The sequence below is a fragment of the Pseudophryne corroboree genome, chromosome 6 (genome assembly GCF_028390025.1).
Source record: "Pseudophryne corroboree isolate aPseCor3 chromosome 6, aPseCor3.hap2, whole genome shotgun sequence".
In the NCBI taxonomy this organism is placed as follows: Eukaryota; Metazoa; Chordata; class Amphibia; order Anura; family Myobatrachidae; genus Pseudophryne; species Pseudophryne corroboree.
Genome location: NC_086449.1, coordinates 205,399,409 through 205,543,587, shown reverse-complemented (window position 1 = coordinate 205,543,587; position 144,179 = coordinate 205,399,409). Strand labels below are relative to the sequence as shown.

General features: G+C 46.7%; 1 protein-coding gene and 1 long non-coding RNA gene across 8 annotated transcripts; one reads left to right on the top strand and one right to left on the bottom strand.

Moving 5' to 3' along the window:
• Window positions 1–31,008: 31,008 nt before the first annotated feature.
• LOC134931866 (uncharacterized) lies at window positions 31,009–33,320 on the bottom strand. The gene is made up of 2 exons (XR_010179185.1): window positions 32,940–33,320; window positions 31,009–32,184 (listed from the first exon to the last, which is right to left on the bottom strand). It is a non-coding gene; the product is annotated as an uncharacterized LOC134931866 (long non-coding RNA).
• Window positions 32,112–118,951, top strand: ASB7 (ankyrin repeat and SOCS box containing 7). 7 transcript variants are annotated; one of them, XM_063925666.1, is made up of 6 exons: window positions 32,112–32,134; window positions 34,896–34,940; window positions 35,453–35,555; window positions 45,831–46,094; window positions 69,028–69,633; window positions 117,768–118,951. In XM_063925666.1, the coding sequence occupies exons 4-6, from the start codon at window positions 45,884–45,886 to the stop codon at window positions 117,905–117,907; spliced, it is 957 nt and encodes a 318-aa protein (XP_063781736.1). In that variant the 5' UTR covers window positions 32,112–32,134; window positions 34,896–34,940; window positions 35,453–35,555; window positions 45,831–45,883; the 3' UTR covers window positions 117,908–118,951. The 7 variants fall into 7 exon arrangements, with proteins under 7 accessions (XP_063781736.1, XP_063781737.1, XP_063781732.1 ...); XM_063925662.1 differs by lacking the exon at window positions 32,112–32,134 and adding an exon at window positions 33,149–33,527; XM_063925665.1 differs by lacking the exon at window positions 32,112–32,134 and adding an exon at window positions 33,534–33,704.
• The last annotated feature ends 25,228 nt before the right edge of the window (window positions 118,952–144,179 follow it).

Sequence of the window (144,179 nt, the reverse complement as noted above, 5' to 3'; positions counted from 1 at the left end):
CTGCCACAGCGCTATAAACCCATGCCGACACAATCGCCGGTCTGAGTAGTGTACCAGAATGTGCACGCTATCTGCAGGATCCCTGAGAATAGCTAGGGCTACCTTCTGGGCAAACGTGACACCCTAGGGGAAGATTCCCATCACATCCTGGCCCTAGTGGGGAAAGGATACTGCTTGAGAATTCTTTGTGGGAAGCTGCAGTCTCTTGTCTGGAGATTCCCGCTTGTCACGATCCGGGTATCTGGACGCCATTTCTTACCCATCAGATGCCTCCTAAGGCTGGCTCAGCGCTCCAGGACCGGATCCCATCTGTTATCCTAATGTTCACATTCCTGCATCCTCTCCTGTCTCTCTGAGACGCTGTCACAGTAACGCCTTATTACATCTGGCATGGCGTCTCCCGCGGCCTCCGCCGCCGTCCCTGAGCTTCTGCATGCAGAGTGTCAGAGTGGCGATTACGTCAGCCGCGGCCTCCGCTGTGTCCGCGTGGTTGGATGTGCACTTGTCAGCCTGGCGTCTCCTGTCTCCAGTGGCCGGCGCCGCCATTACTGTTTTCATTACCACATGGATTACAAACCAAACTTCCCTCCAAGTGTCTGCATGGGCGCAGCCATCTTGGATTCTGTCAGCTGATCATTTCCTCCAATCTGTTGTCAGTATTTTTAATCTGCATAATTGCCAAGCCAATCCCTTCCTTGCTGCAGGTATAAATACACTGTGCCTGAGCAAGGAAGGCGTCAGTGCTTTGGTTGTCAAACCTAGTTCCTGTTTGTCTCTCTCCTGTGATTGTCTTCCAGGTTCCAGCTCCTGTCTCAAGACTTCCACCATAGAGACCCGCACCAGCATTCCACCTGCGGTGTAGCCTGACTCTCCAATCCATTGTGGATTCATCTGTTTCCAGCTACAACATTACCTGCTTCCAGCTCAGCTTCCAGCAGAGTACAGCTTCTCTTAAAGGGCCGGTGTCCTTTCTACACTTTACCACTCTCCACCGGTATTATTATTTCTCCGCTCTCAAGTTCTACATTTCAGTTCATATTTCATCGCTCCCAAGTTCATTTATTATTTAACTGGTTCCAGCCAGTATCCACTCCGTGCTAACAACAGTCTGGTTCCAGCCAGTATCCACAGCAGCCGTTTTATCTTCAGCAACCCAGCTTTTCCTGGAACACCAGCTGGTGCAATCCTGGGTTATCTCCATTGCTACAGTCGGGCCTGGTAAGGACTTTCCATCTAGAAGATTATAAGAACTATCTCACACTACCAGTGCCCTGTGGCTTCTGCCATCCTGTAGTACCCAGGAACTGTATTTATTCTTTGCTGACTTTTATGTTTTCTTTTACTGCTGCTGTGTTGCGGAGTTGTCATAATAAACATCATTGACTTTTATCCAAGTTGTCGTGGTCACGCCTTCGGACAGTTATTATTCATGTTACTTACATGTCCAGGGGTCTGATACAACCTCCCAGGTTCCGGTACATCTCAGCCCCTACAACTGAGGCTGCCTCCCGTCAGCTCAGGCCCTCAGTTGTGACACCGCTCTTTTTCCTCATGAGAGGAGGGAAATTTACCTCAGCTTTCTTCCCCTTAACATGTGTACCCTTGTGTCAGGGACAAATGAGTCATCAGTGATATGCAAATCATCTTTTATTACAATAATCATATATTGAATACTTTTCTGCCATTTTGGCTGTAACTTTGCATTATCGTAGTCGACACTGGAGTCAAACTCCGTGTCGATATCAGTGTTTATTATTTTGGATAGTGAGCATTGTGAGACTCTGAAGGTCTCTGTGCCATAGGGACAGACATGGGTAGATTTCCTGTCTGTTCTCTAATCTTTTGTGCAATAAATTCACCTTAGCACTTACACATATCCAAACAGGTGTTGGCGTTGTCGACGGAGACACCCTCTCACACACAAATTTGCTCTATCTCCTCCTTAGGGGAGCCATTTACCTCAGACATGTCGACACACACGTACCGACACACCACCACACACACACACACACACACACACACACACACACACACACACACACACACACACACACACACACACGATGCTCTATTTGAACACAGTTCCCCCACAAGGCCCTTTGGAGAGACAGAGAGTATGCCAGCACACACCCCAGCGCTATATGACCCAGGAATCACACAGTAACTTAGTGTTAACCCAGTAGCTGCTGTATATATTGTTTTTACGCCAAATTTATGTGCCCCCCCTCTCTTTTTACCCTCTTTCTACCGGGAGTCTGCAGGGGAGAGCCTGGGGAGCTTCCTCTCAGCGGAGCTGTGGAGAGAAAATGGCGCTGGTGAGTGCTGAGGAAGAAGGCCCCGCCCCCTCAGCGGCGGGCTTCTGTCCCGCGATTTTGTGTAAAATTAATGGCGGGGGCTCATGCATATTACAGTGTCCAACTGTATATATGCTGCTTTTGCCAGGAGGTACTTAATTGCTGCCCAGGGCGCCCCCCCCTGCGCCCTGCACCCTACAGTGACCGGAGTGTGTGGGTTAGTGTGGGCGCAATGGCGCACAGCTGCAGTGCTGTGCTCTACCTCATATGAAGACAGGAGTCTTCTGCCGCCGATTTTGACGTCTTCTTGCTTCAACCCGCCGGCTTCTGTCTTCTGGCTCTGCGAGGGGGACGGCGGCGCGGCTCCGGGAACGGACGACCAAGGTTAGGTTCCTGTGTTCGATCCCTCTGGAGCTAATGGTGTCCAGTAGCCTAAGAATCGCAACCTAGCCGCAGTTAGTAGGTTTGCTTCTCTCCCCTCAGTCCCACGTAGCAGAGAGTCTGTTGCCAGCAGAAGCTCTCTGAAAATAAAAAACCTAACTAAAATACTTTCTTATTAGCAAGCTCAGGAGAGCTCACTAAAATGCACCCAGCTCTGTCCGGGCACAGATACTAACTGAGGTCTGGAGGAGGGGCATAGAGGGAGGAGCCAGTGCACACCAGTAGTACTAAATCTTTCTTAGAGTGCCCAGTCTCCTGCGGAGCCCGTCTATTCCCCATGGTCCTTACGGAGTCCCCAGCACCCACTAGGACGTTAGAGAAACCCTTTTCTGGTCTGTGTCCAGAATCATGCCCAAGAAGGGCAGACGAGTTTTAGGATTCAGCTGCGACTTTGGAATATTGAGAATCCAGCCGTGTCGCTGTAACACATTCAGTGAAAGTGATACGCTGCTCAGCAACTTCTCCCGTGATCTCGCTTTTATGAGATCGTCCAAGTACGGGATAATTGTGACACCCTGCTTGCGCAGAAGCACCATTATTTCCACCATTACCTTGGTGAAAATTCTCGGGGCCGCGGAAAGCCCAAACGGCAACGTCTGAAATTGGTAATGACAATCCTGTACCGCAAATCTCAGGTACGCCTGATGAGGAGGATATATGGGGACATGCAGGTATGCATCCTTTATGTCCAGAGATACCAAAAAATCTCCCCCTTCTAGGCTGGCGATGACCACCCTGAGTGATTCCATCTTGAACTTGAACCGTTTTAAGTAAAGGTTCAGGGGTTTTAAATTTAAAATGGTCTGACCGAACCGTCCGGTTTTGGAACCACAAACAGAGTTGAGTAGTACCCCTGCCCTCTTTGAAGCAGGGGAACCCCTACCACCACTTGTTGCAGACACAATTTTTGAATCGCATGTAACACTATCTCCCTTTCCAGGGGTTGTTTTGGTAGGGCCGATTTGAAAAACCGGCGAGGAGGCACTTCTTCGAATTCCAGCTTGTAACCCTGGGAAACAATTTCTATTGCCCATGGATCCACCTGTGAGTGGACCCAGATGTGGCTGAACAGTCGAAGACGTGCCCCCACAGGAGCTGACTCCCTCAGGGGAGCCCCAGCGTCATGCGGTGGATTTAGCAGAGGCCGGGAAGGACTTCTGTTCCTGGGAACTAGCTGTGTTGTGCAGCTTTTTCCCTCTGCCCTTACCTCTGGCAAGAAAGGACGAACCACGTGCTCTCTTGTTTTTATTGGAACGAAAGGACTGCATTTGATAATGAGGCGCTTTCTTAGATTGTGAGGGAATACCTGCCGTAGCCGTGGAGACGAGATCCGAGAGGCCCTCTCCGAACAATTCCTCACCCTTGTAAGGCAACAACTCCATATGCCTCTTTTAGTCGGCATCACCTGTCCATTGCATGTGCCACAGGACACGTCTAGCAGAAATCGACATAGCGCTGACTCTAGAACTCAGTAGACTAACGTCACTTTGGGCATGTCTAATATATATATATATATATATATATGACAGCATCTTTTACATATAAATATATAATGTATATATATATATATATATATATATATATATATATATACACTAGGGACAATAACATGGTATCCTTATCTAGGGTTTCAATCTCCGCTGATAAGATATCTGTCTATGCTGCTACAGCGCTATAAACCCATGCCGACACAATCGCCGGTCTGAGTAGTGTACCAGAATGTGTGTAAATGGACTTCAAAGTACTTTTACTGCATGCTATCTGCAGGATCCCTGAGGATAGCTGTAAAGTAAGCGCTACCTTTTTGGGTAAACGTGTCAATGCCTTGTACACCCTAGGGGAAGATTCCCATCGTATCCTGGCCCCATTAGGGAAAGGATACTTCCTGAGAATTCTTTTTGGGAAGCTGCAGCTTCTTGTCTGGAGATTCCCGCTCTTTTTCTTCATGAGAGGAGGGAAATTTACCTCAGCTTTCTTCCCCTTAAACATGTGTACCCTCGTGTCAGGGAGGGTGTAGTACGGCTGACCGGCGATCTCCTGACCGCCGGTCAGCTTACCGACGCCGGGATCCCAGCGGGGAGGGGCGAGTGCAGCAAGCCCCTTGCGGGCTCGGTGGCGACCTGCGGTCGCCACGGGTTCTATTCCCACTCTATGGGTGTCGTGGACACCCACGAGTGGAAATAGTCCCTGTTGGTCGGCATGCCGACCATCGGGACAGTGACCCGTCGGGCTGGTGGAGGAGGTCATGTGACTGTCGGTCAGCTGACCGGCGGTCACATGAATACCACCCGTCAGGGACAGATGAGTCATCAGTGATAAGCAAAACATCTTTTATTACAATAACCATATATTGAATACTTTTCTGCCAGTTTGGCTGTATTTTGCATTATCGTAGTCGACACAGGAGTCAGACTCCGTGTCGATATCAGTGTCTATGATTTTGGATAGTGAGCGTTGTGAGACTCTGAAAATCTCTGTGACATAGGGACAGACATGGGTAGATTCCCTGTCTGCTCTCTAATCTTTTGTGTAATAATTCATCTTAGCCCTTAATTTCACATATCCAATCAGGCGTCGGCGTTGTCGACGGCGACACCACACACACACACATATTTGCTCCATCTCCCCCATAGGAGAGCCTTTTACCTCAGACATGTCGACACACACGTACCGACACACCACACACTCAGGGAATGCTCTTCTGAAGACAGTTCCCCCACAAGGCCCTTTGGAGAGACAGAGAGAGAGTATGTCAGCACACACCCCAGCGCAATATGACCCAGGAAAAACACAGCAATTTAATGTTTACCCCGTAGCGCTGTTATTATTATCTGCGCCAAATTATGTGCCCCCCCTCTTCTTTAAAACCCTCTCTTCTTCCGTGGTATAAGCAGGGGAGAGTCTGGGGAGCTTCCTCGCAGCGGTGCTGTGGAGAAAAACATGGCGCTGGTGAGTGCTGAGGGAGAAGCCCCGCCCCCTCGGCGGCGGGCTTCAGTCCCGCTAAAAGTGTAAAATTGGCGGGGGCTCATGCATATATACAGTGTCCAGCTGTATATATGCTCTCTTTTGCCAAGTAAGAGGTTTATATTGCTGCCCAGGGCGCCCCCCCTGCGCCCTGCACCCTTACAGTGACCGGAGTATGTGAGGTGTATGGGAGCAATGGCGCACAGCTGCCGTGCTGTGCGTTACCTCAGTGAAGCTCACAAAGTCTTCTGCCGCCTTTTGAAGCCTTCTTTATTCTCATACTCACCCGGCTTCTTTCTTCTAGCTCTGTGAGGAGGACGGCGGCGCGGCTCTGGGACGAACGTCCAGGGTGAACCTGTGTTCCGACTCCCTCTGGAGCTAATGGTGTCCAGTAGCCTAAGAAGCAGAGCCTATCATTTAAGTAGGTCTGCTTCTCTCCCCTCAGTCCCTTGATGCAGGGAGTCTGTTGCCAGCAGTGCTCCCTGAAAATAAAAAACCTAACAAATATACTTTCTTAGCAGGAAACTCAGGAGAGCTCCCTGCAGTGCACCCATCTGCCTCTGGGCACAGTCTCAAACTGAGGTCTGGAGGAGGGGCATAGAGGGAGGAGCCAGTGCACACCCAGAGTCAAGTTCTTTCTTAAAGTGCCCATGTCTCCTGTGGAGCCCGTCTCTGTTCCCCATCGTCCTTACGGAGTCCCAGCATCCTCTAGGACGTTAGAGAAATATTAACAGAATTCATGCACACAGTGTTTCAAGACACTTTAGGGACAGTCATGGTGGTGACCCTAGTTCCCTTCGTCTGATAGCAATTGAACATACTGAAATGACGAAGAGAGGTGGGGACCTTTACAAAATTTATGTAAACAGGTATTATACTGGATGTTTAGGCTAAATACCATATATCCATTGGGATTAAATGAAGCAGTTGAACTTAATCCAGTATTGTGAGCCCCACCCCTTTTGGGTATGGACATGACTATATGGGGTACTATACAGCATTCCTTTGTGTTGTTGGATTGCTGACAATGAATTCATATTATTGCTCTATATGTCTGTTTTTAATTCACAGATCCTGACAGGATCTGATCTTTAATGTTGCCCTATGGCTTGTATCTATACAAATTCTGTATTATCTTTAATATCCTCCGACAGTTATTGTACCATTAGAATTTATAGACAAGGTGGAATATATTCACCTTTCGATTATAAACATTGTATTCTAAATGTGCGTTCTATAACTTTGGTGGATATAATTGTGTGTAGCCCGCCTGGCTTTCCAGGTATGAACATTGGTGCTTATGTTCAGTGGTTGGTTGCCTGGGCGAAGCGTGGAAGCGTGCGTCGCCATGACAACCATTACGCCCCAGCATGCTCTTCTCTATGACGTCTGGGCGCAGCGGGGTGACGCGGTGTTGATAATAAGATTTTACTCACCGGTAAATCTATTTCTCGTAGTCCGTAGTGGATGCTGGGACTCCGTAAGGACCATGGGGATTAGCGGCTCCGCAGGAGACTGGGCACAACTAAAGAAAGCTTTAGGACTACCTGGTGGCTCCTCCCACTAAGACCCTCCTCCAGACCTCAGTTAGGATACTGTGCCCGGAAGAGCTGACACAAATAGGAAGGATTTTGAATCCCGGGTAAGACTCATACCAGCCACACCAATCACACCGTATAACTCGTGATACTATACCCAGTTAACAGTATGAAATATAACTGAGCCTCTCAACAGATGGCTCAACAATAACCCTTTAGTTAGGCAATAACTATAAACAAGTATTGAAGACAATCCGCACTTGGGATGGGCGCCCAGTATCCACTACAGACTGCGAGAAATAGATTTACCGGTGAGTAAAATCTTATTTTCTCTGACGTCCTAAGTGGATGCTGGGACTCCGTAAGGACCATGGGGATTATACCAAAGCTCCCAAACGGGCGGGAGAGTGCGGATGACTCTGCAGCACCGAATGAACAAACTCTAGGTCCTCCTCAGCCAGAGTATCAAACTTGTAGACTGTTGCAAAAATGTTTGAACCCGACCAAGTAACAGCTCGGCAAAGTTGTAAAGCCGAGACCCCTCGGGCAGCCGCCCAAGAAGAGCCCACTTTCCTCGTGGAATGGGCTTTTACAGATTTAGGGTGCGGCAGTCCAGCCGCAGCATGTGCAAGTTGAATCGTGCTACAGATCCAGCGAGCAATAGTCTGCTTAGAAGCAGGAGCACCCAGCTTGTTGGGTGCATACAGGATAAATAGCGAGTCAGTTTTCCTGACTCCAGCCGTCCTGGAAACATATACTTTTCAGGGCCCTGACTACGTCCAGTAACTTGGAATCCTCCAAGTCCCAAGTAGCCGCAGGCACCACAATAGGTTGGTTCACATGAAAAACTGATACCACCTTAGGAAGGAATTGGGAACGAGTCCTCAATTCCGCCTTATCCATATAAAATACAGATAAGGGCTTTTGTATGACAAAGCCGCCAATTCTGATACACGCCTGGCCGACGCCACGGCCCACAGCATGACCACTTTCCACGTGAGGTATTGTAGCTCCACGGATTTAAGTGGCTCAACCCAATGCGACTTCAGGAAATCCAACACCACGTTGAGATCCCACGGTGCCACTTGAGGCACAAACGGGGGCTGACTATGCAGCACTCCCTTAACAAAAGTCCGAACTTCAGGCAGTGAAGCCAGCTCTATTTTGGAAGAAAATCGATAGAGCCGAAATCTGGACCTTCATGGAACCCAATTTTAGGCCCATAGTCACCTCTGACTGTAGGAAGTGCAGAAATCGACCTAGCTGAAATTTCTCCTTTGGGGCCTTCCTGGCCTCACAGCACGCAACATATTTCCACCATATGCGGTGATAATGGTTTGCGTTCACTTCTTTCCTAGCTTTAAATAGCGTAGGGATAACTTCCTCCGGAATGCCCTTTTCCTTCAGGATCCGGCGTTCAACCGCCATGCCGTCAAACGCAGCCGCGGTACATCTTGGAACAGACAGGCCCCCTGCTGCAGCAGGTCCTGTCTGAGCCGCAGAGGCCATGGGTCCTCTGAGATCATTTCTTGGAGTTCTGGTTACCAAGCTCTTCTTGGCCAACCCGGAACAATGAGTATAATTCTTACTCCTCTCCTTCTTATTATTCTCATTACCCTGGGTAAGAGAGGCAGAGAAGGGAACACATACACCGACTGGTACACCCACGGTGTTACCAGAGCGTCCACAGCTATCGCCTGAGGGTCCCTTGACCTGGCGCAATATCTTTGTAGCTTTTTGTTGAGGCGGGACGCCATCATGTCCACCTGTGGCCTTTCCCAACGGTGTACAATCATTTGGAAAACTTCTGGATGAAGTCCCCACTCTCCCGGGTGGAGGTCGTGTCTTCTGAGAAAGTCTGCTTCTCAGTTGTCCACTCCGGTAATGAACACTGCTGACAGTGCTAACACATGATTTTCCGCCCATCGGAGAATCCTTGTGGCTTCTGCCATCGCCATCCTGCTTCTTGTGCCGCCCTGTCGGTTTACATGAGCGACCGCCGTGATGTTGTCTGACTGGATCAGCACCGGCCGGTGTTGAAGCAGGGGTCTAGCCTGACTTAGGGCATTGTAAATGGCCCTTAGTTCCAGAATATTTATGTGTAGGGAAGTCTCCTGACTTTTCCATAGCCTTGGAAGTTTCTTCCCTGTGTGACTGCCCCCCAGCCTTGAAGGCTGGCATCCGTGGTCACCAGGACCCAGTCCTGTATGCCGAATCTGCGGCCCCCTAGAAGATGAGCACTCTGCAGCCACCACAACCGCGACACCCTGGCCCTTGGAGACAGGGTTATCCGCCGATGCATCTGAAGATGCGACCCGGACCACATGTCCAACAGATCCCACTGGAAAATCCTTGCATGGGACCTGGCGAATGGAATTTCTTCGTAAGAAGCTACCATCCTTCCCAGGGCTCGCGTGCATTGATGCACCGACACCTGTATACGTATTAGGAGGTCACTGTCTAGAGACGACAACTCCTTGGACATCTCCTCCGGGAGAAACCCTTTTTATCCTGTTCTGTGTCCAGAACCATACCCAGGAACAGTAGATGCGTCGTAGGAACCAGCTGCGACTTGGAATATTCAGAATCCAGCCGTGCTGTTGTAGCACTTCCTGAGATAGTGCTACTCCGCCGAACAACTGCTCCCTGGACCTCGCCTTTATAAGGAGATCGTCCAAGAACGGGATAATTATTTCGGCCATTACCTTGGTAAATACCTCGGTGCCCGGGACAGACCAACGGCAACGTCTGGAATTGGTAATGACAATCCTGTACCACAATTTTGAGGTACTCCTGGTGAAGAGGGTAAATAGGGACATGCAGGTAAGCATCCTTGATGTCCAGTGATACCATGAAATTCTCCAGGCTTGCAATAATCGCCCTGAGCGATTCCATTTTGAACTTGAACCTTCGTATATAAGTGTTCAAGGCTTTCAATTTTAGAATGGGTCTCACCGAACCGTCTGGTTTCGATACCACAACATTTTGGAATAGTAACCCCGGCCTTGTTGAAGGAGGGGTACCTTGATTTCACCTGCTGGAAGTACAGCTTGTGAATTGCCGCCAGTACTACCTTTCTCCGAGGGCAGCAGGCAAGGCTGATGTGAGGTAACGGCGAGGGGGAGTCGCCTCGAACTCCAGCCTGTATCCCTGTGATACTATTTGCAGAACCTAGGGATCCACCTGTGGGCAAGCCCACTGGTCCCTGAAGTTCCCGAGACGCGCCCCTACCGCACCTGTCTCCACCTGTGGAGCCCCAACGTCATGCGGTGGACTCAGAGGAAGCGGGGGAAGATTTTTGATCCTGGGAACTGGCTGCTGGTGCAGCTTTTTCCTTCTTCCCTTGTCTCTGTGCAGAAAAGGTAGCGCCTTTGACCCGCTTGCTTTTCTGAAGCCGAAAGGACTGTACCTGAAAATACAGTGCTTTCTTAGGCTGTGAGGAAACCTGAGGTAAAAAATTTTCTTCCCAGCTGTTGCTGTGGATACGAGGTCCCAGAGACCATCCCCAAACAATTCCTCACCCTTAAAAGGCAGAATCACCATGTGCCTTTTATAGGCAGCATCACCTGTCCACTGCCGGGTTTCTAATACCTTCCTGGCAGAATGGACATTGCATTAATTCTGGATGCCAGCCGGCAAATATCCCTCTGTGCATCCTTTATATCTAAGACGACGTCTTTTATATGCTCTATGTTAGCAAACTATTATGTCTTAGAGTATTAATATTATCTGACTGGGTATCAGACCACGTTGCAGCAGCACTATTTATGCTGAGGCAATTGCAGGTCTCAGTATATAACCTGAGTGTGTATATACAGACTTCAGGATAGCCTCCTGCTTTTTATCAGCAGGCTCCTTCAAGGTGGCCGTATCCTAAGACGGCAGTGCCACCTTTTTTGACAAACGTGTGAGCGTCTTATCCACCCTAAGGGATATCTCCCAACGTGACCTATCCTCTGGCGGGAAAGGGTACGCCATCAGTAACTTTTTAGAAATTACCAGTTTCTTTTCGGGGGAACCCACGCTACTTTACACACTTCATTCATTCATCTGATGGGGGAACAAAACACTGGCTGCTTTTTCTCCCCAAAAATAAAACCCCTTTTATGTGGTACTTGGGTTCATGTCAGAAATGCGTAACACATTTTTCATTGCCGAGATCATGTAACGGATGTTCCTAGTGGATTGTGTATATGTCTCAACCTCGTCGACACTGGAGTCAGACTCCGCGTCGACATCTGTGTCTGCCATCTGAGGTAACGGGCGCTTTTTTGAGCCCCTGATGGTCTTTGAGACGACTGGGCAGGCGCGGGCTGAGAAGCCGGCTGTCCCACAGCTGTTTTACGTCATCCAGCCTTCTATGTAAGGAGTTGACATTGTCGGTTAATACCTTCCACCTATCCATCCACTCTGGTGTCGGCCCCACAGGAGGCGACATCCCATTTATCGGCCTCTGCTCCACCTCCACGTAACCTTCCTCATCCCACATGTCGACACAGCCGTACCGACACACAGCACACACACAGGGAATGCTCTGACTGAGGACAGGACCCCACAAAGTCCTTTGGGGAGACAGAGAGAGAGTATGCCAGCACACACCAGAGCGCTATATAATGCAGGGATTAACACTATAACTGAGTGATTTTTCCCCCAATAGCTGCTTGTATAAACAATATTGCGCCTAAATTTAGTGCCCCCCCCCCTCTCTTTTTAACCCTTTGAGCCTGAAAACTACAGGGGAGAGCCTGGGGAGCTGTCTTCCAGCTGCACTGTGAAGAGAAAATGGCGCCAGTGTGCTGAGGGAGATAGCTCCGCCCCTTTTTTGCGGACTTTTCTCCCGCTTTTTAATGAATTCTGGCAGGGGTATTTATCACATATATAGCCTCTGGGGCTATATATTGTGATATATTTGCCAGCCAAGGTGTTTTTATTGCTGCTCAGGGCGCCCCCCCCAGCGCCCTGCACCCTCAGTGACCGGAGTGTGAAGTGTGTATGAGGAGCAATGGCGCACAGCTGCAGTGCTGTGCGCTACCTTGGTGAAGACTGATGTCTTCTGCCGCCGATTTTCCGGACTCTTCTTGCTTCTGGCTCTGTAAGGGGGCCGGCGGCGCGGCTCCGGGACCGAACATCAATGGCCGGTTCCATGCGGTCGATCCCTCTGGAGCTAATGGTGTCCAGTAGCCTAAGAAGCCCAAGCTACCACCAGTTAGGTAGGTTCGCTTCTTCTCCCCTTAGTCCCTCGCTGCAGTGAGTCTGTTGCCAGCAGATCTCACTGTAAAATAAAAAAACTAAAATATACTTTCTTTCTAGGAGCTCAGGAGAGCCCCTAGTGTGCATCCAGCTCAGCCGGGCACAAGAATCTAACTGAGGTCTGGAGGAGGGTCTTAGTGGGAGGAGCCAGTGCACACCAGGTAGTCCTAAAGCTTTCTCTGGCTGGGTCCACAGGATTATCCACAGGATAACATTGGGATATTGTCGAGCGACAGCGAAAATGGCACCAACACTGTCACGAGCTTTCTGGCCTCCCAGGATGCATTGGGGCCTCCACTATATAGTCCCGCCCACTGACTCAGTCAGATCAGTTTTTTGCTTGGTGCGGCAGAAAGCCGCATGGTCACAGGGCTGCTGTGAAAGCAGCCTCAAGTTTTCATTACTTTATTTTTATAGACTTACTGTTTTTGTTTGAGCGACTTCTCTTAACAGCGTCTTAAACGTGTATTAGAAAGAGTCGCTCCAACAACTCCCCACCGGGTCGCAACAACGCTTACCTTCGCGGTACAGTGCTGTCTCGACGGGCGTCTGTGTCGGATGTTCTAGCAGGTCCAGCAGACGTTACCAGGCTGTGGCCGGAGCATGGGGAGACAGTGAGTATATGGACTTCCTCTTACTAGAGGGGTCAGGACACAGCTACGCTGATTTGGTGGAGACTACAAACAGCGTGTTGATGCGCCGAACATCTTGAGTGTGACAGCGCTATGCTCCGGGGATCATAGGCGCCAGGACTAGGTGAGGCCGCGATCCTGGGAGTTTAAGTCAACAGGGGGTTTCAGACGCTCTCCTGGCCGTCCCTCCTCCGAGTTCATGGCCAGTTCCCGCGGGTGTCTCGTTTCATGAACTGAATGACCTCACTTCCGGCTCAGACGCTACCACGAGGGTACTCGGTCGCAGCTTAGACGCTGCGGTTGTGTACACTGGATATAAACCCGCCCAGACCGAGTCGCAGGCCTTTAGTGTCTGCATGCACGTGGAGTCGCTCAGCGTCCGTGTCCGTTGGTGAGCGTCCGTGTCCGTTATCAGTTACCAAGAGCGGCAGTGTACACCAGTAGCGTCTGAATCCACTCAGCGTCTTTCGAGCGTCTTTGCTTGGATATGGAAGTGTGGTGAGTCTCCCTGTATCCCGCTCCCTGGAGGCAGGGTATACAGTACTAAAAATTCCTTCTACTTCTTAGTGTGCACTGTTAATTTTTAGTACCTATTGCATATGAGACCTGTATATTACTGTGTTTTCTGCATGTTATGTTGAAAAAGAACCAGTTAAAATTTCCTACTTATGTATAAGTTATTATGGAGGTTGTATTCTCATATGACAATGTCTAATGCTTTAACATGTGACTGACTGCTAGTATGTGTGCTGACTTTTCTGTGAATGTCAGTCCTGTTCTGACCCTCAAATCAGGTGCACTGTGGTCAGATTGATTTCACCTCTATATACTGATTATAGGGTGTGGTTCAGTCACAAAACTGTGTAGTCAATATCAGAAAAAATAAGAATTTACTCACCGGTAATTCTATTTCTCGTAGTCCGTAGTGGATGCTGGGGACTCCGTCAGGACCATGGGGAATAGCGGCTCCGCAGGAGACAGGGCACAAAATTTAAAAGTTTGACCACTAGGTGGTGTGTACTGGCTCCTCCCCCTATGACCCTCCGCCAAGCCTCAGTTAGGATACTGTGCCCGGACGAGCGTACACAATAAGGAAGGATTTTGAATCCCGGGTAAGACTCATACCAGCCACACCAATCACACCGTACAACTTGTGATCTGAACCCAGTTAACAGTATGATAACGTAGGAGCCTCTGAAAAGATGGCTCACAACAATAAACAACCCGATTTTTTTGTAACAATAACTATGTACAAGTATTGCAGACAATCCGCACTTGGGATGGGCGCCCAGCATCCACTACGGACTACGAGAAATAGAATTACCGGTGAGTAAATTCTTATTTTCTCTGACGTCCTAGTGGATGCTGGGGACTCCGTCAGGACCATGGGGATTATACCAAAGCTCCCAAACAGGCGGGAGAGTGCGGATGACTCTGCAGCACCGAATGAGAGAACTCCAGGTCCTCCTTAGCCAGGGTATCAAATTTGTAGAATTTTACAAACGTGTTCTCCCCTGACCACGTAGCTGCTCGGCAGAGTTTTAATGCCGAGACCCCTCGGGCAGCCGCCCAAGATGAGCCCACCTTCCTTGTGGAGTGGGCATTGACAGATTTAGGCTGTGGCAGGCCTGCCACAGAATGTGCCAGTTGAATTGTGCTACAAATCCAACGAGCAATCGTCTGCTTAGAAGCAGGAGCACCCAGTTTGTTGGGTGCATACAGTATAAACAGCGAGTCAGATTTTCTGACTCCAGCCGTCCTTGAAATATATATTTTCAATGCTCTGACAACGTCCAGCAACTTGGAATCCTCCAAATCGCTAGTAGCCGCAGGCACCACAATAGGCTGGTTCAGGTGAAACGCTGATACCACCTTAGGCAGAAAATGAGGACGCGTCCTCAATTCTGCCCTGTCCGAATGGAAAATCAGATATGGGCTTTTATACGATAAAGCCGCCAATTCCGACACTCTCCTGGCTGAAGCCAGGGCCAGTAGCATGGTTACTTTCCATGTAAGATATTTCAAATCTGCCGATTTGAGTGGCTCAAACCAATGGGAATTGAGAAAATCCAAAACTACATTGAGATCCCACGGTGCCACTGGGGGCACAACCGGGGGCTGTATATGTAGTACTCCTTTTACAAAAGTCTGGACTTCAGGAACTGAAGCCAATTCTTTCTGGAAGAAAATCGACAGGGCCGAAATTTGAACCTTAATGGACCCTAATTTGAGGCCCATAGATAATCCTGTTTTCAGGAAATGTAGGAATCGACCCAGTTGAAATTCCTCTGTCGGGGCCTTCCTGGCCTCACACCATGCAACATATTTTCTCCAAATGCGGTGATAATGTTGTGCAGTCACCTCCTTCCTGGCTTTGACCAGGGTAGGGATGACCTCTTCCGGAATGCCTTTTTCCCTTAGGATCCGGCGTTCAACCGCCATGCCGTCAAACGCAGCCGCGGTAAGTCTTGGAATAGACACGGTCTCTGCTGAAGCAGATCCCTTCTTAGAGGTAGAGGCCACGGATCTTCCGTGAGCATCTCCTGAAGTTCCGGGTACCAAGTCCTTCTTGGCCAGTCCGGAGCCACTAGTATCGTTCTTACTCCCCTTTGCCGTATAATTCTCAGTACCTTGGGTATGAGAGGCAGAGGAGGGAACACATACACTGACTGGTACACCCATGGTGTTACCAGAGCGTCCTCAGCTATTGCCTGAGGGTCTCTTGACCTGGCGCAATACCTGTCCAGTTTTTTGTTGAGGCGGGACGCCATCATGTCCACCATTGGTCTTTCCCAATGGACTACAATCATGTGGTGAACACTGCTGACAGTGCTATCACATGATTTTCCGCCCAGCGAAGAATCCTTGCAGCTTCTGCCATTGCCCTCCTGCTTCTTGTGCCGCCCTGTCTGTTTACGTGGGCGACTGCCGTGATGTTGTCCGACTGGATCAACACCGGCTGACCCTGAAGCAGAGGTTTTGCCAGGCTTAGAGCATTGTAGATTGCTCTTAGTTCCAGTATATTTATGTGAAGAGACGTTTCCAGGCTTGACCACACGCCCTGGAAGTTTCTTCCTTGTGTGACCGCTCCCCAGCCTCTCAGGCTGGCATCCGTGGTCACTAGGACCCAGTTCTGTATGCCGAATCTGCGGCCCTCTAACAGATGAGCACTCTGCAACCACCATAGCAGAGAGACCCTTGTCCTTGTCGACAATTTTATCCGCTGATGCATCTGCAGATGCGATCCGGACCATTTGTCTAGCAGATCCCACTGAAAAATTCGTGCATGGAATCTGCCGAATGGAATCGCTTCGTAAGAAGCCACCATTTTTCCCAGGACTCTTGTGCATTGATGCACAGACACTGTCCCTGGTTTTAGGAGGTTCCTGACGAGTTCGGATAACTCCCTGGATTTCTCCTCCGGAAGAAATACCTTTTTCTGAACAGTGTCCAGAATCATCCCTAGGAACAGCAGACGTGTCGTCGGGATCAGTTGGGATTTTGGAAAATTCAGAATCCACCCGTGCTGTTGGAGCACTACTTGAGTTAGTGCTACTCCGACCTCCAGCTGTTCTCTGGATCTTGCCCTTATCAGGAGATCGTCCAAGTAAGGGATAATTAATACGCCTTCTCTTCGAAGAAGGATCATCATTTCGGCCATTACCTTGGTAAAGACCCTGGGTGCCGTGGACAATCCAAACGGCAGCGTCTGAAACTGATAATGACAGTTTTGTACCACGAACCTGAGGTACCCTTGGTGTGAAGGGCAAATTGGGACATGAAGGTAAGCATCCTTGATGTCCAAGGACACCATAAAATCCCCTTCTTCCAGATTCGCTATCACTGCTCTGAGTGACTCCATCTTGAACTTGAATCTTTGTATGTACAGGTTCAGAGATTTCAGATTTAGAATAGGTCTTACCGAGCCGTCCGGCTTCGGTACCACAAATAGCGTGGAGTAATACCCCTTTCCCTGTTGTAGAAGGGGTACCTTGATTATCACCTGCTGAGAATACAGCTTGTGAATGGCTTCCAATACCGTCGCCCTGTCTGAGGGAGACGTTGGCAAAGCAGATTTTAGGAACCGGCGAGGGGGAGACTTCTCAAATTCCAACCTGTAACCCTGAGATACTACCTGCAGGATCCAGGGGTCCACCTGCGAGTGAGCCCACTGTGCGCTGAAATTCTTGAGGCGACCCCCCACCGCCCCTGAGTCCGCTTGTAAGGTCCCAGCGTCATGCTGAGGCCTTTGCAGAAGCCGGGGAGGACTTCTGCTCCTGGGAAGGGGCTGCTTGCTGCAGTCTCTTACCCTTTCCTTTGCCTCGGGGCAAATATGAATGTCCTTTTGCTCGCTTGTTCTTATAGGAACGAAAGGACTGCGGCTGAAAAGACTGCGTCTTTTTCTGCTGGGAGGGGACTTGAGGTAAAAAGGTGGACTTCCCGGCTGTTGCCGTGGCTACCAAATCCGATAGACCGACCCCAAATAATTCCTCCCCTTTATATGGCAATACTTCCATATGCCGTTTGGAATCCGCATCGCCTGACCACTGTCGTGTCCATAGACTTCTTCTGGCAGATATGGACATCGCACTTACTCTTGATGCAAGAGTGCAGATATCCCTCTGTGCATCTCGCATATAAAGGAATGCATCCTTTAATTGCTCTATAGTCAATAAAATACTGTCCCTATCCAGGGTATCAATATTTTCAGTCAGGGAATCCGACCAAGCCACCCCAGCACTGCACATCCAGGCTGAGGCGATTGCTGGTCGCAGTATAACACCAGTATGTGTGTATATACTTTTTAGAGTATTTTCCAGCCTCCTATCAGCTGGATCCTTGAGGGCGGCCGAATCAGGAGACGGTAACGCCACTTGTTTGGATAAACGTGTGAGCGCCTTGTCCACCCTAGGGGGTGTTTCCCAGCGCGCCCTAACCTCTGGCGGGAAAGGGTATAACGCCAATAACTTCTTTGAAATTAGCAGTTTTTTATCAGGGGTAACCCACGCTTCATCACACATGTCATTCAATTCCTCTGATTCAGGAAAAACTACAGGTAGTTTTTTTCAGACCCCACATAATACCCCTTTTTGTGGTACTTGCAGTATCAGAGATATGCAAAGCCTCCTTCATTGCCGTGATCATATAACGTGTGGCCCTACTGGAAAATACGTTCGTTTCTTCACCGTCGACACTAGATTCGGTGTCCGTGTCTGTGTCGACCGACTGAGGCAAAGGGCGTTTTACAGCCCCTGACGGTGTTTGAGACGCCTGTACAGGTACTAACTGGTTTGCCGGTCGTCTCATGTCGTCAACCGACTTTTGCAGCGTGCTGACATTATCACGTAATTCCATAAACAAAGCCATCCATTCCGGTGTCGACTCCCTAGGGGGTGACATCACCATTACCGGCAATTGCTCCGCCTCCACACCAACATCGTCCTCATACATGTCGACACACACGTACCGACACACAGCAGACACACAGGGAATGCTCTGATAGAAGACAGGACCCCACTAGCCCTTTGGGGAGACAGAGGGAGAGTTTGCCAGCACCCACCAAAGCGCTATAATTATATAGGAACAACCTTATATAAGTGTTGTTTCCTTATAGCTGCTTAAATATATATAATAGCGCCAAAAAATGCCCCCCCTCTCTGTTTTTTACCCTGTTTCTGTAGTGCAGTGCAGGGGAGAGCCTGGGAGCCTTCCTAGCAGCGGAGCTGTGTAGGAAAATGGCGCTGTGTGCTGAGGAGATAGGCCCCGCCCCCTATTCCGGCGGGCTCTTCTCCCGGTTTTTCTGAGACCTGGCAGGGGTGAAATACATCCATATAGCCTCATGGACTATATGTGATGTATTCTTTTTAGCCAGAAAGGTATTAACATTGCTGCCCAGGGCGCCCCCCCCCAGCGCCCTGCACCCTCAGTGACCGCCGGTGTGAAGTGTGCCTGAGCGCAATGGCGCACAGCTGCAGTGCTGTGCGCTACCTCATGAAGACTGAAAAGCCTTCAGCCGCCGGTTTCTGGACCTCTTCTTACTTCGCCATCTGCAAGGGGGTCGGCGGCGCGGCTCCGGTGACCCATCCAGGCTGTACCTGTGATCGTCCCTCTGGAGCTAGTGTCCAGTAGACTAAGAAGCAAATCCATCCTGCACGCAGGTGAGTTCACTTCTTCTCCTCTAGGTCCCTCGTTGCAGTGAGCCTGTTGCCAGCAGGACTCACTGAAAATAATAAAACTATCAAAACTTTTACTCTAAGCAGCTCTTTATGAGAGCCACCTAGATTGCACCCTGCTCGGACGGGCACAAAAACCTAACTGAGGCTTGGAGGAGGGTCATAGGGGGAGGAGCCAGTACACACCACCTAGTGGTCAAACTTTTAAATTTTGTGCCCTGTCTCCTGCGGAGCCGCTATTCCCCATGGTCCTGACGGAGTCCCCAGCATCCACTAGGACGTCAGAGAAAATGTCTGTGAGCGGCAAAAGTGATGAGGAGAATTTGTCAAGCACTCCTACAGCCCTAACATGCTTATCTTGTAAGTCAGGGGTAATTGATATGATTCAATTGGTCACTTATGAGGGTTTGTGTGCAAACTGTTTCGCTTTTCAGCGAAGTAAAAAACAGGAGTTAGTTCAACCTCCAGTAGAGCCACCATGGAATATGTTCGCAAAGACTCTGTCTTCAATAGCGGACAGGTTAGCTCCAGTAGCACCACCTCAGGGGTTAGGTTACACTATGAACCCATACATGCAGCTCCCTTCCTATGGTTTGGTTCCAGTAGCCTCTACAAGCAACCAAGGGGTAGGTAAGACTAAGACAGATACGTCTGTATGGCAGACTACACAAGAAGATACATCGGATGATGATGCGGAAACAATAGATTCAACTCCGTATGATGATCAGTCGCAGAGCTTTAGTTCAGATGATGTAGCTGAACTCATTAATGCAGTAAAGGCTGTGCTTTCTCTGGAAGAACCAGCCAAGACAGCGTTAAAAGCAAAAGCATCTGTATTCAAACGAACAAAGTCAGTGAAAGCTGAATTTCCAGCGTCAGAGGAGTTGACGGAAATGATGGATGAGTCTTGGGCAGCGCCCGGTAAAAAGTATAAGATTCCTAGGAGATGGGATTCTTATTATCCATTTCCTGCTGGAGATTGTTCGAAGAGAGAAGTTCCTCCAAAAGTAGATGCACATGTTCTGCGACTCGTGCACAAATCTGCTTTGCCACTGTCATCTACCTCTTTGAATGATGTCACAGACAGGAGGGTAGAGAGCCTATTGAAAAATATTTTTTCTCTTGTGGGTGCAGTGGTAAGACCTGCTATGGCTTCGGCCTGGGTAGCAAAGGCAATGGGCGAATGGATAGAGGAACTAGAGATGACATCCCCTCTCCTACTAGGGAGCAAGAGGATCGTCTTTGCCGTTTAAGACAATCTGCCCAGTATTTAGAAGAAGCAGCCATTGATATAGGCACTGTTGCTTCTAAAGCTTCAGCCCTGGCAGTAGTCGCTCGCAGAGCAGTCTGGCTACGGACCTGGAAGGCAGATGCGGAGTCCAAGAAGAAATTGGAAGCATTGCCTTTCATGGGTAATATATTATTTGGAAAACCTTTATCGGATATCCTAGAGTCAGAGGCTGAATCGAAGAAGGTCAGATTTCCGGCTACCTACAACCCTAAGTCCAAGGGTTTAAAATTTCGCTCATTTCGCTGGCAAAGCAAAGCGAAAGGTAAAGAGGAGCCTAAACAACCCCAGTTTAAATCCAGGGGTAGGAAGCAGTGGGCTAGCAAAAAGCCAGCTTCCAAACCTGAACAAAAGCCCTCAGCCTGAAGAGACGGGCCTCCGCCTGGAGGATTCCAGGGTTGGGGGCTGACTCCTGCAATTTGCACCCACATGGCAACAGTCAACAACAGATACCTGGGTGCAGAAGGTAGTATCTCAGGGGTATGGGTTCCCATTCAGGAGGCAGCCTCCTCAAAGATTTTTTTGCACCAGCCCGTCTCGTATAGAGTCGAAGGCCAATGCCCTGCAAGAAGCAGTCCAAAAATTACTGCAGTCAGGTGTGATTGTCCCAGTACCTCCATCACAAAAGGGACAGGGGTATTACTCCAATCTGTTTCTAATCCAGAAACCAAATGGGTCATATCGACCAATTCTAAATCTGAAGATGTTGAACAATTACATATGGATCCCGAAGTTCCACATGGAGACGTTACGCTCCATAATGTTGGCTATGGAACCGGGAGACTATATGGTATCTCTGGATGTGCGGGATGCTTACCTACATGTGCCTATAGCACTGTCACATCAGTGTTACCTCAGGTTTGCCATCCTCAAGGAACACTTCCAGTTCCAAGCTCTGCCCTTCGGGCTAGCTACAGCACCCAGGGTGTTTACCAAGATCATGGTGGTTATGGCAGCTTGTCTGCGCAAACAAGGGATAAGGATATTCCCATACCTAGACGACCTATTAATCTTAGCACAGTCGCAAGATTTACTGTTGAGCCATCTCCAACAGACGATAGTTTGTTTACAGAGACACGGGTGGCTCATAAATTGGGAGAAGTCGTCCCTGAATCCATCACAGCGGATGGTTCATTTGGGAGCCATATTGGATTCAGACCTACAGAAAGTTCTCTTACCAGAGAAGAAAATAGTCAAGGTGCAGGTCATGGCTCAGGAAGCGTTGCAAGCCCAGACAATGTCAGTCCATGCAGCAATGCGACTGTTGGGTCTGATGGTATCAACGTTCGACATGGTGGAATATGCGCAATTCCACTCCAGACCATTGCAGCATCTCATTTTGACAAAATGGAACGGAAATCATCAAACAATAAAGAAGCAGATGATAAAGATTCCAGTAAATGTAAAAAGGTCTCTAGCATGGTGGCTACAGACAGACCATTTAAACAAGGGGAGACCCTTTTGGATAAAAGAGTGGCAAGTCCTGACGACAGTTGCCAGCCTGCAAGGTTGGGGGGCGGTACTCGGAAGCCTATGGTTCCAGGGAAAATGGACCGCAAGGGAAAGTCGCCTGCCGATAAATCTGTTAGAAATAAGAGCCATTTACTTGGCCCTAGTTCAGGCAAAGGACAATCTACAAGGAAGACCAGTCCAGATCCGCTCAGACAATGCGACGGCAGTAGCATACCTAAATCATCAAGGAGGGACTCACAGCAAGAGTCTGATGGAGGAAGTAACTCCCATTCTAAAGTGGGCAGAACTCCATCTCCCAGCATTGTCAGCAGTATTTGTCCCGGGTGTACTAAATTGGGAAGCGGATTTTCTCAGTCGGCACACCATTCAGGAAACCGAATGGGCACTACACCCAGAAGTGTTTCAGACACTGGTGAACAGATGGGGTCTACCGGAGATAGACCTTATGGCGTCTCGTCTAAACAACAAAGTTCCGAGGTACGGATCAAGAACAAGGGACCCAGGAGCAGTCCTGGTAGACGCACTGTCAGTAGAATGGAGGTTTCAGCTGGCATATCTGTTCCCTCCAATATCTCTGTTACCCAGAGTAGTGAGAAAGATAAAACAGGCAAAAGGAGCAATCATTCTAATAGCTCCAGCTTGGCCAAGAAGGCATTGGTACACAGATCTGTGGAGAATGTCCGTGGAAGCACCGATACTGCTCCCTCAACGTCCAGATCTGTTAATGCAGTGTCCTTGTTGTCACAGTCATCTGGATCGCCTGTCTTTGACGGCGTGGCTGTTGAAACCTCTATCTTAGAGGCTAAAGGATTTTCAAAGCAAGTAATCCAAACCATGCTTAGAGCAAGAAAGCCTTCTTCGGCCCGTGTATATCATAGAATATGGCACGCCTATATTCATTGGTGTTCTGGAAAAAATTACAATCCAAGAGCCTTTAAAGTAGCTAGAAGTTTGGATTTTCTGCAGGCAGGATTGGATAAGGGGTTGAAGGTTGCTTCCTTGAGGGTGCAAGTCTCAGCGTTGACTGTATGGTTTCAGCAGAAGATTGCTGACCTACAGGATGTACTTACTTTTTTCCAAGGAGTAGTACATATTGAACCTCCATTTGTTCCTCCTGCAGCTCCCTGGGATTTGAATTTAGTTCTTAAATTTCTCCAGGGTCCTTTGTTTGAACCACTTGAGAGAGCAGATCTTAAGTGGTTAACGGTTAAAGTTCTTTTTTTACTGGCAATGGCGTCAACCAGAAGAGTGTCAGATTTAGGAGCATTATCATGTAAATCTCCTTTCCTAAGTTTTTTTCCAGACAGAGCAGTTCTCAGAACGAGATCTAGTTATCTTCTAAAGATGGTGTCAAAGTTTCACCTGAATGAAGAGATTGTAGTCCCAGCTTTTCAGGTATCGGGACTATGGCCCTCATTCCGAGTCGTTCGCTCGGTAATTTTCATCGCGTCGCAGTGAAATTCCGCTTAGTACGCATGCGCAATAATCGCACTGCGACTGCGCCAAGTAATTTTACCATGAAGATAGTATTTTTACTCACGGCTTTTTCTTCGCTCCGGCGATCGTAGTGTGATTGACAGGAAATGGGTGTTACTGGGCGGAAACACGGCGTTTTAGGGGCGTGTGGATAAAAACGCTACCGTTTCCGGAAAAAACGCAGGAGTGGCCGGAGAAACGGGGGAGTGTCTGGGCGAACGCTGGGTGTGTTTATGACGTCAAACCAGGAACGACAAGCACTGAACTGATCGCAGATACCGAGTAAGTCTGAAGCTACTCTGAAACTGCTAAGTAGTTTGTAATCGCAATATTGCGAATACATCGGTCGCAATTTTAAGAAGCTAAGATACACTCCCAGTAGGCGTAGGCTTAGCGTGAGCAACTCTGCTAAATTCGCCTTGCGAGCGATCAACTCGGAATGAGGGCCTATCTGCGGGAGAAGCGTCACTGGACGTGGTCCGGTCTTTAAAAATCTACATAGATCGTACTAGTGCCATCAGGAAAACAGATTCCCTCTTCATCCTCTACGGATTCCATAGGAGAGGTTGGCCTGCTAGTAAACAGACGCTGGCGAGATGGCTCCGAATGGTAATATCTGAAGCTTATTCTCATGCAGATCTCCCTATTCCGGCTAATGTCTCTGCACACTCTACACGTAAGGTAGGTCCTTCTTGGGCAGCACAACAGGGTGCATCAGCAGAACAGATATGTAAGGCAGCCACATGGTCTTCCATAAACACATTCATCAGACATTATGCCTTGGATACTTTTGCCTCTCATGACGCAGACTTCGGGCGAAAGGTCCTCCTGTGCAATCAGGAGCGTCCCCACCACTAAAATGGCTTTGGGAATCCCAATGTTATCCTGTGGATAATCCTGTGGACCCAGCCAGAGAAATGAACGTTATGGTAAGAACTTACCGTTGATAACGTGATTTCTCTTATGTCCACAGGTATCCACAGGGATCCCACCCGGACGCATCTGATTTGAGGATCTAGACAAACACTAAAAACCTCTTCCTTCTTGTATGGAAGGGTGTGCATGTGTGTTCTTATCGCCTGTACAGGTCTCTACCTAATGTTCCTGCCTATAATCGCTGTGGAAAGAACTGATCTGACTGAGTCAGTGGGCGGGACTATATAGTGGAGGCCCCAATGCATCCTGGGAGGCCAGAAAGCTCGTGACCGTGTTGGTGCCATTTTCGCTGTCGCTCGACAATATCCCAATGTTATCCTGTGGATAATCCTGTGGACATAAGAGAAATCACGTTATCAACGGTAAGTTCTTACCATAACGTTAATTTCTTTAGTTGTGCCCAGTCTCCTGCGGAGCCGCTAATCCCCATGGTCCTTACGGAGTCCCAGCATCCACTTAGGACGTCAGAGAAATATCGATGCCGCGCCATCACCTGTGCGCACGCAATGAAGTGACGTGATGACAAGCGACATCTGGGTGCGTTCAGAGTGACGCAGTATTGGTGGCGCCGATGCCGCGTTGCTCCCCATGCGCGTAAATATGATGCAATACAAACTCTCTTCCGATCACAAACTGATCCAGCTGTACTTAGTTTATACTGATAGGGAGGGGGAGTCTGCCTGAAATTAGTGACATTTGCAATTTGTGGAGTCTATCCCGGATCCTACCCTCATTGGGAATATAGGGTAACCTATTAGATACCACTCCTGGTTTTTATGTTTATTTATAAAATAAGATTTTACTTACCGATAAATCTATTTCTCGGAGTCCGTAGTGGATGCTGGGGTTCCTGAAAGGACCATGGGGAATAGCGGCTCCGCAGGAGACAGGGCACAAAAAGTAAAGCTTTTTCAGATCAGGTGGTGTGCACTGGCTCCTCCCCCTATGACCCTCCTCCAGACTCCAGTTAGGTACTGTGCCCGGACGAGCGTACACAATAAGGGAGGATTTTGAATCCCGGGTAAGACTCATACCAGCCACACCAATCACACCGTACAACCTGTGATCTAAACCCAGTTAACAGTATGATAACAGCGGAGCCTCTGAAAGATGGCTTCCTTCAACAATAACCCGAATTAGTTAACAATAACTATGTACAATTTATGCAGATAATCCGCACTTGGGATGGGCGCCCAGCATCCACTACGGACTCCGAGAAATAGATTTATCGGTAAGTAAAATCTTATTTTCTCTATCGTCCTAGTGGATGCTGGGGTTCCTGAAAGGACCATGGGGATTATACCAAAGCTCCCAAACGGGCGGGAGAGTGCGGATGACTCTGCAGCACCGAATGAGAGAACTCCAGGTCCTCCTTAGCCAGAGTATCAAATTTGTAAAATTTTACAAACGTGTTCTCCCCTGACCACGTAGCTGCTCGGCAAAGTTGTAATGCCGAGACCCCTCGGGCAGCCGCCCAAGATGAGCCCACCTTCCTTGTGGAGTGGGCCTTTACAGATTTAGGCTGTGGCAGGCCTGCCACAGAATGTGCAAGTTGGATTGTGCTACAGATCCAACGAGCAATCGTCTGCTTAGACGCAGGAGCACCCATCTTGTTGGGTGCATACAATATAAACAACGAGTCAGATTTTCTGACTCCAGCTGTCCTTGCAATATATATTTTTAATGCTCTGACAACGTCCAGTAACTTGGAGTCCTCCAAGTCACTTGTAGCCGCAGGCACTACAATAGGCTGGTTCAGATGAAATGCTGACACCACCTTAGGGAGAAAATGCGGACGAGTCCGCAGTTCTGCCCTGTCCGAATGGAAAATCAGATATGGGCTTTTGTAAGATAAAGCTGCCAATTCTGATACTCTCCTGGCAGAAGCCAGGGCTAGAAGCATGGTCACTTTCCAAGTGAGATATTTCAAATCCACCTTATTTAGTGGTTCAAACCAATGAGATTTTAGAAAGTCCAAAACCACATTGAGATCCCACGGTGCCACTGGAGGCACCACAGGAGGCTGTATATGCAGCACTCCCTTAACAAAGGTCTGGACTTCAGGGACTGAAGCCAATTCTTTTTGAAAGAAAATCGACAGGGCCGAAATTTGAACCTTAATAGATCCCAATTTGAGACCCATAGACAATCCTGATTGCAGGAAATGTAGGAATCGACCCAGTTGAAATTCCTCCGTCGGAGCACTCCGATCTTCGCACCACGCAACATATTTTCGCCAAATTCGGTGATAATGTTGCACGGTTACTTCCTTCCTTGCTTTAATCAAAGTAGGAATGACTTCTTCCGGCATGCCTTTTTCCTTTAGGATCCGGCGTTCAACCGCCATGCCGTCAAACGCAGCCGCGGTAAGTCTTGAAACAGACAGGGACCCTGCTGAAGCAAGTCCCTCCTTAGAGGTAGAGGCCACGGATCTTCCGTGATCATCTCTTGAAGTTCCGGGTACCAAGTCCTTCTTGGCCAATCCGGAACCACTAGTATCGTTCTTACGCCTCTTTGCCGTATAATTCTCAATACTTTTGGTATGAGAGGCAGAGGAGGAAACACATACACCGACTGGTACACCCAAGGCGTTACCAGCGCGTCCACAGCTATTGCCTGCGGATCTCTTGACCTGGCGCAATACCTGTCCAGTTTTTTGTTGAGGCGAGACGCCATCATGTCCACCATTGGTCTTTCCCAACGGGTTACCAGCATGTGGAAGACTTCTGGATGAAGTCCCCACTCTCCCGGGTGAAGATCGTGTCTGCTGAGGAAGTCTGCTTCCCAGTTGTCCACTCCCGGGATGAACACTGCTGACAGTGCTATCACATGATTCTCTGCCCAGCGAAGAATCCTTGCAGCTTCTGCCATTGCACTCCTGCTTCTTGTGCCGCCCTGTCTGTTCACATGGGCGACTGCCGTGATGTTGTCCGACTGGATCAACACCGGTTTTCCCTGAAGCAGAGGTTCTGCCTGGCTTAGAGCATTGTATATTGCTCTTAGTTCCAGAATGTTTATGTGAAGAGACGTTTCCAGGCTCGTCCATACTCCCTGGAAGTTTCTTCCTTGTGTGACTGCTCCCCAGCCTCTCAGGCTGGCGTCCGTGGTCACCAGGATCCAATCCTGTATGCCGAATCTGCGGCCCTCCAATAGATGAGGACTCTGCAACCACCACAGAAGAGACACCCTTGTCCTTGGAGACAGGGTTATCCGTAGGTGCATCTGAAGATGCGACCCTGACCATTTGTCCAACAGATCCCTTTGGAAAATTCTTGCGTGGAATCTGCCGAATGGAATTGCTTCGTAAGAAGCCACCATTTTTCCCAGGACTCTTGTGCATTGATGTACAGACACCTTTCCTGGTTTTAGGAGGTTCCTGACAAGCTCGGATAACTCCTTGGCTTTTTCCTCCGGGAGAAAAACCTTTTTCTGAACCGTGTCCAGAATCATCCCTAGGAACAGCAGACGAGTTGTCGGCATTAACTGGGATTTTGGAATATTCAGAATCCACCCGTGCTGTTTTAGCACTTCTTGAGACAGTGCTAATCCCATCTCTAGCTGTTCTCTGGACCTCGCCCTTATTAGGAGATCGTCCAAGTATGGGATAATTAATATGCCTTTTCTTCGAAGAAGAATCATCATCTCGGCCATTACCTTTGTAAAGATCCGAGGTGCCGTGGACAATCCGAACGGCAGCGTCTGAAACTGATAGTGACAGTTTTGTACAACGAACCTGAGGTACCCCTGGTGTGAGGGGTAAATTGGAACGTGGAGATACGCATCCTTGATGTCCAAGGATACCATAAAGTCCCCCTCTTCCAGGTTCGCTATCACTGCTCTGAGTGACTCCATCTTGAACTTGAACTTCTTTATGTACAGGTTCAAGGACTTCAGATTTAGAATAGGCCTTACCGAGCCATCCGGCTTCGGTACCACAAAAAGAGTGGAATAATACCCCTTCCCTTGTTGTAGAAGAGGTACCTTGACTATCACCTGCTGAGAGTACAGCTTGTGAATGGCTTCCAAAACCGTCTCCCTTTCGGAGGGGGACGTTGGTAAAGCAGACTTCAGGAAACGGCGAGGTGGATCTGTCTCTAATTCCAACCTGTACCCTTGAGATATTATCTGCAGGATCCAGGGATCTACCTGCGAGTGAGCCCACTGCGCGCTGTAATTTTTGAGACGACCGCCCACCGTCCCCGAGTCCGCTTGAGAAGCCCCAGCGTCATGCTGAGGCTTTTGTAGAAGCCGGGGAGGGCTTCTGTTCCTGGGAAGGAGCTGCGTGTTGCTGTCTCTTCCCTCGACCTCTGCCTCGTGGCAGATATGAATAGCCCTTTGCTCTCTTATTTTTAAAGGAACGAAAGGGCTGCGGTTGAAAAGTCGGTGCCTTTTTCTGTTGGGGAGTGACTTGAGGTAGAAAGGTGGATTTCCCGGCTGTAGCCGTGGCCACCAAATCTGATAGACCGACTCCAAATAACTCCTCCCCTTTATACGGCAAAACTTCCATATGCCGTTTTGAATCCGCATCGCCTGTCCACTGTCGCGTCCACAAAGCTCTTCTGGCCGAAATGGACATAGCACTTACCCGTGATGCCAGTGTGCAGATATCCCTCTGTGCATCACGCATATAAAGAAATGCATCCTTTATTTGTTCTAACGACAGTAAAATATTGTCCCTGTCCAGGGTATCAATATTTTCAATCAGGGACTCTGACCAAACTACCCCAGCACTGCCCATCCAGGCAGTCGCTACAGCTGGTCGTAGTATAACACCTGCATGTGTGTATATACTTTTTTGGATATTTTCCATCCTCCTATCTGATGGATCTTTAAGTGCGGCCGTCTCAGGAGAGGGTAACGCTACTTGTTTAGATAAGCGTGTTAGCGCCTTGTCCACCCTAGGAGGTGTTTCCCAGCGCTCCCTAACCTCTGGCGGGAAAGGGTATAATGCCAATAATTTCTTTGAAATTATCAGCTTTTTATCAGGTGCAACCCACGCTTCATTACACACGTCATTTAATTCTTCTGATTCAGGAAAAACTATAGGTAGTTTTTTCATACCCCACATAATACCCTGTTTAGTGGTACCTGTAGTATCAGCTAAATGTAACGCCTCCTTCATTGCCAAAATCATATAACGTGTGGCCCTACTGGAAAATACGGTTGAATCGTCACCGTCACCACTGGAGTCAGTGCCTGCGTCTGGGTCTGTGTCGACCGACTGAGGCAAAGGGCGTTTCACAGCCCCTGACGGTGTTTGAGTCGCCTGGACAGGCACTAATTGATTGTCCGGCCGCCTCATGTCGTCAAACGACTGCTTTAGCGTGTTGACACTATCCCGTAGTTCCATAAATAAAGGCATCCATTCTGGTGTCGACTCCCTAGGGGGTGACATCCTCATATTTGGCAATTGCTCCGCCTCCACACCAATATCGTCCTCATACATGTCGACACACACGTACCGACACACAGCAGACACACAGGGAATGCTCCTAACGAAGACAGGACCCACTAGCCCTTTGGGGAGACAGAGGGAGAGTTTGCCAGCACACACCAAAAGCGCTATATATATATCAGGGATAGCCTTATAATAAGTGCTCCCTTATAGCTGCTTTGTTATATCAAAATATCGCCATAAATTTGCTCCCCCCTCTCTGTTTTACCCTGTTTCTGTAGTGCAGTGCAGGGGAGAGACTTGGGAGCCGTCCTGACCAGCGGAGCTGTGAGAGGAAATGGCGCCGTGTGCTGAGGAGATAGGCCCCGCCCCTTTTCTGGCGGGCTCGTCTCCCGCTATTTAGAAAAATCAGGCAGGGGTTAAATATCTCCATATAGCCTCTAGGGGCTATATGTGAGGTATTTTTAGCCTTTATAGGTATTCATTTGCCTCCCAGGGCGCCCCCCTCCCAGCGCCCTGCACCCTCAGTGACTGCCGTGTGAAGTGTGCTGAGAGGAAAATGGCGCACAGCTGCAGTGCTGTGCGCTACCTTTAGAAGACTGCAGGAGTCTTCAGCCGCCGATTCTGGACCTCTTTTGACTTCAGCATCTGCAAGGGGGCCGGCGGCGCGGCTCCGGTGACCATCCAGGCTGTACCTGTGATCGTCCCTCTGGAGCTTGATGTCCAGTAGCCAAGAAGCCAATCCATCCTGCACGCAGGTGAGTTGACTCCTTCTCCCCTCAGTCCCTCGCTGCAGTGATCCTGTTGCCAGCAGGAATCACTGTAAAATAAAAAACCTAGCTAAACTTTTTCTAAGCAGCTCTTTAGGAGAGCCACCTAGATTGCACCCTTCTCGGCCGGGCACAAAAATCTAACTGGAGTCTGGAGGAGGGTCATAGGGGGAGGAGCCAGTGCACACCACCTGATCTGAAAAAGCTTTACTTTTTGTGCCCTGTCTCCTGCGGAGCCGCTATTCCCCATGGTCCTTTCAGGAACCCCAGCATCCACTAGGACGATAGAGAAATATGTGTGAAATAGCGGTCATGTGACCGGACTACACTAAATAAATTTTGAATGTATATTACAAATAACAGTATATTTACACTATATGAGATTGTATTCTTGAATAAGTTTTATTACATATATTGTCTGTCATTATTTGGTCACACAATGAGAGGGGATGGTCACAATCAATTACACATGCAAATGAGCAGCCATATTGATGTGGTTTATAAACCCTCACTAGCAGCACCTTGAAAAAGTTGGGAGAACGCAACGAAACGCGTCAGTGAGACCTGTTTTGTGCTCACTCCCACCACCGACCTATTGGAACATCTACACCTGGACCAAGTCCCCTGTTACTACATACTTTTGGACCCTGTTTAAAGAGAGATCCCTTCACACCATCGGACTCTTTCTGCATCGCCAATCAAAGGAAAGCTATTTGCGGATGCCTATCCGCTTAAACGCCTTGAAAGACGCTGGTGGTAACTATCATTTACGGTTGTGATCTACACGGGCCTATTGGGACCAAGGGGACTGTTTTTTTGGAACAGGTTAATTGAACTTCTCATAATTTACACCTATTTGAAATTGGGAGGAGCACTGCTAACTTTACAAACCAACTTTTTTAAAAATATTTTTTACAATGTGTATTCTATATGCATCTTTTAGATTTTGCTGATTACGATTTTATTAAATTGTGTTATTGTTGTGACCTACCTCTCTCATTTGTGACCTGCAAGCGCTACTATTTTCTTGTGCTCGTGTTTTATTTGGGGTCTGACCAACCCCTTTGTGGTTAGCTGCTGCGTTGAACCGTCCCATCCAGCTCCAGGAGTTTATTATCCTAGGGTAGTTTCTCTTTTTTGCCTTGGTGAAGAAGTGGGTCTGGCGTACTGTTGTACTGACGTCAGCAGGAAGTTCCCGGAGTGCTCAGTGATTGTAAGCTGTGATCAGCTGGTTGTGAGAAGCTCCTGGATTGGACAGTGAAATCAGCTGACTGAAACCAAGATTGCGGCACCCATGAGCTGGTTTCAAGAAAACTTTGGTTTAAGCCCAAACACCACGAAGCACCATGGAGGCTCAGTCCTGAGACAGCATGTACTGTACAGTGTTTTACCCTGAGACATTGGCGAACTGCTGGAGGCATCACACGGGCATAAGCGCAAACAGACTGATGCATTAACCAGGAGCAGTGTGTGGAAGCAGCGCGCCTGGACAGACACCGTAGTGGTAAGGAACCAGTTTTAACACTCCGGACATGACAGCGGACTTACGATTTGCTGAGGAAGACACAATGGGGGAGTGTAATAAGGTGTGAGAATCAGGAAGTGAGAGATTTTGCGAGAGTTCTCCTGGTTTTTTTTTTTAAAGTGCCAATCATTTACATGGCAAAACCAGCTTGAATTTGCCACGTAAATGATTGCTACTTGACATAAAACAAAACGCTCACCCAATTCCCAGCCTGCTGATATGACTCTCCGCAGCATCATTAAAACTGAAATACCTGTATTTCAGAACAAATATAGAATTTCTCCCACCAATAATGCTAGGTGGAAAAGATACAGCTGCTGCGTTCCTTAACGATTAATGGGCCCTACACATTCAGCGACCCATCGCCGAGCTGCCCCCCCCCCCTTCTTAGCAGTGCAAGCTAATATGGACAAGAGTCTCCATATTGGCTTGCATGCATAAGCGACTCGGCACCAACGATGAATGAGCACGGGGCCGCGCAGTTTTGTTGCCTACACACTGAACTATATGAACGAGAACATTCATATTGTTCAGTTATATCGCCTAATGTGTAGGACCAATTAGTCACTCATATACATACCTCCCAACATGACCCTCTCCAGGAGGGACACAATGCTCTGCTCCTGGACTTTTCTCTTAATTGATGATTGCCATCACCTGTGTTGAAACGCCTTTCTAATCCATTACCTGTTCTAAACAGGTGCTGGCAAACATAAATTAAGAGAAATCCTCCTTCTTCTTCTCCTCCCATCATAATGCTTTAATTGTAAACTCTACGATTTACCTAATATCTAACCAACATTTCCCATAAGCTAGGTCTGTCCCAGACAATGCCTTGCGACACGCAGCAGCTCTTACACCCCAGGCCGCAATAGCTAACAGCCTCCTCCACTTCCCGGGCATTATTTTTCTTTCTTTCTGTGCCTGTGTGAGCGAGACAGGCGCGAGTCGCGACGCTGTAACGTTCAAAAACTCCGCGAAAGGGTGGACGGGACATGTAGTCCTTTAGGCGACCGTGACTGGGGCGCCTGCGCAAGCCTCCTGACTGACGCCCACAGCAGCTGGTCGCTGTTGCCTGGCAACTACTAGGGACTCTGCAGGGAGGGAGGAGTTCCTGGTTTGGAGCCTCAGCCAATCAGCGCGAAATCCGGTCCGCGCCGCCGTCCTATCCCGTCGTTTTTGCGCACGCGCCTTGCTTGGTTCCCTTGCTGTATTTCGCGGCGTCTCGGACTTGCTTTGCGGCACTGCGCTCTGATTGGCCGCTGCTCAGGGGGCTTCTGTGTGTCTGCTTCCCGTTAACGCGGAGGGTTATGGGGCAGGCCCTGGGAAGTACGGACCGGTGTAAGGCGCTGGGCAGTGGTGTGTCCCGGGGGTGAGTGTGTCCCTCCAGCAGCCCCTTCCCCTCCCCACACTGCACCCACCAGGCGGGCCTTCACACCCAGCACCATGGCCAGCTGTGCTCCCCTTTCCCAGTACCGCTTCCTCCTCACCCAGTGTAGATAACTGCGACGCGGGGAGCTCTGTGTAACCTGGTTGCTGCCATATACATGTGTGTATCCTGTCCCAGTGTCCCTCCCTGCAACTGTAACACTCTCCCTTCGCTGTGCCCATTGTGTATGCCAATCAGCTGCTAACAATACACCCTGCTGTGCTGCTGGCCTTTCCACCATGGTCCTTACACTACTGCACCATTAGTAGTACTGCATCCTCTTGTGTGACACTGATATCCCAGACCTCCAGCTGCCTGATAAAGGTGTGTCACCATTGTCACCACACCTGCTGCACATCAGGCTGCCTTTGCCCCTGCACCTTGAAACAACGCACAAAAATAAAAGCTCCATAATAAGTGTGATGTAAAGTGCTGAACGCTGGCTTTCCAAGCAGTGGAACACATGATATGTGCTTTAATCACTCTTTCGGTGAGGCGCGCGTCTCCCTGCAGTGCCCATTGTCTGGTTATTAAATCAATGTTAAACTATTGTCCTTGAGCTACTATAATTTTTGCTTCATATACATCTGTAATTAGTCAGTCAGTATTGCCTTACATCATCACAATGTGTTCTACTATACCGACATTATTCCCCTCTGCTCCAGCCCACAAGCTGTATATAGGTTATTTAAGGGTGTCTGTCTTCACCTAATCTATAACATAACTCTTGTTTATAAATGGAAACACAGGTTAATAAGGGAGTCTGTTACTTGTGCAGGCTGTGTGGTGTATTATGTTACAGTGGTGAGTAGCTAAAATGCCTGTTCTGTCAAACCTCATAGGCTCAAATGTATTAAGCCTTAAATAGTGATAAAGTGGAGACAGTTAAATAGTGATAAATCACCAGCCAATCAGCTTCTAACTTATCTTTTTTTCAAACATATCCTGTAACATGGTAGTTAGGAAGCTGATTGGCTGGTACTTTATCACTCTTTATCCCTCTCCACCGTATCACTTTTTAAGGCTTAATACATTTGGGCCACTGTGTAATATCTTTTTGTCGAATATTACATTTACTCCAATATTTTATTAGTAAAGTGTGGTGTACTGATTTGCATGTTGCATAGATACGTTTGATGGCTTTGATCCATTGTTTTCATTTTATACCAAATACACATGTATTACATAAAACCAAGTGTAATTTATATAAGTTCAAATTGGGAATAGACAGAGGGGTACAGTATAAATTTATTCTCGTAAAGACAGCGCTCTCTATATACCAGGCTCTAATTATATTTGTTACTTTTATAGGTCTTCAATTACTGCTTTGGTGGAAGTGAAAGGAAAAGATCAGAGGTAAGACTAATTTATTGCAGAAGTATTCATTTATTATGAGGTGACAAAGAAAACCTAACAATAAGCCATCATTAACTTTGTCTTATATGTTGTTTTACATTAAAAAAAAAGTATAATATTGAGTATATTTCTACACACAAACACCTGCTTAAGCCATAGAACAGATGGACATTGTACATTATTATCTTCTGTCTGCAGCGTTGTGCATGTTTCCCCATAGATGCAGTTATATATGTACGGGATTGTGGTTGTTTAGGTTTATAGAAGTTCAGGTCTGATATAGTGTTTGGTCATAAAATCTTATGTGTATGAATAAACAGCATTATCACTATGATTTAGAATTTACATAATGATCATTAGCTATTGGATAAAAATATGATAGTAAATATTTGAAAATATTGTATAGTAAATTCTCACATGTTTTGGTTTGTCCATTGTCAGATGGCTTCCAACTGGTTGCCAGCAGTGTCGCTTGCCCAATTTTACTTTGTAATATTTTTTTCTTTAATCAGGTGAGGATTTTTTTTCCCCTGATGAGATGAAGTGTGCCAGTGCCACAAGCCCGAAGGGAACCAACCACTGCACCACAAAGAAATAGTGACAGAGCCGTGAGAGGTATTTCCTTTGACAGTTGTGCAGTTCAAGTTGGTATTAATGGTTCTTGTCATATTCATACCACTTAAATCTTGATGACAAACCACACTTTTTTATTTTTTTGAAAGAGTGGGGAGAGAGGTTATTATCTATCGCGGTTCTTGGTGATGGCGGCAGGTGTTTAATTTGAAAATGTTGAGTTGGCAGGAGTAAGGAGAATGTGGCAGACCGAGCTGGGCTCATGTTCCTGCCAATATAGTGTCGTACAGTGTGTTGTACATCAACAACACACTGTTAGCAGAAATGTGCTCGGTAGAACTGTAACTATAGGCGTACGGTCAAAGCTTGAAAAAGCCAGGCCTTAGGTAAATCATTTTTTTAACTTGTTTGCTATAATAATAGTGATGGGTTGTTCCTTATAGCTTATTTACTATTTTATTTATTAACAGTTTCTTTTCTAGCGCTCCAAATTCAGTTGCACTTTACAACTGGACACAATAAGATAAAACTGGGTAATAACAAACAGTCAGAGGTAGGAAGGCCCTGCTCACAAGCTTATAATCTATGGGGACATAGGCATTGAAACACAAGGATAGGTGCTATCTATTGCATAGCTGTCCACCAGATTGTAAAGGTTCTTGGTGGGCTGCGTGATATCACAACATAGTGATCAGTGACCCTTTTCTCCTTACATGAGAGCTCAAATTGTACACAATAGAAACATTCAACTAATGGGCCGATCTGACTGACCTCACCTTTCATTGGGGCTGATAGTGTAGTACGAAGATGCTCACACGCAGGCCAGTAGCAGACAAACCTACAACCGCATTTAGTTGAATTATTGCTGGGTGTGAGCCTTTTTTTTGGAAGCCGTGATGCAGTATTGTAGTATGGAAGCTTGTGCTCAGGAATAATGTCAGACAAACATGGCAGCTCCCTTTTATAAGTGTAATCGCTATATTAACTATATGTAAAGTGCTAGCAGTTGGGTATGGTTTTTGAAGTATACAAAAGTGTAAGTGAGTTAATGTAACGGAAGTTACTTAAAAAAACATACATATATGTCCTCATACATCTTTGCTGCAGTCACACCAAATAGCCCCTCTTGGCATGCCAGGTCACATGAGAATATTCTAGTGTCGGGAGTCTTTTTTGCTGAGAATGCGTCTTCGTCGCAACATCATGCGACTAGGGCGCACAAGGAAACTGTGCTGATTAATTTGATATGACCCTTGTATATCTGTGTGCGACTGAGTCTCTGATCTGTACACAAAGTGCTAGAATGTAGCAGCCGCAGCTTTCTTTCCAATACAAGATCTGTTCTGCTCGGTATACAGACTCAGTCACACACAATATACGAGTGTCATATAGCAAATTACCAGCACAGTCTCCTCGTGTGTCCTAGCGTTGTGAATAAGGTTTACTTTTGGCAAAAAAGATGCCCAATGTTAGCAGAGTTGCACGGGACCTGGCAGTGCACACACGCCAGGCATCTTGCGTCGCATGGCGTATTGAGGCTAGATGTATGAGGACGCCTCTGTGTGGCATAGCACAGCTGGTGACAAAGGAGTTTAGAATGTGGGCAAAAACAGCCCATGAAACTTGGCGGGTTTTCACCGATTTAGGAAGAGTTATGTGGAGCAATAGATGTATCTGTTTTTCATACACCGTACTGAGGGTGAAAAAAAGTTGGGTTTTATTTGTTTAATTATAATCTTCATTTATGGCACCACATAATCTTGTAGGTAAATAAAATATACAACATAGGGTTCCAACTTGAAAAATGCTGGGGTATTCATCATGCAGCCCTCTAACTGCTTTTGAACTACACATCCCAGCATGCTTTGTCACCGTTTCAGCATTCTCCCATAGCAAAACTGCGTCACGGCATGTTGGGATGTAAAGTTCCACCTCAGCTGGGGAGGGGAGCGACATGTTGTATATCCCTGACAATGTATAGTACAGAGTATGTAGTTCTCATTCCAGCACCTAATCAGTGAGGAGGGCATATTTTAATTTTTATGGGCAAAATTTTTTACATGATGTTTCGCTACAGTAGCTGTAGTGATACATCATGTCTAAAATGTAGCCCTTCAGAATTAAAATATGCCTCCTCACTGATTAGGTGCAGGATGCACCTTTTAGGCACTGTGAATTTATCATGCATGAAACATAATAGATTGATATGACATTAACACTGTGCAATGTATACAGATGGAATGAGCATGGCTACATCGCAGGCGGGGGCGAGTGGTGTGCCTAGGTGCGCATCGGCCCGCTGCCGAGTGTACGTAGACGCTCCCATTCAAAGTGAATGGGGCGCATGCACATCTACGACGCCCGCGCGTCCCATTTGTTCCCGGCGGGGCGCACCTAGTCGTAGACAGAGCCACGATTAGCGTGGCTCCATCTGTGTGCATTTTTTATATTCAGTTATTTCAGTGATGTGCAGTGAGGTAAATGGTTGGGGAGGCACTTGCTAGTATCGGAGTCAGATTTCCTCACAATATGTGAGCCCAAGGTTTCATGTTGACATTGGGCCTTATTCAGGTTGGTTAGCAAGCCAAAAAAGCACACTAATGGGCAAAACCATGTTGCTCTGCAGGAGGGGCAGATGTAACATGTGCAGAGAGATTAGATTTGGGTGGGGTGTATTCAAACTGACATCTTAATTGCAGTGTAAATCTACCTTTCGCGGCAATTACAGCTGCAAGTCGCTTTGGATAAGTCTCTATGAGTTTGCCACATCTTGCCACTGGGATTTTTGCCCATTCCTCAAAGCAAAACTGCTCCAACTCCTTCACGTTGGATGGTTTCCGCTTGTGAACAGCAATCTTCACGTCTGACCACAGGTTCTCAATTGGATAGAGACCTGGGCTTTGACTAGGCCATTCCAACACATTTAAATGTTTCCCCTTAAACCACTCGAGTGTTGCTCATTGTCCTGCTGGAAGGTGAACCTCCGTCCCAGTCTTAAATCACAGGCAGACTGAAACAGGTTTTGCTCAAGAATATCCCTGTACTTACCACCATCCATCTTTCCCTCAACTCAAAACAGTTTCCCAGTCCCTGCTGCTGAAAAACATCCCCACAGCATGATGCCGCCACCACCATGTTTCACAGTGGGGATGGTGTTCTTGGGGTGATGGGATGTGTTGGTTTTGCGCCAGACATAGCGTTTTCCTTGGTGGCCGAAAAGTTAAATTTTAGTCTCATCTGACCAGAGCACCTTCCTCCATACATTTGGGGAGTTGTCCACATTCCTTTTGGCAAACTCAAAACGTGCTGATACAACAGTCTCTGCTGTGGAACTCTGCAGCTCCTTCAGGGTTACCTTTGGTCTCTGAGCTGCCTCTCTGATTAATGCCCTCCTTGCCCGGTCTGTGAGTTTCGGTGGCCGGCCATCTCTTGGCAGGTTTGTTGTTGTACCATGTTCTTTCCATTTGAAGATGATGGATTTGATGGTGCTCCGGGGGATCGTCAAAGATTTGGATATTTTTTTATAACCCAACCCTGACTTGTTTGGAGAGCTCCTTGGTCTTCATGGTGTGATGCCTCTTGCTTAGTGGTGTTGCAGCCTCTGGGGCCTTTCAGAAGAGGAGTGTTTATACTGACGGATCATGTGACACTTAGATTGCACACAGGTGGACTTCATTTTACTAATTATGTGACTTCTGAAGGTAATTGGTTGCACCAGAACTTTTGAGGGGCTTCATAGCAAAAGGGGTGAAGACATATGCACATGCCAATTTTCATATTTTTATTTATAAAAATTCTTTTTTATATACATTTTTCTCATTTCACTTCACCAACTTAGACCATTTTGTGCATGTCCATCACATAAAATTCAGATTAAAAAAAAAATTTAAATTACAGGTTGTAATGTAACAAAATAGGTAAAAAGCCACGGGGAATACTTTAGCAAGGCACTGTATCAGTGATGTTTAGACAAAGTAGGCAGGAGAGGCAGAACCTCACCTGTCAAAGACCAGTATATTTCAGAGTTTTGACTATAAAAAATATTAGAAGAATATAAAGAAGATATTTAAAATATCTTCTTTGTAATTTTTCTTATTTTTATAGTCAAACTGTGGAGTTTAGTGGAGTATGATAGGAGAGGCTCTGCCTCACCTCACTGCATGTCAGTTATTTGAATTGTAAGAATCATACTTTATTGCAGCACTCGACTCTCAAACATTCCTTACAGGTCATGACGTTGGGATTTAGTCAGTGGAAACAGGTCAGATAATTACCGAGCCAGAGAAATAGATTTCTCACCTGCGCATGATTAAATAAATCCACAAAACATGATTTGTTGGTGGCACGTGAGGGCTGGAGTTGAGAAGCCCTGTTTTATTACAATCTTTCTGCTGGTTGCCTTTAAGATGCAAAGTCCAATATTATCAGCATCTTCCTCAATAAAATTCATCCTGATTGTGAATCAGTGAAAATTGTTTTAAACATTGTAATAAACCACTAATACCCGTTTTAGACATAGTAAGATTCCCTGTTTTTTTTCAGGGATCGGCCAAACTACTCGGGTCTCACTTATGTCTGAAAACAACAACCTGGGAACACGTTCCGTGGCCGGTACCCCTGTTATTAACTCATATCCTAGGTAGACAACCCGAGTTATGTGTGAATAGTGCGACATGGCATTTTACTCGCTAGTCGCCTATAGAAGCTCCTGATTGGCCGGCCAAGGCTGCCTGGAAGGGGCCGCGGCTGCCAGCTGACACCTCGGGCTGTGTGCTGTCAGAGGTGCGCTCCTAGCTTCCCTCGCCCAGTGTGTGTATGACATTTATGTGTGTGACATGAGAGTAGCCTGGCAGCCCTAGCTTGTAGAATGCAACGGCAGACCCGGCTTATGTCTGAAAGGGGTTGACCCAGGAATTTCCCTGGTCTCAAGTGCAGTCTGAAAAGGAGCCTCGAGCAGAAACCCGGGTCTGCAGGGAAATTCCCAGGTCATATATGTGAAAGTGGTATTAGTGGCGCTGCAGGTTACATTTCTGATTATTATTATTTTTTTTATGTGGATTACAGCAGCAACACAGGAACCCTGTAATGTTAGTCATAAACTAAATAAATAAAAAATGGAAAAGGCATTTAAATGTGTCTGTCTGTGACCCAATACACGTCTAAAGCTGGCCACACGCCTAAAGATTATCTTTCCAACCATCCAATTAGTTAATTAGTTTGGATAGTTAAAAGGTCAATTTGATTTAATAATTTTGTATGAATTACCGTTTTCGCCTATTTTCCCGTGTTTAGAAGTAAATGCTTGATTGTCATTTGCTCCCATACATTATCAGATTTTCGTTCCAACCAGCCTTTAGGTGGATGGCCAGCTTCACTAGCATGTCAAAAAAAGTTTGCATAACAAAGAACAAACTACAGACGTGTCAGAAAATTATCAATGTATGGGAATTGCCGATCTCCGATTCTGACCAAAATGGATTAGAATCTGGACGTGTCTAGTGTATGGTAATTATCAGCCGATTTGCAGACTGTTACTAGTATTTTAATATTACTGTATAATGGGCACTGGATGAAAATGATTTACGAATCCCTGTAAAATATGTGCAATGTATAGGCGCATTTTGATTTTCGTTAAACTAGAGGGAAAAAACCAACTGGTGAATCCTTAGACCCGATCCATGGCAAATCAGAAAACACCAAAAATTGTTTAATAAGTATACACAACCCTCCACACCCCTATGTATGGACCGGTGTGTATACCCTTGAGCGCTGGTGACTACCAGAAAAATGGAGATTAAATAACAGTGCGGACTGCTGCTCCTAATTACAGGATAATTGCAATCCTTACAAAGACCAAAAAAGCACAATAACTACAGGGATGTGACCCCCTGTAGAAAATCAGGAGCGCTATCCGCACTGATTAAAGAGACAATGTAAACTTGCACATTTAGAAAAATGACAATTAAAAATTAAAAATAAAAATTTATTAAAATGTATTTATTATCTGCAATCTTGCAACATAAATTGCATTCAATCAACATATGTTATGCATGTTATCAGAAATAAACAATTCATATACAACTACTGACAAAGCTATGATACACTAAAAATATTTTGAGGCTTGGACTTTGATGTTTCTATAATTCACAGTGTCCACTCATTAGATCATGAACAATGGCGTTTCCAACACTAAAAGTGTTCAGAGATCCTTAGTTCTTTTAGTGTTCCAATTGAACATGTGTGCACACATATAATGAAAAAATGGATAATTACCATCCAACTTGTGGCATTAGGTTCACCTCCAAGGTTTTTTGTTTTGCAATGACAGTCCCAACTTCAAAGACTCCCTCTGCTGGTGCTTATCCGTCTGTTTGCAGAATATCTGGAGAAAAAATATATCATTGGGACATATCCACAGTGCTCAGGCTCCCTCTACTGGTGGTTAGCCGCAATTGCATATGCACTGGGTGATGACTGTACCACACGACGGTGTTTAGGTCGGTGAATGGAGAGTGAAACGTCCTGGATGTCAGTCACTTCAAAAACGCGTTTCTCCGCCTTCTGGACACACTCAGCGGCTTCCTCAGTTTGAATGACTGAACTCGCCGGGTTGCATTTTTATAGCCACCCTAATTTGTAATTCCCGCGGCCGTCCGCGCATGCGCACTCCGGCGTGCGTTCCAAGCCTCATTTTGGTTCCATTCCTTAAATAGACTCCGGTGGCCATTTTGGAATCTCTATACCAAGCCTCACTTTCATATAGGAATAGATATTTCCATTGTAAAATCCAAGCCTCGTTTTATTTGCAGTTAAGGGGGACGGCCATGGGGACCAGGTTTGCTCCGAGTTTCGCCAACCTGTTCATGGGGCGGTTTGAGGAGCAACATGTGTGGGGCGGCGGTCTCGGTGCGAACCTGGTCCTCTATGGCCGTTTCATAGATGATTTATTTTTTGTTTGGGAGGGGAGCACGGAGTCTGCAGAGTTATTTATTGCCAATTTAAATCTTAATAATTATGGGTTAAAATTTACGGGGTACTGCCACCCCACACAGGTGACTTTCTTGGATATAGCGCTCAAAATTGAAAATGATAGTATAGTAACTAGGACGTTTGTTAAGGAAGTAGATCAAAATCGGTATTTACATTATAGTAGTAGCCATTTGCAGCGTTGGAAAGACAACATACCCAAGGGCCAGTTCCTTCGGATTAAGAGGAACTGTTCCTCCAATGAAGGGGCGAAGGAACAGATGAAATCCCTATATGGGGCATTTCTGACTCAAGGCTATCCTGCATCTGTGTTGGATCAAGCTTTGAAGGAAGTGGATGGGATTGAGAGGGACACTTTATTGGACACCACTGGAACTAGTGTTAGGAAAAATAAGAAAAAGAAAATAGATAGGACTACAATGTTCGTAACAAAATATAACACCAGTGCATATGAGATCAAAAAAATTATCAAAAAGAACTCTCCAATTTTAAAATTGGACGAAGTGTTGAATGCCAACTTAGAACTCAGTGAACAGGTCATATTCCGAAAATCAGAGAGTCTAAAATCTGCACTAGCACCCAGTTTTTTCAATAGACCATGTGATAAATCCATAAAACTAGGTGCACAAGGGGGACAAATAAATACGTGGTTACCCAAACCACCGATAGGATTTCATAAGTGTGGTAGAATCAATTGTGTGACATGCAAACATACAGTGAAGAAAACGACACAATTCTCCTCAACTATATCAGGGGAAAAATTTAATATAAAAAGCTTTTTGAACTGTAGGTCCACATATGTTATTTATGTACTGCGGTGTGGATGTGGGGCACAGTATGTGGGGCGTACCACTCGGGCTCTCCACGTTAGGTTCATGGAACATCAACGACAGATAAATAAAAAAGCAGGGAATACTCACCTTTATCGTCATATATTGGATTGTGGGGAGGGGACTAGTGATAATATTAACATCATGGCCATTGAACAGGTGGCGGTAACCAATAGGGGGGGGGGATAGGTTTAGGAGGTTGTGCAAAAAGGAGGCATTCTGGATTTTTAACCTCAAAACTCTGATCCCTCAAGGACTCAACGATTCAGTTGAATTAAATAATATTTAATTTTTTAAAATATTTTTTAAATGTGGTCATTCATTAAAAATGTCATTAAAAATGTTGCTAACTATATTTACCAATAATGCACGGTTCCTTGTGTATACTGAGAGATGGAGATGGAGATTATGTATTTCATATGGCAAGATGAAGGGTTTGTGGGCAGCTCAATGTATTATGAACATGAGGAATTAGAGAATAGCATCATCACTCTCTTCCTTTGCCTGGTTGATTATGTATATATACAATAAAAATGGGTTTTAAATAAACGTGGTTTTACCTGAATATGAAAATGTGTAAATATGAATAAATGGCTATCGGAGATTAATCTTAGCAATTATAGGAATGGTGATAACTAAAATCGGCTAAAAACGAGGCTTGGATATATAATTATTTACATAAATATATTTTTTAATGAGGAGGCAGGATCTAGCTTCCTGGTTTCAAAACGAGGCTTGGATTTTACAATGGAAATATCTATTCCTATATGAAAGTGAGGCTTGGTATAGAGATTCCAAAATGGCCACCGGAGTCTATTTAAGGAATGGAACCAAAATGAGGCTTGGAACGCACGCCGGAGTGCGCATGCGCGGACGGCCGCGGGAATTACAAATTAGGGTGGCTATAAAAATGCAACCCGGCGAGTTCAGTCATTCAAACTGAGGAAGCCGCTGAGTGTGTCCAGAAGGCGGAGAAACGCGTTTTTGAAGTGACTGACATCCAGGACGTTTCACTCTCCATTCACCGACCTAAACACCGTCGTGTGGTACAGTCATCACCCAGTGCATATGCAATTGCGGCTAACCACCAGTAGAGGGAGCCTGAGCACTGTGGATATGTCCCAATGATATATTTTTTCTCCAGATATTCTGCAAACAGACGGATAAGCACCAGCAGAGGGAGTCTTTGAAGTTGGGACTGTCATTGCAAAACAAAAAACCTTGGAGGTGAACCTAATGCCACAAGTTGGATGGTAATTATCCATTTTTTCATTATATGTGTGCACACATGTTCAATTGGAACACTAAAAGAACTAAGGATCTCTGAACACTTTTAGTGTTGGAAACGCCATTGTTCATGATCTAATGAGTGGACACTGTGAATTATAGAAACATCAAAGTCCAAGCCTCAAAATATTTTTAGTGTATCATAGCTTTGTCAGTAGTTGTATATGAATTGTTTATTTCTGATAACATGCATAACATATGTTGATTGAATGCAATTTATGTTGCAAGATTGCAGATAATAAATACATTTTAATAAATTTTTATTTTTAATTTTTAATTGTCATTTTTCTAAATGTGCAAGTTTACATTGTCTCTTTAATCAGTGCGGATAGCGCTCCTGATTTTCTACAGGGCGTTAAATCAGAAAACATGAGCATTCTGACTTTCACTTTTCCTACATATTGACTTATCCTTGAGACTATTAATTCATTGATTGTAGCTTAGAACTGTTTTTCCTGTTTGTAAGGACTGGTAAAAGAAACAAGGTATTACACACTACTCTTAAAGTGCATACACACTTGCCGATAAAATGAACGACGTCGCTCATGTTCTCCCTTCCTGAGCGATGGCGTTCACTTTTCTTGTCAAGTGTGTATGCTGGCGACGACCGATGCACGGCACTGTTGGTCGTTAATGACCCTCGGTGTCGGTGGTGCATGCATGCTCAATCTGGTCTGTCGTCCAGGAGCTGCCTGCACGGCCTGGCCGCTGTGTGTGTACGGTCGACTGCCCGGGCTCGGGAGGAGAAACACTAGACGATGCCGCTCACAGAGCAATGTCGCCTAGTGTGTATTCACCCTAACACAGTACTGTAGTGGGAAGTTTTTCAAAGATTGAGAATTGTGTTTGAATCCATGTTACACAGGTTAACATTTCATTGCTTACTTTAAACTGGTATTTAAGTTAATGTGCTCTTATCTTATCACAATAGAAAACAAGTTGATTCTGGAAGCAGTAGACTAGAGACCTAAAGCTAATTTCACATATAGGCCCAGATTTATCAAGCCTTGGAGAGTGATAAATAGCACAGTGATAAAGTACCAATCAGCTCTGAACTGTCATTTTTCAAACATAGCCTATAACGTGGCAGTTAGGAGCAGATTGTTTGGTACTTTATCACCGTGCAATTTATCACTCTCCAAGGCTTGATTAATGGGGGCCATAGTGTCTCTTAATTTTTTGAGAAATAATACAAATCTACTTGAAACCTCAGGTGACTTGGCACGGGCCCCATGAACCTATGGTGAGAAAGAGCAGAGCGGGAGGATGTTACATCATCACTGCCGCAGGAATCCTGAGCTACAGGAGGAGCTGCGGATCCAGGCAGCAGTGGCTGCGGGGGACGTCCACACCGTACGCACTATGCTGGAACAGGGCTACTCGCCCAATGGTCGGGATGCCAATGGATGGACTCTGCTACACTTCTCTGCAGCTCGAGGGAAAGAGAGATGTGTGAGGGTATTCCTAGAGCATGGAGGTGAGATTGTCTGTCTCATATAATATATGCAGTATTTAGTAGCAACTGTCACAAAACACTGTAATCAAACCTTGTCTATGTGATGCTCTTCATATCCGATGTCTGGCTAATGCCAGTGTTTTTATCTGTTTGCAAAGTAGATTCTAAAGACCTGTTCAGTGTTTAATTAGTTTAAATATATGGCCTTATAGCTTTGGGAAAGGATGCAAAGTCACTTACAAACTGCTTTGGCATTAACGTGCTTAGTCATTGTATAGTTTTCTACTTATGCTTAATGTACATTCCAAAGCCTCCATAATACACCTGTCTCCTACTCAAAGTTTACATTGGTCCATTGAAGATGGCTGCTGCGTACCCCTGTATGTTAACCATAGGTCAGTTGTACATTTGATTTATTCATGCTGGAGATAGCAGAGAACTAGGGGTTATTTACTAAACTGATTGTGTTTATACCCAAAATGTAAAACCTTTTACTAGCAAGACACAGCACGTAAAAGCATTCCCCTTTTACATATCAGACATAAACGTGATCAGAAGCACTGTAAATAAACCCCCTAGACGGCTTCCTGTTACCCTCTCCTGATGAAATAAAGACACAATGGGAAGTTTACTTGTAAACTATTAAAAATAATTACGAGCCTATCTCATGCACTTCAGAGTGGAAGGAACTGACCTAATCATTAGGGCCATAGCAGTGTATAATACATCCAGTAATAAATACAATTTAGAGATGGGTTGGATATATTTTGTAGACCTCTATATCGTCGACATTCATCATGTTGAATCTGATGAAATGTGGACATGATTAGAATGTCTGGCCATACAGAAGGAGCAATACGGTGCACGTCCACCCGCTATGCTGGCCCACCCCCCGGCATATCGATCGGGAATGCCCACATCATTAAATAAATCGTTCCCTCTGTATCCACCGTTACCCTGTTCTGCAGTCAGCTGACAGTTGATCATGCGGTTGTTCCAGCAGTGAGTAATGCTAAACCCTAACTGTGTAACCCTCCTCTCCCGCAGCCTGACCCTAACGCCAACCCTCCCCTCCGCCAGACCCTGTCCTCCTCTCCTGTAGCCTTACCTTGACCTCCCCTTCACAGCCTAACAATAACCCTTCTCTCCCATAGCCTAACACTAACCCTCCTCTTCCGCAGCCTAACCCTCCTCTCCCGTATCTTAACCCTATCTATAACCCTCCTCTCCCGCAGCCTGACCCTGACCAGCTTTCCCGCAGTCTGACCTGACCGCCACTCTCACTGCCCAACCCTAATTGTTGGCATTCTGAGAATGTCGGAATTTCACATGTCAACATTTCAGATGTTGACATTATGAACTTGTCAACATTCAGCAGATGACCACATTTCAACATGTTGACAATGGTTGTCAACATTCTAAGGGGGCGAATCAGTTGTTAAATGGGTGCCTTTTGACATTCCTTTTGCATCCCCCTGGACTTTTCGTGTTGTGGGCAGCACATTTGTCGGGTTTAGGTGTTTTGCACAGCTAATCCTGGCACAATGGGTGCCCAAACAATTGCATACCACCTCTCCAGAGACCCCTCCCTTTACTGGCTGCTGGGAGCTCATGTACAGTATGGGGGGACTCTCCCTAGTTTCATGTTCGCTCTTACTCCTTCTCTCCATAATGGTCGCATGACCCCTTTTCATGGGCCACTTTCCCTCTTCATATATGGTCTATCTGCCAGTGCTTTTTGTGGTATTTCCCTCTTGCAACATAAGTGAACCCGCCTCTCCAACAATTTAGGACATTGGGGGACCGGAGAAACTCCTCCCTGTGGCCCAGCTGTGTCCCGCTGTTCTCACTGACTGGAAATACCACAGCTCTGTATCCAACTCCATCCATTTTTCTCTGACAGGACAAATCATGCAGGACCATATCTCCCTCGTCACTATCACATCACATACAGAGCACTGTATTACTCCGTCTACTGTCCTCATGCTCACTCTTCCTTGCCAAGAGAGAAATATGGGGGGTTGCACAGCTTTGGAAAATCATACACTTGGTATATGATTTTACTGGTGTATGTACTTTTCCTCCCGTGACCTCTCCTCCGCTTTTCTTACTCCTGTATCCACCTGTCTCTCTGCTATCTCTTCTTGGATCTCCCAGCGCTTTTTTAAACTTTACTTATCTAAGACTGAGCTGATCATCTTCCCACCCTCCTGGACAACTTTATCTCCAACAATGTCATTATCTATTGATGGCACTACTATCTCCTCTAGTACTTATGTGCGCTGTCTTGGAGTTATCTTTAACTCCTCCCTCTCCTTCACACCACACATTCAGCACCTCTCACAAACCTGCCGTTTTCATCCCAAAAATATTTCCAGGATCAGACCCTTTCTCATCCAGGATGCCACCAAGACCATTATCACTCACTGGTCATCTCCAGACTGGACTACTGTAATCTTCTGTCTGGCATCCATGACAAATACCTCTCTCCACTCCAATCTATCCTCAGTGCTGCTGCCCAGCTCATCTTCCTCACGAAATGTACTACATCCACCTGCCCTCTCTTACAAGCCCTTCACTGGCTACCCTTGCCCTTAAGAATCCATTTCAAGCTTCTCACACTCACTTACTTACCAACTCCTCTCCCATTTACATTTCTGACCTTTTTTCCCTTTACCTTCTCACCCGTCCTCTTTGCTCTGCTAATGCACGCTGACTCTCCTGCCTACTGATTACCTCCCACTCCTACCTCCAAGATTTTGCACATATCTGCTCCCTTTCTCTGGAATTCTCTACCTCCCCCTCAGACTCTCCACCTCCCTACAGAACTTCAGATGGGTCTCTATACACACTTCTTCAGCCAAATCTCGTCATAAGCCGTGGTTCACGCTCACTTTCTACCAAATTTGAGTGAACCCTGTCTGTGTGCCCCTCCTCTGCAGAATGTAAGCTGTCACGAGCAGGGCCTTTTCCCTCATGTGCTTTCCCGTCTCTTACTTAACCTATCTTCTTTTCAATACTCCCTTTCATGGCACCAAATCCCTCAGATTTTTCTGCTGCCCTGATACTTATTTCAGTGTCGTCTGCTGACGCAGCTATGTTTATATACCCTTCTCATATATTGTCTTGAATTGTAAGTCACTGTCTTCATGTTGTGCTTGTTTATGTACTCTGTAATTGGGCGCTGCGGATCCATGTGGTGCCATATAAATAAAGTATAATAATAATAATATTCACGGTACACAGTCGGACAATGTTCATATTGTCAACGTGTTGAAATCCACATCAGGATTTGGGTTAGGTTGCAATTAGTGTTGGATAGTCAACTTTTAGATCCTATCTGCTTTCACAATGTTGACATTCAGACCATATTGACATTCTTACGTAAAGATTTGATTGTTGAACTCTTAGGGCTGAAACACACTACCCGGCTTTTGCCGGCCGGGAAAAAGCCGGACGGCTTTTTCCCGTGCCGGCATTGTAGTTAACAGTGTGAGGGCTAGGGTCCCTTCACACTGCACGGCCCCGGCCCGGCTGCCGGGTTGCAGCCGGGTCTCACCACTGGAAGGTCCGGCGGCCGGGCGGCCGCCGGGCCGTCTTTGGAGCCGATAAACCATGTGTGTGAAGGGGAGCTTTCACACACAACGGTTTTTTCTGAAGCCGTGTCTGATGCTGCGCATGCGCACAGCATCACACACGGCTCAAAGCCGTCATGTGTGACAGACACTGCCGGTTTCTCCCGGATGGCAAAAAGCCGGACAAAGTTTGTCCGGCTTTTTGCCATCCGGGAAAAACCGGAGTGTGTGTTACAGCCCTTATACCACAATCGCACTCACTGTGAATGCAAAATTCTCAGGCGTAGATGTATCATCCGGTGATACAGGGGTAAAGTTGCATCAGTGCACGTTATGTGGAAGCTGGCTACAGCGTGTCCAACCCCCCATGTATTAATGCAGCGGTGTGTGGGCACCCCTACCATTATTGGTGCTGCTATCTGTATGCGTTCCGATGTGCTGATCAATGTAAGAGTGGTCAGTGCCACTATCGATTTTGACAGCTGCAGGTGTCGTTGCCCCATTCACGGCCACTGTAGCGGCTGCCAGCTCTAGGATGCGCAAGTGAGGTCTCACAATAATAGGAAGATCTTGCGCATGTGCACTGGCGCTAGTGAGATGCAGCACATCAACACTAGGCTGATTCACTGTGGGTGCTGTAGGGTATCGGCAGAGGGGGAGTTTTCACTACCCTGCTTTGGCAAACAAGGTTCTTACGTCTCGGTAAAGAGGCGAAGCAGGAAGCATTATACTGGCACGGATTACTTTCTCCACCACCACCACTACTCTATTTGTACTTGGCGTAATACTGTTAAGATTCACATACATAAGAGACAATAGTGTAGGGACACCTATCAATAAATCTTGCATAAAAGTTGCATTTACCACATAAAATATAAATAAATAAAGGCATTTCTCTGACGTCCTAGTGGATGCTGGGGACTCCGTAAGGACCATGGGAATAGCGGCTCCGCAGGAGACTGGGCACAGCTAAGAAAGATTTAGGACTACCTGGTGTGCACTGGCTCCTCCCACTATGACCCTCCTCCAGACCTCAGTTAGAATCCTGTGCCCGGCTGAGCTGGATGCACACTAGGGGCTCTCCTGAGCTCCTAGAGAGAAAGTATATTTTAGGTTTTTTATTTTACAGTGAAATCTGCTGGCAACAGACTCACTGCAGCGAGGGACTAAGGGGAGAAGAAGCGAACCTACCTAACTGGTGGTAGCTTGGGCTTCTTAGGCTACTGGACACCATTAGCTCCAGAGGGATCGACCGCATGGAACCGGCCATTGATGTTCGGTCCCAGAGCCGCGCCGCCGGCCCCCTTACAGAGCCAGAAGCAAGAAGAGTCCGGAAAATCGGCGGCAGAAGACATCAGTCTTCACCAAGGTAGCGCACAGCACTGCAGCTGTGCGCCATTGCTCCTCATACACACTTCACACTCCGGTCACTAAGGGTGCAGGGCGCTGGGGGGGGGGGGGGCGCCCTGAGCAGCAATAAAAACACCTTGGCTGGCAAATATATCACAATATATAGCCCCAGAGGCTATATATGTGATAAATACCCCTGCCAGAATCCATAAAAAAGCGGGAGAAAAGTCAGCGAAAAAGGGGCGGAGCTATCTCCCTCAGCACACTGGCGCCATTTTCTCTTCACAGTGCAGCTGGAAGACAGCTCCCCAGGCTCTCCCCTGTAGTTTTCAGGCTCAAAGGGTTAAAAAGAGAGGGGGGGCACTAAATTTAGGCGCAATATTGTTTATACAAGCAGCTATTGGGGGAAAAATCACTCAGTTATAGTGTTAAACCCTGCATTATATAGCGCTCTGGTGTGTGCTGGCATACTCTCTCTCTGTCTCCCCAAAGGACTTTGTGGGGTCCTGTCCTCAGTCAGAGCATTCCCTGTGTGTGTGCTGTGTGTCGGTACGGCTGTGTCGACATGTGGGATGAGGAAGGTTACGTGGAGGTGGAGCAGAGGCCGATAAATGGGATGTCGTCCCCTGTGGGGCCGACACCAGAGTGGATGGATAGGTGGAAGGTATTAACCGACAATGTCAACTCCTTACATAGAAGGCTGGATGACGTAAAACAGCTGTGGGACAGCCGGCTTCTCAGCCCGCGCCTGCCCAGGCGTCTCAAAGGCCCAAAAAAGCGCCCGTTACCTCAGATGGCAGACACAGATGTCGACACGGAGTCTGACTCCAGTGTCGACGAGGTTGAGACATATACACAATCCACTAGGAACATCCGTTACATGATCTCGGCAATGAAAAATGTGTTACGCATTTCTGACATGAACCCAAGTACCACATAAAAGGGGTTTTATTTTTGGGGAGAAAAAGCAGCCAGTATTTTGTTCCCCCATCAGATGAATGAATGAAGTGTGTAAAGTAGCGTGGGTTCCCCCAATAAGAAACTGGTAATTTCTAAAAAGTTACTGATGGCGTACCCTTTCCCGCCAGAGGATAGGTCACGTTGGGAGATATCCCTTAGGGTGGATAAGGCGCTCACACGTTTGTCAAAAAAGGTGGCACTGCCGTCTTAGGATACGGCCACCTTGAAGAAGCCTGCTGATAAAAAGCAGGAGGCTATCCTGAAGTCTGTATATACACACTCAGGTTATATACTGAGACCTGCAATTGCCTCAGCATAAATAGTGCTGCTGCAGCGTGGTCTGATACCCTGTCAGATAATATTAATACTCTAAGACAGGGATAATAGTTTGCTAACATAGAGCATATTAAAGACGTCGTCTTATATATAAAGGATGCACAGAGGCATATTTGCCGGCTGGCATCCAGAATTAATGCAATGTCCATTCTGCCAGGAGGGTATTAGAAACCCGGCAGTGGACAGGTGATGCTGCCTATAAAAGGCACATGGAGATTCTGCCTTATAAGGGTGAGTAATTGTTTGGGGATGGTCTCTGGGACCTCGTATCCACAGCAACAGCTGGGAAGAAATTTTTTTACCTCAGGTTTCCTCACAGCCTAAGAAAGCACCGTATTTTCAGGTACAGTCCTTTCGGCTTCAGAAAAGCAAGCGGGTCAAAGGCGCTTCCTTTCTGCACAGACACAAGGGAAGAAGGAAAAAGCTGCACCAGCAGCCAGTTCCCAGGATCAAAAATCTTCCCTCGCTTCCTCTGAGTCCACCGCATGACGTTGGGGCTCCACAGGTGGAGACAGGTGCGGTAGGGGCGCGTCTCGGGAACTTCAGGGACCAGTGGGTTTGCCCACAGGTGGATCCCTAGGTTCTGCAAATAGTATCACAGGGATACAGGCTGGAGTTCGAGGCGACTCCCCCTCGCCGTTACCTCAAATCAGCCTTGCCTGCTGCCCTCGGAGAAGGGTAGTACTGGCGGCAATTCACAAGCTGTACTTCCAGCAGGTGAAATCAAGGTACCCCTCCTTCAACAAGGCCGGGGTTACTATTCCAAAATGTTGTGGTACCGAAACCAGACGGTTCGGTGAGACCCATTCTAAAATTGAAAGCCTTGAACACTTATATACGAAGGTTCAAGTTCAAAATGGAATCGCTCAGGGCGATTATTGCAAGCCTGGAGAATTTCATGGTATCACTGGACATCAAGGATGCTTACCTGCATGTCCCTATTTACCCTCTTCACCATGAGTACCTCAAAATTGTGGTACAGGATTGTCATTACCAATTCCAGACGTTGCCGTTGGTCTGTCCCCGGCACCGAGGTATTTACCAAGGTAATGGCCGAAATAATTATCCCGTACTTGGACGATCTCCTTATAAAGGCGAGGTCCAGGGAGCAGTTGTTCGGCGGAGTAGCACTATCTCGGGAAGTGCTACAACAGCACGGCTGGATTCTGAATATTCCAAAGTCGCAGCTGGTTCCTACGACGCGTCTACTGTTCCTGAGTATGGTTCTGGACACAGAACAGGATAAAAAGGGTTTCTCCCGGAGGAGAAGTCCAAGGAGTTGTCGTCTCTAGACAGAGACCTCCTAATACGTATACAGGTGTCGGTGCATCAATGCACGCGAGCCCTGGGAAGGATGGTAGCTTCTTACGAAGAAATTCCATTCGCCAGGTTCCATGCAAGGATTTTCCAGTGGGATCTGTTGGACATGTGGTCCGGGTCGCATCTTCAGATGCATAGGCGGATAACCCTGTCTCCAAGGGCCAGGGTGTCGCTGTTGTGGTGGCTGCAGAGTGCTCATCTTCTAGGGGGCCGCAGATTCGGCATACAGGACTGGGTCCTGGTGACCACGGATGCCAGCCTTCGAGGCTGGGGGGCAGTCACACAGGGAAGAAACTTCCAAGGCTATGGAAAAGTCAGGAGACTTCCCTACACATAAATATTCTGGAACTAAGGGCCATTTACAATGCCCTAAGTCAGGCTAGACCCTGCTTCAACACCGGCCAGTGCTGATCCAGTCAGACAACATCACGGCGGTCGCTCATGTAAACGACAGGGCGGCACAAGAAGCAGGATGGCGATGGCAGAAGCCACAAGGATTCTCCGATGGGCGGAAAATCATGTGTTAGCACTGTCAGCAGTGTTCATTCCCGGAGTGGACAACTGAGAAGCAGACTTTCTCAGAAGACACGACCTCCACCCGGGAGAGTGTGGACTTCATCCAGAAGTCTTCCAAATGATTGTACACCGTTGGGAAAGGCCACAGGTGGACATGATGGCGTCCCGCCTCAACTAAAAGTTACAAAGATATTGCGCCAGGTCAAGGACCCTCAGGCGATAGCTGTGGACGCTCTGGTAACACCGTGGGTGTATGTGTTCCCTTCTCTGCCTCTCATACCCAGGGTAATAGGAATAATAAGAAGGAGAGGAGTAAGAACTATACTCATTGTTCCGGGTTGGCCAAGAAGAGCTTGGTAACCAGAACTCCAAGAAATGATCTCAGAGGACCCATGGCCTCTGCCGCTCAGACAGGACCTGCTGCAGCAGGGGGCCTGTCTGTTCCAAGACGTACCGTGGCTGCGTTGGTCGGCATGGCGGTTGAACGCCGGATCCTGAAGGAAAAGGGAATTCCGGAGGAAGTTATCCCTACGCTATTTAAAGCTAGGAAAGAAGTGAACGCTAACCATTATCACCGCATATGGCGGAAATATGTTGCGTACTGTGAGGCCAGGAAGGCCCCAAAGCTGAAATTTCAGCTAGGTCGATTTCTGCACTTCCTACAGTCAGAGGTGACTATGGGCCTAAAATTGGGTTCCATTAAGGTCCAGATTTCGACTCTATCGATTTTCTTCCAAAATGGAACTGGCTTCACTGCCTGAAGTTCAGACTTTTGTTAAGGGAGTGCTGCATAGTCAGCCCCCGTTTGTGCCTCCAGTGGCACCGTGGGATCTCAACGTGGTGTTGGATTTCCTGAATTCGCATTGGGTTGAGCCACTTAACTCCGTGGAGCTATAATACCTCACGTGGAAAGTGGTCATTCTATGGGCCTTGGCGTCGGCCAGGCGTGTATCAGAATTGGCGGTTTTGTCATACAAAAGCCCTTATCTGTATTTTATATGGGAAAGGCGGAATTGAGGACTCGTTCCCAATTCTTTCCTAAGGTGGTATCAGTTTTTCATGTGAACCAACCTATTGTGGTGCATGGGGCTACTTGGGACTTGGAGGATTCCAAGTTACTGGACGTAGTCAGGGCCCTGAAAAGTATATGTTTCCAGGACAGCTGGAGTCAGGAAGACTGACTCGCTATTTATCCTGTATGCACCCAACAAGCTGGGTGCTCCTGCTTCTAAGCAGACGATTGCTCGCTGGATCTGTAGCACGATTCAACTTGCACATTCTGCGGCTGGACTGCCGCACCCTAAATCTGTAAAAGCCCATTCCACGAGGAAAGTGGGCTCTTCTTGGGCGGCTGCCCGAGGGGTCTCGGCTTTACAACTTTGCTGAGCTGCTACTTGGTCAGGGGCAAACACGTTTGCAAAATTCTACAAATTTGTTACCCTGGCTGAGGAGGACCTTGAGTTCTCTCATTCGGTGCTGCGGAGTCATCCGCACTCTCCCGCCCGTTTGGGAGCTTTGGTATAATCCCCATGGTCCTTACGGAGTCCCCAGCATCCACTAGGACGTCAGAGAAAATAAGATTTTACTCACCGGTAAATCTATTTCTCGTAGTCCGTAGTGGATGCTGGGTGCCCGTCCCAAGTGCGGACTGTCTGCAAATCTTGTATATAGTTATCGTTAACTAAAAGGGTTATTGTTGAGCCATCTGTTGAGAGGCTCGGTTATGTTCATACTGTTAACTGGGTATCATATCACGAGTTATACGGTGTGATTGGTGTGGCTGGTATGAGTCTTACCCGGGATTCAAAATCCTTCCTTATTGTGTCAGCTCTTCTGGGCACAGTATCCTAACTGAGGTCTGGAGGAGGGTCATAGTGGGAGGAGCCAGTGCACACCAGGTAGTCCTAAATCTTTCTTAGCTGTACCCAGTCTCCTGCGGAGCCGCTATTCCCATGGTCCTTACGGAGTCCCCAGCATCCACTACGGACTACGAGAAATCGATTTACCGGTGAGTAAAATCTTATTAAATGCAATATAAAATTACAAATCCAATTGAATGCAAACATCTGTTTTCTCTGTTAAGAAACAGATGGGAATATTCTTTCCTGCTGTAGTGCGAATGGATATATTAATGATATAATAGAAGCATATATAGAAATTGACGGCAGATAAGAACCGCTTGGCCCATCATGTCTGGCCCTTTATAATGAAAGTAGAATGCCGCTACTTGATATAATATAGTAGTCGCAATATTGAATTAAGTACTTAGTGGGAGGGGTTAAAATAAAATCTGCCTATAGGAAGCAGTTACTAATATTGCTGGTCATCATTATCAATAGAGCTTACATTTTTTACTAGTACTTGCAAGAGTTAAGTGTTTTGAGAGGCTTCCTAAAGGCCCCTACACATTTGGCGATCTGCCGCCGAGCTGCCCGACGGCGGATACGGCCAACGGGCGACCAAGCGGCTGAGGGGCAGGGACGGGGGGATTGAAGTTTCTTCACTTCCCCCGTCACACGGCTCCATAGCAGTGCATGTTAATATGGACAATCTCCTCCATATTGGCCTGCATGCATAAGCGACTGGGCACCAACGATGAACGAGCGCGGGGCCGCGCATCGTTGGTTACTACACAGTGAACGATATGAACACATTCATTGATGAACGGGAACGTTCATATCGTTTATTAAAATCAATTAGTGTGTAGGGCCCTTAAGTCTCTATTGTACGAATATGCCCTTGTTGCTCCCTGTCTGTGCTTGCCTAAGTCTTCCCAACCCAATATATGTGCAACACGCAAGGGATTCTAATGAATACAGAAAGGATCACATCTCAAAACAATTTACAGTATATAACTAAAAATATATACAAGCAGTCATGTGCTTCATCTATAAAGCTGAGAGCATGAAGGTAAATGTCTTGGTTGCTTAAAGAAACTTCATCCACCCTCCTCTTCCCTGAAAGTGAATATATTTGGTCTTGGCACTGATGGAACTTTGACTTGTATTACTTCCCAATGGTTTTTCTTTTCTTGTTACGTTTTATCAGCTAAAATTGAGATGCAGTTCCTGCAAAAGTGACAACTGCTACTACAATTCCCCAGATATTGCAGCAAGTGGGTATTCCAGCGTCTGCCTAATGCTAGGTACACACCATAAAATAATTACCAATTTTCCAGTAGTCGGGGCATTGGCCTGATTTCTCGCATAGCGTGTACGAATTATCATTTTGGCGTTAAACTGTAGTGTGATATCCTGCAGTGTCAGCATTTTCAATAATCTGACCATATTTACCATATTTTTCCATGACTACGTCATCCTCATTGTGGGCAGACACATTCAAATTCAGTGTGGTGTGTCAGAAAAGCGGTTACTTGGAAAAAAAAATATTGCTGTGTGTAGCTCAGTCTACAATTTGTTGAAAAATTGCCCTGATATATAGTTTCTCTGGCGGCACTCAATCATGACAAGTCATAGTGTGACCACACTGCTGACTCTTGTCATGATTGAGTGCCGCCGGAGAAACGCTACATTAAGTTACAATCATCCATATTTGTAAGCAGAGGGCACCGTACTTTCTAATTTCTTACCTTCTACTGATTACCTTATGAGGAGTGCCGCCTTGATGAATTTGTTTAAATATAGGGATGGCTGTAAATGGCTGTGAACTCACTCATGGACTTTATCCTATGGAAGTTTGAGGAGTATAAGCTGCTTGTTACAAACTTGCTCCATTCTTTGCTACTAGGTGGTGGGCTGGTCGCCTTGTAATGGATCTGGCTGAAATATGCGAGGAATGGACGGTATATGCTCTATTTGACCTGGAACCCATGAACTAATATTTGGAAGTGTGTGCGATTTATTTCTGTAAGATGTATATGTGTATAAATACGGTGTGTATGTATGTGTGTGTATGTGTATATATATATATATATATATATATATATATATATATATATATATATATATACACATACAGGTTGAGTATCCCTTATCCAAAACTCAAAATCACACATTTTTGGGTCCCCTACTGAGATAATGACATATATATTATATATTATGTGTATATATAGATATATTATATAGATATATATATAATATACATATATATGTGTCATTATCTCATATATGTGTGTGTGTGTATATCTACTAGCCTGCTTGAGTGCCACCGATTTCTTCTTCCTGTCTTTGTCATCTGCTGACTTGGAGGGCACCGCAGCAAAGTAACTTTATGGGGTATATACAATTGCGGTCGAATTCCCAAAATTGTCGAATTTCGGGAATTTTTCGCCAAAAAAAATAATTCGTCAATGCAATTCAGTGCTTTCCGTCCAAAAAACGGACTTTCAAAATTCGAGTTTTTGAAATTCGACTTTTGTCAAATTCGACTTTTCTGCAATGATACAAGTGCTGCAATTCGACCAAAGTGTATTCAATTGAAGTTTGGAAATTCGACAACAGTGCTTTTAGACAGTAAATTCGTCATTTTCAATCCACCACACTTTGGTGGGTGAAACTAATAAAAAAAAATTTAAAACATGTTTTTTTGTGTGTTTTTTATTGATAATAGCATATCTATTTATATTAGAAGGGATTAGGTACTTGGTTTGTCTTTTTTGGAGGCACAAGTATTATTTATTTATTTTTAAAAATAATATATATTTTTTTTAGATGGAATGGTAAAATTCTGAAAAAATGGCGTGGGGTCCCCCCTCCAAAGCATAACCAGCCTCGGGCTCTTCGAGCTGGTCCTGGTTCTAAAAATGCGGGGGAAAAATTGACAGGGGATCTCCCGTATTTTTAAAACCAGCACCGGGCTCTGCGCCTGGTGCTGGTGCAAAAAATACGGGGGACAAAAAGAGTAGGGGTCCCCCGTATTTTTTACACCAGCATCGGGCTCCACTAGCTGGACAGATAATGCCACAGCCGGGGGTCACTTTTATACAGCATCCTGCGGCCGTGGCATTAAATATCCAACTAGTCACCCCTGGCCGGGGTACCCTGGGGGAGTGGGGACCCCTTCAATCAAGGGGTCCCCCAGCCACCCAAGGGCCAGGGGTGAAGCCCGAGGCTGTCCACCCCATCCAAGGGCTGCGGATGGGAGGCTGATAGCCTTGAGAAAATTCCGAGAATACAGGGACCCAAAATTGTGGGATTTTGAATTTTGGATAAGTGATACTCAACCTGTATTGTTTTTTCCAGAAGAACTACAAGTACCAGCAAGCCTCCCCCGCAAGCTGGTACTTGGAGAACCACAAGTACCAGCATGCGGGAGAAAAACGGGCCCGCTGGTACCTGTAGTTCTACTGGAAAAAAAATACCCAAATAAAAACAGGAGACAGACACAGTGAAAGTAAAACTTTATTTCATACGTCGACACACACATACTTACCTATGTTCACACGCCGACATCGGTCCTCTTCTCCAAGTAGAATCCAGGGGTACCTGAAAAGAAAAGATAAATATACTCACCTCATCCATGGTCCAGAGGTAAATCCACGAACTTGTCAAAAAAACAAACCGGACACCCGTACCACACGGACTGAAAGGGGTCCCATGTTGACACATGGGACCCCTTTCCCCGAATGCAGAGAGACCTCTCCGTGACAGCTGTCACTGAAAGGTCTCTTCAGCCAATCAGCGAGTGCAACGTCCTTGCACTCTGCTGATTGGCTCTGTGCGCGTCTGAGCTGTCAGCGCATCGCAAAGCCTCTCCATTATATTCAATGGTGGGAACTTTGCGGCTAGCGGTGAGGTCACCCGCGGTCAGCGGCTGACCGCGGGTAACCCCCCCCGCTGACGGCAAAGTTCCCACCATTGAATATAATGGAGGGCGCTGTGCGATGCGCTGTCTGAGTTCAGACAGCGCACAGCCAATCAGGTGAGCGCCACGTAGTAGCGCTTCCTGATTGGCTGAAGGGACCTCAGTGACAGGAGTCACGTGGGGTCCCGGCACATTCGGGGAAAGGGGTCTCATGTGTCAACATGGGACCCCTTTCAGTCCGCTGGCACGGGTTTGTCGTTTTCTTATTTTGACAAGTACGTGGATTATCTCCCGGACCCTGGATCAGGTGAGTCTAATTTTTTTCACAGGTACCCCGGATCGTCGGAGACGAGACGTGCCGGTCGGCGGGTCAACATAGGTAAGTATGTATGTGTGTCGGCAGTGTGTAATAAAGTTGTACTTGTCACGGTGTGTGTCTCCTGTTTTTTTTTGGAGTATTTTTTTCCCAGTAGAACTACAGGTACCAGCGGGCCCGATTTTCTCCCGCATGCTGGTACTTGTGGTTCTCCAAGTACCAACTTGCGGGGGAGGCTTGCTGGGACTTGTAGTACTACTGGAAAAAACAATATTCTGTCATTTTTCTCAAGGCTATCAGCCTCCCATCCGCAGCCCTTGGATGGGGGGGGGACAGCCTCGGGCTTCACCCCTGGCCCTTGGGTGGCTGGGGGGGGGACCCCTTGATTGAAGGGGTCCCCACTCCCCCAGGGTACACCGGCCAGGGGTGACTAGTTGGATATTTAATGCCACGGCCGCAGGGCACTGTATAAAAGTGACCCCCGGCTGTGGCATTATCTGTCCAGCTAGTGGAGCCCGATGCTGGTGTAAAAAATACGGGGGACCCCTACTCTTTTTGTCCCCCGTATTTTTTGCACCAGCACCAGGCGCAGAGCCCGGTGCTGGTTTTAAAAATACGGGGGATCCCCTGTCAATTTTTCCCCCGGATTTTTAAAACCAGGACCAGCTCGAAGAGCCCGAGGCTGGTTATGCTTTGGAGGGGGGACCCCACGCCATTTTTTTCCGTTTTTTCCCCGTTTTTTTAAATGGCAAAATCCGGCAAATCGGCCGTTTTTCGCCCGCGGGACTGTCGAATCCGTTTTTCATTGAATATGGTGAATTCCGGCAGCCACCTGCCGGAATTCACCTGTCGAATTGTGTCGAATTAAAAAACGGCGATAATTTGCCGCGATTCGCCGCTAATTGCATATACCTTTATGTCTTTTGGAGTGCCGGTATAATTTTTTAAATGTTTTTATATATATATATATATATATATATATATATATATATATATATATATATATATATATATGTGTGCGTGTGTGTGTGTGTGTATGTATGTATGTATGTATGTATGTATGTATATATATATATATATATATATATATATATATATATATATATATATGTGTGTATATAATTAATATAAAATAAAAAGAGAGAGAATGCAGCGCCACTAGTGGGGTTAATACTCCAAGAATATTTAAAAAAACACTCCCAATTATCATAGGCGTCAGCGGTCCCTTAAGTATACAGTAATGGTAAGTTACTGAAAAATGTGTATGGCGATGTGGTATATAGGGTTCAAGCGACCAATGGTGTTAAAGTATCTAAACTATACATATATATATATATATATATATATATATATATATATACCATGTACGTGTAAGTAAATGAATAGTACTTTATTGTAACACAACCTCTATAAATAGTTGGTTAATATTTATAAAGTTACATATAAATATAAAAAGGGAGAGAGAGGAATATCAAAAACCTCCACTAAAAACACAGGTGTAATAATTAAAATAGTAATAAAAATAGTATTTAGGAGAATCTTAACTCAGTTGGTAGGAGGTCATAGAGGGAGAGCCCAATATATATAATATCCTTATGAATATATTACTTTGTAATAGTAGTAGGTTAAATTAGATGTTAGCGGTACTCATTGTGAAAAATCATAATATAAAAGTGTGTATATGTATGTGCATATATATATATTATTGTTTATGAATGTTTTATTGATGAACATGGGGACATGTTGGTTGCCTTAAAAGGGAGACATTTCTAGAAACCTCTCCCCTTATGCATACTGTGGAGGTACAGAGTATAAAGGAGGCAGCCCAAGGAGAGTGACCGTTGAAAGAAAAACCTTTGAACTGACTAGAGGGAGTGGGGAGAGGGAAAGCTGTCTGGTGGAGGCCCCCTGAGACAAGTGCGTCACAACCCGACACAAACAGTGACAAGGGGCCGAGGCTATTCACCCCTCTACCAAGCTGCTGTTAGTAGGGGGAGGAGATCTTAGGCAGTTCCGCTGAGCAGAACACCTGTCTGGCAGCAGCTCTGGACTGTTGCTGAGAACAGCAATGGGGGAGAAGAGGATCATAGGAGGAGACACAGGTACCACCTGGCAGGAGTGACGGAGGCAGGCCTTGGAGAATAACATGGCAGAGGAGGCAGCTGCTACGTCTGGCTGAGGAGGAGACTGAAATCGGAGCTGTCAGTCACTAATGGTGCTGCATTCAAAGTGGGCTTTGGAAAGTAACACACCGGTTAGAGAGTGATCACAGAACATCCTTAATCCGCAGCCCTGCAATTTATATAAGGGACACTGACAGACCGCAGCTGAGGATATCACACGGCAGAGATAGTTTGCTTAGCTGCTAAAAACCCTTCTACACAATAATATCTACCAAAGTGTGTACCTGCAAGAAGTAAATGAGAACTATCAAGGCATGTAATTATAAACCCCCTGCATGAAGAACTGCTTTCAAGGATAGCCCCACTCATAGTGAAGCTGTATCAAACAAGCTAATAATAAGAGCAATCTAAAAACAGTAGCGTGATAGAATATTACCCTCACATTTACTGTACCTCATAACTACTCCCCACCTCATACTACAGTAGGACAATAACTCCTGTCCATGAAATACAGAACCTCATTACGCCTCACCATCAGTAATTATACTTGGTTTATAATAGGTAATAGGAGGATTCTGGGTGTAAATCAACACCAGCTCTTGTTTATATCCTATGTGCACCAGCGTTTAAACACTGGTCAGTATCCACATAAACCTGGGCAATAGGTGTTAATCTACCAAACTAATACATCATGTTTGGGCACCGGTACCATAACTCTGTTGTATTTAGCACTGTAGGTAATGAGGTATGACCTATGTATTTGGTTTGGTATACATTGTAAACTCTTAATACTTAATTGCTAAAAGGTTATAAGGGGAGTAGAAGACTGAGGACTCTGAACTTTGGGTGTTAGAGAAAAGAATTGTAAACCTAAGGTAGTGTTATGTGCGGTACAGGTGTAACAAGAGGGAATAGTATTAAGTCAGGAAAGAGAGAGTTCAATTAGATTACTGTTTAGGAATAACATTTTCAGTGTATGTAAGCATTTGAAACTATTCTATACCCTCTAATAACTTCCTCCTAGGAATCTACCATTGGTCTGCTTGTGCATCCTGTTACATAAATATTCATCCTGTGTTCAAATTCTTTTGTAATATAAAGGAAGTTAATTCAGTTGCATGTGTTATGTTCTTATGGCTAAAAGATTGTTTAAAATTCCACCATGAGTAAAACCCTGGTGGGACAATTCAGAATTTTTCAGTTTAGGTGGAGGCACCAGTTGGGCAATTAATACATTGCCCTTGCAGTCATTAACCCTTAATTCATGCTGTGGAAACATTAATCGGAGCTCAAATCTAAAAAGCTAGAATGTCTTATTCACGTTGTGCCAGAAGATGGCAGTGCATTCCATGATATCTGACGGAATTATATATAATATTCCACGTCATTTTTTTTTTTCAGGCTGCAAATATACCAGTTAATTTAATCTCACAATAAACTAGTACAGTAGTTATAAGACTTTTCCTTATAGATGTTAGTGACCCACCCCTTTTAAATTTAAACCATGTTTTTTGGAGTCCTTGTTCATAAAATGAACATGGAGACAATAGTTAGTGAATCCATATGTTTAAAAAGCCTCGCGTCACCGTGATGTCACCTTATTGCTGTCCCTATCACCTTGTTTTTGTTGTCATACAGCGTGTTGGTATGGCTCATGGGTTTCATTGTGGAATGAATGTCCTCATGTATTTTATTGACATCACTAATCGGAGGCATTCTGAATGGCTAACATCATACAGTGGGTGGTGTATTGTGCACAGGATAAAGTTACTGTGTCCCATAACGAGCAATCTGATTGTTATATATATAATATACACATACATACATACATACATATATATACACACACACACACACACACACACACACACACACACACACACACACACACACACGTCCATAAATATTGGGACATCAACACAATTCTCATATTTTGGGCTCTATACACCGCCACAATGGATTTTAAATTAAACAAACAAGATGTGCTTTAACTGCAGACTTTCCGCTTTAATTTGAGGGTATATACATCCAAATCAGGTGAACGGTGTACAAATTACAACGGTTTCTATATGTGCCTCCCACTTTTTAAGGGACCAAAAGTAATGGGACAAACTAAACAATCCTAAATCAAAGTTTCACTTTTTAATACTTTGTTGCAAATCCTTTGCAGTCAATTAAAGCCTGAAGTCTGGAACGCATAGACATCACCAGACGCTAGGTTTCAACCCTGGTGATGCTTTGCCAGGCCTCTACTGCAAATGTCTTCAGTTCCTGCTTGTTCTTTTGGGCATTTTCCCTTCAGTTTTGTCTTCATCAAGTGAAATGCATGCTCAATCGGATTCAGGTCAGGTGATTGGCTTGGCCATTGCATAACATGTCACTTATTTGCCTTAAAAAACTCTTTGGTTGCTTTCGCAGTATGCTTCGGGTCATTGTCCATCTGCACTGTGAAGCGCCGTCCAATGAGTTCTGAAGCATTTGACTGAATATGAGCAGATATTATTGTCCGAAACACTTCAGAATTCATCCTGCTGCTTTTGTCAGCAGTCACATTATCAATAAATACAAGGGAACCAGTTCCATTGGCAGCCATACATGACCACGCCATGACACTACCACCACCATGCTTCACTGATGACGTGGTATGTTTTGGATCATGACACAGTTCCTTTCCTTCTCCATACTCTTCTCTTCCCATCACTCTGGTACAAGTTGATCTTTGTCTCATCTGTCCATAGGATGTTGTTCCAGAACTGTAAAGGCTTTTTTAGTTTGGCAAACTCTAATCTGGCCTTCCTGTTTTTGTGGCTCACCAATGGTTTACATCTTGTGGTGAACCCTCTATATTCACTCTTGTGAAGTCTTCTCTTGATTGTTGACTTTGACACATATACACCTACCTCCTGGAGAGTGTTCTTGATCTGGGAAATAATTCTTATGCCATCCACCACAGTTGTTTTCCGTGGTCTTCCGGGTCTTTTGGTGTTGCTGAGCTCTCCGGTGCGTTCTTTCTTTTTAAGAGTGTTCCAAACAGTTGATTTGGCGACACCTAATGTTTTTGCTATCTCTCTGATGGGTTTGTTTTGATTTTTCAGCCTAATGATGGCAGCTCTTTGGATCTCATATTGAGAGTCGACAGCAACAGATTCCAAATGCAAATGTCATACCTGGAATTTACTCCAGACCTTTTACCTGCTTAATTGATGATGAAATAACGAGGGAATAGGCCACTCCTGTCCATTAAATAATTTTTTAGTCGATTGTCCCATTACTTTTGGTCCCTTTAAAAAGTGGGAGGCACATATAGAAACCATTGCAATTCCTACACCGTTCACCTGATTTGGATGTAAATACCCTCAAATTAAAGCGGAATGTCTGTAGTTAAAGCACATCTTGTTTGTTTAATTTCAAATCCATTGTGGTGGTGTATAGAGCCCAAAATATGAGAATTGTGTCGATGTCCCAATATTTATGGACCTGACTGTATATATATTATAGGGTACAGTAGTACACTGTGGTTCTCCACATAGTAATACGATTAAAGGAGGATATTTAGTGTTTTGTTGCTAAAGAGCTCCGAGTAGAGTGATAATGGGTTCCTATGTTGGATGGCTTAAGTCTTGTCTCCATTAGCCATGTCCTGTCTGTATTGTGTGATGTAGGGAGGGAAGTGCTTCTGGTGGTGAAATATTGGGAGAAGTAGCATTTGTGTAGAGAATGGCTAGATATGTGGGTTGTGCAGGCTGTGTTCCTTCTTATATGGTATGGCTGTAAAGGTGTTAGGTCAGTAGTCCCTAAATGGATTGTGTTGGGGGACATGGGCAGACTAGATGTGCCAAGTGGTTCTTATCTACAGTTACATTCTATGTTTCTGTGTTTGGGGCAGGAGGACATGTGGAATGTGGGTGGTGGATAAGATGCACTGAATGGAAAGTAGTGTGACTCTTGTACATGTAGTTGGGATGGCCAACATGCCTTGAGATAACATGTAGCAATCGCATGTAAATCATCCGGTAATTAGTGTAGCTATCAGAAATAAGCATGCAATGGTGGCATATTTCTCAGTGACCGCATCGAAAACATGGATCGTTTCCAACCACTGGTTACTAATTGCCATCCCTAGCGTGTACATGGCAGGTTAATGATAATGAACCATGTGATAAGAGTAAAGCAAATATAATGGCTCAGTTTTTGTATATATGTCATACATACTACTTCCCATATTCATCATATGTATCTCACAGTATTTCTCTATCCATTTACACAGTATGACGACTCCCTAGCCTCATGCGTCCCTACATTGCTTGGGACCTTACATGACCCCACCAGGTGTTTGTATTTAGCTTCTAGTATTGGTGGCGATAGAGTTACATAGATTACTGTTGCATTTCATCCACATGTCCTCCTTATCTGCACTTGTTTCAGTATTACCTCATTGTCTTCTCCAATATCTGTGTTCTCTAATTGCTAGCAGGTAATTGCTGAATGTGTTCTATTATGGTTTCACTTCAAACAACTCATTAATCCAACTATAGTCAGATAATAACAGATTGTGATTGCCCTCTTCCTGTCTCACCATTTCCATAAACTACAGGGGCAAGTTCCCTGTAAACTGAACATGTTGTACCAGGAGACCCTTAAATAATGTATGTTGTATTGTTTGGAAAGCAGACAAGCCACAGAGGAGCATGTTACCTAAATTCCGTAAACCATCTATGCCAGACCACAGGAAATCCACTGATCGGCAAATGTTCTGACACGTGCTTTCTCTTAATGAGGACGTGAAGGCAAGAGAGGACACGGTGGGGTGGGAAGGCCTGTTATGTGAATTTGTGTAATGTAATATGTCATGCTGCTTTTTGTAGCTTGTCTGCTGTTTCCAGGGTGGGCAAAACAACTGTATACGACGGCAAATAAAATAACCATAAAGGCCAGAGAAAAGTAGTTCCTCTTAACTCATTAGAATATGTTGTGAAATCTGCCTAATCCCGTGTTACAGATATGTCCTTTTGCATTGCGACTTCAGTCACACCAGATAGCCCCTCTCGGCGCACCGTGCCCTTGGTGAGTCGGAAGTGCCGAGCCTCTTTCTTGCTCAAAATGTGCATTTTATTCGCATAAATGAAACTGAGAGCAACGAAACACTGCTAGATTACATGGATTAAATTGATGTGTACCATTTGTACATTTGCGTGCCACGGAGTCTGAATCTGTGTACAGAGCGCTACGATGAGAGCAGCCATGTTGATTCTCACTCAGAGTACCGCTGTGCTTCAGCTGCAGTTTTGTACGTGTTTAAAACTAATTCCTGTGCAGTTAATGTTACAGGGGCATTACAGTGTGTGGCATAATGTGTAATGGGCATTGTTTGGCATAATGTGTAAGGGGCATTACAGTGTATGGCATAATGTCTAATGGGCATTATGATTTTTGGCATAATGTGTAAGGGGAATTACAGTGTGTAGCATAATGTGTAATGGGCATTACGATGTTTGACATAATGAGTAAGGGGCATTAGTGTGTGGCATAATGTGCCCATGCCCCTATTGTCATGTAGCCACTCCTCTAGTTTTGTGTGACCATGCCCCCTCATGACGCGTGACCACACCCATTTTTACTATCCGTACCACTAAGAAGAAATTTCTACTTGCACCACTGGTTATTTGTACCGCAGAGAGAGGGGCCCCTACAAACTAACCATGTGACACAATTCATTCCAATTAACCCTCTGTTATTATATTTGCACACTATGCAACCCCTTCCTTGTGCTTCCCCAGTTATACAAATCCAAACTTGTTAGTGGTAATACTGTATTGGAAGGTTGTCAGTGTGATTGCATAAACTGAGCTAATGGGGTAGATTCAGTAGTTTGTTGGCGCCTGCAGCTCCTGTCTTAACTGAAGTGAGCTATTCAATTGGTAACTGCTGATGGGAGCAAAAACCGCAGGAATCCATATTTCTGCTCGTGCCCTCCTAAGGGTGGTTAACAGAAATCGATGAAAAGCCCATGGTTTGGGCACTCTAACCAGTACTTTAGATGGTTTTGCCACGTTGCCGGCTAAATCCTTGCTTTTAGACACGCACAGATCTGCGTTGGACGCCCACTACTTAGGGCACCTAAAAAACTATTCAGTTCCCCACCCCCTCCCTATGTACTCCTAGCACACTGCTATATGTAGAAACTTCTGTATGTCATATCTGTATAAAAAGTTAGTTTTTATGTTCTCCCTTATTGTCAGTGGGTTTTGGTGTCATAACTTCATTTGGATATTTGTGTATTACATGGAATAAAAGTGTAAATGTCAAATCTCCTAACATCTAGATGCCTGCTTTTATTAAGGCACATTAGAAAGTGACCAATAACTAGGAGAGCCAATGTAGTGTCGATACTTAGACCAATGGGCAACCATGATGGTTCAGTATCGTTCCATTATTTATAATATATTAAGACAGCCCATTGTACAAGGTCTAAGCAGTATTGGAGGTGAATTATTTAATATATGAATAATATAATTAGAATAGAATTAGAAAGTAGCTATTTTACCATTGTGTTGGTTTTTTTACCTGCTAAATGCAGAATTTAAGAATATAATAGAAGACTCAATACCAAATGTTGGATGAAAACAAAAGTTAGTGGTGAAAATGGTGGTATTCATTCCCTAACAGAACTTTTTTTGTGTCATATGTCTGTACAGCGGACCCTACAGTAAAGGACCTGATCGGGGGCTTTACGGCGTTGCATTATGCTGCCATGCACGGACGAGCACGGATCGCACGCCTCATGCTGGAGTCTGAGTACCGCAGTGACATTATTAATGCCAAGAGCAATGATGGCTGGACGCCGCTGCACGTGGCTGCCCACTACGGCAGAGATTCTTTTGTCAGGCTGCTACTGGAGTTTAAAGCAGAGGTTGACCCATTAAGTGACAAGGGAACAACTCCACTGCAACTTGCCATCATCCGGGAACGATCCAGCTGTGTAAAGATCCTCCTGGACCACAATGCCAACATTGATATTCAAAACGGGTTCCTGCTACGCTATGCTGTGATCAAAAGTAACCATTCGTATTGTCGCATGTTTCTGCAAAGGGGGGCCGATACGAACTTAGGGCGGCTAGAGGACGGACAGACACCACTTCACCTCTCAGCTCTGCGGGATGATGTCCTGTGTGCCCGCATGCTGTACAATTATGGGGCGGACACGAACACTAGGAACTATGAGGGTCAGACCCCTCTAGCTGTATCTCTAAGCATCTCTGGAACTAGCCGGCCTTGCCTGGATTTCCTACAGGAAGTAAGAAGTAAGTAACCCTATCAGTACAGCTGACACAACAAAAAATTATAATAAAGATGTGGGGTTAAATGTAATAGTCTGCAGGATTTTGTGCAAATCTGAATGGATTTTTAAAACTGCAATCATTTACCCAGCAAAACCAACCTGTTTATGATCGCTGCTTTAAAAATCCTGAACTTCCTTCTTCTCACAGGCTATTAAATGTAGCCTCTGACGTGGCAGTGCCATACAGATGTGTGTAGGAGTTGTATTATATTAGAAGATGATGAAACTCTCTCCAATGTATATTTCTCTAACGTCCTTGAGGATGCTGGGACTCCGTAAGGACCATGGGGAATAGACGGGCTCCGCAGGAGATAGGGCACTTTAAGAAAGCTTTGGACTCCGGGTGTGCACTGGCTCCTCCCTCTATGCCCCTCCTCCAGACCTCAGTTTTACACTGTGCCCAGAGCAAGATGGGTGCACTGCAGAGAGCTCTCAAGAGTTTTCTGCCTAGAAGCATTTTTGTCTGGATTTTTTTTTTCTACCTTTTACTACTTTTTCACAGGGAGCACTGCTGGCAACAGGCTCCCTGCATCGAGGGACTGAGGAGAGAGGAGCAGACCTTCATGTCAAAGATAGGCTCTGCTTCCACGGCTAATGGACACCATTAGCTCCAGAGGGGGTGAATGCAGGTTCTTACTGGGCGTCCACCCCCGGAGCCGCGCCGCCGTTCTCCTCACAGAGCTAGAAGTACAGAAGACAGAAGTCGTCAGGCGGCAGAAGCCTTCAGCTTCACTGAGGTAACGCACAGCACTGCAGCTGTGCATCATTGCTCCCATACACCTCACATACTCCGGTCACTGTAAGGGTGCAGGGCGCAGGGGGGGGCGCCCTGGGCAGCAATATAAACCTCTGCATAGCAAAAAGACTATATACATGTACAGGTGGGCTCTGTACATGTATAAAAAAGAGCCCCCGCCATATTTTACTAAGTTTGAGCGGGACAGAAGCCCGCCGCCGAGGGGGCGGGGCTTCTCCCTCAGCACTCACCTGCGCCATTTTCTCTCCACAGCACTGCTGAGAGGAAGCTCCCCGGACTCTCCCCTGCTTACACACGGTGAAAGGGTGCTTAAAAGAGAGGGGGGCACATAATTGGCGCTTTACATATTATACAGCGCTGCTGGGGAAAAACATTTTGTGTTGGTTTTCAGGGTTATTGCGCTGGGGTGTGTGCTGGCATACTCTCTCTCTGTCTCTCCAAAGGGCCTTGACAGGGATACTGTCTTCAGGAAAGGGGTTCCCTGTGTGTGTGTGTGTGTGTGTGTGTGTGTGTGTGTGTGTGTGAAGTGTGTCGGTACGCGTGTGTCGACATGTTTGACGAGGAAGGCTCGCTTAATGTGGAGGGGGAGTGCTTGAATGGCAGGTCGCCGTCGGCAACGCCGACACCGGAATGGGTGGATATGCTGAATGTCTTGAATGCAAATGTCAATCTATTGCATAAAAGATTAGACAAGGCAGAAGCTAGGGATCAGTCAGGTAGCCAGTCCATGCCTGTCCCTGGGGCGCCAGGTCCTTCGGGGTCTCAGAAGCGCACCATATCCGAGATCGATGACACAGATACCGACACAGATACTGACTCTAGTGTCAACTATGAAGATGCAAAATTACAGCCGAAGGTGGCTAAGGGTATACGGTACATGATTATTGCCATTAAAGAGGTTTTGCATATTACTGAGGAACCCCCTGTCCCTGACACGAGGGTACACATGTATAAAGGGAAAAAGCCTGAAATCACTTTTCCATCCTCATTTGAATTAAGTGACTTGTGCGAAAAGGCTTGGGAATCTCCGGATAGGAGACCATAAGTTCCCAAAAGGATTCTCATGGCGTATCCTTTTCCACAAACTGATAGGATACGTTGGGAATCTTCGCCAAAAATTGACAAGGCGCTGACACGTTTGTCCAAAAAGGTGGCACTGCCTTCTCAGGATACGGCTTCCCTCAAGGAACCTGCTGATCGCAGGCAGGAAATTACCTTAAAGCACATTTACAATCATTCCGGTACTATTGCTCGACCGGCTATGGCGTCGGCCTGGGTTTGTAGTGCGGTTGTGGCATGGGCAGATTCCTTATCTACAGAAATTGACACCTTAGATAGGGATGCCATTCATATGACCATAGAGCATATCAGAGATGCTGCCTTGTATATGAGGGATGCTCAGAGAGACATTTGTTTATTAAACTCCAGAATAAATGCTATGTCTTGTGGACCCGACAGTGGACGGGAGATGCCGATTCAAAGCGGCATATGGAGTCCTTGCCTTATAAAGGGGTGGAGCTGTTTAGAGGCGGCCTCTCGGATCTTGTCTCTACGGCTACGGCTGGTAAGTCAAATTTCTTACCTTATGTCCCCCCGCAGCATACAAAAAAGGCACCTCATTATCAAATGCAGTCCTTTCGTTCCAATAAAAACAAGAAGGTACGTGGATCATCCTTTGTTGCCAGAGGGAAAGGCAGGGAAAAAAAGCTGCACACAGCTAGTTCCCAAGAGCAGAAGTCATGACGCTGGGGCTTTCTGAGGGGAGGCAGATCTGGTGGGGGCTCGTCTTCGGTTTTTCAGCCACGTCTGGGTTCACTCGCAGGTGGATCCCTGGGCATTAGAGATTGTTTCTCAGGGATACAGGCTGGAATTCGAAGACTTGCCTCCTCGCCGATTTTTCAAATCGGCTCTGCCGGCTTCCCCGTCAGAGAGGGAGCTTAGTGTTGGCAGCAATCCAAAAATTGTATATTCAACAGGTGATTGTCACAGTTCCTCATCTCCAGCAAAGAGAGGGATATTACTCAACCCTGTTTGTGGTCCCGAAACCGGACGGTTCGGTCAGACCCATTTTAAACCTGAAATCTCTGAACCTGTACTTGAAGAGGTTCAAGTTAAAAATGGAATCACTCAGGGCGGTCATCGCCAGCCTGGAGGGGGGGGATTGGTTAGTGTCCCTGGACATAAAGGATGCTTACCTTCATGTTCCGATATTCCCCCCGCATCAGGCGTTCCTGAGATTTGCAGTGCAGGACTGTCACTACCAATTTCAGACGTTGCCGTTTGGGCTTTCCACGGCCCCGAGAATTTTCACCAAGGTAATGGCGGAAATGATGGTGCTGCTGCGCAGGCAGGGGGTCACAATTATCCCATACTTGGACGATCTCCTCATAAAGGCGAGATCTCGGGAGAGGTTGCTGGACAGCGTGTCCATGAAGACGTTGCAGATACACGGCTGGATTCTCAATATACCGAAGTCCCAGCTAGTCCCTACAACGCGTCTGACCTCTTTTTGGGGCTGATTCTAGACACAGACCAGAAAAAGGTTTTTCTTCCGATCGAAAAGGTTCAGGAACTCATAGCCATGGTGAGGAACCTATTAAAACCAAAAAAGGTTTCAATGCATCATTGCACGCGGCTCCTGTGGAAGATGGTGGCTTCCTACGAGGCCATCCCTTTCGGCAGGTTCCATGCGAGGACTTTTCAATGGGACCTCTTGGACAAGTGGTCCGGGTGCCATTTACAAATGCATCAATGGATCACCCTGTCTCCCAGGACCAGGGTATCTCTCCTGTGGTGGCTGAACAGTGCTCACCTACTAGAAGGTCGCAGGTTCGGCATTCAGGACTGGGTCCTGGTGACCACGGACGCAAGCCTCCGAGGCTGGGGAGCAGTGACACTGGGAAGAAATTTCCAAGGTCTCTGGTCAAGCCTAGAGTCTTGTCTCCACATCATCGTCCTGGAGTTGAGGGCCATATACAATGCCCTGCGTCAAGCGGAGGAATTGCTTCGGAGAAAACCGGTTCTGATTGAGTCAGACAATGTCACGGCAGTGGCTCATATAAACCGCCAAGGCGGGACAAGGAGCAGAATGGCCATGGCAGAAGCGACCAGGATTCTACGCTGGGTGGAAGGCCATGTAAGCGCGCTGTCAGCGGTGTTCATCCCGGGGGTGGACAACTGGGAGGCGGACTTCCTCAGCAGGCACGACCTGCATCCGGGAGAGTGGGGACTTCATCAAGAAGTCTTCGCACAGATCACGGATCGTTGGGGACTGCCTCAAATCGACATGATGGCATCCCGTCTCAACAAAAAGCTAAAGCGGTATTGCGCCAGGTCAAGGGACCCTCAGGCGGTAGCGGTAAACGCTCTGGTGACACCTTGGGTGTTCAGATCGGTCTATGTGTTTCCTCCTCTTCCTCTCATACCCAAGGTGTTGAGAATAATACAAAGAAGCAGGGTCAGAACAATACTCATTGTTCCGGATTGGCCACGGAGGACTTGGTATCCGGAGCTGCAAGAGTTGCTCGCAGGGGATCCGTGGCCTCTTCCTCTAAGGAAGGACCTGCTGCGGCAGGGGCTTTGTCTGTTCCAAGTCTTACCGCGGCTGCGTTTGATGGCATGGCGGTTGAACGCTGGATCCTAGCGGAAAAAGGGATTCCGTAGGAAGTCATTCCTACCCTGATCAAGGCTAGGAAAGACGTGACGTTAAAACATTATCACCGTATATGGCGGAAATATGTTTCTTGGTGTGAGGCCAGAGCTGCTCCTACGGAGGAGTTCCATTTGGGCCGTCTACTTCACTTCCTTCAAACAGGAGTGACTTTGGGCCTAAAATTAGGGTCCATAAAGGTCCAGATTTCGGCCTTATCCATTTTCTTTCAAAGAGAATTGGCCTCTATTCCTGAAGTACAGACCTTTGTGAAGGGAGTGCTGCATATTCAGCCTCCCTTTGTGCTTCCGGTGGCGCCTTGGGATCTTAACGTGGTGTTACGTTTCCTCAAGTCACCTTGGTTTGAACCACTCAAAACTGTGGAGTTGAAATATCTAACGTGGAAAGTGGTCATGTAGTTGGCGTTAGCTTCGGCAAGACGTGTTTCCGAATTGGCGGCTTTATCACATAAAAGCCCATACTTGGTTTTTCACGTGGATAGGGTAGAGTTGAGGACTCGCCCTCACTTTCTGCCAAAAGTGTTCTCATCTTTTCATGTGAACCAACCTATTGTCGTGCCTGTGGCTACACGGGACTTGGAGGATTCCGAGTCCCTGGATGTAGTCAGGGCTTTGAAGATTTATGTGACCAGGACGGCTAGAATCAGGAAGACTGAAGCTTTGTTCGTTCTGTATGCGGCCAACAAGGTTGGCGCTCCTGCTTCAAAGCAGACTATTGCTCGCTGGATCTGTAACACGATTCAGCATGCGCATTCTACGGCAGGATTGCCGTTACCGAAATTGGTTAAGGCCCACTCCACTAGGAAAGTGGGCTCTTCTTGGGCGGCTGCCCGAGGGGTCTCGGCATTACAGTTGTGCCGAGCAGCTACTTGGTCGGGGACAAACACCTTTGCAAAGTTCTATAAGTTTGATACCCTGGCTGAGGAGGACCTCCTATTTGCTCAATCGGTGCTGCAGAGTCATCCGCACTCTCCCGCCCGTTTGGGAGCTTTGGTATAATCCCCATGGTCCTTACGGAGTCCCAGCATCCTCAAGGACGTTAGAGAAAATAAGATTTTACTTAACAGTAAATCTATTTCTCGTAGTCCGTAGAGGATGCTGGGCGCCCGTCCCATGTGCGGACTTCTCTGCAAGACTTGTGTATATAGTTATTGCTTACATAAGGGTTATGTTATAGTTTTTCGGTGGAACCGTGGCTATGTTGTTGTTCATACTGTTAACTGGGTAAGTTTATCACAAGTTATACGGTGTGATTGGTGTGGCTGGTATGGATCTCGCCCTTAGATTTACAAAAATCCTTCCTCGTACTGTCCATCTCCTCTGGGCACAGTTTCCCTAACTGAGGTCTGGAGGAGGGGCATAGAGGGAGGAGCCAGTGCACACCCAGAGTGCAAAGCTTTCTTAAAGTGCCCTATCTCCTGCGGAGCCCGTCTATTCCCCATGGTCCTTACGGAGTCCCAGCATCCTCTACGGACTAAGAGAAATAGATTTACCGGTAAGTAAAATCTTATTTTAAGTGTCAGTGTGTGTCATCCCAGTTCTATTATTGCTACTCTAGAATAAGTGACTCTAAAGGCCAGTACTCACTGGCAGATGTGGGGAGAGATGTGTGCTGAGCGAATCACATCTCTCCCCCCCGTTCAGCACAGCGCGATGTGTGCGGGGGGGCCGCTCATTTCACCCAGCGGGTGAAGTGAGCGACCTACTAGATTGGCCTGCATGCAGGCCAATCTAGCGATAGCGATGGGCGGGGCTGCACATCGCTATTGCTGTGAGGGGTACACACGGAGAGATCACTGCTTAAAATCTAAGTAATCTAGTCAGATTGCTTAGATTTTAAGCAGCGATCGCTCCGTGAGTACCCCCCTTTAGGTATGCTACGACGTATACACTGTAAAGCTGTTTAATCTGCAATGTTAAAAGTCTATTCAAATCCCTGAGCAACGACAGCACAGAGAGAACGCTCTACACCCCCCTTCTATAATTACTCAAACAAAAAACATGTACAGCATTGTGTTGTAACTTTGTCTCTATAGGGGTAAAAAAAAGTCTCATTCAATGTGGGGAATTCAATTGTTTTGTGAGCACCCAAATGTAATTGGCACCCACAGTAGCTATTAAACTCCCCCCCCTTCTCCCACTTACTGGGCATGCATGTTCTGTGTGTGTGCCCATTAGTGCTATTCAACCCCCCTTCCCCTGCATGCGCGCCCAAATGGAGCAACAATTGGCTTGCTCTGTTGGGCACCATCTAGTGGCAGCCAGGACGAACCACAATTGAATTCCCCCCCAAAGAGTGTACAGATTCAAGCTACAGTTTCCTAAAGCGTTTAAATGTCTGAAATGGTATGCATTCTTACCTGTGTTATAATTTTATCGTTCATGTGCATGGAATCCGTGCATAGCAAATCGTCCACACACTTAAACAGTTTAAACTAAGTCTTCTGTGTAAAATTTGAGTATCCATTAGCTAGATGACATTCCATGACAAATATAAGTCACATCATCATCTCCGTAATAATGAATAAAGGTCTGCTGGTTTCTCACCACTCAGAAAGTAGTACCAAGTTGCTGGGTGGCTGTCTGTACATGAGTCTCACTCTTGCCACAAGTTTTAGTCCCTTATTTCTTCTTCAGGGTCCATAGGGATCCACAGGGATTACCATGGAGTATAGTTAAAGCTTTGAAGTCCCAGGATGGTTTGGTCCCTCCTACCCTATACCCAGCCAGAGGCCAGGCAGCTTTTGTAACAGGGGCTGTTTTTAAGCAGCCTCAGCATTTTTTTATGCTTTCTATTAATTTGTAGAATAATTGTCTTCAGAGCAGGCAGCGCTAGGCGTCCTATAGCACTCGCATGCTATGGCTTTGTCAACCTCCCGCCGGCGCCACAGCACTGGTAAGCGATCCAGTGATTACGGCAGTCGTCACTGGAGCTCCACTAGCACGCTCGGCTGCACCCTGGGTGCCCAGAGGGACACGAGAGGGACAGGTAAGGCGACTCCCTGCTCACGGGGAATTGCGTGTAGTGCAGCCTTTTATCTCAGGTCCGGAGACCACCAGAGACAGCTGATGTGGGAATCCAGTTCGTCCGCAATCCCACTAGGCCACATGAAATGGCATTGGGGACTCTTTAGAGGCCATTATGCCTTGGTGGATAACGTCAGCATAGGGGGGAGGTGTGCTCTCCCCCGATGGCCCCTCCACTGCTCAGAGCGCAATCCCTCATGGAAGCTTCTCGCCTCTGAGCTGTTCCTCTCCACTCTCCTCCCCGAGTGAGACACACGGCAGCCATTTTATGAGCAGGTCTGCAGCAGCAAGGTATCAGGAGTCGGGTCCAGTCTCCCTGTATACCTCTCCCCAGGGCCAGGTTATACAGCGCTGATCCTATGAGTAGTGGATTTATTGCCCATTGCAATTAATTATATGCATTGTATGTGACTTTCCCTGACTTCTACTGTCAGTTATCTCTACCCCTGCTACTCCTTTCTCAACACAAAATACCAGGTGTATAGGGGTTCAACTGAGTTGTACCTCACATTTACTTGCATCAGGCTATACACTCACTGTGTGCTTATTGTACTGTTATTACTATATCCTTCAGAGGCAAAGGTAAAACGAAGGCTGGGGCTCCTGTGCTGGTTACATGTAGATCCTGTTCGGCGGGCTTATACCCTCAAGACCCTGTACACGACGGGCTTCACCAGCCCGTTCCACCAGCACCTGTCCAGGAACCACCTTGGGTGTCTTCCTTATCTCAGGTCAAGATGCAGTTAGTGGACTGCCTGTCAGCTCCCACTCTGCCTCCTACAATGGGGTTTCCAGAGCAGTTGCAACCTGCTTCTAGTCCCTCCTGTGCATCCTCCCTGGATGGATGTTTTTTCCCACTGTGTTCAGAATCTTGCTCAGACATCTGCCGCCGTGCAGTAAATGTTATAGAGTGACAGACAGCAGCCAAAGCGCATAGGCGGGCTGTACCATCATCACTGTCTACGCAGCTTTCATTTTCTGAAGCATCATCTGAGGAAATTGGCCATGCAGATGTCTCTCTCCCAGAATCCCCCTCAGGTGCAGAGGAACGACATGCTACTGTGGAAGTCCCCACCCTTGTTCGGGCAGTTAAATCCATTCACGGCTGAATTCCATTTGTCTGATCAGCTTACTGAACTCATGTGTGAAGCATGGCTTGCTACTAGCAAACTTGCGTCTTTTTATCCTCTCCCAATGGGAGAGTGTGTTAAGTGGGAGGTTCCCCCTATGGAGGATTTTCACCTATTTAGGAGCTCTACATGACGTATACCAACAGTGTCCTCACTCGAGGATGCCACAGATTGAAACATTTAAAATAGTCTCAAATCTGTCTATTCACATACAGGCGATATTACACCTATGGCCTCAGCCTAGGTAGCAAAGGATATTGGACGCGCTGAAGGACAGCCTTTCATCAGACGCTACCAGAGAACAGCTAGCCCACATCTTCCATATTAGAGAAGCAGCCTCTTATCTGGGAGAAGCAGTGTTGGATATGGGAGCCCTTGCTTCTAAAGCATCAGCGACCTCTGTTGCTGCCTGAAGAATCCTATGGCTTCGGTCTTGGAAGGCGGATACGGATTCAATAAAAGCACTCGCTGGAGACATATTGTTCGGCTCCGTGTTGGATTAGATTGTAGGGTCATTCCATATCAGTTCACACAGGCATGACACCCACTGACTCAGAATTTCATGATACTTTGTACACTTGATACTACCACGTAGCTACTAACCAGTGTCAAATATTTCTTCTTTAGGCCTCACAGTTTTTAAGGTATAGGGTGTCAAAGTTTTGAAAAATTGCTTGGAAATGCCACTACTGATGCTACTTTTTTTTTTTTTCCTGAGGTGTATCCGGAAAAAATGTAACATCTCAGTGCCTAATCCACATATAAAAAAATTGGTTAAATTAGCATTATCAACCTAAGGCAGATGAGTTATGTTTGTTAACTCATCTGCAGCCTGATTTCCCCATTTTCACCTACACTTTTCACAGCAAGAATTTTCACGCAAATCCTATTTTTGTGAATTTTTTTAAGTTGCACCTATTCAATTCCAAAATCACGAAAACAAAGTTCTTAGGGTGGAAATCAATTGTTTGAAAAGTCGGTTGGTTGTCTGTTTTTTGCCCTGGCAGGCAAAATTATACCTAATGGTAGGCAGGCAATCAAAATCCCATTATTTTTCTTTCATAGCCTACTTTAAGGTTCAATTTAAACACAAAAGTGGTATGATAACTCATCTGCCTTAGGTTGATAATGCTAATTTAACCCACTTTTTTTTTTTTTTTTTTTGCACCTAAAAAATTAAGTATGAAGTTAATGAATGTATAATGATCTCTCTGAGTCCGGCAAGATTGATGAAACATTTTTTTACTGGAATCTCCATATTTTGATTGACAAAGGGGCACAATTTCAAAGTGATAGGTGGATTAGGCACAGAGATGTGAATTGTTTTCAAGATACACCTCAGAAAAAAACAGAGTATCAGTAGTGGCATTTCCCAGCAATTTTTTAAAACTTTGGACCCCCCCCCCTATATTAAAAACCTTGATTGACCTGGTAATTCATAGGGCTCAAGGTAAAACGTGGTGAAAGTTATAACGGGATGCTAATCCATGTACTCTATGATGTTGTAGTCAAACTGTGATAAAGGGCGAGGAATAGGTTTAAAGTTTTTCTCAAAATAGTAATTTGCCCAAAGTACCTAGTATTCCCAGGTGGTCTAACATCCAAGTACTTACCAGGCCTATCCTGCTTAGCTTCCGAGATTGGCCAGGATCGGGCGTATTCAGGATGCTATGGCCGTGGGCAGCTATTTGAAGAGTATGGAAGAAAGAATTATAACCCACTTCTGCTTTCTGTACTTTGCCTGGGTCCAAAATATTGGAACATTGACCCAAGCTATTATTATTTGCTGTTGTTATTAATTTTATTTATGTCTAGTTGGTGCGGAATTAAAAACCCTTCTTTTGGCACTTAAGTTTATCTAGGTGCCCAGGTTTCGCATGGAAACTCTCCACATCATTGTCCTAGCATTGGAGCCTGGGGATTTTATGGCATCTCTAGACATTCAGGATGCGTTCCTGCATGTGCCTATTACTCCCAGTCATAATCAATTCCTCAGATTTGCTGTCCTTTAACGACATAACCAATATTAGGCGCTGCCCTTCTGTGTTTCTAGAGCCCCTTTGGTCTTTACCAAAATAATGGCAGTTATGGCGTCTCAGCTCAGACATCTGGGAGTAAGAATCCTTCCATACCTGGAAGACCACCTGTTATTGGAACAATCTCAGGAAGTACTCCAACACCATCTTCAGCTGACCATTGCCTTCCTACAGGAACAAGGCTGGCTCATCAACTGAAAAAAGTCCTCCCTGTCTCCTCAGAGGATGTCACATCTCGGAACACTCCTGGATTCTCAGGTATAGAGGATCTTCCTGCCAGCAGAAAAAATAATGGCACTTCACCTGCGCATAAGCAAATTGCTTCAAAGACGGCGAGTGTCCATCTATTCTGCAGTGCTGTTTCTGGTGTCCATGGTCTTCACCTTCAACATGGTGGAATACGCCCAGTTTCACTCCAGACCTCTTCAACACCTGATCCTGTCCCAGTGGAACGGGTAGCATCATCTGATCTGTGTCCAGACGATTGTCCTCTAGCCAGAGGTTCTGCTTTGCCTCTGGTGGTTGCTACACACGTCTCACTTGAACAAGAGTCATCCCTTCTGGATTCCAGATTGGGTGCTCCTCACTACGGATGCCAGCCTACATGGGGGGGCACATTGATCGCTCAACATTCCTCTTGGGGTCATTGAACAACCCGCAAGAGTCGCCTGCCCATCAACATTTGGGCTGAATACTGGGAGCTAATTCTGGCACAGGGACTTCACAAGGGCCAATGTTGACAAGTCCAGCTCGACAACGCAACTGCGGTGGCCTACCTCAACCATCAAGGAGACACACAGAGTCGGGTGGCTGCCTTCTATGGGTTCTTTTTTTTACTCTTGGTCGCTGCTTCCTTTCTCTAATTTGGGGGTGTTTGTTGTGTGTACCGTTCTTCCTTCGCCTCTCTACTGCTCCTGCCGTGGGCTTCACAAAAACTGTCTGGCTTTTGGCTGCGGTGGGGTATAGGGAAGGAGGGACCAAAGCATCCTGGGACCTCACAGCTTTAACTGTTTGGTGCCCGGTCCTCTCCAACCACCTACACCCCATGGTAAACTCTGTGAATCCTATGGACCTCAAAGAAAAAGAGTTAACAAGGGTAAGCCTACTTAACCCTCATTTTACCCTGGTTCTTAAGAAAACACCAGTGACACCACATGTCGGACTCATTACCAAGATTAAAATACATTTGAGAAAAAGTTGTTGTTTCTAGGTATTTTTTTTCTCGTTTATCCCAGACTGAATTACATTATTTAACATTGTAAGTCTGTTCTTCACATCCACTTATCTGTTGCCCTTTTCAGTCACACACACACACACACACACACACACACACACACACACACACACACACACACACACACACACACACCACTATGATTAATCTCCTGGCCAATTATCTTAAATAATGCAATTCAGTTATGAGTGCAATGCATTTTAAAAACTGTCCTTTGAACCACTGAAGGACTGCAGGTAATTATTATTATTAATATAGGTTGAGTATCCCTTATCCAAAATGCTTGGGACCAGAAGTTTTTGGGATATCTGATTTTTCCGTATTTTGGAATAATTGCATACCATAATGAGATATCACAGTGATTGGACCTAAATCTAAGCACAGAATGCATTTATGTTTCATATACACCTTATACACACAGCCTGAAGGTCATTTTAGCCAATATTTTTAATAACTTTGTGCATTAAACAAAGTGTGTGTACATTCACACAATTCATTTATGTTTCATATACACCTTATACACACAGCCTGAAGGTCATGTAATACAATATCTTTAATAACTTTGTGTATTAAACAAAGTTTGTGTACACTGAGCCATCAGAAAACAAAGGTTTCATTATCTCACTCTCACTCAAAAATTCAGTATTTTGGAATATTCCGTATTTCTGCAGCGGGGTACACTGTGTTCCACAGGGAATACATTAGGGTGTAGAGATGGATCTTAATCCAGAGGCACCAACAGGCTAAAGCTTTAGACTGTCCCAGAATGCATTGCGGGGCCTCCTCTATAACCTTGCCTCCAGGAACTGTGAGCTCAGTTTTAGAGTTGGTGCCTGCATGAAGCAGGTCACTTAACAGGTGGGCTGCGCTAGGCAGCCCTGAAAAAGCTTTTTAGAAGACTTCAAGGGTTGCAGCACTTAATATGTCAGTGTGACATACTATGCTGCGGCTCCATCACCTCCCCAGCGGCGTCGCATACTCCCGCTGGTTCTGTTCCGGTGGAGGCGCTCCGGTTCCTAGGCACACCACCGCAGACGCTCTTCTGGATCGCGTGGCTGCTACTAAAGGAGGAGGTAAGAGGGTCCCCCAGGCGGGACCCGCCATTAAATTGCATTCCGGACGCGGTTTAAAGAGACGAATCGCAACGCTGGTGTGGACACTATGACAGAGCAGGGACCACACTATATACACCAGGGCACAGGAGCACAGGTCGGATAGTAAAATATCCACTTTAATAAGGCTCCATAATACCCGGTGGTGAGGCCCAGCATAGGGGAAAAGGCGCTTGACCTCGTAGCCCGTCCCCCAGCTCTGGGTGCTATTTACTGCTGGTGTTCCCGCCCTGGAGCTGCCTCACACTTTCCCTCGCTCCCTGACTGAGAGTCTGGGTGTCATCTTCTCACAGTAGCTGTGACTGGTCTCCGGGGCTGCAGGGCAAGGTCTCCTCTGTAAATCCGCCTGATTCATCAGCGCTGTGATTTTACAGACACTTAAGTACTCTACATGTCATTTTAAGACAGTGTTCGTTAAGAACAAGTGTACCTCTACCAGAATATATTGTACGAGTATTCTGATATATACATCTGGTCTTGGACCACGCATTGTTTTATTTATTTTTATATATATATATATATATATAGTCAGTCTAATACGGGCTGGCACTCTCTCCAAATGAAATTAAACACGACCCAGGTGCCTCCTGAGATAGTCTTGCGACTGTATGTAGCAAAGAAAGGCAGTGGCACTCTCCGGTTTTACATGAAATGAATCCAGGACACGGCGGTCACTGCTTAGAGTACAACGTTTCGATACTCTAAGCAGTGACCGCCGTGTCCTGGATTCATTTCATGTAAAACCGGAGAGTGCCACTGCCTTTCTTTGCTATATATATATATATATATATATATAATAAAAATTTTTTACTAATCCACTGCAGTTTTATTGTCTGACTAAAATAATTATCTGCATTGTCACTATGTCTGTGTGTGCCTGTATCTGCTGCGTGGATTTCCCATCAGTGCAGCTATAGCTATCATTGTATTTTGTACCTCACTATGACTGTGTGTGCCTGTATCTGCTGCGTGGATTTCCCATCAGTGCAGCTATAGCTATCATTGTATTTTGTACCTCACTATGACTGTGTGTGCCTGTATCTGCTGCGTGGATTTCCCATCAGTGCAGCTATAGCTATCATTGTATTTTGTACCTCACTATGACTGTGTGTGCCTGTATCTGCTGCGTGGATTTCCCATCAGTGCAGCTATAGCTATCATTGTATTTTGTACCTCACTATGACTGTGTGTGCCTGTATCTGCTGCGTGGATTTCCCATCAGTGCAGCTATAGCTATCATTGTATTTTGTACCTCACTATGACTGTGTGTGCCTGTATCTGCTGCGTGGATTTCCCATCAGTGCAGCTATAGCTATCATTGTATTTTGTACCTCACTATGACTGTGTGTGCCTGTATCTGCTGTGTGGATTTCCCATCAGTGCAGCTATAGCTATCATTGTATTTTGTACCTCACTATGACTGTGTGTGCCTGTATCTGCTGCGTGGATTTCCCATCAGTGCAGCTATAGCTATCATTGTATTTTGTACCTCACTATGACTGTGTGTGCCTGTATCTGCTGCGTGGATTTCCCATCAGTGCAGCTATAGCTATCATTGTATTTTGTACCCTAGGGGACTAGGTGCGTCAGGGTCTCGTATATAGTGCTGCACAGTATTTGCCGTTAAGTGTATTCTACTGTGTACTCAGTCACATCATACCCGATTTAATCGCTGGTGTTGTGTACTGTGTATTCAGTCACATAGTACCGGATTTAGACGCTGGTGTTGTGTACGCTGTCACATACTAGTTGATTTATTCTCAGGTATTGTACTCTGTCTGACTGTAGCGTACTCATAAGCTCTGCGGTTGCATTCACTAAATGTCTTAACACAAAGGGCGGGAAATCCACGGACGCTCCTGTATCATGCAGCGCATGCGCCAGGGATTTGCCTGAGGGGGAAGCTTTAAATGATGGTCTGTGTAATATGTGCCATACATCTCCCAGTCACTCCGCAGCTCCTGTAACCAATCAGGAGCCACCTTGGCCAGCGTTCTCAACTATGCTCAATACGCTTGTCACATGCCTTACACCCCCTATGGGACCTCCTGTGCCATTGCAGCCACATATTGTCCCTCTATGGTAAATCCGCCTTGGGTGGATGATTGTCTACCCAGTTGCAGCAATTGAATCAATCTTTGGTTAAACAAAAAACCTACCCCACGTTCCTCTGGGGTCAAGGGGTCATCTAAGCGGGCCACTTCCTCCAATCCACTAATATATCAGATGATACTTCTGATGAGGATGGGGAGTATACTGATCCGTCAGACACTGATACAGTTGCTTCTGATGAGGAACCTACAACTCAGGTTGATGTCCCTGACCTAGTGGAGGCTATTAAGCTGATTCTACAAATCGATGATGATGTAGATACCACTATTGCGTCTAAGAAACCTGATAAGTTTAAACGTCAGAAGGTAGCTAAAGTAGTCTTACCGCATTCTGACCATTTAATAGACATACGTCAGGAACCCTGGTCTTCTCCAGGAAAGAAATTCTCCCTTTCTAAAAAGATGCTAGCTCGTTATCCTCTCCCTGCTGAGTTGTGTAACAAGTGGGAAAATTCACCGCCAGTGGATTCCCATGTCACCCGTCTTGTGGTGTCATCTACGCTGCCTGTCACCACTGTCACCTCACTGAAGGATCCGACAGATAAGCGTGTGGAGGGATGCCTGAAGTCTATACTCCCTTACAGGTGCTGTACATAGATCCACTATAGCGGCGGCCTGGGCCGCAAAAGGAATTGAAGCATGGTTTCAGGCAATAGAGGATGAGCTGCCTCAGGATATATCTGACACTGCCATATCGGTCTCATATTACCACTGCATCCCAATATATTCAGCACGCGTCCTCTGAGACAGGTGTAATGGCGGCCAAGGCGTCGACTACGTCCATCCTGGCTCGCCGAATTCTGTGGTTGATGTCATGGAAGATGGACCTGGACTCCAAAAAGACCTTGGAGGTACTTCCTTTTAAGGGAGACATCCTATTTGGGTAGGGGTGGGCAAAATACGGCCCGCTGGCCGGATGCGGCCCGCAAACCGATCCTGCCCGGCCCACTGCCTCCCACCAGTGAGCAATGACAAGCGGCCCGACTGGCTGAGCTGCTTGTCATTGCTCTGCACTGCAGTACCTCCAAGCTGCCGACGGCGCCTCTTTCCCCTGCTGCGTTGTAGCAGCCTCCTTCTCCCGCCTCCAGAGTCCCCAGTGACAACGGCTGTGTTCAGCCAAAAAGGGGCGGAGCCACGTGCCGATGGGGGGCGTGGCTACATTGGCCCTCAGGGGGCGGAGCTACACGGGACAAGAGCCAGACAGACTGCTACAGAGCCATCCTTCCTGCCACTGCCAGCCAGATCAGTAAATTAATGGGAAAAGTGAGAGAAAGAAAGGGTGTGTGTGTGATAGTGTGAGTATATTTGTGTGTGCGGGCAGTGGCGTCAGACTGTTTTTAGGTTTGGGGGAGAGATCTTTAGCTCTCGCTGTACCAACCCCTCCCGTGTTCTGTCACGATGTCACCCCCGTGTTCTGTCACGTGTAATCCCCCGTGTTCTGTCACGTGTAATCCCCCGTGTTCTGTCACGTGTAATCCCCCGTGCTCTGTCACTGTGTCACCCCCCCGTGTTCTGTCACTGTCACCCCCCGTGTTCTGTCACCGTCACCCCCCCCCGTGTTCTGTCACCGTCACCCCCCCCCCCGTGTTCTGTCACCGTCACAACCCCCCCCCCCCCCCGTGTTCTGTCACCGTCACCCCCCCATGTTCTGTCACTGTCACACCCCCCGTGTTCTGTCACCATGTCACCCCCACCGTGTTCTGTCACCGTGTCACACCCCCCTTGTTCTGTCACCGTGTCACACCCCCGTGTTCTGTCACCGTGTCACACCCCCGTGTTCTGTCACCCTGTCACCCCCACCGTGTTCTGTCACCGTGTCACACCCCCCGTGTTCTGTCACTGTCACACCCCCTCCCCGTGTTCTGTCACTGTGTCATACCCCCCGTGTTCTGTCACTGTGTCACACCTTTCCCCAGGGGCCATAAGACACTGGATAATTTGCTTGCTGCACAATAATTATTCTAAATAAAATGTTAATGTGTAAAAGTGGACTCTAACTGCCGTAAGGTGTAAAAGGGGGCTCTACCTTCCATACTGTATAAAAGGGAGCTCTACCTGCCGTAATGTGTGTAAAAGAGGCTCTACCTGGTGTAATGTGTGTAAGTGGCGCTGTGTGGCGCAATTTGAATAATGGAGACTATTGTGCAGCCTAATATGAATCTGTATTATTTTTTGCCCACACCACTTCCACATGAAGCCACGTCCCTATATTTTTGGCAAGTGGGGGGAGCTGCTAATTTGTATGTGGCCCTCGGATACTGACAGGAAATGTCAAGAGGCCCCTCAGCTGAAATAATTGCCCACCCCTGTATTTGGGGAATATCTGAATAATATTGTGACTGACTTAGCGGCTGCTAAGACTGCATTTCTCCTGAATTCTAATCCTTTTACACAGAAGACAAAGAGTACCACTTTTCGTTGCTTTCGACCTCAAGGGAAAGCAAAGGGTCAGACATACCCGAGACAAGCTCATGCTCCCAAAACAAAACAATCCAGGGTGGGAGGCCGACTTCTGCAGTTCACCCAGGTCTGGTTAAAGACCACTTCAGACGCATGGGTGCGAGAAGTCGTCTCTCACGGGTACGCAGTCTCTTTCAAGAGACGTCCCCCCTCTGCACGATGGTTATCCTTCGGACCCGCTGAAGGCGCAAGCTCTTGTTGTGCGTTCCCTCCTGCATACAGGAGTAGTAGTGCCGGTACCCCTGTCCCAGAGAGATGGAGGATACTACTCGACCCTGTTTCTAGTCCCGAAACCCAATGGGTCTTTCCGGCCTATACTCAACCTCAAATCACTGAATAAATTTGTGAGAGTGTCCAAGTTCCGTATGGAAATGATGCGCTCGATTGTGCTGGCCATGGAACCCGGAGGTTATATGGTATCCCTGGATATACAAGATGCTTATCTGCATAAACCTATTGCCATATCGCATCAGCAATATATGCGGTTTGCTATTGGCAACCTTCACTATGAGTTCTAGGCTCTGCCGTTTGGACTGGCCACGGCCCCTCGGATCTTCACCAAGGTTATGGCCGTGATGATGGCTCATCTGCGTCGTCAGGGAATCAAGATCCTGCCGTATCTAGACAACTAGATGATCTTGGTGAACTCTCAAGATGTCCTCCTCAGTCATCCGCAACTGACAGTAGGCTTCCTACAAGCCCACAGGTGCCTTGTCAACTGGAAGAAGTCCTCGCTGGTCCTTGCTCGGAGCATGGTGCACTTGGGGGCACTGCTGGGGACACACACAGCCAAAGACTGTTTCTGTCTTCAGAGAAAGTCCTGAGACTTCAGTACAGGATCAGATACTTCCTCTCTCGCCCAAGGGTGTCGATACACTTTGCGATGCAAGTACTAGGCCTCATGGTGTCGCTTTCGACATGGTAGAGTTTGCTCAATTTAATTTCCGTCCTCTACAGAGGTTAATCCTTTCCAAGTGGGGTGGCCTGCCTCATCGGATCAGGTCTCAAATGATCTCCTTGATTCCAGAGGTTCGTCTGTCACTGAGCTGGTGGCTACAGGACCAGCAGTGGAGCAGGGGCCGTCTCTTTTGGATCCCCATCTCGGTCCTACTGACTACGGACGACAGTCTGCAGGGTTGGGGCGCGGTGCTGGAGCAACACTATCTACAGGGTCGGTGGACCAAGGAGGAATCTCTCCTCCCGATAAACATTCTGGAATTACAGGCAGTGTTCAGTGCTTTGACTCTTGCCCTGCCTCTGATACAGAACAGGCCTGTTCAAGTACAGTCAGACAACGCCACCACGTTGGCATACATAAACCATCAAGGCGGCACTCAAAGCCGCATGGCAATGATGGAAGTGTCAAAAATCCTTCATTGGGTGGAACGCCATTTGCCAGCAATATCGGCAGTGTTCATTCTGGGAGTCCTCAACTGGGAAGCGGATTTCCTCAGTCGCCAGGACGTACACGCCGGAGAGTGGAGTCTTCATCTGGAAGTCTTTCAACTCCTAGTGGACAAGTGGGCTCTACCAGATGTAGACCTGATGGCATCCCGACACAATCACAAAGTTCCGGTCTTCAGATCAAGAACAAGGGATCCTCAAGGAGTAAGGACGAATACGACTTCTAGTTGCTCCAGCGTGGCCCAGACGGCATTGGTTCTCAGACCTGCAGGGTCTATCGGTAGAGGGTCCTCTTCTACTTCCTCAATGCCCAGACCTCCTCTTTCAGGACCCTTGTCTCTACCCGGACCTGGCCAGAGTAGCTTTGACGGTGTGGCTCTTGAAGCTTCACTCCTGAGGACCAAAGGATTCTCCAAGGCGGTTATCCACACTATGCTAAAGGCACGCAAACCGGCTTCGTCACGGATTTATTATAGGGTCTGGAATTCTTACTTCACCTGTTGTGCTGCTAAGAATTACGATGCTTCCAAATTTAGTACTTCCAGACTTCTGGCTTTTTTGCAACAAGGCCTGGATTTAGGACTTCGTTTGGCCTCCCTCAAGGTTCACATATCTGCCTTGTCGGTGTGGATTCAGAGAAAAATTGCGTCTATAACTCAGGGCATACTGCGTATTTAGCCTCCCTATGTCCCTCCTGTGACTCCATGGGATTTGTCTGTTGTCCTGAATGCCCTGCAAGAGTCTCCAGTTGAACCTCTTGAGTCAGTTGACCTTAAATGGCTCACAGCCAAGGTCCTGTTTCTGCTGGCTATTGCCTCTGCTATAAAGGTGTCAGACTTAGGCGCTTTGTCCTGTCGTCCACCCTTTTTGATATTTCATTGTGAGCGAGCAGTTCTTAAAACTCGCCCTGGTTATTTACCTAAGGTGGTGTCATCTTTTCACCTTAATCAAGAGATTGTGGTTCCAGCCTTCATCTCTTCTGAATTGTCCTCCAAAGAACGGTCTTTGAATGTGGTATGGGCTCCCCGTATATATGTGGAGAGGACTGCCTCTATCAGGAGGTCAGATACCCTCTTTGTACTGCTTGGTTTCCACAAACGTGGCTGGCCTGCGAATAAGTAAACCTTGGCCAGTTGGATTAGAATGGTGATTGCACAAGCTTATGCGCAGGCTGGACTCCCAGCTCCTGCTGCTATTAAAGCCCATTCTACTCGGTCTGTTGGACCCTCTTGGGTGGCCCATTGTGGCGCGTCCGTAGAACAGTTGTGCAAGGCGGCTACGTGGTCCTCAGTGAACACGTTTATTAGGTTCTATGCCTTTGATACTTCCGCCTCCCAGGATGCTTCCTTTGGACGCTGGGTTCTCATTCCCGCTAAAGTGCATACCCTCCCTTGAGGAACTGCTTTAGGACATCCCCGATGTATTCCCTGTGGAACACAGTGCACCCCGCTACAGAAAAGGAGATTTATGGTAGACTTACCATGGTTAAATCTCTTTCTGCGATGTACACTGGGTTCCACAGGGTGCCTACCCTGACACACTTAACTTCTTTGGGTTTGTATGGCATTAGCCGCTAGTCCCTTCTCCTGTCGTGAGAACGTTATTCTATGTGACTAACATCTGCTTTCTCTTTTACCTGCTTCTGCATTGGACTGGTTAACAAAACTGAGCTCACAGTGCCTGAAGGCAGGGTTATAGAGGAGGCCCCGCAATGCATCCTGGTACAGTCTAAACCAGTGGTTTCCAAACTTTTTTTGAATCACTGCACCCTAGAATATCAGAATTATTTTCACGGCACCCCTAGGCCAAAAATTTCTTATTGAGAAATTTAGAAAGAAATAATACATTAAGTAGATCACGTTTATATGTCATCCTTAGGGTCAGTTGTGTGGTGAGGGACAAGATTTGCTTCTGTTTGGCCACATATTTTATGACTGGCAGCCACCAGCACTGGTTTTGCCTATTATATTGACCATGAATAATTTGAATTGGTCCTGGACCACCAACCCAGGGCACCCCTGCAAGTGTCCCGAGGCACCCCAGGGAGCCACGGCACACAGTTTGGGAACCTCTGGTCTAAACTTTTAGCCTTTTGGTGCCTGGATCAAGATCCATCTCTACACACCAATGTATTCCCCGTGGAACACAGTGTACCTCGCAGAAAGAGATTTAACCATGGTAAGTCTACCATAAATCTCCTTTTCGGAATATTTGGATATGGGATACTCAACCTGTATTTATATTACATTGTTTCACAATACTTTATAAGGATTTGTTTTATACTGTATGTGTTTGAGGTTGGACACCTCAGTCTCTAAGCTGCTCTTGTTTCACACAATTCTCCCCACCCATACCTGAGCAGTCATTTCTTCTGTCTAGATGTGAGTGACCTGGTATCTCTTGTGTTCTGGAATTGCAAAAGACTGGTAAATCATGCTGGGAGTTATAGTTCCACAGCAGCTATAGTTCCAGTTTGAGGCTGTCAACATTAAGCTATCCAAACTTAGCAAATGCTTTACAGTTATTGTTTACATGCCCCTAAAGGTGCATACACACTGGAGGTTTTTGCCCAGTGTGTATGCAGAGTGTATGCAGAGCGATGATATGAAAATCGCACAGTGCATACACACTCTGCGATTTTCACCTGGCCCAGCGATGTTCACGGGGGTGAACCACTTTCCACAGTAGGGGACTGTGGAAAGTGGCTTACTCTGCTGGTAAAACATGCCGCCGGGCGGCGGCAGCAGCCAGCAATGATGCTGAAGCGCGTATCAGCGCTCATCGCCCGGCCATATACACTGCCAAAAATGAGAGACTTTGAGCTCAAATTCGCCTAGTGTGTATGGGCCTTAAGTATTAGAAAGTTAAATCATCTTTACAATTTGCCTTTCCATATCCAGGTACAGATTTATTTTTTCAGTTGTGTGAGATCTGGCCTTGGTGCAGGTGTTTCTTATCCATAGATACTAGTGATTCATATTTAGACTGTAGCCTTTTTCTCCTTTACTTTGATTTCTCAACACAGATTGCAGGGAAATAAGCAGAGATCTGTGTATTACTAGAAGACCAAACGTGCACGTCTAACAAAGAAAGGATTAAGTGCTTATACTCGTGTTTCTTATGGTTGTGCAAGCCATTAAATGAAGCACGTCACTTTACTTGCAGCATGCCAGCACCCTTCAAAGGACTGACCTTTTTAAGCATTAAATCTTCAGAAGTTTGCTTTAATGAAGGAATATAAATCTTTCCTGAAGAGTTGGCAAGGCTCGGACCCTTCCCATGATGAAGATGGAGTGCTGACCAGGGAAATAAGATTTGTTTGAAGAACAGAGGGGCAGATTTAAAGAAAACAACATAAAAAAAAGTTACTTGTTAAGAAACCGCAAAATGATAAACATCTTGGATCAGAGTATTGGGAATAACATAAGATAATGTGCCCTAGGTAATTTTGCTCTGCATAAAAAGATAAAGGATCATCATTACTATTTCCATGCAGTCAGCAGTTTCTGTAGTGTGAAGACAAATTAATTAACCCATTCCTTACACCTTGACATGTATCTTTGCTCTAAAATGCAGCCAATTACTGCAAAAACGGCTTAATAATGAGAAATGGCTATACCCACCAAGCTCAGTACACTCTGTGCACAAAATAATTCTGTGCATATATATTATGAAAGCTGCCATTAGTTTGGTCTCCTGTCTAAAACCTTTTTGCTTTATGGATGGAGTGGCTATCACTGTTGCTTATATGGAAGCAGTAGCGATAGCCCTTATAATGTTACTGCAACAGGAGGCGTCGCGCCTAAGACTCAGCATCGGATCATCTGCAACACCATCGGTTAGCCGCATGACCCTAGGGTTGCGCAAGGTAGCCGCTGCAGGTCCTACCGAGAGGACAGGAAATCTCTCTCCTCCAACAGAGATCCTGGCCTCGTTCCTACCATACAACGTCAGCGACGGGATACGGGCATTAGGTCGACAGGCATTAGGTCAACTTGAACAAGGTCGACAGTCATTAGGTCGACTTGAACAAGGTCGACAGTCATTAGGTCGACTTCAACAAGGTCGACAGGCATTAGGTCGACTTCAGCAAGGTCGACAGGCATTAGGTCGACTTGAACAAGGTCGACAGGCATTAGGTCGACTTGAACAAGGTCGACTGTCATTAGGTCGACTTGAACAAGGTCGACTGTCATTAGGTCGACTGTCATTAGGTCGACTGTCATTAGGTCGACTTGGAACAAGGCCGACTTGGAACAAGGCCGACTTGGAACAAGGCCGACTTGGAACAAGGCCGACTTGGAACAAGGCCGACTTAAACAAGGCCGACTTAAACAAGGCCGACTTAAACAAGGCCGACTTAAACAAGGCCGACTTAAACAAGGCCGACTTAAACAAGGCCGACTTAGAAAAAGGTCGACATGAGTTTTTTTACATTTTTTGACCTTTTTCATACTTTACGATCCACATGGACTACGATTGGGAATAGTAACCTGTGCCGAGCGTAGTGGTAGCGGAGCGAGGCACCTTGCCCAAAGCATGGTGAGCGAACCAAGCTATGCGAGGGGACACGGTGCTCTATTTGGGGTTCCCCGTCACTTTACGAAGAAAAGTACACCAGAAAAAGTAAAAAAAACTCATGTCGACCTTGTGCAAGTCGACCTAATGACCATGTCGACCAATAGTGGTCGACTAAATGACTGTCGACCTAAGTGTGGTCAACCAAATGACCCATACCCGGCAGCGACACGCCTCTGTTTTGGGAAACTGAAGCAGACCCAGCAGCAGACTGTCAATCACTGACAGTCTGCAGTCGATATGCGCGCTGCGTCGGAATCCCATACGACACATGCAGAGTATGTCCCCGACGCATGCGCAAAGTACCGATAAACGATACTTTGCTGCGTGTACCACTATTCCAACAGGACTTGGATCAAGCCCACTTTGAACCTTTGAGCTGGTGCAGGTGTTAGCTGACTCACCTTACACTTATCACTTCTTTATCGCTTCTCCAGGATTAATACATCTGCCCCCTGGTGAGCTGTGTGTAAAACGTTAGTGCATGGCAGAATGCATAGCCTTAGCGCCTGAGAAGCTTGGTTATGCCTGAGACCTAATGTGAAGAAATGGATTCAGTATGATTTACCGGCGGCTGGGATGCCGGCTGTCAATATACTGACAGCGACATCCCAGCCGCCAGTATGCTAGCAGCGGGGCTTGTTGCGCTCGCCATGCTGTGGGCTCGGTGGCTCGCTGTGCTCACCACAGGATTTAGTCCCACTCTGAGTGTCGTAGACACCCACAAGTGGGAATAATTCTGTAGCGCCGATATTCCGGCTGGCGGCATTAAGGTGTCTGTATCCTGACCACTGGGATCCCGACAGCCTGCAAATTAAATGGATCCCAAAGAAACAAGTTTGAGAAACACAGACAGACAGTGCTACTACTATATAGTTCATTCGTAGGGCAGTACGGAAGGTGTAATGGTTAGCATTACTGCCTCACAGCACGGAGGTCATGGGTTCGATTCCCACCATGGCCCTAACTGTGTGGAGTTTGTATATTCTCCCTGTACTTGCGTGGGTTACCTCCCGGTACTCCGGCTTCCTCCCACAATCCAAAAATATACTTGTAGGTTAATTGGCTCCCCCCCACCCCTAGCGTGAATGTGTCTGTGTGTACATGTGATAGGGAATATTGATTGTAAGCTCCACTGAGGCAGGGACTGATGTGAATGGGAAAATATTCTCTGTACAACGCTGCGGAATATGTGTGCGCTATATAAATAACTGGTAATAAATAATATATATAATTTCATCCAATATTAACCTATTGCTGCACTTTACAATTATTTGTGTGCAGAAAGGGTTCATACAGTACGTGCCAGCACAATAGAGAATCACACAATGTGCAGAGAGATTCCACATCTGCCTAATGGCAGACAGCAGCCAAGTGGTCAGGATTGAAAGGATCCACATGGTTAACAAACACTGCCAGATGTCTAGCACTGCTATGGCTAGTAGAGAGGATTGCCCTATTCATGTTCTATTAGGCCTCTCTAAATTGAAGGTGTTTTGCATGTTCATTTTCACGGAGGCTGTATGTCGCTGCAGGATATCCCAGCCAGGCAGCTTTACACTAATGTTCTGTGCCAGCAAAGCACTGGTCATCCATGGAATATGTCCCAGTGGCACCTGCTATGTAGTATAAGATCCTATTCTGCATATTTGGTAGTCTGAGAAACTGCAGGGGCTTAGCTCATACTTCTTGTTGTTGCTGAAAACCAGTCATAAATTCTTGTAATGTTCATGGTTGGGTAGTCATGGAAAGATATGCCAATATGCCTGAAAGTCAATCTGTTGCTGTTTTGCATTGTATTTGTCCCAGACGCTCACAGAGCGCGATTTTACTTCCTCCGTCACCTGCTCAGTGTGGCAGAATGTTATGTTATGGACACAGAGCTGAGAGGAACTACAGCATAACTTCTGCCCAGTGACAAGAGACTACATGTGTTTTGTTCCCTCAAGCAATCTGCTATAATAGTTCTATTAGCGTTAAAACTATTTATTTTATATTACCTGTGTCTTCAACAGAACCGGATCAGAACCTGATCAATTTATTTATTTTATATTAACTGTTTCTTCAACAATTTCATGTTTCCAAGATCTAATTATTAACTATAACCCAGTCTTTTGGATGAATTTACTAAGGTGGGAGGTTTTTTTTTTTTTTTTTAGAACTGGTGATGTTGCCCTTAGCAACCAATCAGATTCTATCCATTATCTTCTAGAATCAGCTAGATAAATGTTAAGTAGAATCTGATTGGTTGCTATGAGCAACATCATCAGGTCTAAATAAAACTCCCACCTTAGTAAATTTACCCCTTTGACATTTGTATGTAGTAAGCATGTGCCCTTTTCTCTGTGTGGTTGTATTGGATAAGTCAGTCTGAAAGTCAGTTGTATGAATTTAGTGCAATGACTAAGTAGGTAACACAGACATTTTGGATGTGGTACATAAAGTTGACATTCAGAATGCAGACACTAGAATGTTGATTCTGCAAAGGTATGTCAGTGTCTGATCACACCAGCTAACATTTTGCGCGACAGTGGGCTCCATTGCAAAAGACCCAGGAGGACTCCACTTTTGAGAAAACAACATAAAAAAGCCGGACTGGTGATACAACGCTTCTGGGAGAAGTCAAAACTGGAGCATTTTTCGAGTCACATTAGCTCTATGTTCACAAAAATTAACCTTTTCAAATAAAAGAACATTGGGGCAGATGTATTAAGCCTGGAGAAGTGATAAAGCGGTGATAAGTGCAAGATGATAATGCATCAGCCAATCCGCTCCAATATGTAAATTGACAGTAGCTGATTGGCTGGTGCGTTATCACCTTGCATTTATCACTGATTTATCACTTCTTTATGTCTTCTAGGCTTAATACATGTGCCCCATTATGATACATGGAGGAGGCTTGGTCATGTTTTGTGATGATTTGCAGTGTATGGCATGGGGTGCCTTGAATCTGTGTGAGCACAGTGAAATCTGTAGACTATTAAGGTCTTCTGTAGTGAAACATACTTCCCAGTGTCAGGAGCAGGTTAATGATCCAAAATACACAGCTGAAAGCACCCAACGATGGATACAAACACAACACAGGACTCTTCTGCCGTGGCCTTCTATGAGCGTGTTGGAGCAGGGTGCTGGGGAAGAGTGGGTCACCTGCTGGCAGATGCAGAAGTCTCATTGAGAGCTACAGAAATTGCCTGATTGCAGTGATTGCCTCTAATGGCTGTGCGGTCATGGATCAGAAATAGAGCCAATTTAAACACACAAAACTACCGTCACCTATGTTACAGAGGCTCACCTGAAGAAAGCATAAAGTTAAGGTATCTTTATTGTGATATCCCATTTATCAATTTCATATGAGAATGATCACTGTGCAGCTATAGGACCTCTCTCCTGGTAGTAATTCAGCACGCACCCTGACACGAATTGCGCTGCTGTGGGAGTAACCTGTTCCCCTGTTACTGGCTTTCTTCTATTTCCTTTCATTCATGGGTATCCAAAATCTGACTAATCTGTACTCCTGACAATGTTTCCAAGGAACCTCACATGTTACTGGATGTAATAACAAAGGGTTATGTCTGGAAGAATCCATTTTACCTGGTAAATACTCAAGTCTTCACCACTGAGCATGTGAGACATACGGTCTTATATGAGCAAGACTGCGTAGCTGTCTGCCAGTAATGCTGGGAGCACCGGGGTTAAGGGCCCTACACACTTAGCGATTACACTGAAAGATATCAACGATCTCGTCCATTAATGAATGAGATATCATTCGTATCTTTCAGTATGTATGCACCAATAATGAGTGATGCGCTGCCCCGCGCTCGTTCATCGTTGGTGCCGGGTCATTTATGCCTGCAAGCCGATATGGACAATCTCGTCTATATTAGCATGCAGGGCTAGGGGACCGGGTGACGGGGGAAGTGAAGAAACTTCACTCCCCCCGCCGCCGGGTCGTCAGTCGGCCATATCAGTGGCAAATCCGCCAGTGTGTAGGGCCCTTTAGACCGCAGAAGCCCATGTGAAAGATAATGGAACGCCTTTCTCAGCAGCTGTTGCTACCTGATGAATCAAAACGACACACATTCTTCAATATGAAATCAGTCCTAGGTTTTATTTAGTGTACAAGGACCAATTACAGTCCCTGTCGAAGTATCACAAAACTGTTATCAGGGGGTTTCCTCAACAAAAACCCTACAGGAACCCACATCTTTTTAGTACTGTACTTAAAACATTTAATAATGTGAATATTGAGTGAGACAAGTTGTTGCTGCTCAGTAAAAAAACAGTAATATATACTTTTTTAAGGCATTTAAGAGCATAGAATATTTTTATTTTGTTTTTGATGTCTAGAATCACACACAACTGGGGTTAGAACAAGTCAGTAGCTATGTTTCGTACTAGTCCTTCACTAAAGGTGGGTACACACTGTGCTCGGTATGCGACATCGCCTAGTGTTTCTCCTCCCGGGCCAGGCCTCCCGACGGCGGGCATACACACTGGGCTGTATTCAAATGCTATATCACGCCCAATCTCCTTTCTAAAGTGATCCCCGTTAGCGCGCATATTGCACCCACAGTAATCAGGTTTAGCTGCGTAAAGGTTTGGGTGCCCTCGCTACCCCAGGGGTAGGGAGCTGAAATGATTATACCACGCCCATCCGCAGAAACAGAACAGGTGTAAAAGGGGGTGAAAAGAATTGAATACCGCCCACTGTGCGATATCACTAATGATATCACACAGTGATGTTCATGCTTCGGCCGGCCGGAGCAAGCAGCTTTGGATGACGAGTCCAAATTGAGCTGCATGCACTGCTGAGACCGAGGGTCGTTAACAACCCGAGGGGCCACGCATTGCTCGGCGGCATACACACTGGGCAATATAGTAAACTATATCGCTCGGGAGGGGGAAAATGAGCTGTTTAGTTCACTATATCGCTAAGTGTGTACCCACCTTATGATGCTTATGAAATTAAGTTGCGGTTTATATGTGCAATGAGTCTTGTATACACAACATCTGAATAGAAGTTCATTGTTGTGGAGAACCTGTATACTAATTCATTTTATCCTTTTATATATTATTAATCATTGTATTATAAACTCTCCATATGACTGTATTTAAAGATTCACTTGGTTGCAGCTGTTTTATTTGTAGATTATATGTTTCTCTTACGTCCTAGAGGATGCTGGGGACTCCGTAAAGACCATGGGGATAGACGGGCACCGCAGGAGACATGGGCACTAAAAAGAACTTTAGATATGGGTGTGCACTGGCTCCTCCCTCTATGCCCCTCCTCCAGACCTCAGTTTGATACTGTGCCCAGAGGAGACTGGGTGCATAACAGGGAGCTCTCCTGAGTTTCCTGAAAGAAAGTACTTTTGTTAGGTTTTTTATTTTCAGGGAGCCTGCTGGCAACAGACTCCCTGCATCGAGGGACTGAGGGGAGAGAAGCAGACCTACTTAACTGCTTGGCCCTGCTTCTTAGGCTACTGGACACCATTAGCTCCAGAGGGAGTTGGAACGCAGGTCTCTCCTAGCTGTTCGTCCCGGAGCCGCGCCACCATCCTCCTCACAGAGCCGGAAGATAGAAGCCGGGTGAGTATAAGAAGAAAGAAGACTTCAGATCTTCACTGAGGTAACGCTGCGCGCCATTGCTCCCGCACAACACACACACGGCAGGCACTGTAAGGGTGCAGGGCGCAGGGGGGGCGCCCTGGGCAGTAAATAAACCTCTAATCTGGCAAAAGCAGAGCATATATGGGCTCTACAACATATATAGAGAACCCCAGCCAGTTTTTGAAGTAAATCGAGCGGGACCGAAGCCCGCCGCTGAGGGGGCGGAGCTTGTTCCTCAGCACTCACCGGCGCCATTTTCTCTACAGCACACGCTGAGAAGCTGCTCCCCGGACTCTCCCCTGCTGAACACGGTGACAGAGGGTTTGGAAAGAGGGGGGGGGGCACATAATTTGGCGCAGTGTAATATTAAAAGCACTATCTCCCTGGGTCATTGGCGCTGGGTGTGTGCTGGCATACTCTCTCTCTGTCTCTCCAAAGGGCCTTGTGGGGGAACGGTCTCCAGATACAGAAGTCCCTGTGTGTGTGGTGTGTCGGTACGCGTGTGTCGACATGTCTGAAGCGGAAGGCTCTTCTAGGGAGGAGGTGGAGCAAATGTGTGTGGTGTCTTCGTCGGCAACGCCGACACCTGACTGGCTGGATATGTGGAATGTGTTTAATGCAAATGTAAATTTATTACACAAAAGGTTGGACAAAGCTGAGTCCAGGGAGTGTACAGGGAGCCAAACCCTGCCTCTCACTATGTCGCAGGGACCTTCTGGGTCTTAGAAGCGCCCACTATCCCAAATAGTTGACACTGATACCGACACGGATTCTGACTCCAGTGTCGACTACGATGATGCAAAGTTGCAGCCAAAATTGGCTAAAAGTATTCATTATATGATCATTGCAATAAAAGAGGTGTTGCATATCACAGATGACCCCTCTGTCCCTGACACGAGGGTGCGCATGTATAAGGAAAAGAAACCTGAGGTAACTTTTCCCTCTTCTCACGAGCTGAACATATTATTTGAAAAGGCTTGGGAATCTCCAGACAAAAAGCTGCAGATTCCCAAAAGAATTCTTATGGCGTATCCGTTCCCGACTAAGGACAGGATATGGTGGGAATCCTCCCCGAGGGTGGATAAGGCGTTGACTCGCTTATCCAAAAAGGTAGCGCTGCCATCTCAAGATACGGCAACCCTCAAGGATCCTGCTGATCGCAAGCAGGAGACTACCTTGAAGTCTATTTACACGCATACTGGTACCCTACTGACAATGCTAAATTCCTTTGTCGTACAACAACCCTTTATGAAGCTAAGAACACTGTACGCTGTTTACTTAAGAAGTACCGTAATGGTACGCTAGTTGCGTAACGATCGCTCAGCCGTAGGCGAGACGCTCAAGCGTCACGTTCGCTCACGGCCCAGCGATCACAGGACACGTTATTGGTTATGTCTAGGGTAATGATTCGCTATGGCGTAGCTTACGCTCGAGACCACGAGGAGGTCACCAGCGATGCAGACGCTCACAACACTATACCTTTATGTTAAAACCTTATACCAATGTAATACACTGAATACCTTAATGTGATGAGTACAGGGTGTAAATGCAACCATGTGTAACCTGACTAACTACAAAGCTGCTTGAGCGTCACCGACGCTCAAGTGAACACTTAACACTATAGAAAATACACAGATACTGGTTTAGGTTCCAAGGCCTATTAACTGTATTATGTCTAATATACTTGTAAAAGGGGATAACAGTACAAATGATACACTATAATATAACAGAGACTTCCTAACCACAGAACTAAACAATAAATACAAAAGGACAATACTACTCTGACCTAAATGAAATACAATACAATACTATCTAATACAATACAATACTAGCCTAGTCTAGGGGAGATATGAGAGAACAGAACAGAGAGAGAGAGAGAGAGAGAGAGAGAGATAAGATGAGAGAAATTGGCTCACAGAAAGACAATGATAACGGAGAGAAACTTACGCACAAAGGGTATGATCGCCTGCGCCTCGATATCCAGCTCCCGGCTATCAGCAGATAACCGTTGATGAGAGAGTGAGCTGGATGTGGTCGGCCTGCCTATTTATGCCCCACACACAATGCAATCTCCTGGTCCTACAATCCCATTGTCCATTGGCCGAAGGAATTCGGCCCTGTATCATAACAAAAGGTCATAGGGTGATTCATACAGGTGGGCTGTGACGATTTCCAACAGCTCAGGTGGGTGGGAAACTGGGTTTCCCGCCGCATACCTGAGTATGTGTAAATAATAGAAATGGACATAAACTTCTTATGTCCATAACTATTCGCACGAGCGATTAATACGCTCCAAACCAACACCGGAATATTGCTAATTAAATACTCTTCCGATGGGTACCAAACACTGCTGTATGATTCCTGTTAGACCCTTCGTACGATATAAAGAGGGATTCCTCAGCTCTGGGACATTGTATTTTAACCAAACTTTCAGAATCTATCAAAGGGACCATGATCTATAAACTACATTAATTGTGAACATTTGTAACGAATGAGTCGCACGCTACGACTACATAAACTCTACCGTAAATACGCATACCGCGCCTGCGAGTGCACGTTATTGCGGGTATGCGAATCCACGGGAGAGCGCATGCACGCGCAGCGCGGACCAGTGTGCGGTGCAAATATGGCAACGTGCATTGAGACATTTTTCTGACTTTGACAGTCCACCCTTTGGCAGTCAATAATAACTGCCACAAAACATTTAAGGAGAAAAATGTAAGTCAGGGGTTAATTGATTTCCATGGATGGGTAGGGGAGGAGAGAGGAGAAGGTGTGAAGAGGGTATGACCTAGTGAGATAGCAGAAGCATGTGTGTATGAATCCATGTTTGGGGGGTCATGTATCATCGTGCCGTACGTGTTGTAAATCAAGCTTCGAGGTATTGCGAAGTATACATTTGAATTCCTTCTTATCCTGTGGTACAGGTCTGTGGATGGGCTGTCAAACTTTACCGAGCTCATTTCGGCTGTGGTTGTAACAAAATGGGGATGCACATTTTAGTTGATGATACATGAATGGGGGAGGTATGTGGTTGCTGATATCTGTGCCTGTATTCCCTATCGTCTATGTGTGTCGTTACCTGAGGGTTGTAGAGATGAAGATAAAGAACACTTACGAAAAATGCAATGATATTCTATGTCAGGGAAATGTACATCTGTTGTTGAAGTTGTGTTCGGTATCTGTTGAGAGTCGTCTTCTTTGCGCTGTTTTGCTCCTTAGGCATGAGCAACAAGCTTTGTCAGTGCCATTAGATTTACAAAAATGTTGGGCTAGCGTGAGTTTAAAAATACTAGGGAAACTGGGGATCCATGGCAAAGTTCATCAAGTGTCCATATTTAAAGTTGTCAAATCTTCTTCTTTGGTGCTTGTCTGTTGTCTGTATACATCTCGTCTCGTCAGCTTCCTCGTCCAAGGGGGTCTTTGTATCTTGGAGAAAAGCAGAAAAACAGGTGAAAGAAACGGACCGTATAATCGCATTTTCATCACATTCTGGTTTCTATCATTGGGTCATAAATCAAATCCAGGTTAATTACAGTTTCCTCACTCCTCAAGCTCATCACTTTTGTACTTTGTTTGCACCTCATTAAAGCCTGCCCGCATCTAAATATCAATCCAATCGATATAACGACACCCAAGATACATAGTAGAAACTTTCCAACATCCATTATGACTCCTTGAGCCCAGTCTCCCAAACCGGAGAACCAATTTCGCGGGTTCAACCATGACACCCAACCAGTCAGCTCATTACCTACAGCAGCAAGGGTGAGATTGTGTTTTCGACGAAATTCCCACTTTAATTGCAGAATATCATCCATCTTTTGGTCTATGACCTCTACCGGATCCTCGGTGCTATTTGTGATATATGTGCAACACTTTATGCCGTACTGTGTTGCCAATGTAACACAATATCCGCCTGTTACTGCTGTAAGATAATTAAGAACCATCCTATGCTGAACTAGTTCTGTTTTGTAAGCTTGAAGTTCTCTTCCAGTGTATCTAAACGTGTCATCATACATTTCAGTGATATTATCTAACAAATTGGCGAGTGCGGAAATGTATCTATAATTCATCACTCCCCGAGCGGTACGAGTGAAATCTAACGCTACCAGAACCTGAATCCCGGTGGATTCATGGATAAGATCAGAGGCCGGATGCTCTAACCTTTCTGACAGTTGTCTTTTAACTCGGTGCTCGTAATGAGTGTGAGTATAAGGAGCTTGGGCACCACGGTGTATGTCTTTCATTTTGTCATGTGTAACAGTCATCACTTCAGGCAATACTTTTCCAATATAACACAATCCTTCAGAGTTTGGGGCAAGCCACGTGTACGCCTTTCTCCCGCATATGAAATATGCATCATCGGGGAGAACATAAGGGACGGAGAAGGACATGACCATGTTACAAACCTTCCAGGTGAAATCTCCTGACCCTAATTCTTCCATCTGCTTAATGCACGTACCGGTTTGTACGATATGTGCACAGTATCCTGGTGATACCTCTCCAACTCTAGTAATCCTATTTCCTAAGGTATATCGATACCGGAAAGATTTTCCTCTACTGGCTATATGGCGTACGAGCTCTGTATCTGTAGGCATTCTATCTGCTCTGTGTGAAAAGGTCATGGTGTGGTTACTCCATGACACTTCCCAATTTCCCGGTTTTCTGGGATTGGGGATGTTAAAACATAAGAGGGACCTATCCACATGGTATTGGTGGAGCTTCAAACTAGGAGGGCTGGAGATATTAAACCTCCGGTCCACCGGTCTCCCACCACTTAGCTCAAGTACCTCCCCTAACGTTAAAGGAAATGGTACTAGCCCTGATTTGCTGTGACCCTGAGGTACTTGAGAGCATACCCAACAATCTGTTTGATTTAACACGTTACCCACTAAGGAGTGATAGTCACTCAATGGATGCCGGTCCATATGGATATTAAAACTGGATTGGCATTACTTTGTTACAGAGCCTACAGATACAACTTTCTTTTTGAACTAACATTCCTTCACAGTTGTTTACAAATAACATGGTTGTTAGATCGTGCCCGGTACTCGCCTTTGCTTGGTGATTGGGTTGCTATTGGAAATTTACACCTCCGTCTCAGTCATCAGGACCTTTCTGGATCCTTTCTCGACCTCACTGGTACTCTCACCGAAACAGACTGCTCTGGTCAACATCATGGTTAACGGGAAAAATCCATATCACAGTCTCTTGGGGCAAGTCCATCTTACAGGAGGAGAAAAGAAGAAATTTGTAATGGGGGTATAAGAAAACAGTTTGAGGGGGAGAGAACTCGTTACGATAATAAGTTCTCTCGTCTTGTTGTTCTTCTTGTTCTGCTGTCCTCTCAAAGGTGTTGTCTCTCAGTCTTCAAAAACGATCATTCTGGTGATGCAATATTCCTTCCTAACCGACGATCTTTCTGTAAGGAGCAAAAATCTGGCATTACCATTGGTCCAACTGAGGGGTGACATACCATCTTTAAATCATGGAAACATGAGTGAGAAGAGAGAGAAAATAAAAACAAAAGAGATAGAGAACAATTCATGTGCATATATACATTGCATAACTCGACAATAACCATCAATAAGAGAAGAGAAACAAAGCATTTTTAAACATTGTCAACATTAAGAAAACATTGTCAGACTATTTGGCTGTCGTATCTACGTGTCTAATGGTTTCCTTGAGCAGTCCCTCCCCACCAGCACTTGCATTATTCCACTGTCTGTATCTGGCCAGAATACATTGTGGTGGATAGGTCATGCTGGGGTTTGGTAGACTTCTGCAAGGCAGAGATGGGGATAGAGAGAGGGAGAGAAAAACATTTTTCACAAATACATTTACAACTTTTCACCTGGTCATTCCTGTGTCTTTAGTGAATGACCTCCCACTTCATTAACCGTTACTTCAGGCTTGCCTCCATTCCTAATAATCACCTTTCCTGCCTATGTGATCCTTGATTATAATGGTGTGTATTGTAATTTTGCTCATTTCTTGGTCTAGGGGGTCTAACTTTATGTGGGTTACCACAGTTGCTAGCACAATGCCCCTCTCTTCTGCACAGACCACAAATCCCCAAGTTCCCCCATGTGCCAACGGCCCGGGGTTTTGGCCGATTTGATGCCTCCTCAAACGCTTGGATGCTCATCACCATCAACCGCTTTCCCTGTACCTACCTGATTCCTTGGATACCATGATTATGTCGTTGTCTAGGGGGTTGGTATGCCTTCTGTGAATCTTTGATCATACAGTTAGATAGTTTCCTAGGATCTGGGTAATCAGACATGATTGATCTCAATTCTGTCCGGGACCAGGGATGGCGCATTGCACTGTCCTTGACGGGAATGGTTCCCTGATCGTCAGTCTTCCCATTGGGGACTGTGATCACCCTGACAGGACTAAACTCAATTACATCACCTTGTTTTGGTCTTATAATATGGGGTACATTTGTTTGTGCGTGATATAAAACATTGTACGTACCTGTGGACACGACCTCACCTGACCCTCCGTTAGGGGGTTTGATTATTGCCTTTACCAATTTGGTCGTGTCCACCTGGATGTCTTGTAGGATGGCTTCTGGAAGAGGTGCCGACATCGTTCTGGGCTCACTTTCTTGTTTGTATTCCTGAGGGGGGTTTGACATGGGGTGCAGCTTGCACAGGTTAATAGTTGTACATTCAACAGTATTACAATAATCATTGTTACATTTATTACACTTATTCTTATAATCTATATTACAGTTGCTAAGAGCGTTTTTATTGTTCCACCTTTGTGCTTTTCTCTCCGCAATCAACTCCTCTCCTGCTGCCATATCTCTCCTCTCAAGATAAGAGTCAGAAAAGTCAATAGACTCTTTTTGTAATTCACTTTCCTGTTGCCATAACTGTAAATATTCATAATGTTTATTTTGTCTCTTCGTTGGTTCAATGAGACTTATCCTCCTCCTTAAATTTTGTAACACTACTGGACTGAAGCTACCTATTCTTGGGAATTTGTCCCTGTCTTGTACAGTCATTCTCTCCCATTCATCACATAAAACTTCAGCGTGATTTCCATATTTCTTACACATCACATATCGTGCCGACCCGATGGATCGGTTCTCTGAATCAACCCGAACCGAGGTTGATCGCCCCCTACCTGAACAAATGGCCCCCATAATCTGCAGGCGTCGCCTATTCCTCCTTGAATATCAAGGCTTTCAGCGAACCCTTACAAACAAACCAAGATGTCCTTGGGCAGGCCGGCGGTGGTGGTTTATCAAGTACCCCACTTACTTCTCGCCCACGTTGGCCTGTGCTGCAATCACTGTAGCCAGAGCTGCTGGACCCAACCTAGGGCCCCTGTGAACCTTTAGTTTACTGGGACATATGAGGGTTACCCGCAGGACACTTACTCTTTCCAGTAAAGTTGGGGTTGTTAGATAGTTCCTGAGTGACCAGCGAACTTCCCTTCCAAAAATAAAAAATTACACAAATCACGTCAGAATGTACAGATAGCGTTTGTGACCACTTTACTCTAATGGTATTAGGTCAGATTACTAACTACTGCACACAATAACGTGCGGTCCAATCGTTCAGTACACGAGCACTACTTGTCATGTACTGAAAGATCAATGGAATCTATGTTTCCGGCTGCGATTCCTTCAGCCAGAGCTTGTATGGCCTATATGGGTTCTGCACCAACACCCCAGGCGTTGTGCCACTGGACTTTTATAGCGGACCTTTTACCTTACGACCTCCTGGTCTTGTTACCTTATGACCTCCTGGTCTTGTTAACCTTATGACCTCCTGGTCTTGTTACCTTATGGTCCGCTATACTCTAATGCTCAAATATTATTTAACCAGGGATGCCTCCCTGGCCACCGTATATGTCACTTACACGTATGTCCCTTGACGAGTACCCGGCTTTCCTTTTGGTTCCACCTTAAAGTTATATAAACTTTTGTATACAAAACACACTCACTCAACACAAGTACACTTTTGTTTCTATATCTATTTCTGCGCAGAAATTGTCTTTAGGCCAACAGTGTTACCAATTAGGAGCAGGATCTGTTAAACTAAATTTCCGATTTTCCAAAAATAGATTTGCGTTATTTACCGCTGTGCGTTATCTACCGCTGTGCGTTACTTATCGCCTTGCGCTAATTATCGCTTTGCGCTAATTCAACTTTTTCGTGACTTGAGCTACGTGAGCGTAACCGGACGCTACGTTGCGTAATGTACGCTGCGTGCGTCTGCCTTTTGGATTGCGTACGCTAGTCTTTGTTAGCGACACGTGTACGCAATGCAAAGGATCCACCGTAACACAATATATTTATTTATCAATGTAGGTGATCCCTGATCATCTACCGCAATCCACACTGACTGCCTTGTATCTTCAGACAAACCGTGTGTTTGTTCTATACTTTAACTATCACCTCTACTATGAAATAACAGCAAATCTCTTTTTAGCACTTTCTATCAACTATAAAATTGGCAAACAGGAATAGTGATATACGAAAAATGAAACAGAAATGCAGATATATGCGTGCGTACGCAAGACAAAAGAAAAATAAACAGTTTTAAAAAGACACAAGCGTTTTGTTCTTACTTCCGGTTACCGGGTTCCTTCAGCACTCTTTATCTAAGCGAAGCAGACGCTTATCCCGTCAGCACTGTGAGACAACCTCCCACCCTTTGCTGGAGGGATAATGTCTGCTGATCTACCTAGTGCAGATGTGAGAAGTATAGGACGAGCCCGCAATTGACAATGCTAAATTCCTTTGTCGTACAACAACCCTTTATGAAGCTAAGAACACTGTACGCTGTTTACTTAAGAAGTACCGTAATGGTACGCTAGTTGCGTAACGATCGCTCAGCCGTAGGCGAGACGCTCAAGCGTCACGTTCGCTCACGGCCCAGCGATCACAGGACACGTTATTGGTTATGTCTAGGGTAATGATTCGCTATGGCGTAGCTTACGCTCGAGACCACGAGGAGGTCACCAGCGATGCAGACGCTCACAACACTATACCTTTATGTTAAAACCTTATACCAATGTAATACACTGAATACCTTAATGTGAGTACAGGGTGTAAATGCAACCATGTGTAACCTGACTAACTACAAAGCTGCTTGAGCGTCACCGACGCTCAAGTGAACACTTAACACTATAGAAAATACACAGATACTGGTTTAGGTTCCAAGGCCTATTAACTGTATTATGTCTAATATACTTGTAAAAGGGGATAACAGTACAAATGATACACTATAATATAACAGAGACTTCCTAACCACAGAACTAAACAATAAATACAAAAGGACAATACTACTCTGACCTAAATGAAATACAATACAATACTATCTAATACAATACAATACTAGCCTAGTCTAGGGGAGATATGAGAGAACAGAACAGAGAGAGAGAGAGAGAGAGAGAGAGAGATAAGATGAGAGAAATTGGCTCACAGAAAGACAATGATAACGGAGAGAAACTTACGCACAAAGGGTATGATCGCCTGCGCCTCGATATCCAGCTCCCGGCTATCAGCAGATAACCGTTGATGAGAGAGTGAGCTGGATGTGGTCGGCCTGCCTATTTATGCCCCACACACAATGCAATCTCCTGGTCCTACAATCCCATTGTCCATTGGCCGAAGGAATTCGGCCCTGTATCATAACAAAAGGTCATAGGGTGATTCATACAGGTGGGCTGTGACGATTTCCAACAGCTCAGGTGGGTGGGAAACTGGGTTTCCCGCCGCATACCTGAGTATGTGTAAATAATAGAAATGGACATAAACTTCTTATGTCCATAACTATTCGCACGAGCGATTAATACGCTCCAAACCAACACCGGAATATTGCTAATTAAATACTCTTCCGATGGGTACCAAACACTGCTGTATGATTCCTGTTAGACCCTTCGTACGATATAAAGAGGGATTCCTCAGCTCTGGGACATTGTATTTTAACCAAACTTTCAGAATCTATCAAAGGGACCATGATCTATAAACTACATTAATTGTGAACATTTGTAACGAATGAGTCGCACGCTACGACTACATAAACTCTACCGTAAATACGCATACCGCGCCTGCGAGTGCACGTTATTGCGGGTATGCGAATCCACGGGAGAGCGCATGCACGCGCAGCGCGGACCAGTGTGCGGTGCAAATATGGCAACGTGCATTGAGACATTTTTCTGACTTTGACACTACTCAGACCGGCGATAGCGTCGGTGTGGACAGATACCTTATCTGCTTATATAGACACGCTGGATAAGGAAACCATTTTATTGACACTGGGTCATATGAAAGATGCTGTCCTGTATATGAGAGATGCTCAGAGAGACATTGGCCTACTGAGTTCCAGAGCCAACGCTATGGCGTTTTTGGCTAGACGAGCCTTATGGACCCGACAATGGACGGGCGATGCCGACTCGAAGAGGCATATGGAGGTTTTACCTCACAAGGGTGAGGAATTGTTTGAGGAAGGTCTCACGGGCCTAGTTTCCACGGCTAGGGCAGGTAAATCAACTTTTTTGCCTTATGTTTCCTCACAGCCTAAGAAAGCACCACATTATCAGATGCAGTCCTTTCGGTCGCATAAACCCAAGAGAGTGCGGGGATCTTCCTTTCTTGCCAGAGGTAAGGGCAAGGGGAAAAAGCTGCCAACCACAGCTAGTTCCCAGGAACAGAAGTCCTCCCCGGCCTCTACAAAATCCACCGCATGACGCTGGGGCTCCACTGAGGGAGTCCGCACCAGTGGGGGCACGTCTTCGACTTTTCAGCCACGTCTGGGTTCACTCACAGGTGGATCCCTGGGCAATAGAAATTGTTTCCCAGGGTTACAAGCTGGAATTCGAAGAGGTGCCCCCTCGCTGGTTTTTCAAATCTGCTCTACCAACTTCTCCCTTAGAGAGGGAGGTAGTGTTAAATGCAATTCAAAAATTGTGTCTTCAGCAAGTGGTGGTCAAAGTCCCCCTGCTGCAGCAGGGGATGGGGTATTACTCAACCCTGTTTGTAGTCCCGAAACCGGACGGTTTGGTCAGGCCCATTTTGAATTTAAAATCCTTAAACCTTTACTTAAAAAGGTTCAAGTTCAAGATGGAGTCGCTCAGAGCGGTCATCGCCAGCCTGGAAGGGGGGGTTTATATGGTGTCCCTGGACATAAAGGACGCATACCCTCATGTCCTCATATATCCCCCTCATCAAGCGTTCCTGAGGTTTGCAGTACAGGATTGTCATTACCAATTTCAGACGTTGCCGTTTGGGCTTTCCACGGCCCCAAGAATTTTCACAAAGGTAATGGCGGAAATGATGGTGCTCCTGCGCAAGCAGGGGGTCACAATTATTCCGTACTTGGACGATCTCCTAATAAAAGCGAGATCGAGAGAACAGTTGCTGAACAGCGTATCACTCTCCCTGAGGGTGTTGCAACAGCACGACTGGATTCTCAATATTCCGAATTATGTCACAGTTGGCTCCAACGACTCGCTTGCCTTTCTTAGACATGGTTCTGGATACAGACCAAAAAAAAGTTTATCTTTCGACGGAAAAGGCCCAAGAACTTGACAGAACTTGTGTCGTTGGTCAAGGACCTCTTGAAGCCAAAAAGGGTGTCGGTGCATCACTGCACTCGAGTTCTGGGAAAGATGGTGGCGACTTACGAAGCCATTCCATTCAGCAGGTTCCATGCGAGAACGTTTCAATGGGACCTTCTGGACAAGTGGTCCGGGTCCCATCTACAGATTCACCCTGTCCGCCAAGACCAGGGTATCTCTCCTGTGGTGGCTGCAGAGTGCTCACCTTCTGGAGGGTCGCAGATTCGATATTCAGGACTGGGTTCTGGTAACCACGGACGCAAGCCTCCGAGGTTGGGGAGCAGTCACACAGGGAAGAAGCTTCCAGGGTCTCTGGTCGAGCCAGGAGGCTTGTCTTCACATCAACGTACTGGAATTGAGGGCCATATATAACGGCCTTTGTCAAGCGGAGTCTTTCCTTCGCGACCTACCGGTTCTGATTCAGTCAGACAACATCACCGCAGTGGCTCATGTAAACCGCAAAGGCGGAACAAAGAGCAGGGTGGCAATGGCAGAAGCCACCAGGATTCTTCGCTGGGCGGAAAATCATGTAAGCGCTCTGACAGCGGTCTTCATTCCGGGAGTGGACAACTGGGAAGCAGACTTCCTCAGCAGACACAATCTACATCCAGGAGAGTGGGGACTTCATCAGGAAGTCTTCGCAGAGATTGCAAGTCAGTGGGGACTGCCTCAGATAGACATGATGGCGTCACGCCTCAACAAAAAGCTACCGAGGTATTGCGCCAGGTCAAGGGACCCTCAGGCGGTAGCAGTGGACGCCCTGGTGACACCGTGGGTGTTCCAGTTGGTCTATGTGTTTCCTTCTCTTCCTCTCATCTCCAAGATATTGAGAGTCATAAGACGAGGAGGAGTACAGACAATTCTCATTGTTCCAGATTGGCCTCGAAGGGCCTGGTATCCGGATCTGCAGGAAATGCTGTCAGAAGACCCGTGGCCTCTTCCTCTCAGAGAGGACCTGTTGCGACAGGGGCCGTCTGTTCCAAGACTTACCGCGGCTGCGTTTGACGGCATGACGGTTGAACGCCGGATCCTAGCGGAAAAGGGCATTCCGGATGAAGTTATTCCTACTCTAATAAAGGCTAGGAAGGACGTGACAGCAAAACATTATCACCGTATTTGGAGGAAGTATGTTTCTTGGTGTGAGTCCAGGAATGCTCCTCTGGAGGAATTCCATCTGGGCCGTTTCCTTCACTTCCTACAGACTGGAGTGAATTTGGGCCTAAAGTTAGGCTCCATTAAGGTTCAGATTTCGTCCCTATCCATTTTCTTTCAGAAGGAATTGGCTTCTCTTCCGGAAGTACAGACTTTTGTGAAGGGAGTGCTGCATATCCAGCCTCCTTTTGTGCCTCCAGTGGCACCCTGGGACCTTAACGTGCTGTTACGTTTCCTTAAGTCTCACTGGTTTGAACCTCTGAAAACGGTGGAATTTAAGTATCTCACTTGGAAAGTGGTCATGTTATTGGCCTTGGCATCGGCGAGGCGGGTGTCAGAATTGGCGGCTTTATCTCACAAAAGCCCCTATCTGGTTTTCCATGTGGATAGAGCAGAGTTGCGGACTCGTCCTCAATTTTTGCCCAAAGTGGTTTCATCTTTTCATATGAACCAACCTATTGTGGTGCCTGTGGCTACGTGGGACTTGGAGGATTCCGAGTCCCTTGATGTGGTCAGGGCAATGAAAATGTATGTAGCCAGGACGGCTAGGGTGATGAAAACAGAGTCTCTGTTTGTCCTGTATGCAGCCAACAAAGTTGGCGCTCCTGCTTCTAAGCAGACTGTTGCTCGCTGGATCTGTAACACGATTCAGCAGGCTCATTCTACGGCTGGATTGCCGTTACCGAATTCGGTGAAGGCCCATTCCACTAGGAAGGTGGGCTCTTCTTGGGCGGCTGCCCGAGGGGTCTCGGCATTACAGCTTTGCCGAGCAGCGACTTGGTCGGCTTCAAACACCTTTGCGAAGTTCTACAAGTTTGATACCCTGGCTGATGAGGACCTCTTGTTTGCTCAATCGGTGCTGCAGAGTCATCCGCACTCTCCCGCCCCTTTTGGAGCTTTGGTATAATCCCCATGGTCCTTACGGAGTCCCCAGCATCCTCTAGGACGTAAGAGAAAATAAGATTTTAAACCTACCGGTAAATCTTTGTCTCCTAGTCCGTAGAGGATGCTGGGCGCCCGTCCCAGTGCGGACTACATTCTGCATGACTTGTATATAGTTATTGCTTACATAAGGGTTATGTTACAGTTTGATCAGTCTCGGGCTGATACTGTTTTGTTTCATACTGTTGACTGGTTCATATTTCCAGGTTATACGGTGTGGATGGTGTGGGCTGGTATAAATCTCGCCCTTAGATTAACAAAAATCCTTTCCTCGTACTGTCCGTCTCCTCTGGGCACAGTATTTTGGTGCTGAATTATTATTATTATTATTATTATTAAAGCGCTAACAGGTCTGAGGCATTACTTTAATCGTTTCAGTACCGGGATAGGCGCTGGGTTGTGAGCTGGCAAAACTCCCTCTGTGTTTCTCTAACAGGCTTTGCTGTGGGTTTGTCCCCTGTAGCCCCAGTGTGGTTGTGGGTGTCGGTACGCGTGTGTGGACATGTCTGAGGCTGAGTGCTCTTCCCAGGAGGAAGCCGGAGTGGGGACAGAAAAGACTGTGGGAGTGACCGTGTCGGCACCTCCGACGGCTGATTGGGTGAATGTGTTGTGTTTTGAATGCAAATGTGGCTCGGTTGAATAAGAGAGTAAATAAATCTGAGTCTCAGAACCAGACATGGAGAAAATCCATGGATGATGCATTGTCGCAGGTTCAGACCCCCTTGGGGTCACAGAAGCGTTCATTTACCCAGATAGCGGATACAGATACCGACACGGACTCTGTTTCCAGTGTCGACTATAGTGATGCCAGATTGAACCCTAAACTGGCTAAGAGCATTCAGTACATGATTGTGGCGATAAAGGATGTATTACATATCACGGAAGACCCTCCTGTTCCTGATACTAGGGTCTGCATGTTTAAGGGAAAGAAACCTGAGGTGACGTTTCCTCCCTCTCATGAACTGAATGCTCTCTTTGAAAAAAGCTTGGGAAAATCCTGACAAGTTACAGGTTCCCAAGAGAATTCCGGTGGCATATCCGTTCCCATCTGGGGACAGGGAAAGGCGGGAGTCAACCCCCACGGTGGACGAAGCTCTATCGCGTCTGTCCAAAAAGGTGGCGCTTCCGTCTCCTGACACGGCAGCCCTAAAGGATCCTGCGGATCGTAAGCAGGAAAATACACTGAAGTCCATTTATGTCACTACTGGTACGCTGCTCAGGCCTGCCGTTGCACCTGCGTGGGTGAGTAGCGCTATTAAAAAGTGGGCAGATAACTTGTCATCTGATATAGATTCCCTGGACAGGGATAGCGTGCTTTTGACACTGGGTCATATCAGGGACGCTGCAGCCTATCTAAAGGAAGCTGCGAGGGATATTGGCCTTTTGGGATCAAGGGCCAATGCCATGGCAGTCTCGGCTAGAAGAGCATTGTGGATTCATCAATGGAATGCTGATGCTGACTCTAAGAAGACTATGGCGTCTCTGTCGTTTAACGGTAGTGTCTTGTTTGATCACGGCCTCGCTTACCTGGTATCTACGGCTACCGCGGGCAAGTCATCGTTCCTACCTTATGTTCCTGCACAACAAGAGAAATCGCCCCACTATCAGATGCAGTCCTTTCGGCACAATAAATACAAAAAAGGACGAGGGTCTTCCTTCCTTGCTACGAGAGGAAGGGGAAAAAGGTCACAGGCTGTGGCAAGTTCCCAAGAGCAGAAGTCCTCCCCGGCTTCTGCCAAATCCACCGCATGACGCTGGGGCTCCTCTGCGGGAGCCCGCACCGGTGGGGGCACGTCTCCAACTCTTCAGTCAGGTCTGGGTTTGCTCGTCCCTGGATCCTTGGGTATTAGAAATAGTAGCCCAAGGGTACAAATTGGAGTTTCAAGATGTGCCCCCTCACCGATTTTTCAAATCGGCCTTGCCAGCTACTCTTCCAGAAAGGGAGGGTAGTATGCGCTGCAATACTAAAGCTGTGTCAAAATCAGGTCATTGTCACGGTACCCCCGTCACAACAGGGGGAAGGCTTTTATTCGAGCCTGTTCGTGGTCCCGAAGCCGGATGGCTCGGTCAGACCGATTCTGAACCTAAAATCCCTCAATTTCCATCTAAAAAAATTCAAATTCAAGATGGAATCTCTCCGAGCAGTGATCTCCAGTCTGAAGGAGGGGGATTTTATGGTGTCGGTCGACATAAAGGATGCCTACTTAAACGTCCCCATATATCCTCCACATCAGGCTTATCTGAGGTTTGCTGTTCAGGATTGTCATTACCAATTTCAGACGTTGCCATTTGGTCTGTCCACGGCTCCGAGGATTTTCACCAAGGTTATGGCGGAAATGATGGTTCTCCTGCGCAAGCAGGGAATCACAATTATCCCGTACTTGGACGATCTCATGAAAAAGGCGAGATCCAAGGAGAAATTATTGAAAAACGTTACGCTGTCCCTGACAATTCTGCAACAACATGGTTGGCTCCTAAACTTGCCAAAATCTCAGTTGGTTCCGACAATTCGTCTGTCGTTCTTGGGCATGGTTCTGGATACAGAATTACAGAGAGTTTTTCTTCCAGTGGAAAAGGCTCTAGTAATACAGAACATGGTAAAACAGATTCTGAAACCGGCAAGTGTGTCGATTCTTCAATGCACTCGGTTGTTGGGGAAGATGGTGGCGGCCTACGAGGCCATTCAGTTTGGCAGGTTCCATGCCAGGGTGTTTCAGTGGGACCTGTTGGACAAGTGGTCCGGGTCTCACCTCCACATGCACCGGAAAATAATCCTGTCTTCCAGGACCAGAATCTCTCTCCTGTGGTGGCTGCACAGTGCTCACCTCCTAGAGGGACGCAGGTTCGGGATCCAGGATTGGATCCTGGTGACCACAGATGCAAGTCTCCGAGGCTGGGGAGCAGTCACACAGGGGGAAAATTTCCAGGGAAAATGGTCAAGCCAGGAAGCTTGTCTGCACATAAACATTCTGGAATTAAGGGCCATTTACAACGGCCTTCGGCAAGCGGAACATCTTCGCGGTCTGCCCGTCTTGATTCAGTCAGACAACGTAACAGCAGTGGCGTACATAAACCGCCAGGGCGGAACAAAGAGCAGAGCGGCGATGGCGTAGGCCACAAAAGTTTTTCGATGGACAGAGAAACATGCAAGCGCTCTGTCAGCAGTCTTCATTCCAGGAGTGGTCAACTGGGAAGCAGACTTCCTCAGTAGACACGATCTCCATCCAGGAGAGTGGGGTCTTCATCAAGAGGTCTTTGCAGAAGTGACAAGTCGTTGGGGAATTCCTCAAATAGACATGATGGCGTCTCGCCTCTACAAGAAACTTCAGAGATATTGTTCCATGTCGAGGGACCCTCAAGCAATAGCGGTGGACGCCCTGGTGACACCGTGGGTGTTTCAGTCGGTCTATATGTTCCCTCCACTTCCACTCATTCCAAAGGTAATAAGGATCATAAGAAGAACAAGGGTTCAGGCGATACTCATTGTTCCAGACTGGCCACGGAGGGCCTGGTATCCTGATCTTCAAGAATTACTCATAGAAGATCCCTGGCCTCTTCCTCTACGAGAGTCGGGGTTACAGCAAGGACTGTGCGTGTATCAAGACTTACAGCGGCTGCATTTGACGGCATGGCGGTTGAACGCCAAATCCTAGCTCGGAACGGTATTCCCAGTGAGGTCATTCCCACACTTCAGGCTAGAAAAACAGTAACTGCGAAGCATTACCACCGTATTTGGAGAAAATATGTCTCTTGGTGTGAATCCAAGAAGGCTCCTACGGAAGAATTTCAGGGGGCATTTGCTTCATTTTTTGTAAGCAGGTGTGGATGCGGGCCTAAAGTTGGGCTCAATTACAGTACAAATTTCGGCCTTATCTATTTTCTTTTAGAAAGAATTGGCCTCCCTTCCAGAAGTTCAGACCTTCGTGAAAGGCGTCTTACACATCCAACCTCCCAGTGGCACCATGGGATCTTAATGTGGTGTTGCAGTTCCTGCAATCTCATTGGTTTGAACCTTTGCGTAAGGTTGAGTTGAAATTCCTTACTTGGAAAGTAGTTATGTTGTTGGCCTTGGCATCCGCAAGGCGGGTATCTGAATTGGCGGCTTTGTCTCACAAAAGCCCCTTTTAATCTTCCATGCTGATAAAGCGGAGTTGAGAACTCATCCGCAATTTCTGCCAAAAGTGGTTTCATCATTTCACGTAAACCAGCCTATTGTGGTGCCAGTGGCTACTGACGCCTTGGCGGAATCGAAGTCTTTCGATGTGGTTAGAGCTTTGAAAATCTGTCGCCAGAACGGCTCAAATTAGGAAAACAGAGGCTCTGTTTGTCCTGTGGGCTCCCAACAAGATTGGGGCTCCTGCTTCCAAGCAGACTATTGCACACTGGATCTGTAATACGATTCAGCAAGCTCATTCTACGGCAGGATTGCCGTTACCGAAATCGGTGAAGGCCCATTCTACCAGAAAGGTGGGCTCATCCTGGGTGGCTGCCCGAGGGGTCTCGGCATTACAGCTTTGCCGAGCTGTTACTTGGTCGGGATCAAACACCTTTGTGAAGTTTTACAAGTTTGATACCCTGGCTGAGGAGGACCTCTTGTTTGGTCAATCGGTGCTGCAGAGTCATCCGCACTCTCCCGCCCGTTCTAGAGCTTTGGTATAAACCCCATGGTTCTTGAAGCATCCTCTAGGACGTATGAGAAAATAGGTTTTAATACCTACCGGTAAATCCTTTTCTCTTAGTCCGTAGAGGATGCTGGGCGCCCGTCCTGGTGCGGGCTTTATCTGCAGTTGTTGGTTATGGTTACACACATGTTGTGTTTAGTTCAGTCAGTCTGTGGCTGATGTTAGTCATGTCGCTGCATGCGTTGTTGTTGAATGCCATTTGTACGGCGTGTTTGAGGTGTGAGCTGGTATGTATCTCACCTTAGTTTTAAAATTAAATAAATCCTTTTCCTCGAAATGTCCGTCTCCCTGGACACAGTTCCTATAACTGGAGTCTGGAGGAGGGGCATAGAGGGAGGAGCCAGTTCACACCCCTTTTAAAGTCTTAAAGTGCCCATGTCTCCTGCGGATCCTGTCTATACCCCATGGTTCTTGAAGCATCCTCTACGGACTAAGAGAAAAATATTTACCGGTAGGTATTAAAATCCTATTTTCCACGCACCCCAGAATCAAGTCTGCCTTCAGCACATAGGAATAGAAACAGTTACTGGTGTTTCTGCGCAGTACTGTTGTATAAGAACATATGTATTGCTGAGAAACTAACACTTCCATTTTTTCCTCCATGTGCAGGACAACCCCGATTTCTGCAGGATTTATGCCGGATTAAAATTCGCCACTGTATAGGACTACAGAACCTCAAGCTACTGGATGAACTCCCCATTGCCAGGGTCATGAAGGACTACTTAAAACACAAATATGATGATATCTGAGTGCAGTTTTCACAGCAGCAGGGACTTGAGTCATTCTAAGTGTGAATATTCCAAAAGCTGGGTAGGCTGTTGTCTTGCACAAGTATATCCTATGCAATTTCTGATCTGGGGTGGTGTCAGAAGGCAGGTATACATTATTTTTTATATTGTTTTCCTCCCTTTTGTTTTTACATTGTGTGATAAAAAAAAGTCTTAATAATTTGGGGTCCAGGTTTCGAGGTCCACTCTTTCAATTTCACCTGAAAAAAAACAAATCAAAAAACAAATCTTTTCTACACATGCCCCCATCCCCTCCGATACATACTTGGCACAGAGCAAATGTGGTCACAATCTTCGTACACTGGGTTCCTCCAATTTAAAGTAAATCTGTCACTTACACACAGTAGAGGTGCCATTGTTTGAGCTGATCCAGTATTCGGTAACCTCAGCGCTGCTGACATCACAGAGGCGTGATGTGCGCAATGTCGCTAGTTCCTGCTGAACTGTTAGGCTACCGTCTCATGAATATAGTTTCAGACCATAGAATGACTTCTACAGAATGTTCTGCAGGGGACAGGAACTTTTTAAGAGCTAAAGCTGTATGAACTCTTACTATACAATTTATTTCATGGTGCTGTCTCTTATCATAGGTGGCAGCCAAAGGGTTAAATCCTGCAAAATAATCCCCCTCTTATTTCCAGGACTGCCTTTTGTCTCTCCAGAACTAAAAAAGAAAAAGAAAAGAAAAACATTTTGTAATATGTTTTCTACATGTATTATATAGCAGAACAAATCAGTCCATGGGACCATGCAACTTGGATACATTGTAATTGTTTATTTTTCCCCATGCTGTGATATAATATTATATATTATATATTTAAAATTATATTATATAATATATAATAACATTTATCCCTTCCATTTTAGGCAGCATTATGTTTGCAGTTTAAACATAGTTTTATTTTATTTTTCCCCTCCGCTCTGTGACTTTTTGTTTTCTTTCATGTGTATGGTGCTACGGTGTCTAATTTATATACATAAATAATAAAAGTCACATTTTGAGAAGTTGTGAGTTTGGTCTTTATAATGTTAAAATTTGGTAAATCTTATATTAATAGCGTAAGGACAATTTTTTTGAGTGACTTATTTCTATGATGCCGTTGCCTAATCAGGGCACGTGACCTTCCGGGTGGTCTGGAAACTGTCGCAGCAGCCACCTACTAAGCAAGGATGCTACAGTGTATCAACTCCTGAGGGGGTGAAAAGGGGTAAAATGTTCCGACCAGCAAACCTTCGCCCTGTTGAAACTGGGCATCAGCTAGTGTCTGTATATTAATAGCAGAAGGACGACTTTTTAGTGACTTTTCTCTTACGTCATAGAGGATGCTGGGGGTCCACATTAGTACCATGGGGTATAGACGGGTCCACCAGGAGCCATTGGCACTTTAAGAGTTTGAGAGTGTGGGCTGGCTCCTCCCTCTATGCCCCTCCTACCAGACTCAGTTTAGAAAATGTGCTCGGAGGAGCCAGTCACACCTAGGGGAGCTCCATAGGAGTTTCTTTAGTTAAATTTTTTTGAATAGAGTTTAGGTACAGGGAGGCTGCTGGCAACAGCCTCCCTCCTTCGTGGGGCTAAGGGGGGGAGTAGTGTCCGCCCTGAGGGGTGCGAGCCACTATCTCTGCTGACAGGACACTGAGCTCCTGAGGGTACAGATCGATCGCTGCCACAGGGAATCTCTCACCCCAGCAGCATGCTGCGAACCCCTTTACAGAGCCAGAAGACGTTGGTGGCAAGTTAGTCACCGGCCCCCTGACAAGCGGGAAGCCGGTGTGAAGATGACGGCAACAGGGTAGGGAGCACAGTCGCTGTCTCACATAAGCCATGTCTAGGGATTCTGTGTTATATGCTGCGAAAAATATGTCCTCTCAGGATGATCCCATTCCATGTAATCAGGATTGCTCTGGTTTAGCACAGATTCCATTTAGAGAACCGGAGTGGTTAACTTCTATCAAGAGTATGATTTCTCAGATTTCTACTAGAGTAGCACAAAATAAAAATGCAACTCAGGTTTTACAGACCTCTATGGCTGTTTGGTCCGGGTCGGCACCTTCAGGGCCCCCTGGCACTCACTCTTAAAAAGTGCTCTTGCCCAGATTACGCAAGATGACACGGATTACAGATTCTGACACGGTAAACGGTGATGGGGAAGTGCTCAGGGGGGCGGCATCTCTTGCAAAAGGGATGCAGTTAATGATTGAAGCCATTAGAGATATGTTGAATATTGTTGACACAATACCTGAGCAGGTTGAGGAGGCTTACTTTACCGATACTAAGAAAGCCTCGCTAACCTTCCCTGCGTCTAAAGAATGAAATGATATATTCGAAAAATCCTGAGAAAACCCAGAGAAAAAATTCCATATTCCAAAAAAGGTTCTGGTTGCATTCCCCTTCCCTGAGGAGGATAGAAAGAAAAGGGAAACCCCACCCATAGTAGACGCATCGGTATCCAGACTGTAAAAAAAGGTGGTTTTACCTATTTCAGGATCTACCGCCTTAAAAGAGCCGGCTGATCGCAAAATTGATACTACGCTTAAATCCATATACACGGCTTCAGGGGCGATTCTACATCCTGCTATTGCCTGTGCATGGATTTCCAAAGCTATAGTAAAGTTGTCAGGCACATTACTTGAGGATTTGGATACAATGGATAAAAGTGATGTTGAATTGTTTTTACGTAACATTCAGGATTCTGCAGGATCTATGGTGGAATCCATGAAAGACCTGGGTTCCATGGCTGCAGGGATATCTTCCATGTCTGCCTCAGCTCGTAGGGGACTTTGGCTGTGCCAGTGGTCTGCCAACACGGAATCCAGGAGAGGTGTGTGGAGACCCTACCCTACACAGGTCAGGCTCTCTTTGGGGAAGTGTTGGATGTGTAGATCTACACGGCTACAGCGGGTAAGTCACCTTTTCTTCCCTCAGCTGCACCTGCTACTAAGAAACCTTTTTCTTCAGCTGCATCACAGTCCTTTCGGGTTACTAAAACAAGAAAGGCCAAACCGTCCAACACCTTCTTTAGAGGAGGTCGACCAAAATCCAAGAATGCTGGTGGACCGCGCTGCCTGGAGGTAGGGCCAGTGGGGGCGAGACTCAGACATTTCAGTCACGACTGGGTGTCGTCCGGCCCGGATCCCCGGGTACAAGATATTGTGTCCCAGGGTTACCAGCTGGAATGTCAAGATCTCCCTCCTCATCGGTTCTTCAAATCAGGCTTGCCACCTTTGCCGGCAGACAGGGCTATCCTACAGGGAGCTATTCAGAAGTTGGTGGAGGCACAGGTTATTGTACCAGTTCTTCCCCAGATGCAAAATGAGGGTTACTATTCAAACCTTTTCGTGGTACCGAAACCGGATGGTTCGGTCAGGCCCATTCTGAACTTAAAATCACTAAACCCTTTTCTGAGAGAGTTCAAGTTCAAAGTGGAGTCTCTAAGGGCGGTGATATCAGGTCTGGAGGAGGGGGAAACCTGGTATCCCTGGATATCAAGGATGCGTACCTCCACATTCCGATTTGGCCCCTGCATCAAGCTTATCTCTGATTCGCACTGTTGGACTGTCATTTTTAATTCCAGGCCCTGCCATTCGGCCTCTCCACAGCACCAAGGGTATTCGCAGAGGTGATGGCGGAAATGATGGTTCTCCTCCGCAGACGGTGTGAACATAATTCCATATCTGAACGATCTGCTGATAAAGGCATCGTCCAAGGAGAAGCTATTACAGTCCATAGCTCTCATGACCCAGCTTCTCAGGGAACATGGTTGGATCCTGAATCTTCCAAAATCACATTTGGAACCAACCAGAAGGTTGTCATTTCTGGAAATGAGCCTCGACACGGAAGTGCAGAAGGTGTTTCTTCCAGAGGAAAAAGCGTTGGTGATACAAACAATGGTCCAGGATGTCCTGAAGCGAGCACGGGCGTCGGTTCATCAGTGCATTCGCCTTCTGGGGAAGATAGTGGTCTCTTACGAGGCTCTGCAGTATGGGAGATTTCATGCTCTGTACTTCCAACTGGATCTCCTGGACAAATGGTCGGGATCTCATCTACACATGCACCAGAGAATACGTCTGTCGCCAAAGACCAGGATCTCACTCCTCTGGTGGCTGCAATTACCTCACCTTCTGGAGGGCCACAGGTTCGGGATTCAAGACTGGATCCTTCTAACCACGGATGCAAGTCTCCGGGGCTGGGGCGCAGTCACTCAAGGGGAAACCTTCCAAGGAAGGTGGTCAAGTCTGGAATCCGGCCTGCTGATAAACATTCTGGAGCTAAGAGCCATTTACAACGTTCTTCTCCAAGTGGCCAATCTTCTGAGAAATCGGGCCATTCAAGTGCAGTCGGACAATGTAACAGTGGCTTACACAAACCGACAGGGCGGAACGAAGAGCAGAGCTGCAATGTCAGAGGTAACAAGAATCATCCTCTGTGCGGAAAAACACGCGTTGGCGCTGTCAGCAATCTTCATTCTGGGAGTAGACAACTGGGAAGCGGACTTCCTCAGCAGACAATATCTCCATCCAGGAGAATGGAGTCTCCAATCCGGAGGTGTTCAAGGAGGTAACGCATCTTTGGGGCGTATCCAAAATAGACATGATGACCTCTCGTCTCAACAAGAAGCTTCGGCGATATTGTTCCAGGTCAAGGGACCCGCAAGCAGTGACTGTGAACGCCCTAGTGACTCCGTGTGTGTTCCAGTCGGTGTACGTGTTTCCTCCACTTCCACTCATTCCAAGTGTTCTAAAACTCATAAGGAGAACAAGAGTTCAGGCAATTCTCATTGCTCCGGACTGGCCAAGAAGGGCTTGGTATGCGGATCTTCTGGATCTACTGCTAGAAGAGCCGAGGCCTCTTCCTCTTCGGGAAGACCTGCTGCAGCAGGGACTGTTCGCTTATCAAGACTTACCGCGGCTACGTTTGACAGCATGAAGGTTGAACGCCAGATATTCGCTCGGAAGGGCATTCTGAACAAAGTTATTCCTACCCTGATACAGCCTAGGAAAGGATAACGTCAAAGCATTACCAACGCATTTGGAAAAAATGTGTCTTGGTGTGAATCCAAGAAGTTTCCTACCGTGGAGTTTAAACTTGGACGATTTCTCCTCTTCCTCCAAGAAGATGTGGATATGGACCTGAGATTAGGTTCGGTAAAGGTCCAGATTTTGGCCCCATACATTTTCTTCCAGAAACAGTTAGCTACCCTCCCTGAGGTTCAGACCTTTTTGAAGGGAGTTCTGCACATCCAACCTCCTTTTGTGCCGCCTGGGATCTTAACATGGTGTTGCAGTTCCTCCAGTCGGACTGGTTTGAGCCTCTACAGGAGGTTGAGGTCAAGTTTCTCACTTGGAAGGCTGTCATTTTGTTGGTCTTCGCTTCTGCTAGACATGCGTCGGAGTTGGGGGCTTTGTCATGTAAAAGCCCATAATTGATCTTCCATGAAGATAGAACTGAGCTCCGGACACGTCCGCAGTTCCTTCCGAAGGTTGTGTCGGCATTTCATATTAACCAACCTATTGTGGTGCCAGTTGCTACGGACTCCTCGGTTTCATCAAAGTCCTTGGACGTCTTGAGGGCTTTGAAGATCTATGTGAAGAGGACTGCTCATCACAGGAAATCGGACTCTTTGTTTGCCCTGTATGATCCCAAGAAAATTGGGTGTCCTGCTTCTAAGCAGACTATTTCTCGCTGGATTAGGTTCACTATCCAGCATGCATATTCTACAGCAGGATTGCCGTGTCCAAAATCTGTTACGGCCCACTCTACTCGTAAGGTGGGTTCTTCCTGGGCGGCTGCACGGGGTTTCTCGCCTTTACAACTTTGCTGAGCGGAAACTTGGTCAGGGTCGAACACGTTTGCTAAATTCTACAAGTTCGATACTTTGGCCTCTGTGGACCTGAAGTTTGGTTAATTAGTTCTGCAGGAACCTCCGCGCTCTCCCTCTTGTTTTGGGAGCTTTGGTACATCCCCATGGTACTAATGTGGACCCCAGCATCCTCTAGGACGTAAGAGAAAATAGGATTTTAATTACCTACTGGTAAATCCTTTTCTCGTAGTCCGTAGAGGATGCTGGGTGCCCGCCCAGCGCTTCGTGATCCTGCAGTGGTTATCTGGTTCAGATTAACTTTGTTCTTGGTTAAGTACTGCCTTTGTTACTTGGTTAAGTAAAATGTTTCCACTTTTGCTGAGTTTCAAGCTCGTTAGCTTGGTTTGCCTTGTATGTGTGAGCTGGTATGAATCTCGCCATTATCTGTGTATAATCCTTCTCTCAAAGATGTCCGTCTCCTCGGGCACAGTTTCTAGACTGAGTCTGGTAGGAGGTGCATAGAGGCAGGAGCCAGCCCACACTCTCAAACTCTTAAAGTGCCAATGGCTCCTGGTGGACCCGTCTATACCCCATGGTACTAATATGGACATCAGCATCCTCTAGGACTACGAGAAAAGGATTTACCGGTAGGTAATTAAAATACTATTATTTCTATGATGCCATTGTCTGACATATCATGTACAAAATTAAAGCTCTTGGGGTGGCATTTACTAAGCAGTGATAAGAGCGGAGAGGTGAGCCAATGGAGAAGTTGCCCATGGCAACCAATCAGCACTGAAGTAACAGCTATAATTTGCATATGATAAAATTATACAGAGCTGCTGATTGGTTGATGGGGAAACGTCTCCACTGGCTCACTTCTCCGCTCTTATTACTGCTTAGTAAATGTCCCCCTTGTTGGTCCGTAGATTTGCAAAATTATGTTGGCTTTGTGACTGGTTGCTTCGTTTTGTTGGAGTTGTGTGGCAAAACTTCTGCCTGCCATTTACAATGCACCACAAAATGTGACAGTTGGTGAACACAACCTGTGCACCTGCTGGGTGACTTGGGTGGTTTTAAAACTGTGACCATTATTTGCAGCCACCCACTAAGCAGGGATTTTTTCGACTTCTGAGGGGGTAAAAAGGGGTAAATTGTTCCACCCAGCAACCTTTGCCTTGTTGAAACCAGGGACATCAGCTAGTTACTATATAATACTGCACTAATGTACCATTGTTATATTAGCCTCTGTGTCAGTGCCGTACTGTTTTGTTGCCCATGTGTCAGCGTGGCATGGTTTTAGGAACCCTTGTGTCGACGTGGCATGGTACTAGAAACCCTTGTGTCAGTGTGACATGGTTATAGGAACCAGGGTTGGACTAGCACACACGGGAAACTCCCGGTGGGCCCCACCTCCCCCTCTAGGGATCAGGTTCCAGACTGTCCACTTGATTTATACATAATGCATATGTTACCTTTATACTGCACAGGATATGGTGTATTTGGTACAGTGCATTGCTGTTATCAATCTAATACATTATCATCCATGCACTAGCAGTGTTTACTATATATAAATTTATCAAGAGGCCCGTAACATGCACTCTCTATTGGTTAGCCACACTCCCTCTTGAGACTTGCCACACCCCTAAATATGGGCCCCTGCCACTGCATCCTCCGGTGGGACCTCATGCCCCAGTCCGACACTGCTAGGGACTCATGTTAGTGTCGCGTTGTTCTAGGAACTATTGTTAGCTAGTCTGTGCTAGGAATCCATGTGTTAGAGTTGCACGTATATAGGAACATATATATAATTCTCAGAGCCCATGTATCTGCGTAGCATGTATCTAGGAGCCCTTGTCTCTGTTCCAGGAACCATGTGTCAGCAAATATCTGTTCTAGGAGCCCATGTTCTGAAAGGATGTGTGTTAGCATGGCATTGTTTTGGGAGCCTTTGTAATTCTGAGTAGAATATTTACCATTACTGATTGTCTGGGATCACCAAAAAAGGATATGTATTTCTGGTCTGGAGCCCCCCTAAACCATATGACAATTTTTGTAATAACGAGTAGTCCATCCATTTGAAGCAACAAAATCAACTTCTCTGGTGGCACACTAAAGTATAACTGATAATACCACTAACTTCTTGAAACTTACTAAAAAATAACAAAATCAAAACAAGCCCAAACTCCTTAGCTCTCCCTTACACAATCTACAGCAACTATCCTGGATTTACAGATGTGTCCTCTTACAACTTTGCTTCATGCGCTACAAGTCACATTATATATAACGCGTGAGTGTGAGCGTCTTTCTTTGTGTCTTTCTGCCGCGAAAATGCGTCTTAGACGCAATGTAATGCAATATGATGCAGGAGCAGCTTCTGCTGAATAAAATGATACGTGGCATGCATACATTCTTTGTATAATAGCGGCTCTATCTGCATCCGAAATTAAATGCTAGAGTGTTAACCAGGAAATCACTGTAGGATAGCAGTTTGTATGCAAATACAGTCACACACAAAATGTGGGCATGCTGCATATCCTTTTAATCAGCAGAAGTTGCCCCTGCGTCCTATTGCATTTAAGACGCATTTCCGCAGCAAATTATACAAAAAAAGACGCTCGACGCTACAGAGTCCCGCCACAGCATGGCGCGACTTGAAGGGCTGTTTAGCATGACTGCAGCAAGGATGTAAGAGGACACATCTGTAGTACAAAATGCTGGCTCTGGGGATCCCAGCGGTCAGAAGACAGATGCCAGGATCCCGAATTTGTAATCTGACAGGGGTGAGTTGGATATGTTCTCCCCTACCCCGCTGCCTAACCCTAACCTCCCCCTATAGTGCCAAACCCTATCCTCCCTGCAGCAGTGCCTACACCTAACCACCCCCAGCTCTAAACTTTACAATGTTGGTATACTTACATAGGTTGGGATCTGACGTCTATGTCCCTACCTTTTCTGGATTCCAGCATCGGCATTGTCACCGCTGTCTGTATTCCGACATCTGTATTCCGTAAACTGGGATCCTGACAGCCGGTAAATTAAGGGCATCCCACTCTCCTCATCAGTGTAAATTTAAATACAGGGCTGTTAAAGTATTCCTATCTAGAGCACTCTGGAGCATGTTTAAAGGCTCGTAATGAAGAGAAATTTGGATAACAGGTACTTCAGAGAATGCATTAGCTATTTATTGGAAAAAAAATGTTGCAAGTTTTCTCACTGGGTAACTGTGTTGCAATATAAATCCCTTGAATAGCATTACAATTGTTCAAAATGTACTCTATTGTGGTAAACAAAAGTTTCCATTTGCAGAACGGCACGCTCTTGCAGAACATAACATGTCAGGTGGAGTATAACATGACATAGGGCCTAATTCATATCTAATCGCAGCATAAAATTGTTAGCTAATGGGCAAAACCATGTGCACTGCAGGGAGGGGCAGATGTAACGTGCAGAGAGAGTTAGATTTGGGTGGGGTGTGTTCAAACTGAAATCTAAATTGCAGTTTAAAAATAAAGCAGCCGGTGTTTACCCTGCACAGAAGCAAAATAACCCACCCAAATCTAACTCTCTCTGCACATGTTACATCTGCCTCCCCTGCAGTGCACATGGTTTTGCCCATTAGCTAACATTTGCTGCTGCAATCAGATCTGAATTAGGCCCATAGCACAAACCTATCATTACCAATTCCTCATCAAACACCATCCCAAGAGTGAAGTATTTGGGCTCAACATCATGTTGTGAGGGGGAAGCTTTTCCTCCGCAGGGACTGGGCATCTTCTTAAATTTGAAGGATAACTTGTGTTAAAAACAAGGAGATACTGCAAGACATCCTGCTGTATAAACCTCCAGCTCTCCTTACAATTGGAAGTTTAAAAATTACACTTAACAAGCGTCAGCCAACCAACCTGAGCAAATCTGTAAGGACAAATAAATAAATCTGCAGGTAAATAATTATGAGCCTACTGGTTTTCTATAAAAAAAATACTGTCTGGAACATTGTGTATAAGTTATTTGTAATAGTGATAAGTCTAACTTTTAGGGATTTAGATACTTTTGCAAGATAATGCGTATAATAATAGCACCATGTTTATAATATATTAGCCTGATTTTAAGTCGCAGGCAGGTTATCTTTGCGTCTGACGGAAGCTGCCCATTTCTCTCTGTATGTAACATATGCGTTTCAGGGTGCCATGGAAGAGAACAGTCCTGTGGGCATGCTGTCAGAGTTACACCACATTCTGAGTTGTGCGTATGCCAAGGGGATGTCTATTTCAGATGATCTCTTGTTCCAGGCATGGGATAGGTGTAAGTAGCGTTACTAATGGTAATGACCATACATAACGTGGGGACAATACAACTGCAGAGATCTGAGTGACTCTGTAAGGACACATTAGTATTCGTTCATCCGCATTCTGATTGTGGACACATTCAGACCTGCGTACCACTCAGAATCACTCCCATACGTTACCAGGTTTTCTTTACAAACGGACAACTAGTTTTGCTCGTTGGAGAAATTATCTGTAGGTGTAAGGCCAGCTTTAGTGTATATTTTGTAGCTCGGAGTATTCCAAACTTCACCATTATAGTCCAGGTTTAAGAATGTCTATGCTTGAGCACAGGGGACTTAATAAATACCTCAGTCAGTTTGATTTATCCATCTGGACTCAAGCATGGATATCCTTAAAACCTGGACTGTAATGGTGACGCTTGGGAAACTGTTCTACTGGGGGTAGTTACTGGTTGACATGTTTTAAAAGATCTAAGGATGTAACTAATGATTTCACTTAGACCTGTGAAACATGCACTGATAGGGGTTCCCCAGGACTGGATTTGGGAAACACTGCTCTATGCTGTTTTCAGTACATCACATGCATGTGTGTTGTTTGTCTTTGGCCCTTATAGTACCAAAGTGTTAATGCGTTTTCATGCAAGATTCAGAGGCAATGCCGTCCTCTTTCTGCAATGTGTGCGAGATTAATAGTCATACCTGCATTTTCTCACACCTTTATCACTGCCACAACACGTCTGCTCTGTATCTCCTTTTACGTAGTACATAACAGAACCAATTTGTATTGTCTTATGATTAAAACTATATCCTGCCACTAACCTTTATATTGTTGTGTGCTGCTGAATGTGTTGTTTAGAAGACCTAGTCCCCAGTGTCATTAAACTGGGATTGGAGTTGTCAGATAACACGCTGAGAAAAATACATTTCAAAAGGAAAACCTGAAGAGCGGGTTAATGAAGGCTTCTCTGCACAACTTCCATTCTGTCATTCACATTCCCTATATAGCAGCAGGCTTTAGCAACTCTTTAAGACTTATTAAATCAATTGGAAGTCACTGGGGGACTGTAGTGTGTCTGCTTGCTCCTTGGCTCATAGTGAGCAGCTAAGTGCTTCATCTGTGTTACAGCCTGGTGTCCCTTCTTGGCTTGTCATGTCCAGGTCATGCTCCGGTCTGTGGTCACACCACCTATTTTGTTGGCGTTCATGGAGTGTGTCTAATAAGCTTAAGGAACCTGTCACTTTAACACCTTCACTGATTGCTGTGCTTTGCTCTATGGTGAGGAACTAAACCACTGCCTCTTTCATAAGCCCATTGATCCTCTTCTAATTAAAATTCATACAACAGGATTCCCAATCTTTCGCACCCGATATTTCACGGCCCATTACCGCATTCTGCAGCCACTACACCCTTCACTGCTCAAACGAGCAGTCATAATTGCAGACAGCTGGGGCATGCGCTGCTTGATTGCTGATCCTTGTTTTCTGTCTGTCTTGTATATTAATGGCTTGTAATTGTTTTGTGAGGGGTATACTTAGGGCTATATTCACCAGGGCTGTAGAAATGGTACCCCATGTGTCTGATGCAGTATGGCCTCCTGCTTTCTGCCATTATTGTTACCCTCTTACTCCCTGGTATGCAGTATAATGAGCATGTGGTTGTGAGATACGTAGCGTCCTTCATAGAAATACTTTGGATGGCATTCGTCTACACAGGGAGGAAGATATGAGAAGCTGGCAGTGGGTGTTTTTTATTTTTTACAAAAGGCTCCTATGGCACTGCATAACTTCTCAGGTCTGCTGCTACCGGAGGTGCAGCAGAGACCTGGACATCGCCCACCTCTGAATCAGGCCCAAAGTCAGAGCTCTGCCCCACTACTGGCAAGTGGGCGTATATAGAAATTGAAGCCTATTAACAAACAGTTCAGCAGAACTATTACATGAACACGATAACAATCACACTGTAATCATGCATTAAAACGTGACTGGATATATCTAAAAAATTAAATAGAAAAACAAAGCTAATTCCTGATGCTAAAGTCAATGGGTGTTGGGTGCTCCTCTTGTAACTGCCAGCAGGACCGCTACTATCGGAGTGTGCTCCCCTCCAATGCACAGACCCACACACACTTCATCTGAACTGGAGAAGATACTTCAAGCCTCTGATCTTTCTCTAAAATGATACAGTGGAAACGGTCTTTCCAACACAGTCCTGTCATTGGAGTCAATTGGACTGCCAAGACACCTTCATCTATACATGCTCTAGTTCCCACAGTGATAAGCTCTGGGTGAAGGGGGCATCTAAGCTATCTTTTTAGTTCAATTGGTGCAGTTTATCTTGGAGAGTGTTTTTTTTCTGGTACTAGGTTACATCCCTTGGACTCCCCTGCACTTGATGGCTCCATACCAGCTAGTGAGAAGGGGACTCGCAATGTCTTTTGATCATCAAGAACAAAAGGCAAGGGCAGATTATTATGGTACCATATTTGAAACATGGTAAATTATCGGATTCTCTATCACCAGCCAATTGGAGAAGCATAGAGTCTAAAGGACCACCAGTATTCACCAGAATCCCGCAGCACATAAGTTTGGACTTTGCTGCAGATGTACTGAAAGCTGAGGTCAGGAACTTGGGGAACATTGTATGGTATAGAGATAGAAGCCAAAGAAGAAGACTCAGAATAATCTGGAATCAGGAACCAGAAGACCCAGAGCACTGTGCAGGAGACGTGGTCAGTAGCAAGCTAAGGCTGGATCACAGAAATCAAATAGAAGAAAAATGTGCCAACAGGAATGCGAGAGGTAGTAGATATACCACACCAGCAATGAGCAGTTTATGAGACACTACAGAGCTGGCATCGAACATCAGTCTGTAGTTTTTGTTTCTGCAGCGGGAAACACTGGTTTTCCACAGGGAATAACATCGGGGTGTTGAGTTGGATCTTGATCCGAGGCACCAACAGGCTAAAGCTTTGACTGTTCCCAGGATGCACTGCACTGCCTCCTCTATAGCCCCACTTCCAGGCACTGGAGCTCAGTTTGTAAGTTAGTGCCTGCAGCCCTGAAAAGATCTTTTTTAGAAGACTTCAAGGGCTGCAGCACTTTCTATGTCATCCTGACATGCTGTGCTGCGGCTCCATCACCTCCCTCAGCGGCGCTGCATACTCCCGCGGCCTGGTCCCGGGTACTTGCAGCGGAGACGCATTGGTTTTTAGGCACATCGCTGCTTCCGCTCTCCTGGATCGCGTGGCTGCACATCAGGGAGGAGGTAAGCGGGTCCTCAAGGTGGGACCCGCCGATAAATCGCGGTCTAAGGAGACGGACCGCGACGTTGGCGTGAACACTGTGGCCGTGCAGGGACCCCACTATATCCACCAGGGCATGGCAGCACAGGTCGGATACCTATATATCCATTTTAATAAGGCTCCGTAGTACCAGGTGGTGAGGACCAGCATAGGAGATGGCGCCTCTCCCCCAGCTCCAGGCGCCATCTGCTGCTGGTGTTCCCGCTCTGGAGCTGCCTCACACTCTCCCTCACTCCCTGACTGAGATGCTGGTCGCCATTTTCTAAAATAGATGCGTCTGGTCTCCGGGACTGCAGGGCAAGGTCTCCTTTGTAAACCCGCCTGTACATCAGCGTCGTGGTTTTACAAACACTTAAGTATTCTACATGTCATTATTAAGACAGCGTTAGTTAAGAACATGTGTACCTGTGACAGACTATATTGTACAAGTATTCTGATATATACATCCGGTCTCGGACCGCGCCATGTTTATATATATATATATATATATATATATATATATATAGTTAATTGTAAAGCGCAACAGAATTTGCTGTGCTATATAAGAAACTGTTTATATACACTGTTCAAAAAAATAAAGGGAACACTAAAATAACACATCCTAGATCTGAATGAATTAAGTATTCTTATTAAATACTTTGTTCTTTACATAGTTGAATGTGCTGACAACAAAATCACACACAAATTAACAATGGAAATCAAATTTATTAACCCATGGAGGTCTGGATTTGGAGTCACACTCAAAATTAAAGTGGAAAAACACACTACAGGCTGATCCAACTTTTGATGTAATGTACTTAAAACAAGTCAAAATGAGGCTCAGTAGTGTGTATGGCCTCCACGTGCCTGTATGACCTCCCTACAACGCCTGGGCATGCTCCTGATGAGGTGGCGGATGATCTCCTGAGGGATTTCCTCCCAGACCTGGACTAAAGCATCCGCCAACTCCTGGACAGTCTGTGGTGCAACGTGGCGTTGGTGGATGGAGCGAGACATGATGTCCCAGATATGCTCAATTGGATTCAGGTCTGGGGTACGGGCGGGCCAGTCCATAGCATCAATGCCTTCGTCTTGCAGGAACTGCTGACACACTCCAGCCACATGAGGTCTAGCATTGTCTTGCATTAGGAGGAACCCAGGGCCAACCGCACCAGCATATGGTCTCACAAGGGGTTCTGAGGATCTCATCTCGGTACCTAATGGCAATCAGGCTACCTTTGGCGAGGACATGGAGGGCTGTGCGGCCCCCCAAAGAAATGCCACCCCACACCATTACTGACCCACTGCCAAACCAGTCATGCTGGAGGATGTTGCAGGCAGCAGAACGTTCTCCTTGGCGAATCCAGACTCTGTCACGTGCTCAGTGAGAACCTGCTTTCATCTGTGAAGAGCACAGGGCGCCAGTGGCGAATTTGCCAATCTTGGTGTTCTCTGGCAAATGCCAAACATCCTGCACGGTGTTGGGCTGTAAGCACAACCCCCACCTGTGGACGTCAGGCCCTCATACCCCCCTCATGGAGTCTGTTTCTGATCGTTTGAGTAGACACATGCACATTTGTGGCTTGCTGGAGGTCATTTTGCAGGGCTCTGGCAGTGCTCCTCCTGTTCCTCCTTGCACAAAGGCGGAGGTAGCGGCCCTGCTGCTGGGTTGTTGCCCTCCTACGGCCTCCTCCATGTCTCCTGATGTACTGGCCTGTCTGCTGGTAGCGCCTTCATGCTCTGGACACTACGCTGACAGACACAGCAAACCTTCTTGCCACAGCTCGCATTGATGTGCCATCCTGGATGAGCTGCACTACCTGAGCCACTTGTGTGGGTTGTAGACTCCGTCTCATGCTACCACTAGAGTGAAAGCACCGCCAGCTTCCAAAAGTGACCAAAACATCAGCCAGAAAGCATAGGAGCTGAGAAGTGGTCTGTGGTCACCACCTGCAGAACAACTCCTTTATTGGTGGTGTCTTGCTAATTGCCTATAATTCCCACCTGTTGTCTATTCCATTTGCACAACAGCATGTGAAATTGATTGTCAATCAGTGTTGCTTCCTAAGTGGACAGTTTTATTTCACAGAAGTGTGATTGACTTGGAGTTACATGGTGTTGTTTAAGTGTTCACTTTATTTCTCTGACGTCCTAGTGGATGCTGGGAACTCCGTAAGGACCATGGGGAATAGACGGGCTCCGCAGGAGACTGGGCACTCTAAGAAAGAATTAGGACTACTGGTGTGCACTGGCTCCTCCCTCTATGCCCCTCCTCCAGACCTCAGTTAGAATCTGTGCCCGGCTCGAGCTGGTTGCACACTAGGGGCTTTCCTGAGCTCCTAGAAAAGAAAGTATTTATTATGTTTTTTATTTTCAGTGAGATCTGCTGGCAACAGAATCACTGCTACGAGGGACTTAGGGGAGAGAAGCGAACCTACCTGCTTGCAGCTAGCTTGGGCTTCTAGGCTACTGGACACCATTAGCTCCAGAGGGATCGAACACAGGCCCAGCCTCGGTCGTCCGGTCCCGGAGCCGCGCCGCCATCCCCCTTGCAGAGCCAGAAGCAAGAAGAACGTCCTGGAAATCAGCGGCTAAAGACTCTGGTCTTCATTAAGGTAGCGCACAGCACTGCAGCTGTGCGCCATTGCTTCCCATGCACACCACATACTCCGGTCACTGATGGGTGCTGGGGGGGGGGGGGGCCTGGGCTGCAATTAGATTACCTTAAAATGGCAAAAAACACATAATATAGTCTAATAAACTATTAGACTATATTAGATTTTTACACTATATATGTGTAAAAATCCCCTGCCATAATATTAATATAAAGAGCGGGAGAAGCCCGCCGAAAAAGGGGCGGGGCTATCTCCCTCAGAGCACTGGCGCCATTTTCTCTTCACAGACCCCTGCGGGGTCGACACCAGAGTGGATGGATATGTGGAAGGTATTAACTGACAGTGTCAACTCCTTACATAAAAGGTTCGATGACATAACAGCTGTGGGACAGCCGGCTTCTCAGCCAGTGCATGCCCAGGCGTCTCAAAGGCCATCAGGGGCTCAAAAACGCCCGCTACCTCAGATGGCAGACACAGATGTCGACACGGAGTCTGACTCCAGTGTCGACGAGGATGAGACATATACACAATCCACAAGGGGCATCCGTTGCATGATTACGGCAATAAAAAATGTGTTGCACATTTCTGACATTAACCCAGGTACCACTAAAAAGGGTATTATGTTTGGGGAGAAAAAGCAACCAGTGGTTTTTCCCCCTTCAGATGAGTTAAATGAAGTGTGTGAAGAAGCGTGGGCTTCCCCTGATAAAAAACTAGTGATTTCTAAAAAGTTACTAATGGCGTACCCTTTCCCGCCAGAGGACATCCCCGATGGTGGATAAAGCGCTCACACGCTTGTCAAAAAAGGTGGCACTACCGTCTCAGGATATGGCCGCCTTAAAGTAACCTGCGGATAGAAAGCAGGAGGCTATCCTGAAGTCTGTATATACACACTCAGGTACTATACTGAGACCCGCTATTGCTTCAGCATGGATGTGCAGTGCTGCAGCAGCGTGGTCTGATTCCCTATCTGATAACATTGATTCCCTTGACAGGGACACTATATTGCTAACCATAGAGCATATTAAAGATGTAGTCTTATACATGAGAGATGCACAGAGGGATATTTGCCGGCTGGCATCTAGAATAAATGCAATGTCCATTTCTGCCAGGAGAGTATTATGGACTCGGCAGTGGACAGGTGATGCGGATTCTAAAAGGCACATGGAGGTTTTGCCTTACAAGGGTGAGGAATTGTTTGGGGATGGTCTCTCGGACCTCGTTTCCACAGCGACAGCTGGGAAGTCGACATCTTTGCCTCAGGTTCCCTCACAGCCAAAGAAAGCACCGTATTATCAGGTACAGTCCTTTCGGCCCCAGAAAGGCAAGCGGGTTAAAGGCGCGTCCTTTCTGCACAGAGGCAGGGGTAGAGGGAAAAAGCTGCACCATACAGCCAGTTCCCAAGAACAAAAATCCTCCCCTGCTTCCACTAAATCCACCACATGACGCTGGGGCTCCACTGGTGGAGCCAGGTGCGGTGGGGGCCCGTCTACGGAACTTCAGCGACCGGTGGGTTCGCTCACAGGTGGATCCCTGGGTTCTACAAGTGGTATCTCAGGGATACAAGCTGGAATTTGAGACGTCTCCCCCTCGCCGTTACCTCAAATCAGCCTTGCCAGCTACTCCCCCGGACAGGGAGGTGGTGCTGGCGGCAATTCACAAGCTGTACCTCCAGCAGGTGATAATAAAAGTTCCCCTCCTTCAACAGGGACGGGGTTACTATTCCACAATGTTTGTGGTACCGAAACCAAACGGTTCGGTGAGACCCATTCTAAATTTGAAATCCTTGAACACTTATATAAGGAAGTTCAAGTTCAAAATGGAATCGCTCAGGGCGGTTATTGCAAGCCTGGAAGAAGGGGATTACATGGTATCACTGGACATCAAGGATGCTTACCTGCATGTCCCCATTTACCCACCTCACCAGGTGTACCTCCGTTTTGTGGTACAAGACTGCCATTACCAATTCCAGACGTTGCCGTTTGGTCTGTCCACGGCACCGAAATGATGATACTCCTTCGAAAGAAGGGAGTTATAATTATCCCATACTTGGACGATCTCCTTATAAAGGCGAGGTCCAGGGAGCAGTTGTTGGTCGGAGTAGCACTATCTCAGGAAGTGCTACAACAGCACGGCTGGATTCTGAATATTCCAAAGTCGCAGCTGGTTCCTACGACGCGTCTGCTGTTCCTGGGTATGATTCTGGACACAGAACAGAAGAAGGTGTTTCTCCCGGAGGAGAAGGCCAAGGAGTTGTCATCTCTGGTCAGAGACCTCCTGAAACCAAAACATGTGTCTGTGCATCACTGCATGCGAGTCCTGGGAAAGATGGTAGCTTCTTACGAGGCAATTCCATTCGGCAGGTTCCATGCAAGGATCTTTCAGTGGGATCTGTTAGACAAGTGGTCCGGATCGCATCTTCAGATGCATCGGCTGATCACCCTGTCCCCGAGGGCCAGGGTGTCTCTGCTGTGGTGGCTGCAGAGTGCTCATCTTCTAGAGGTCCGCAGATTCGGCATACAGGACTGGGTCCTGGTGACCACGGATGCAAGCCTCCAAGGTTGGGGGGCAGTCACGCAGGGAAGAAACTTCCAAGGACAATGGTCGAGTCAGGAGACTTCCCTACACATAAATATTCTGGAACTAAGGGCCATTTACAATGCCCTAAGTCAGGCAAGACCCCTGCTTCAAAACCAGCCGGTGCTGATTGTCAGACAACATCACGGCGGTCGCCCATGTAAACCGACAGGGCGGCACAAGAAGCAGGATGGCGATGGCAGAAGCCACAAGGATTCTCCGATGGGCGGAAAATCACGTGATAGCACTGTCAGCAGTGTTCATTCCGGGAGTGGACAACTGGGAAGCAGACTTCCTCAGCAGGCACGACCTCCACCCGGGAGAGTGGGGACTTCATCCAGAAGTCTTCCAACTGATTGTAAACCGTTGGGAAAGGCCACAGGTGGACATGATGGCGTCCCGCCTCAACAAAAAGCTAAAAAGATATTGCGCCAGGTCAAGGGACCCTCAGGCGATAGCTGTGGACGCTCTAGTGACACCGTGGGTGTACCAGTCGGTTTATGTGTTCCCTCCTCTTCCTCTCATACCAAAGGTGCTGAGGATAATAAGAAGGAGAGGAGTAAGAACTATACTCATCGTTCCGGATTGGCCAAGAAGGACTTGGTACCCGGAACTACAAGAAATGATCTCAGAGGACCCTTGGCCTCTCAGACTGGACCTGCTACAGCAGGGGCCCTGTCTGTTCCAAGACTTACCGCGGCTGCGTTTGACGGCATGGCGGTTGAACGCCGGATCCTGATGGAAAAGGGCATTCCGGATGAAGTCATTCCTACGCTGATTAAAGCTAGGAAAGATGTGACAGCAAAGCATTATCACCGCATATGGCGAAAATATGTTGCTTGGTGTGAGGCTATGAAGGCCCCCACTGAAGAATTTCAACTATGGGCCTAAAATTGGGATCCATTAAAGTCCAGATTTCGGCCCTGTCTATTTTCTTTCAAAAAGAACTGGCTTCACTGCCTGAAGTTAGGACGTTTGTTAAGGGAGTGCTGCATATTCAGCCCCCTTTTGTGCCCCCAGTGGCACCTTGGGATCTCAACGTTGTGTTGGATTTCCTAAAATCACATTGGTTTGAGCCACTTCAGACCGTGGAATTAAAATATCTCGCGTGGAAAGTGGTCATGCTTTTGGCCTTAGCTTCGGCTAGGCGGGTGTCAGAATTGGCGGCTTTGTCCTGTAAAAGCCCCTATCTGATTTTCCATATGGACAGAGCAGAATTGAGGACGCGTCCCCAATTCCTCCCTAAGGTGGTATCAGCGTTTCATTTGAACCAACCTATTGTGGTGCCTGCGGCTACTCTGGACTTGGAGGCCTCCAAGTTGCTGGACGTAGTCCGGGCCCTGAAAATCTTTGTTTCCAGGACGGTTAGAGTCAGAAAGACTGACTCGCTGTTTATCCTGCATGCACCCAACAAGCTGGGTGCTCCTGCTTCTAAGCAGACTATTGCTCACTGGATCTGCTCCACGATTCAACTTGCACATTCTGCGGCTGGACTGCCGCATCCTAAATCAGTCAAAGCCCATTCCACGAGGAAGGTGGGCTCTTCTTGGGCGGCTGCCCGAGGGGTCTCGGCTTTACAACTTGCCGAGCTGCTACCTGGTCGGGATCAAACACGTTTGCAAAATTCTACAAGTTTGATACCCTGGCTGAGGAGGACCTTGAGTTTGCTCATTCGGTGCTGCAGAGTCATCCGCACTCTCCCGCCCGTTTGGGAGCTTTGGTATAATCCCCATGGTCCTTACGGAGTTCCCAGAATCCACTAGGACGTCAGAGAAAATAAGAATTTACTCACCGGTAATTCTATTTCTCGTAGTCCGTAGTGGATGCTGGGCGCCCATCCCAAGTGCGGATTGTCTGCAATACTTGTATATAGTTATTGCCTAACTAAAGGGTTATTGTTATGAGCCATCTGTTAGTGAGGCTCAGTTGTTATTCATACTGTTAACTGGGTATAGTATCACGAGTTGTACGGTGTGATTGGTGTGGCTGGTATGAGTCTTACCCGGGATTCCAAATCCTTTCCTTATTGTGTCAGCTCTTACGGGCACAGTTTCCCTAACTGAGGTCTGGAGGAGGGGCATAGAGGGAGGAGCCAGTGCACACCAGTAGTCCTAATTCTTTCTTAGAGTGCCCAGTCTCCTGCGGAGCCCGTCTATTCCCCATGGTCCTTACGGAGTTCCCAGCATCCACTACGGACTACGAGAAATAGAATTACCGGTGAGTAAATTCTTTTTTTTTTTGAGCAGTGTGTGTGTGTATATGTATGTATGTATATATATATATATATATATATATATATAAGTGTCCATATATATTTATTTGTGTTCATATAATAATCCAATGCTGCAGTGGCGTAACTAGAAATTTTTCTCCCCCAAGCCAAAAAATCCTTCGGCGCCCCCCCCAATACCCCCCGTAATTGGCACTAGCAAAGGTAGAAAAATGCGCGCGCCGCAGGCGTGCGCCGGCAAAAAGGGTGTGTGGCTTTGTCGAAATGGGCGTGGCTTTGCGTGGAGGGCGTGGCATTGCAGGAAAAGACTACCTTATACCCCAGTTTTGCAACCTGCACGCCCAGACGTTGGCCACCACAGGAAAGAAAAATAATCCTGATTCATGCCCCTTACATTATTTGTCATTTTTCCTCCTTATAGTAATGCCCAGTATACATTATTCCACATACTGCAGTGGCCCTTAGACATTATTCCACACACAATAATGCACATGACACAATATGCACACACTGTAATGCCCCAGACACATTATGCCACACACCGTAATGCCTGTGACACATTATGATAGGAATCGCAATGCCCGTTATACATTATGCTACACACTGCAATGCCCCTGATACATTATAGCACATACAATGTCTGTGACACAGTATGACACACACCACAATGATCCTGAGACATTATACCACATACCACAATGCCCGTGATATAGTATACAACACACCGTAATGCCTGATACATTATAACACACACCGCAATGTCCGTGATACATTATGCCACACACCGTAATGCCCATTACACATTAAGTTCTACAGTAAGGCTTCTAATTACTTTTAAATTACCTGCTCGTTGCCATGGGTTTCATGCTCTTGGTTCCATGCACGGTGCCAGGGGTTTTCATGCTCAGGGTGTCATGCTCGTTGCCAGGGGTTTCATGCACTGGGTGTCATGCTCGTTGCTAGGGGGTAGTGCTTGTTGCTAGGGCCATGCTCCCAGTGCCACATATGCCTCCAGTGCCAGATATTCCCCCACAGTGCCAGGTATATGCCCCTAGTGCCAGATATTCCCCCACAGTGCCAGGTACATGCCCCCAGTGCCACATATGCCCCCTCAGTGCCTGCTCCCCCCAGTGCCAAATATTCCCCCACAGTGCCACATATGCCCCCTCAGTGCCTGCTCCCCCCAGTGCCAAATATTCCCCCACAGTGCCAGGTATATGCCCCCAGTGCCAGATATTCCCCCACAGTGCCAGGTATATGCCTCCAGTGCCAGATCTTCCCCCCACAGTGCCAGGTATATGCCCCCAGTGCCAGATCTGCCCCCACAGTGCCAGGTATATGCCCTTAGTGCCAGATCTGCCCCCACAGTGCCAGGTATATGCCCCCAGTGCCAGATCTTCCCCCCACAGTGCCAGGTATATGCCCCCAGTGCCAGATCTTCCCCCACAGTGCCAGGTACATGCCCCCAGTGCCACATATACCCCCCCAGTGCCACATATGCCCCCCCAGTGCCAAATATTCCCCCACAGTGCCACATATGCCCCCTCAGTGCCTGCTCCCCCCAGTGCCAAATATTCCCCCACAGTGCCAGGTATATGCCCCCAGTGCCAGATATTCCCCCACAGTGCCAGGTATATGCCTCCAGTGCCAGATCTTCCCCCCACAGTGCCAGGTATATGCCCCCAGTGCCAGATCTGCCCCCACAGTGCCAGGTATATGCCCCTAGTGCCAGATCTGCCCCCACAGTGCCAGGTATATGCCCCCAGTGCCAGATCTTCCCCCCACAGTGCCAGGTATATGCCCCCAGTGCCAGATCTGCCCCCACAGTGCCAGGTATATGCCCCCAGTGCCAGATCTGCCCCCACAGTGCCAGGTATATGCCCCCAGTGCCAGATCTGCCCCCACAGTGCCTGGTATATGCCCCCAGTGCCAGATCTGCCCCCCACAGTGCCAGGTATATGCCCCCAGTGCCAGATCTGCCCCCCACAGTGCCAGGTATATGCCCACAGTGCCAGATCTGCCCCCACAGTGCCGGGTATATGCCCCCAGTGCCAGATCTTCCCCCCAGTGCCAGGTATATGCCCCCAGTGCCAGATCTTCCCCCCACAGTGCCAGGTATATGCCCCCAGTGCCAGATCTGCCCCCCACAGTGCCAGGTATATGCCCCCAGTGCCAGATCTTCCCCTCACAGTGCCAGGTATATGCCCCCAGTGCCAGATCTGCCCCCCACAGTGCCAGGTATATGCCTCCAGTGCCAGATCTGCCCCCCACAGTGCCAGGTATATGCCCCCAGTGCCAGATCTTCCCCCCACAGTGCCAGGTATATGCCTCCAGTGCCAGATCTGCCCCCCACAGTGCAAGGTATATGCCCCAAGTGCCAGATCTTCCCCCCCACAGTGCCAGGTATATGCCCCCAGTGCCTGCTCCCCCCCCCCCCCCCATCCCATGTGTTGGAGGGACACAGAGCGCACATCGCGCGTCTCTCCTGTGTCCCTCCCTGGCTCTACCCCGCTGGTCTAATAAAGGAAGTGCCGGTTCGTGAGCCAATCAGAGCTCACGAACGGCACTTTCTTAGACCGGCCGGGGGAGAGCCAGGGAGGGACACAGGAGAGACGCGCGATGTGCGCTCCGTGTCCCTCCAACACAGCAGGGAGGGAGAGGAGACCGCAGATTGACATGCGGACGCTCGTCCGCATGTCAATCTGTTCTAAGTCAGTGGCGCCCCCGCAGCCCCTCGCCCCCAAGCCACCGCGAGGACTGCGGGGGCAGTAGTTACGCCACTGCAATGCTGTTTTATTGTCAGGAAAATAATTATCTGCATTGCAAACGTGACTGTGTGTGCCTGTATCTGCTATGTAATTCACTGTGGTGTATACCAGATATATCGATCACTGTATACTGTACCCTAGGGGACTAGGTGTGTCTGGGTCAATATATAGTGCATCACAGTATTTACCTATTATGTGTATTATACTGTGTACTCAGTCACATAATACCGGATTTATTCGCAGGTGTTGTGTACTGGGTACTCAGTCACATGCTAACGGATTTATTTGCAGGTATTGTACTCTGTCTGGCTTCATCGTACTAAGCCGCTCTCTGTTGCATTTGTGTATAATGTTTAACATGTAAGGCAGTAAATCTGGGGACGCTCCTGCATCCTGCAGGGCATGCGCAACGGATATAACTAAAGGGGAAGTTTTGTGCGATGGTCTGTGTACTATGTCTCATACATCTCCCAGTCAGTCCGCAGTTCCTGTAATCAATCAGGAGCCAACCTACATTTTTCTCAAATGGTAATCCTTCTGTACAGAGGGCAAAAGGTACCACCTTTACCTGTTTACGATCTCATGGGAAAGCGAAGGTCATGTCTCGTGCTCCCAAAAACCATTAAGCCCACGGCCTAATAATCCTGGGCAGTCCGTCAGCCTGCTTCTAAACATGACAAGCCTGCTGCATGATGGGACAGGCCTCCCCCTGGGTGTCCCCATGGTGGGAGGCTGACTTCTGCGATTCACCCATGTCTGGTTAATGACCACTTCAGACGCATGGGTACAACAAGTTGTCTCTCACGGGTACGCGGTCTCTTTCAAGAGGCGTCCCCATCGCTACTTTTGCACAACGGTTACCCCTTCGGATCCATTAAAGGCACAAGCTCTAACATTGGTTGTGAGTTCCCTCCTGGATACAGGAGTGGTGGTGCCAGTACCTCTATCCCAAAGAGGCAGAGGATACTATTCGACCCTGTTTCTAGTACCGAAACCCAATGAGTCTTTCATGCTTATACTCAACCTCAAGTCACTGAAAAGTTGTGAGAGTATCCAAGTTCCATCTGGAAACACTGTGCTCCATTGTACTGGCCATGGAACCCGGAGATTATATGGTATCCCTGGTTATATAAGATGCTTACCTGCATATTCCTATTGCAATATCGCCTCAGCACTATTTGCGGTTTGCTGTTGGCAACCTTCACTATCAGTTCCAGGCTCTGCCGTTTGGACTGGCCACAGCTCCTCAGATCTTCACCAAGATTATGGCCGTGATGACGGCTCATCTCCATCGCCAGGGAGTAAGGATCCTGCCGTATCTGGACGACTTGCTGAACCTGGCAAACTCCCACGATGTCCTACTCAGTCATCTATGACTGACAGTAAATTTCCTACAAGCCCACGGGTGGCTCATCAACTGGAAGAAGTCCTCACTGGTTCCTGTTCGGAACATGGTGCACCTGGGGGCACTGCTGGACACACACAGCCAAAGACTGTTCTTGTCTTCGGAGAAAGTCCTGAAACTTCAGGACAGGATCAGATACTTCCTCTTTCGCCCAAGAGTGTCAATACACTCGGTGATGCAAGTACTAGGCCTTATGGTGTCTGCTTTCGACATGGTGGAGTACGCTCAATTCCATTCCCGCCCTCTGTAGAGGTTAATCCTTTCCAAGTGGGATGGCCTGCCTCATCGGATCAGGTCTCAAATGATCTCCTTGACTGCTGAGGTTCGTCTGTCAATGAGCTGGTGGCTAGAGGACCAACAGTTGAGCAGGGGCCATCCCTTCTGGACCCCCAACTGGGTCCTACTGACTACGGATGCCAGTCTGCGGGGCTAAGGTGTGTTGCTAGAGCAACACTCTCTCCAGGGATGGTGGACCAAGGAGGAATCTCTCCTCCCGATAAACATTTTGGAATTGCGAGCAGTGTTCAATACGTTGACACTGGCCCTGCCTCTGGTACAGAATAGGCCTGTTCAAGTACAATCAGACAACGCCACCACGGTGGCGTACATAAATCATCAAGATGGCACCCGAAGCCGTATGGTAATGATGGAAGTGTCAAAAAAAGCTCCAATGGGCGGCCCGCCATCTACCAGCCTTATCGGCAGTGTTCATGCCGGGAGTCCTCAACTGGGTAGCGGACTTCCTCAGTCAGGACGTGCACGCTGGAGAGTGGAGTCTTCATCCTGAAGTTTTTCAACTCCTGTGGACAAGTGGAGCCTACCGGATGTGTAGTCCTGATGGCATTTCAACACAATCACAAGGTTCCGGTCTTCAGAGCAAGGACAAGGAATCTTCAAGCAGCGCTCGTGGACGCACTGACAATTCCATGGATCTTTCGGCTGCCATACGTGTTCCCTCCGGTGTCACTCCTGCCCAGAGTAATAAGTAAGTTCAAGCAAGAAGAAGGAATACTACTTCTGATCGCTCCCGCGTGGCCCAGACGGCATTGGTTCTCAGACCAACAGGGCCTCTCGATAGAGCCTCCCCTTCTACTTCCACAGTGCCCGGATCTCCTCGTTCAGGGTCCCTGTGTGTATCAGGATTTAGCCCTGTTGGCTTTGTCGGCGTGGCTCTTGAAGCTTCCGTCCTGAGGGCCAAAGAATTTTCTGAGGCGGTCATTCAAACTATGTTGAAGGCCCGGAAACCGGCTTCTGCTCGAATTTATCATAGG

Excerpts from the sequence above, each read along its gene's own strand:
- ASB7 (XM_063925666.1), top strand. The coding sequence starts at position 45,884 with ATGTTACATCATCACTGCCGCAGGAATCCTGAGCTACAGGAGGAGCTG. Across the intron at positions 46,095-69,027 it reads GGTATTCCTAGAGCATGGAG|CGGACCCTACAGTAAAGGAC; the intron begins GTGAGATTGTCT and ends ATGTCTGTACAG. Across the intron at positions 69,634-117,767 it reads TTTCCTACAGGAAGTAAGAA|GACAACCCCGATTTCTGCAG; the intron begins GTAAGTAACCCT and ends CTCCATGTGCAG.